Below are 113,162 nucleotides of genomic sequence, written 5' to 3' on the forward strand. Positions count from 1 at the left end.
TTGCAGCCCTGTAGACAGCTTCCTGCCTGGTTCTGGCCTCCCGTTTGTTCTCCCGTCTTTGTCCCGTCTTCACCTTTGGCCTCCTGCTTGTCCTCCTGAGGGCTCCTCCATCTTTGCTGGTTGACAGAGGGGTCCCATCGTCTTTGTCTTCCCATTTGACTGCCAAAGGAGTGCCGCCTTCACCAGCTTCCAGAGGGGTCCTGCCTTTACATCTTTGCCATCAACTGCCAGGGGGCTCCCGCTGTCCTTGCCGTTAGCTGCCAGAGGGGTCCTACTGTCTTTGCCTTTGTTTACTGCATCCCGGATCTGCTCTGTCCCCCTGGGTTGACCCCAGGTTGTTTGCCTTCGAGCCATTCCCCTGGCGTCTCCGGCTCTGCCTTTGCCTATATTATAGATAATCATAATATTTACATCACTTTTCTTATTTTGATTGAAAAACAATTGTATAAAAAAATGGTGTGTTTTTTTTTCTTGCAGGAATCTGAAACCAAATGAGTAGAATCTGATGTGTAGGACAGGACATCTCTGCCTCTACACATTCATTCATTTAAAAGCTTTTTGACACATTTTGACCATAACAAATGTTATTTGACACAGACTTTGGATAAATTTTTGATGTGCAGCCTTAATGCATACACACACACACACACACACACACACACACACACACACACACACACACACACACACACACACACACACACACTCCCCCACACACTGACGTTTGTCTAAATGTTGTTCTTCTGCTTCTCAGAATTTGTTTTGTTAAGCGGGAACTTCACAACCACAACAGCTAAAACACTCACCTTTAAATATGAGAAGAGGGGTATTTATTGGAATAGTGCCAGACAAATGTGAAACTTGAGTTCCTGTTTTAGGTGATAGACATGAAACCAAAAGCTTAATTCTGAACAACTTCCTTTGAAACCCAGACCGAGCGTCAGACTTGCTGACATTGTTGTGGTTTTTATATTTGTTTGCTTTTGCTTTTGATTTTATGTTTCTTTAAATGCAAGTTCTATTATGTTTTAACCATTTACTGGCTTCCTTTTAGCTTGTATTTCTATGATCTCAAATGCAATTTCAATATTCTTTTAATGTTTTATTTTCATGTATTTCTATGTTCTTATAAAGCACCTTATGTCTGAACAGTGTGATAGAGATAAACTTGCCTTGCTTAATGTGGAGGTCATGTGCATATTGGAGGAACTGGAGCTGGTTGGATCTGGCAGTTGCGGTGGCATTGCAGTAGTGCTTCACCACCTGTTGCCTGGTAGGGATCTGCACTCTACTGAGCGACCTTTACAAGTATTTTAAAATCTAACCTAACCTCTAACCTCTAACAAGAAGCCAGTGCAGTGATTTAAGCTCTGGTGTAATGTTTTCCACCTTCTTGGTGTTGGTGAGGACTCTGGCAGCAGCGTTCTGGACGAGCTGCAGCCGTCCGATATGACCTGTGAAGACACCGTTACTTGTTAAGAAAAATGTTAGGCTGTAATCAGGTTCTGGCTGCAATAGGGTGATCAGGATTCAACGGGCTCAACTTTTACAGCATGATTAAAGTGCCACTCCACATGAGCTGAAACAAGATTTCAAACCAAAGCATGCTGCTGCTTTGGTTTGAAATCTTGTTTCAGCTCAATAACATAAGATGTGTCTGCCTGTGTGCAGGACTGGGAAGTGGAAACTGTTTTCCTAAACTTTGATTAGGAAATGAGCTGACAGCGTTTTCACATTTGCATCCAAAATCCCACAACCATCACATCAGTTCTTTTCTGAAGCCACGCTGCAGATACAGATCCACACCCATGAAGCTCAGTTTGTTCCAAACACGACGACCTCACAGGTTGTTTCTGGCTCGAGAGTTCAAACTCTGTCACACACCCAGATTATTTATTATTTTTAATCTGCTTTTACTTATTAACATGTCAGTCATGTTCAACACAGTCAGAGCTGGTAAACGTGGTTGATGCAGGTCTGAACGGTGTTTCACACAGGTAAGGTCGGTTTACCTGCCAACTTTCTCTTCCTGTTTCTCTTCATGTTGCCTTTACTTTGATTTTCCTGTTCAATGGAAACAGGAACAGAATTCCTGTTTGAATTTTCTTGAGGCAACAGATTTTTCCAAGTGAAAAAATATTATAAATATACAAATATTCATTCAGTCTGCATCAAGGGCACCAGAAACAGCCCCTAAAGTTGACAAAAATGGGAACAAAATGAACATTAAAATGAGTGACAGCTTCTGCTTTGCCAAAAAATAAACTTCACACCTTTTATTAAATTCGTTGAAAGTCTTCAGACATTATAGATGTGGATGTAAACTTGATTGGCTGGTTGGTTAAAACATACAGAGACAGTAATTCTTACTGTCCAACACTTTGGTATGTGAACCTGCAAAACTAATAACATTAATTAATGAACTGATTGTTTCCCCTGCCTGCATCAGAGTAACACAAAATCATCCACAGATTTATACAGATGTCAGGGTGAATTCATTTCATTTCATTAGAGTAAAAGGTAAACAAAACTGGTTTCAGGACACGTGTATTAGAAAAAAATAATTCATAACTTTCTGTATAGTTGTAATATGACAATAATAATGTATGATTGTCACAAAATCACTTGGACATGCTGCACAGCACACTAAAGAAAGCACAGATACCTGCAGCAAGTTTCCTGCTATAAACCACTTCTCTGTTGCATATGCTGATGATCTGCTTTCTCTTTCCCCCCCAAAAAAAAGTTGTATGGTAGGAAGGGGTGGAGTTGAAGAGGTTAAGAAATTCTCTTGATTTCCTCTTGGCCAATCTTCCCTCTGTCAGACGGTAAAGGAGCAGCATTTCAACACCCGTGCATTTATCTGCTGCCTCTCTTCAATTTACAGCATTCAGAGGTGAATGTGCCAAGTGGAGGAACAGCAGCGTTCGTGTTTGACAGGATTTCCTCTGGTGAGTTTTATCTCGTCCCTGAACAGCTACAAAAATGATGAAGGAAACAGGTAAAGCTAAGGTCATGACTTTGACTTTGATTGAGGCTCTTATATCACTGATACTTCCGTGTGAAACTGCTTGCGACACACACGCACACACACACACACACACACACACACACACACACACACACACACACACACACACTTCATTCCAACATATCTATTGAATCACCACACTGTTTTTTATCTTTGTTTTGCAGTGCAGACATGTCCTCTACAGGCCTCTACAGGATCTTATTGATATGTGGTAAGAGTTATTTATTTTGGTTTTTAGATTTCTTATTCCTTGACTAAACAGTATCGGGGAGAGGTTTTACCTTTTACAGTTGAAACAACAGCTGAGGAGCAGAAATGCTGAAAATCTAAAACTAATTATAAATACTCAAGTTACTGTAATTGAATAGTTATTTTTCAGTGCTTGCAGCTGTGCCCACAGCTGTTTAACATAAATGAAACGTGTTCTGTGATTGTGGAGATGTGTGTGTTTCTGCCACCAGTTTTTAATTGGTCTCAGGTGCAAATGGTTTTTGACTCCAGTGCGCTCAGCACAATATACCAAATGCACCAGGCCATGCCTTCATTTTGCTTTCATTTTTAGACCTGTTCATGGCTGCAGACCAGGCCCAAGTTGGCAGCTGTGGTGGTGTAAGATAACAAAGCCACCTGCACCACCAGCAGATCCATATTGCAGCAGGTTTAAGATAGGGCCCTAAATATCTTGTCTTTTAACTGTATTCAATTGAATACAAAGCTGAAAAGTATTTTCAAATAATCTTATTATTATTAATGTTTTACAGTGTTTGCAGGTTTGCTGCTGTGAAATGAGTCAGAATTGGGACATGTCCTTTCTCTTTCTTTTCTAGCAGCCGCCATTGGTCAGATCTCAACGGACCTTCTCAATGCCACTGTTGGAGGGTCTGTCCTGATCCCCTGTTCTGTCCCAGGGTATCCTCTGACTCTGAGATGGTTTTACTGGCAGGAGGACAAGTCCCAAAACATTTTGTTCCACTGGGACAACAGCGGGAGTCGTCAACCAGTGGCTGAGAAATACAAGAACAGATGCCAAGTCTTCGAGTTTACGTCTGGAAATATTTCCCTCAGACTTGACAATGTTACTGTTGAAGATGATCAAAAAACATTCTGGGCTTACGTTGCTTTGTATGATGAGCAGAAGAAAGTCTCCAAACTGCCTGAACGAATGTGTGAATTCAAGCTGCAGGTTTCAGGTCGGTACAGAAGTTTCTTTAGTCCAAACCAAAGTGCTGTAAATGTCTCCGGTGTGTCAACAGTCGTTCTTTCTGTCACCCTCACAGCTCCTTACCAACATCTAGACCTGACAGTGAACAGCACAGCAGACAGAGCAACCTGCACGGCATGCGGAGGATACCCTGAACCTCAGATCTCCTGGAAGGGTCAAAACAAATCCAGCGCTGCACAGCTAGACCTGCAGGACGCTGAGACATCCCTGCAGCAGGACCCAAGAAAGAAAACCTTCTGTGTCACCAGCTCTGTCAGTGTGAAGGAGTTAAAGTCTGTCACCTGCTGCATCAGAAACCCTCGAGCCAACCAGGATGTTGAGGAAACTGTGAAGATCGGTGAGAAGAGCAGATCAATCAGATAAAAAATGAAGCGTCAAACATTTCTGTAACTTTAAGTCACACTCAGTTAATCAGAACTTAAAGTGGTTGTTATTATAGTTAATTGAAGAATGATTATTAATAACTTTATTTAAATGAATTGTAGTCAGTTATAAATAAGTGAATGAACATTTGGGCAGCTGAAATGACTGAGTGTTCTTGTGGTGCTTCATATGGAGCAAACAGTGAATTATTATATTCAAAACATGATTAGTATCTGTGCAGTGTGTCAATTCATTTATCATTCTGTTATTTCCCTTCATTTACAGATGAGGACCAGCAGAAGCCTGATTATTGGCTCACTGGAATAATTATAACTCTTGTCATCATCATCAGTACCTTCATTTGTCTGTGCTACCACAGAGAACGTAAGTGATCTTAGTTTATTCTCTTTTAATTGTTATTTCATTTATCATCAGCTGATGAACATAAGCTCCTTTCATAGGACCCTGGGAACTTAGGACCTTTCAGAGCTTAGAATTGTGAGAACATGAGGCCTTGGGAACGTAGGATCCTGGAGACATGTAACACTGGGAACATAGGACCCTGGGAACTTGGGACCATGGGAACATAAGACCTTTTGGAACTTAGGATCGTGTGAATTTTCTTGTGATTTGAAGGTTAAGAAACCTTTAAATCACATTCTTAAATATGGTAATTTGTAAATAAATTGATTCTATCGTGAGACATATTTCTATAAGTTGTGAGCGGTGAATAGATAAGAAATCTGAGAGAACATGGGTTCTCCGAGTTTCCTATTAAATTAATTCAAAAGCAGAGTGCAGTTATCTGCATTATTATGTAGGCAGACTAAATCATATGGGTTCTGTCACAATTATTCTTTAAAATCTGTTTTACACTTTGCCATCCAACCTGACAACTAAATCCTTTTTTTCTCAATTTTGGTGCTCAGTTGCACATATACAAACATATTGTTTTTTACTGCTATTATTCATAAAATAAATTGAAACAGGAGTTACAAAATATGTGTCCTGTACACAGTAGTGTGCTTAGGACTAGCTGCTAGCACTTCACTGACGTCTTTTTTCATGACAGAAATATTTCTGTTTGATTCCAGGTGTGACATGTGAGAGATGTTCATGGCAGACAGGAACAGCAAGACCAGCTTCTTCTCCTCCTCCTCCTCCTCCTCCTCCTCCTCCTCCCAGTGTGTCAGGTGAAGATTTGTCTGAGGGTATTGTTATACTCTCAGAGGATCAAGCTGCGTTTCACCGTCCCAAGGTCTTGACTGCTGAGGACACTGCTGATCCACCCGGTGCTACTGCCAGACAGCAGAAAGAAAAACTCATAAAAAAATTCAATGGTGATGAAGCAAGAACCTCAGAGAGTGTGAAAGATAAATAGGAGTGAGAGACTTTTTCTGGACAAAAACCACTGAGACGTTTACATGAGTCGTTGTAATATTCAGGGGTTCATGATTTACCTGGAATGCATTAGAAAAATATACATTTTTTTTTTACTTCTCCATATAGATCATAGACCCTTGAATAGAACATGAGTCACTGAAATTCAGCTATAGAATGTAAATTGTTATGTTGATGACACTCTGCTTTACCTCCACCTGAAACCAAATGAATTGAGCTGCCTTGATGATGTAGAGTTTTGGATGTTGGATGTCCTAGAAATATCAGTGTTAGGCTGAAAAAATAATTTACAAGGCATACAGAGGAAAACAGGCTGTTACATAGTTGTGTAAACAAAAGATATAAGTTTGGTGTTCCTGTTAGAAATTGAGAGGATACTGAGCTGTTTGAAGAGGGCGGCTGAGTGCTCAACTCTGCTGCTAAATGCAACAATTCTGCAAAACTTTTTTGCAAAATATAAAGCGTCTGCAAGCAAGTGGGATAAGTAGCTCCCCAAATTAGATTGCAATATATGAGGTTAGAATAAATTAAGCTACAGTAAAGAGTTAATAAACACTTCTGATGAACTAAACGGTGACAGTTGCTGATGATGCCAATGGATTTGGACCTTCTTCAGACCAGAACCTCCAGGTCCCTCAGGTCAGCTGACTCGGGGCTCCTGGCTGTGTTGCGATCTAACCTTAAGCTTTTTGATGACCACACGTTTGCAGAAAATCACATAAATGTGTTTTGAAAGGCATCAAAAATACATATTTTCCTCTTACCTGTAGTGCTTTTTTGCAAAAAACTATTGAGCCCAGTTAGTCTTGTGAATGACTGGTATGTGGCGTGTTGCTGTTTATCAATAATAACGGTAAAGCATTCCCTATTTCTTGAAGACACAACAAAGAGGAAAGGGAAAAAAGCCAGAGAGGCATGAAAGGAAGACCAGAGAGAGGAAGTGACACTCTTCATCAACCACAAGAGAGCATTTCTGTTTTCAGACACACTTTATTTTACAGTACTCAAATGAAACATAACAACCTGTACTTTGCATTGAATTAGATCAAAACTAGACACAGTCTATTCTTTATTACACAGGATAATCAGGGACACATTACAACAGGACTGTGCTGTAAACTAAAGTGCATTATTTCCCATGTGTTCATGTAGCTTCATTAGATTACATTTGGAGGTAATCAAGGAATCAGAGTCATTTATTATCATTGTACGCACTGTAAAATCAAATGCTCACATTAATTCATTGTAATAGGTTTTACCCAACAAGAAATAATTGTTTTATATTCTTAAAATGAATCAGTTTTGTCATGTTAAAAAAAAAAAGTTGAAAACTCATGATTTCAAAGTAGCTGCCTTCTCTGGATTTTGATGTTTTGAATCAAACTCACTTTGAGAAAGTGTTGAAACTTTAACAGTTTTGAAATAAACTAAAAAAAAGTTTTGCTGACCTATAATCTTGTTGAGATAATTTACGTTTCTTCTTCAGATTTTTTTTAATAGTTCACAGTGAACTATGAACCTGATTTGTCTTTATTTGGATGCTTGAAAATTTTATTAAAAATTATCCAAACCTACTACCTACTGCAGCTTTAAGAAGATATTGGTTAATAGTCAAAGTGCTCCAGGAGAATAACAGAGCACACTGCATCACATTGCTGAGTCATCCTCTCTTTCTTTCTTTTTTTTTTTTTATTGGAAGCATTTTTGCAAAAAGGACTTCAGTTTTTATGGCATTTCACAGACCTGACATAACATGAAAGACGGACAGAGGAAGTGTTGGGGAATATTTTATTGAGTTTAAAAGAGAGACGTCTGTGACACTGAAAACTCTTGACTTTAGACTCAGCATACCTGGCTAACACATTAATCTTGCTTTGCTCTTTGTAACATTGCAGTTACACCTTGTGTTACTAACCACTTGCAGCTTTCAGTCAAATTAAATTTAAGTTTATTTGTACAGTGTTACTTTACATGCAGTAGAACGACATAAAGCACCTAATACAGTGGTGCAACGGTCTGGATGTTCTGTATGTTTGAATCCAGCTGCAGGTCCAGAAACATCCGGTTACCTCCAGCGAAAGACATTCTGCGGGTCAAAAACATCAAGCACCAGTACATGTGAGAGATGTTCATGGCAGACAGGAACAGCAAGACCAGCTTCTTCTCCTCCTCCTTCTCCTCCTCCTCCTCCTCCTCCTCCTCCTCCTCCTCCTCCTCCTCCCAGTGTGTCAGGTGAAGATTTGTCTGAGGGTATTGTTATACTCTCAGAGGATCAAGCTGCGTTTCACCGTCCCAAGGTCTCGACTGCTGAGGACACTGCTGATCCAACCGGTGCTACTGCCAGACAGCAGAAAGAAAAACTCATAAAAAAATTCAATGGTGATGAAGCAAGAACCTCAGAGAGTGTGAAAGATAAATAGGAGTGAGAGACTTTTTCTGGACAAAAACCACTGAAACGTTTACATGAGTCGTTGTAATATTCAGGGGTTCATGATTTACCTGGAATGCATTAGAAAAATATACATTTTTTTTTTTTTACTTCTCCATATAGATCATAGACCCTTGAATAGAACATGAGTCACTGAAATTCAGCTGAAGAATGTAAATTGTTATGTTGATGACACTCCGCTTTACCTCCACCTGAAACCAAATGAATTGAGCTGCCTTGATGATGTAGAGTTTTGGATGTTGGATGTCCTATAAATATCAGTGTTAGGCTGAAAAAATAATTTACAAGGCATACAGAGGAAAACAGGCTGTTACATAGTTGTGTAAACAAAAAATATAAGTTTGGTGTTCCTGTACTGAGCTGTTTGAAGAGGGCGGCTGAGTGCTCAACTCTGCTGCTAAATGCAACAATTCTGCAAAACTTTTTTGCAAAATATAAAGCGTCTGCAAGCAAGTGGGATAAGTAGCTCCCCAAATTAGATTGCAATATATGAGGTTAGAATAAATTAAGCTACAGTAAAGAGTTAATAAACACTTCTGATGAACTAAACGGTGACAGTTGCTGATGATGCCAATGGATTTGGACCTTCTTCAGACCAGAACCTCCAGGTCCCTCAGGTCAGCTGACTCGGGGCTCCTGGCTGTGCTGCGATCTAACCTTAAGCTTTTTGATGACCACACGTTTGCAGAAAATCACATAAATGTGTTTTGAAAGGCATCAAAAATACATATTTTCCTCTTACCTGTAGTGCTTTTTATCCATCAATTTATCCAAGTTGCAAAAACTATTGAGCCCAGTTAGTCTTGTGAATGACTGGTATGTGGCGTGCTGCTGTTTATCAATAATAACGGTAAAGCATTCCCTATTTCTTGAAGACACAACAAAGAGGAAAGGGAAAAAAGCCAGAGAGGCATGAAAGGAAGACCAGAGAGAGGAAGTGACACTCTTCATCCACCACAAGAGAGCATTTCTGTTTTCAGACACACTTTATTTTACAGTACTCAAATGAAACATAACAACCTGTACTTTGCATTGAATTAGATCAAAACTAGACACAGTCTGTTCTTTATTACACAGGATAATCAGGGACACATTACAACAGGACTGTGCTGTAAACTAAAGTGCATTATTTCCCATGTGTTCATGTAGCTTCATTAGATTACATTTGGAGGTAATCAAGGAATCAGAGTCATTTATTATCATTGTACGCACTGTAAAATCAAATGCTCACATTAATTCATTGTAATAGGTTTTACCCAACAAGAAATAATTGTTTTATATTCTTAAAATGAATCAGTTTTGTCATGTTAAAAAAAAAAAAAGTTGAAAACTCATGATTTCAAAGTAGCTGCCTTCTCTGGATTTTGATGTTTTGAATCAAACTCACTTTGAGAAAGTGTTGAAACTTTAACAGTTTTGAAATAAACTAAAAAAAAATGTTTTGCCGACCTATAATCTTGTTGAGATAATTTACGTTTCTTCTTCAGATTTTTTTTAATAGTTCACAGTGAACTATGAACCTGATTTGTCTTTATTTGGATGCTTGAAAATTGTATTAAAAATTATCCAAACCTACTACCTACTGCAGCTTTAAGAAGATATTGGTTAATAGTCAAAGTGCTCCAGGAGAATAACAGAGCACACTGCATCACATTGCTGAGTCATCCTCTCTTTCTTTCTTTTTTTTTTATTGGAAGCATTTTTGCAAAAAGGACTTCAGTTTTTATGGCATTTCACAGACCTGACATAACGTGAAAGACGGACAGGGGAAGTGTTGGGGAATATTTTATTAAGTTTAAAAGAGAGACGTCTGTGACACTGAAAACTCTTGACTTTAGACTCAGCATACCTGGCTAACACATTAATCTTGCTTTGCTCTTTGTAACATTGCAGTTACACCTTGTGTTACTAACCACTTGCAGCTTTCAGTCAAATTAAATTAAGTTTATTTGTTCAGTGTTACTTTACATGCAGTAGAACGACATAAAGCACCTAATACAGTGGTGCAACGGTCTGGATGTTCTGTATGTTTGAATCCAGCTGCAGGTCCAGAAACATCCGGTTACCTCCAGCGAAAGACATCCTGCGGGTCAAAAACATCAAGCACCAGTAACTAACACGTAAAGACAGCTGGTTCAAATGTATTACTTCTTTGATAAGCGATTTGTTTGTTTGAGAAGTGATTTTAATTCGATCAAATCTCAGTGAGGGCACTACATTGGCTCGAGCCGACCTTGTCTGGGGAAGAAGCAGAAATTCTGAGTGCAGATGTTGGAGGTCACCCTTCAAAATCCAGCTGCTTATCAAACAAAATAAATGCTGTGCAGCTGTTTGCACACAGCTAAATCCACCTAGACTTAATGACTACACTGTAAATCTAATAAGTTGGGTGTAGTCAAAAGAATTATGCAAACTAAAAACTAAGTAAAGTTGAGATTGAGATAAAGTAAAATTAACTTGTTAATTGTTGAGTGCACAATACTTACAGTGTGCTTAAAAGGTGAGGAATTTACAAAAAGTGTTCAAAGTCCTGGGTTGTATATTTTTTCCCTTGTTACATACATTGTTGGCAATATAACAGATCACATTATTGCCTACTTTTAGGAATACTTAAAAATAAAATTTTCCCATGAAATGTGGTGGAGTAGGCTACAAGCAGGAAGTAACAAACACATAACACACTGAAAAAAGTGATTATGGGAGGATTAAAATGTAACATTATCAAATGTATGATGTTAACAAGAAAAATGTATGTTTTTATCTCTACTTTAAAAAAATGCCCTCCTGGACTTAATCTGCATTTGTTTAAAAGACAAGAAAATGTCCATTTTTTCCTTATGTAATCCCAGCTAATCTTCTTTAATACAACCACTCAACAAACATTTTATTGTTGAATTTACTCTGCAAAGTGGGTATAGTCACGTGACCTCTTTCAAATGCGAGGTGTCTGTCACTCACTGCGCCATTTTATGCCGCGACTGTTGGACATTAACCGAACTCCTTGACAGAGGACGGTGTGGACTGAACTTCAAGGTAAGAATAAAGTTTGTAAAGTTTGTAAAGCTTCAAGAAAATGAAGTAAGCCAGAGGCTTTTTGTGAAGATATTTTTTACCAAGCGGCTTTATACTTGCTTGTAATAAATGAAAGGCTGTAGGATTTCTGACAGCCGGTAAAGTTTTATCAGCCAGTTTTATCTGGTAATATATATTTAAAAAGGATGAAGTAAAACCTTGGCAGTCTAAACGTCTGGTAATAACGGTCAGTCATACTAACTTAACCTGAAGCACTAGCAAAGCGGCAAGCTGTCATGTGCAACTTCCTAGTGGGAGGATAGTCGGCACGACAAAAAAAATCTGTTTTTTCCAACGTCAGCAAGAAAAAATTATTACCGGCCGCCAGGCCACCAACAGGATCTTCATGGTGCTGCTTTTTCCTTAACTTCATAACACCCAGGTGCAGCACTTCCATGATTTTCACAGCAAAATAAAATGACCGAAATTATGTAAATAGTCCTCTACCATGTTTTGCCGTGTAGCCGCTCTAGCTTCTCTGTCCTCTCCTTTGTGTGTTTGTTTACCCCATTTTTACAGAGAAGCTGAGGCTGAGATGAGATGAGGTGAAATTTAATTTAAGAACAACTCCAGTCTGCTGCTGTAATTTCTCAACCATAGTGCACAGCATGGTTGGGCGACTTGATAGAAATGTCACCTATGTTGATGGGCTGAATCCATAATTTTTTAAAATCTGTTTTGTTTTGCTAATATAATGGTCTGCAGGGTGACAGTCACTGCTCTCATCCAGCAGCTCAGTACACGTCTCACTCCCATCCACAGGATTCATATCATATGACCAGGCCAAGACTACTACTGAACAAGTGAAGTTTCAGGCAGATCCGACCAAGTAAACAGAAGTTAATGCAGCTTCCTGTGTTTTGGTGAAACATTGACCTCCGCTGTACCATCATGGCCACGCCGTTTGACGATACATCAAGATCTTCACAATGTCACATTACAATGGTCTTAAGGCCTTTCTGACCAGATTTGAGTTGGATAAGGCCAACCTGCTTGGAGGAGCCTGTCAAAGTCTAAAACATGTAATTTCCTGCTGCTAGTAGGTAGCGCTATGACTCCTGTGGAATATTGTCATGTAGATGTGTTCAGGGTGGGAGTGTTATCAAACATGTGAAGTTTGGTGCAGATCTGATCATTTATACTAAAGTTGTAAAACTTTTGTGTTTCATGGTGAAACATCAAAATTACATGGCAGGCCACGCCCTCCAAAAAACTTTGCAGCGAGGTTGGGAGCCCAGCAACAAGACACAAGGTGGTTCTACTGCTTCAGCAAGGTCTCTCCCAGGCATCCATCCATCCATTTTCTGTAACCGCTTATTCCGTAAGGGTCGCAGGCTGCTGGAGCCTATCCCAGCCGACATTGGGCGAGAGGCAGGGTTCACCCTGGACAAGTCGCCAGTTCATCGCAGGGCTCTGACACATAGAGAAAGACAACTACTCACACTCACATTCACACCTACGAGCAATTTAGAGTCACCAGTTAACCTGCACATGCCTCTCACACGCAAAGATTTCAAAATACCCACAGCTGTGTGGGAAACTGAGAAACTCTGAGTTGTAGAGTTATTTCCCAGGCTGTCGTCATGTTGACATGAATGTGTGCATTTAAGAAGCTGATTATTGCAACACAGTTTTAAGACCGCATATGACGCTGATAGATGTGGCATCACACCAACATTTACAGAACAGATTTGCACCAGTTATAAGGAAGGATGTGGTTGAGAACCACAGTCCTATCAGTTACAAAAAAAAGCAATATTTATTGTAAGTCATACAAAAAAACAGAAAGCAAAACTTCTGCATTAAAAGTTAAACTCTGATTAATGTGAAACAGACATACATACTATAGCATCAAATAACTTTTTAAAACCAAACTGATCAGAAAAATTCATATTTGAATTGAACTTGATCTTTTTCTTTCATCTGCTAAAATGGAGGGGGCGGGGTTTGTGATCTATTCTGCTGCCAGCCACCAGATGGTCAATCAAAAATAAACCTAAATACAATCAATAGTTAGTGTTTGTCATGGACAGACTTCTTTTATTTTGTCTGTGACATCAGAGGAAGAGGAGGTTCTACCACAGGTAATATCTTAAGAGGTTTCATTTTCAGTCTTTTATTCCACTTCTGCTGCACTCACAGGAAGGACAAGTTGGACGAGTGGGACACACTTTAACCAGGTTTGAGTTATCTTTTTTCTAAATATCTCTGTGTAGCTTTGCTTCTTCTTTTTACCATTTCAAAATGAGATGATGATGAATTATTAGAAATAAAACAGTTAACACAGTTAAATATCATTTTAAATATACCCAGACCCATTTGTTTCTGAAGAACCCTTTTTTAGAACAAACAGTTTTTTCAAAGCTAAGACTGTAAGACTGAGGGTTCCATTAAGAGCCCCTTTCAACAAAGAACCATTTTTGGAACAAAAAATTCTTCAGGAGTTGTTGAACTTCTATGTTAAACCTTTGGAATATGAAAAAGTTGTATGAGAATCTTCTCAGTGTGTTCTAGATAAAACCCTTTGAATATTAAATGGTTCTGTAACCCTCTTTTCTTGTTTGTTGGTGTTCTCCGGTTCTTCCGGGCTGTTGGTAATAAGCGGGCTACAATATGTCTATAACATCTCTACACGTTTAAGCACGAGGCGTGTAGAGGTCAAAGTTGAAGAAAGCCATAGGTGTGGAGGACATCCCAAACGCACCACCACCAGCAAAAATGTCCTTTTTCTGTTTGTTTAAATTTTGTTTTATATATAGTATTGTTCCTTCTCTTTGGTATAAATCTATCATTAAACTCATTCCAAAGTCAGCTAAAAATTATCCAAGAATACCTCTTAACTACAGTACTAATCAGTCTTCTTAGTACAGTGTATAAATTATATTCTAGTATTTTGAATGCTAGGCTGACAAAATACTTGGAAACTGCAGAATCTTTAGTTGATGAGCAAAATGGTTTTAGAAAAAATCGAGCCTGCATTGACCATATCCACTCAATTTCAACAATTGTTAGAACGAGGCTCGCTGAAAATAAATCTACTTTTGTATGTTTTGTCGATTTTCAAAAGGCTTTTGACTGGGTTCAGAGAGATCTACTTAAATTCAAACTTTTAAATGCAGGGGTGGACGGCAGATTCTATAAAGCATTAAAATCATTGTACAGTTGTCCAGATTACTGTATTCATTCATTCATTTTAGGATAATGAATCTCGGTATTGCGATACTGGAATATACACCCATTAATAAATATTTGGGATTTACTGTTGATGAATTTATGACTTACGAGTTTGGAATTAAAGTCCTGGCAGATTCAGCTGGGAGATCATCAGGGTCTGTTGTCAACAAATTCAAAGTATGTAGAAATCTTGGATATTCTACATACTCACAACTTTATGATGCATGTGTCTCCACTATATTAAATTATGCTTCAGCGATATGGGGCTTTAAAGATTATAAAGTAGCAGACTCCATACAGAACAGAGCTGCACGTGTTTTTTAGGTGTCCTTAAGTTTGCTCCTATTCTGGCTGTTCAGGGTGATTTGGGTTGGATTCCTGGTTCAATAAGGCGGAAATGTGAGATGATTAGACTGTGGAATCGTCTGCTTAATTTGTCAGATAACAGGATCAATAAGTTGTGGAGTAAATTACACAACTCTCCTTGGGTTAAAGAGATTAATGACATTTTTGAGGAAGCTGAGTTACAATATATGTATAGTAATAATTTAACATGTCGCATAAACATAATTAGAGGAAAGTTACTTGCTAAATGTGAGGCAAAATGGTTAAATGATACTTTATTAAAACCAAAATTACGAACATAGATTCAAATCAAGCACGATTACTAACAACTTAAGTAATAATACTAACCCAAAATATAATGTGCGCAGTAATTACAGTTACAGTTCTCTTTAGAACCCCCTCAGTGTGGTCTAGATAAAATCATTAGAATATAAAGAAGGTTGTCAGTAGAACTCCTTGTGTGTGTTATAGATTAAACCCTTCTCCATAGAACCTCCTGAGTGGGTTCTTGGTGGCACTATTAGGTTGTTTCATACCTGTAGTTCAGTTTATTTGGGCCAGACCAAAAGCAAAAAAAAAAAGAAACACTGTTGTGTTTTGGTCCCGGTCCGGTTCGTGTTACTTTTTAAATATGAACCAAGAGGAGGAAACATGCAGTTTTACAGACTGACAGGTTAATCCTTCATTGCACAGTTTTGGTGACTGTCATCCTGTAGCATCATTGCATCATCTGATTCTGGCTGACAGACGTTTGCGAAGCACTTTAATGCTTCAGATGTGTGTATTTAAGCTCACAAAGAAACAACCAGCAAATTCTGGCATGTTATGAATAATGACTGACAGAAATAGGATGAAAAGAATTCGCGTCTCGTAGCTTTCAGGACACCGTCCACCTGTGCGCACCTCGCTGACCTGCTGTGGTTCGTATGTGCGTAATGTCCGCATAGAGACAGCGATCAAACAAGGCCGGTGTGAAAAAGCCTTAAGAATGTGGAAAATTTCTTGACAGAACCTGGAGTGAGAGTTCAGAAGGGTTCTCTGTAGAACCTCTCACAGAATGGTTCTGGATGGACCTTTCACAGGTAGAACACTCTAAAAGGGTTCAAGGACCTTTATTTTAAAAAAATGATCTAACTTTGTAAAAGCTTTTACCAAAACCAAAACGGGTTCTCCAATGGGGATAAGTCAAAGTGTAAAACCCTTTATGAGTGAAAGTGCTCTAAACACACATGATGTTTTGCAGTGTGTGTGTGTAGAGAGTGTGTGAAGTCAATTAAAGCTTGTTTTACTCTGCAGGGAGTGAATGTTTATGATACTCTCTAATTTGTGACACACTTGTGTCTGTTTGTTTTGCAGAGCTAACATGATGCCCATGGTACTTTTTCTTCTGCTACTTTATGGTAAGATCATTGTCATCATCCACCTGTGTCTCATTGTCCTCCTCTTCCTACTGTATTTGATCCTGTGTCCTTACCTCCTTAGCTGCCAGTTCATCCTCATCGGTTTGTCTGAACTCTCAGTGTTTCTCTTGTGAATTTTTTGCTTTGTGTTTCTCCTGTGTGCTTTTGGATTTGGACTCTGCTTTAGACTGTGGATTTTAGATTCTGGACTTTTTTTTATGTCTTTCCTTTTGGATTTGTTGGTTGGCTTTGCTTCACCTTTTTGCCATCACTGTAGGGTTGTGTGTGTGTGTGTGTGTGTGTGTGTGTGTGTGTGTGTGTGTGTGTGTGTGTGTGTGTGTGTGTGTGTCTGTGTGTGTGTCTGTGTGTGTGGTTTTCTTATTAAATATCATGCCTCCAGTGTTTCTCCTGTTCCTTGTTGAGAAACTGTTACAGCTGCTCACCTGATGCATAATCCCAAAAAGTTTTCTAGCTTCTGGATTCACTTCCTGGACATACAGCCCACTGAATATGTTAGCAAACTTAGCAAACTTGCTAAGATTAGCTAACTTGAATCCGTTACAAGTAACTCAGGAGATAGATAGCTGATTGTTGAGTCATTCCCAGGTCCTCAGATATCAATGCTTTGGGTTGGTGTACAGTGCATCAACCATTATCTAGCTAGTGACATCTGATAGCTAATATTAGTAATGCCCTATCTAGGTTTATATATCGCATCTATGGCAATGACTGGAGTAGATTTGAAAGTCTGCATTGCGTTTAGATTAGCTAACTTGAAGCTGCTACAAGCAACTCTAGAGATAGATAGTTGATTGTTGAGTCTCATTCCCAGGTCCTCATGCACCACTTTGGGTCAGTGTGCAGAGCATCAATCGTTACCTGCCTAGTTAAATCTGGTAGCTAATATTAGCAAAACACTACCTAACTGGTTAGCTAATCTACATCAACTGTGCTGCTAACATTAGCTAACTAAGATGTTACTATATGTCACTTTCAAAGGTCCCTCAGCAACATCATTTAAGTGTTAGCTAGTGTTTCGCTAATTTTCAATATCAGATGTAACTAGCTAGGTAATGACCACAGATGTTTTATAATGAACTGCACGCAAAGATGGCGCCCATTCAGTCCAAATGCCACTAGTGCAGATGCCAAAGAAAACTTTTACATTCTACATACATACATAATATTTATAATTCCTGCTGGTATACTGACTGACTACAGATTAGCAAGAAAGTTTGCTTGTGCTGTGCTAACATTTGCTAACTTAAAGACACAACCAGGTAGCTGCCATTGTGTTTCTGGTTTCCAATGGAGCCTCCCAAAACTAAGATCAAACTGTAGAAAACAGTGCTGATCAAAAATGGATCAATACTCTGTTATTACACTGACAATGTCTCACTTAAAACATTTTCAGAAACATATTTTAGTGACTGTTTAGCTGTATAATACAAGAAAGATTGCAACCGGACAGGCCACCATTATTTCCATTTTCATTTTTTTGCCAGTACGTAACCCACCAGCTCCTCGCTCTTCTCGGTACTGAACATGCTCTGCTTGCAAAAAAACAAGATGGCGACCCCCATAAGGCTTCAAAATGGTCATCGTAGTGGGTCTGTCCACTTGTTCTCTTGTCAATGCTCATAAAACTGAACTGTTTTACTTCAATTGTAGTCAGTCAATCATTTCAGTCACTTTTTTCGCCCAATTTAGACAGTACTTTTTCTCCTGACATATGTCTCATTGTTTTGTTTTTTTTCTAGCACCCGCTGTTGGTCAGATCTCAACGGACCTTCTCAATGCCACTGTTGGAGGGTCTGTTCTGATCCCCTGTTCTGTCCCAGGGTATCCTCTGACTCTGAGATGGTTTTACTGGCAGGAGTCCAACAACCTTGTGTTTCACTGGGACAGCACACAGAAACCTGAACAAGTGGCTGAGAAATACGAGAACAGAAGCCAAGTCTTTGAAACTGTGTTCAAGTCTGGAAATATTTCCATCAGACTTGACAATGTTACTGTTGAAGATGACCAAAAAATATTCAGGGTTTATGTTAAATGGTATGATGAGCAGAAGAAAGTCTCCAAACTGCCTGAACGAATGTGTGAATTCAAGCTGCAGGTTTCAGGTCGGTACAGAAGTTTCTTTAGTCCAAACCAAACTGCTGTAAATGTCTCCGGTGTGTCAACAGTCGTTCTTTCTGTCACCCTCACAGCTCCTTACCAACATCTAGACCTGACAGTGAACAGCACAGCAGACAGAGCAACCTGCACGGCATGCGGAGGATACCCTGAACCTCAGATCTCCTGGAAGGGTCAAAACAAATCCAGCGCTGCACAGCTAGACCTGCAGGACGCTGAGACATCCCTGCGCCAGGATCCAACGAAGAAAACCTTCTGTGTCACCAGCTCTGTCAGTGTGAAGGAGTTAAAGTCTGTCACCTGCTGCATCTACAATCCTCACTCCCACGAGAGAATTGACAAAACCTTAGAGATTGATGCTCCAGGTGAGAACACCACGTCACTCAGATCAGTTTGGGGGTGTTAGATGTTGGATGTTGGACGTTATAAACCAAAGTGTTGGACATTTTATAATTTTAAAATATAACACAACACTGACATACTGAATTCCAGGGTTCACAATGGTTACCAGGTTGGTGTATGACGATGTTGACAGTGAAACATCGTGGTGGTCTTTGTCTCAGCACCACATGTCTTAGTGGGTTTCAAACAGAAAATAATAAACACACTGCAGAGATGTAGTCCAATGAACTGTTGCAACATTTTTTTATTTTCTCAAAAAATGTAGAAGTCTCATAACCTGACACGCCAGATGGTTTGTTAAACAGAACCATCTGGGAAGCCATCCATAGAAACTGGTTGGAAAAGGGCAGGCGCTTTCAAGAAGACCTCTGGCAGGTGATTGGATGAACCATCTGTCACGTCTAACACGGACTAACTTCAACCAATCAGATCAACTGACCGAGCTGAACAGTTTTGCTTGAAGTAAAAAGGATGAGCTGAAAAACACTAAAACTCAGGCTGACACCTTTCACATGAGTTATGTGACTCACTGTAAATATGAAAATGTTTATGTTTAGAGTAACATCATGGTTTACAGCATACATTTGGCGTTGGAATTGTGGGTAAAGCAGCATGTCAAATAATTTATAACTCTGTTATTTCCCTTAATTTACAGACGAGAACTCGCAGCAGCATCGTCATTTGGGAATGATTGCTGCTGTCATCATCATCATCACCATCGTCTTCATTTTTGTCTCTGTGTGGCTCTACAGAAAATGTGAGTTACCTTAGTTTCTATTGTAATTATTATTTTATATATTTAGACATCCAGACATCAACACAATGAAGGGAAACAAATCTTCTTTTATACTCTACAGGGCTCCTCCTGTTCTGGAGCTTAAGAGTTAGCGTTTTTCTGGAGCATTTCATTAAAAAAGACATTTATTCTACAGCTCAATACACCTATGGGGTTTATGTAATAGCTCCCTCTACTGGTTGTTAGGCACACACCTGGGGCTGCAGCATGAGAAGCCTCATTCTGTGGCCGGGTCATGATTCTCTCTGTCCTGCAGATCTGCAGCTGAGAACTGACAATTTTTTGCCAGATGATGTGTCACAGCGACCCCCACCACCTCACAGTGAAAACTGCAACTGATGAAATATCTCGAGATATCTTTGGGGAAAGAGTTAATAGTTAAAATGAAAATGAATAGTACAAGGCCAGACAGTACTTTTTTGTGCACCGTTTGCTGGGAGCTACTGGCCACTTTCCTTTTCTTGGCGTGGGGAGACCATTGATAAAGCGGGACACAGCAGCTCCACTTCCTCCCACTGTTCAAAAGAGAAGCCAAAATATCCCAGGTTCAAGTGCTGCCATCTTGCACTGATGACGTCATATAGAGCCAGAGTTTACACAGCAGTGATTGGGGTTGGAGCTGCAGTCAAGGTCCCGCCCACCCAGCTGGACGACTCAGTGGGGAGCAGAGCTGAGCTGTCAGTCATAACGTGAAACCAACTTTTTATGCATCAGTTACCCAATTCAAACCAAACGGGGAAAATCGGTGTGATACACACTACTTAAAACGACACAAACCATCTTTAGGAAACATTTATTTGACTTGTACTTTGCCTTTTTTTTTTGGCCATTGTCCCATCTGCTAACATGGAGTGGGCCGGGTTTATGACCTGTAGTGCATGTTTTTTTTTTTTATGATGTTTTTTTACTTCTAGGTGTTATGGTTTTACATTTTTACCATTTTTATTAATCATTGATGCATTGTTGACGCTATTTACATTTTTAATTGTGGCTTTTATTGTTTTTACTTCTTGTTGCCGCCTTTATGTAAGTTTCTCTTTGGCTTTTTCTGTGTCTAAGTGGTTTTATTTTTATTGTTTCACTCTACATTGTAAATGAGGTCTCTACCTCAGTGTATGTCTGAGTTAAAATAAAGGTTGTATGAATGAATGAATGAATAAAGAAATTCAGCAAAATTCAAGATTTATATCTGCAGTACAGCTTTTATAAAGCATTTAAAATGTGTATATTTACTGAGCCTGTTAATTCTGACTAAATGCGCTTATTCAGTCTTATTTATTAAGTGGCCTAAAATGTCCTACACACTTAATTATAATATTTTCATACAACAGTTTTTGAAGAACTTTTTTTTCTAAATTTCTCAAGACTCAAGTACCAGTAAATTATCTCAACTAAAGATTATAGGTCAGTAAAGCTTAAAAAAAAAAAAAAATCAAAACTTAAGTTTGATTGAAAACATAAAAATCGATTACAATAAGCTGCCTTGAAGTTTTGAGTTGTCTCAACTTTTTGAAGATTTTTTTGTTGTTGATGGAAGGAAATTAAAAAAAAAACAATGAGACTGTTAACTCAGTCTAAATGTATTTATTTCTCACCACTAGAGAAAATATGATTTATCACCACTAGATGGTGCTGAAAGTTAATTATTGTCAAGTAGCTCCGGTGTGAAGTTGAGATTTTTTCTTTTAGTCTGTATTCTAATAAATGTATGTAACTATAGATAGAACCCCCAGAGAGGGTTCTGGGTGGAACCATGACACCACAGAAGGGTTCTCTTTCAAACAGATGGTTCTAGGTACAACCCTTTATGTTGAGTTCTAGGAAGAATTTAATAAATGTGTAAAAATTAATTTCTTAAATGCATCTTGACAATCATCACAACTCTGACGGGATCTTGGCAGAACCTCCCTTATCAGGTTCTTGATAAAATTTAGTGGAATATAAATGGGTATAAAAGGATTCATGATAGAACATTCTGGGTGGGTTCTGGATGACACCTTTGGAGAATGACTGGGTTCTTGATAGAACATTTTGGGTGGGCTTTAGATGACACTCTTGGAATATAAAATGTTTGTTTGTAGAACTACCTAGGTGGGTTCTTGACAAAACCTTTGGAATATAGAAGTGTACTTGGTAGAACCCCCCATGTGGGTTCTAGATTAATACATTCAAATATAAAAGGGTTCTTGGTAGAACCCTCTGGATGGGCGTTTGTTAGGACACTTAGAAGGTGGAAAGATTCTGGACAGAAGCCCCAGAGAGGGGGTTCCAAGTGGAACTTTTATGAAAGGTTTATACAAAGGGTTCTCCTTTGGGAACAAAGTGAAGAACGCCTTATAGTTCTAGTCAGCCCCTTTATTTCTAAGAGTGTGCGGTAATTGTATGTAGGCTGTAGAACCTAAGAGTTCTGTTTCTTTTGCCTGTCTTTTCTAGTAGATGTGTGGAACATTGAGAACTATTTTAAACCAGTCAGATTTCTTGGCCATGAATTTGAATTCACTGATTCCAATTAATTCTTCAGATTATCAGAAAAAAAAAATTATTTGGATCAGCAGAGCTGGACACACATGGTTCTATCATAAACAAGAAAAAAATGTAAATACTCAAATACAAGTATATAAATATGTACTTAATTACAGTAATTGAGTAAATGTACTGCTTATGACACAGGTACAATAATATAAGTTTATAATAGAAGAGCTGTCTGAACTTCTTTTCTTTCATCGCCCTTTAGTGGCTTCTGCTTGAATTAAAAGAGCAAAACACACAAGACTCAGCCTGGAAAATCCCAGTGACGTTCAGAAAGTGCTCTCACACAGGAAGTTAAACGACTTGGTCTTTAAAATAAGAGCATAATCATCAGGGGAAGTGAAGGTTCTGTGGATGGTGTGGAAAATAAAATAGTAATATTAACCACAAACTTTTGCCTCAATTGGAACAATAAAAAATATTGGTAAATTGTGTTACACAATACTAAATGAAAGTGTGAAGGACTGATTAAAGATGTTTGCAAACAAATGGATTATAGGGATCTGCATAAACAGGAGGATGATCTCTCCTGGAATGATATATGGAAAAATGCAACCCTTTTGTTGTACAAAAAATAAACTTGACAGTAAATGTATAAAATGTGCTGCTGCAGAAACTTATCTACATGTGTTCTGGGACTGTTTCAAACTTAAGGATCTTTGGTTTGGCATAAGTACATCTCACACCTCAGTCATGGATCCTGAGGGATTTGCATAACTTCAGCGGTGTGTCTTCAAGGGATGGAAAGATCTTTCTGTTTCTGTTATGTTTGGTTACAAAGAACGTGAGTCACCTGACGGCACATGGACAGTAAATATACATGTAAACAAAAAAAAGAGGCAATAGATAGAAAAATATAAACCATGATATTTAAAGCTGTAGTAGCTAGAAAGCCTGAAAACGGTTGATTTTTGAGTCTCATCTGCGTTAGGTTTCGTTTTCTGTCCTCAGCCCCTCCCACTAGACGCCGCAGCACGCCCTTCATGAGCACAAGCAACAGTCTATGAGGCTATCATGAACGAATACAGGCCGACAGACATCAGCTGTGTGTAATAAACAGACACCTGACAGTAAAAAACAGACAGAGGAGAGAAACTACATTTACAAACAAAGATTCAGTGTGAAGATCCAGAAGTACTGATAGACGGTTTGACTCGCACAGTCAAACATGTCAGTACAACAGCACAGTGTCTGTAACTGTGTCATTCAATCAGCGTGGTCAGCTCCTCCACAGTGCTGCTGCACACAGGTCTAAAAGCAAATGTGAAGACTTTTTAAACCCAAAAGTTTTAAAACAAACTCTGAGCTCTCATCTGGCGGGTCAGCATGTCCATAATTGTTGCATGATTTGCTGCTGCAGAGGGGCTGAGAGGCAGGAGTAAAAATAAATCCACTTTTTCATCTCAGAAGTTTCAAAAACAAACTCTGAGCTCTCCTCTGGTTGGTCCGTGGCTCCATGATTCCTTCGTTGTTGCTGCAGAAGGTTGAAGCAGGATTGAAGCTCCTTTCCTGTCAGTAAAGCAGCCAGCATCACAGCAACTCCAGTGTTTTTTTCCTCCAGAAGCATCAGTCTGCCTCCGACCCTCTCCTGCAGAGCTCCCCAGCTCTGAGCAGCTGTCTGTCAGCTCAGCTCTGTGTCTCAGCCGTTTTATAGCAACTTTTCCTGCAGTATTCCATCATTGATTCAGTCTCACCAAAGGAAAGTGCACATGCAGCTGAGTCCCCCAGATCCTAAAAGATCTGTGATTGGTTTAAGAATATAGAAAATCTATACAAAAATAAACTATACTAAAAGGTAAAACTAAACAATAGTAAAAAGAGGAAACCCAAAAATAAGAAAGTACACAAAAATCATTAGTATAGTGACCAAGTTTAGTGCCATCTAAAACATTAATTTCACATTTTGTTAGATGATAGATGGTTCCCAACCATTTCTTAATAAACTGATGACCCATAACTAAGTGACATATTTTATTGGTATTTGAAATTCAATGCCTGAAATTGTAAAATGAGAGATTGGGATGAATTTTCCTGTGAATATTTAATCAGAGTTATACCTTTTTTTTCCTACGAGTTCATTATTTTCTCCTTTGTGGCGCTTGGTCAGTGTTGTTTTAACTATGTAGAGCAAAGAATAAAGGCTCTGTGGGTAAAGTTTGTGTTCAGGTCTATATGAAACGAAAACTGTCTTTTCTAAAGTTTAGACTCCATTTAAAAAAAAAAAAAAAAAAGAAGAAGAAGAAAGAAAGAAAGAAAAAAAGCACGGTGCCTTTTATTTTGATAGTGACACCGGAAGTGGCGCTGTTATTCATGCAGTTTGACGTCATAGTACGCTGCCAGTGCTATTGACATCAGCAGGAAACGTCTGTGACTGAGGGGATGTGATCACTGACCGTCTGTCAGCTGCTGATCATCGAGCTTTTCGCTTCTGTTTCTCGGACACTGAAACGTTGCAGCGGAGCGTCGGTAAGAGTCCAGACACAGACGTCTGTCCGTCACTTTAGCTTTTAGCTTTTAGCTTGTAGCTACATTAACGCTACTTTTCTATCAGAGTTCAAAGGACAGAATGTGTCAGTTAACTCAGTGTAACTTACTGTTAATGTCGGTGAGCTGACCTGTCATTATTCTTTACTATGATTTAGTTAATATGAACAAACAATCAGTCAGAAAACTTCATCAGAAAAGTTTTAAATCAGTTTTAAGTGTTTGAATTTATGTTAATGAGTAAACTATCCGTGGGTCATTCATGTCGGCCTAAAAACGGATCCAAGTCTCATAAAAACAATTAGTAAAACTCAGAATAAGAACAATTATCACAATAATGTTTATATGAGTCTAATGTGGGAAATTCTACCAGAGAAACGGACATTATAGTCCGTGAAGTTCCCGGAGTTTATTTATGTATTTATTTATTTAATGTTTGTTTTTTGTTTTGTTTTTTTTAATAGACACATCAAGGATATATGATCAAGAAATATTTTGTGCATTGTGATAGGTCAAAACGCTAACGATTGATTAAGCGATTAATTGTTGATCATTACTACTATTACTATTACTACCCACCAGTTAGTTTTCTCATTTACATTTTTGAATTTTAAAGTTAAGTCTCGTCAATCAACAAATGTCTCCACCTGACAAACAATGTCAAGTATTGATTATTGATTAGCAGAGATATGTAATGGAAGCAGGATATTTTACTGTTTTTATTGTTTATCTTGTTTATTTAGGATTCTACTTTTTGTTCCTTTTTTGTTGTCTACATTTCCTCTAACACTTACTTTGTCATGCTGTCCAGTTGAATTTGATCTGATAATCTGCTTTATGTTGGGTCTAAAAAAAACAAACTGTTTTCATAAAAATCAAACATATGTGTATCTGCCCTGAACTGTTAAACTGTTTGTTTGTTTGTTTGTTTGTTTGTTTGTTTAATAGAATTACAAATTACAAAACCATTTCAGATACAGTCAGGTAAATGTTGTCTGTGTCAGCCCGGGTTGTGAATTTTGTGCATTTTACTTAACTGATAACTGGAAATGCTACCAATCAGTTAATCAATTAATTATTGATAATTGATAACATACAGAATTAATTTTTTTTCTCATTTTAGTTTTTAAGTTTCGACAAATGCCCCCACCACACAAAACAGTGTCAAATTAATCGATTACTACATTTTTAATTGGTTAAATTCTTAAAGGCAGTTAATTGAGTAAGTAAGTACAGATAATCAGATAATTCAGGTTCCTCTAACCTGAAATGATGAGTTAAATTAATGTATCACACAGCGTTCTCTGTCTGAGTTTATGGAGAACACACATAGTTTGTTTATTTTTACAGCACATGACTTAAAGCTGCAAACATTAATTGATTAGTCGATTCAAAGAAAATTGGTTGCCAAACATTTTGATAATCAATTCATTGTTCCAGATGTTTTTTTAAGCAAAATTCTTTGGGTCTTTGGGTTCTGGACTGTTGGACAAAAGAAGACATTTGAGGACCTCACTTTTTTTTAAACACATTTTTTTGACAATTTAAAGACTAAACTTAATTAATCATGAAGATTGGTCAATAATGACATTGTTCAGCTCTATGAATAAGATCTTTTTCACATGATTTTTTAGAAGCAGAAATGTTTGTTTCTGTGTAATCGACTCTGTTGTGTGAGCTTTAACAGAAGATCAGTTCTTATACTTAAAAAGTCTTTCATGTAATCAATAAGAGACGGGAAAATAACATTTTAAGCAAACAAATTGAAGAATTGTGGTTGTTTTTTGATGGAAATAAATATTCCAGTGTGCAGCATGTGTGATTGCTTCATGTTGAATGTAAGGAACCCTGTTCTCTGTTCTCAGTCACCACACAGCCTACAGAGGGTTAGACGCTGACTCTACCTGGTGTCTTATGAGAATGAGTATGAGAAGGATGACGGTTTTTCCTCTCGTTCTTTATCTGACGTCTCTGCTGGATTCTGGTGAGTGTCTCAGAGAACCGAAGTTGTAAGCCTGATGAATAGTTCAGATTCCAACACACCCACATGCTGTTATCACTGCTGGTAACGTTCCCTGTCAGGTGTGTCTGTGATCCTTGTGTTCTGCTTGAGTCACGCGTTTGTTCTCTTTGTTCACGCAGCGCTCGGTTCCCTTCCTGCTCCCATAAATCTGTCGGTCAGCTCTTTCAATTTCTACCATGTCCTGCGCTGGGAGCCCGGGCCAGGAACCCCGCCAGGAACGCAGTACAAGATCCTCAGGTGATTCCCCCCTCTGCCGTCTCATCAGCTGCTCACACTTCCTGCCGCCACTCAGCCTGTTGCCACTTCCTGTTTGGTTTGGATAGAAAATGTCCAATCAGGCGTTCTGTGTAGTTTTGATGTCTCTCACTGGAACTCCTGTTTCCTGCAGCCGAGTATCAAACCGCAACAGTGTTCTAGTGCTGACTGCACTCTTAAACATAACAGTTCCCAAAGGGTTTTTCCCAGAACCATTCACTTCTGAAGAACCCTTTTTTGCTTCTGAAGAACCCTTGTTCTGTCCTATTAAGAACCCTTTTCATCCAAAGAAACTTTCTGGCAGAAAGAGTTAGTAAAGGGTTCTTTGCACCATAATATCTGTAAGTATTATGGCTGGGTTCTACATGAAACACTTGAAATAGAAAAGGGTCCTTGGTAGAACCCCCTAGGAAGGTTCTACATAAAATCCTTGGAATATAGAATGGTTCTTGGTAGAACCCTCCAGGAAGGTTCTTCATAAAACCTTTGGCATATCAAAGGGTTCTCAGTAGAACCCTTAGCATAGGTTCTAGATAAAACCTTCAGAATATCAAAGGGTTCTCATTAGAACCCCTGGGTTCTAGATAAAATTCTTGGAATATAAAAGGTTTGTTGGTAGAACCCCCTGGGTGAGTTTTACATCAGACTCTTGGAATATAACACAGTTCTCGATACAACCCCCTGGGTGGGTTCTAGATAAAATCACTGGAATATAAAAGGGTTCTTGGTAAAATACCTAGGTGGGTTCCTGTTAGAACCCTTAGAAGATGGAGAAATTTTGGATAGAACCCTAGAGAGGGTTCTGGGTGGAACCATTACACCACAGAAGGGTTCTCTTTTAAAACATCTTAAAGGGTTTCTGGATAAAACCTAAAAGGTTCTATCTAGAACCCAACAAAAAGAGATCCAAGTGAAGCCTTTACAAAAGGAACCAACAAGGGTTCTCCTACAGGGTTAAGCAGAGGAAAACTTTATGGTTCTAGTTAGCAGCAGTTGGCTGCTGAGAATAATAAAAATTTTGATCTTCTATGTTTCCATGACGACCAAGTGAACCTCACTCGCTGATGAAGAACATGTGATTTGCTCAAAAGCTCTAGAACAAGTGAATAATCAGACTGCGAGTGGAGATTATTCTGTCAAACCTGTTTTTGTTTGTTTTTGTTATAAAGGAGACGTTCCCTCAGATTTATAGAACACGTCCTCGGTTGACAGCGTCTGCACTGTTGTGTTTCGTCGACAGATAAGAGGAAATGAAAGGAAAGTGAGATGAGGAACAAAAGTCCCCAGCTGGGCTCAAACTGGTAACACTGTGGTTCTTGGTCACAACTTTAAACCTCAGACCGTCCTCGGCCTCGTGTGCGTTTACAGGCTGCTTCTGTCTGCATATTCAAAACATTTCGTTTGTTTATGTTGTAAATAGATTAATGTAGTCAAATTTAAACAAAATAACAAACGTTCTGCGTTCTTACACTGTCAAAATGACAAAGTTTAGAAAATACAAAATGTCAATAGATTTTTGAGTTTTGAGCCTGCCTGAAAAAACTAATAATATTTTATATAGATCATTAACTTCTCTCCTTTATTTAAAAATTAAACTTTAAACTTAACCTATTAAAGGGACAGTTCACCCAGACATCAAAGTTCAGTCATTATCAGCTCACCTCGTGCTGCTTTAAAGGTCGGGTTCAGTGTTTTTAGTCCACAAAACTCTGCTCGAGTTTCACAGGAAAACTTGTAGAACCTGCCAAACAATGGAAGTGAATGGTGACCAGTTTTGAAAAATGAAAAACAGATGGTGTGCACATGAACGCGGCTCCAAGCTAAAGCTCTGCGCTGAAGATTCAAGATAAAAACATGGTGGAAACATGATTTGTAACAGTCATCAAGATTTGGTGTTATCTCAAGAAAAAAAAATTAAATGAGCTTGATTTAATACTCAAAAATCTAGTGAAGGAAATTGCTGTGAAATTATGAGTTTTCTCAACTTTCAAAATATTTTTACAGTGTAAGGACATTGGACCTGTGTATTACACACTTAAAGATTAAACACTTATATATATGATTATTTTTTTTAATATATATTCTCATATATTTATGGTCAGAATCTTGTCAGTTCTTATCAGCCTGTGTGAAAATCAACCGCGACCTTTAATCCTGTCATGTTTTCACTCAGAACATCAGGCTGTGGCTTTACTTCACTGTCTTCTTTGATGGAATATCTGACTGCAGTGGGGAACTTTTGTGTCTCTCTAACCTCTGCTCTCTTTGACCGTGGTCGCTGAGACGGTGTTTCACAGCCGCGTTTGTTTCCATCCATCTAGTGTGGCGCCTCAGCGTGCGTGTGGTGCAGCTGTGACCACACAGAGGCCAGCCGATTGCTTTTAAAGGAACCGATGATTCAATCGCTCTCATAAGAAAGCAGCCGGGAGGGTTTGATTGTTCCTCTATTTTTTTACAGTGTAAATTGATTCTTGCTTACTTAAACTATAAAAATATGTAGCCCACACCCAAAATTATTGTGTCAACTAACAGACAGATTTACAAAAATGTCTCTTTTAATAGTAAAGCAGCTGCAGATAGTTGCAGATCTCACGATCAAGCACCCAGGTGTCTGTAGCCAGTGTGACTATTTACATCCTCATTGCAGAGTCAAAGTACGATCTTTACCTAAACCAAGTAGTTTTGTTGCCTAAACCTTGAAGGAGCTCCCCGGTGCTGTGACGGGGTTCTGCAGGGGGTGGGAGTTGTTGACAGCTTCATCTTCATCCTCCTCTCTCCCACCACCTCCACCCGGTGTCCCAGGACAGAGCCGCCCTTCCTAATGACTTTTAATGTCTTCTTGTCGGACGCAGACTGCTCTATTTTTGTATATCCCTTGCATAAACTTTTTTTTTTTTGAGAAAGATCACTTGAATTTGGTTATTTAAGAATTAGAATCCAGATTCAGCCAGAACAAGATATTTGATATTTGAATAATAAACTCTTGTCGATTTCCATACAGCAGTTTCTTGTTAATTACATCCGTGAAGAGACGATAATCCTGATAATCCTACTGTAATTCATTTTCCTGCCACACAGAGAGCACTGGAAGTATGAAATAAATGAACTCTGTTTGTCTTTGTGCAGGGTGAAGGGGAAAGACAAACGGAAACACTCATCAAACTCAGAGACGACATCAGTTAAGCTGATCCTTAAACCCCCCAAACAGACCTACTTCCTGACTGTCCAGGCGTCCTACAACCACACCCCGTCTCCAGAGAGCGCCACAATCAGATTTACCCCTTTCAGAGACAGTACGTCAGCACGAGCCTCTTTTGTTGTTGTTGCCTTGGAGTTGATGAAAATAAATGTCTGATGTTAGCGGAAATTGTCTAACATGTTTGTTTTTGTCCCAAGCCATCATAGGTCCTCCAGAGCTCTCGCTCACCGGATGTGGCGACTGCATCCAAATCAACATTTTTCTGCCGGAGGCAGACGGCAGCTCCAGGATCAAGAATAATGATCTCCATGCTTTCTACTCTCCTCGATACAGAGTGCTGTGGAAGAAGCGTGGAGGAGAAGAGGTGAGAAATCATGTTAATTATTAATGATTTTTTTTTCAACTCATAAACAGACACTAACTCCTTCAGCAAACATTCGGCTTTTAATTGAACGTGACAAATCTGAGAAGTCTGTATCTCACCTCAACATGTTTCCTTGATCTCTTATAATACATCATGGTCATTTTATGATTTACTGCAGCAAATAAATTATAGAGTTCTCCCTTTTTTCTACGTCTTTGCATTGCTGATATTAAATGGATCAGTCTGTCCTCTTTGTCATGTAAAATCTTCAATCAGTTACATTCATTTCAAGTCCACGTCTCTGTCTTCATGTGACAGTGTCAGACAGACAGCATCATGTTTAAATCTGCTGTATCAAGTTTAACTGTTAAATGTGCAGTTGTCATGTTAGAAATAAACGACAGGTTCAGTCCAACTGTCATTTTCTGCAGCATTCTTCTTCTCCTGCATGATTTACAGCGACAGTGTCGCTTTTTGCTGTGATATGTTTTTTATATTTTCCACCGCTCTTCGTTACAACAACTTGATCATCTGGATTGAAGTGAGCAGCTCGCGATCGCTTCGCTTTGTGCGGAAGAAGAGTCACATGACGCCGCAAACACCCCTTTTTACGTCACATGCACAGAGTCTGAAGAAGAAAGTCCGAGTTAACAAAACAAGTCTGTAACCTCTGTCTCGATATCCATCATTATCTCTGACCGGGGTTTTAGGTTTTGACAGCCTGGCCGTGTTGAGTTTACTTTGTAGTACAGAAGAACAAGACTTTTTAGGACTGGTCATCTACGCAGCACTACTGTGTTTCATTATAACACTGTTTTCTCACATAATTTTCCTTTTTCAGAAAATTGTGATTTGGTTCTGTGATTTCAATATTGCATTTGGACATATTGCAACGTTGATAATATCGCGATTAATTGTGCAGTTCTACCTGTCAGTCATTTTAACTAACTGTTGTTTGACTTGCAGGAGAGACCGTACGACACTGAAAACAGGAATTTTACTCTTCATAACTTACAGAATGACACAGAGTACTGCGTACAGGTGCACACGACGATACAAGACAACAAAAACACTAAACCATCGGCCTGGGAGTGCACCTCCACCAGCAATCTGGAACCAAGCAGAGGTGAGCTGCTGTTTATGCTTTTATGTCATGGTGGTATTATTATTATTATTATCATGGTATTATATTATTGTCCTCAACACACCCACAGGCTGTTATAAAAGAGTCATTCAGGTGCCCTTCCAGGTGCGTCTTTGTACCTGCTGCTCTCTCTGTAGCTCACTCATGCTTGAGAATTGATTTCCTCTTCAGTGATGCTGGAAAATATATTTTATCCTGAAACAGGCCGACCTCCAGGTGATTAAACTTATTATTTATTAAATGAAATGTCACAGCAGAATCATAGTGAGCATTTTATTTTTTAAAGAGTTCTCTTAATGCTAAACTGAATCCACTTTTTTAAACCTTAGTTCTTATTTAGAAGGGCTACGGAATAAATTTGTCTAAAAATCTAAAGATTACAGTGCAGAGCTGACTCTTTTTATGTCTGATTAAATCATGTTTTTGTTGGCAATAGTAGATTTTTGCACATGTTGTGAGCACATAATATTAGTTTTTTAAATCAGGAAGTTGTGATTTCTTGTCTGGAACGAGGCTGTTTTCTGGCACAAAGCAAGTTTAAAGAAATTAAAGTGAACCAAAACATCTCATGATTTACATATTATATTACATTTTGTATCAATGAATCCTTAAAGAAAGCCTCCAGTTAAACTCAGGTTTGAAACTAGGGCTGCACAATTAATTGAAATTTTATTGAAATCACAATATGACTGTCTGCAATTTTCAAAACGCAGGAGGTTATTTTTGTTATGTGTTATTTGTTAAATGTTGTTTTTGAATGGATGAACGTGTTGAGGCAGAGACGTCCTGTCCTACACATCAGACATAAATAAAACATCTTCATTTGATTCAGAATTCTGTCGTTTTCAATCAAAATAACAATAATGATGTGAAAATTATAGATTTCCTTTAATGTTAAAAATCATAACACAATTATAATATCAGTCAAAATAATCACAATTAGATATTTTTTCAAAGTCAGATGGAACAATATGCACATTTTACATCTTAAATTTACTAAATTTCTCCCATAGTCTTTTATGTATTCGGTGACCTGAATAAAACCTCCTCTGTTTAAAGCCGGACTGGAGGTCAGAATAAATGAAAAACTTTGTTGGTACTTAAATTTTGTTTTGGTAGGACATGTTTTGTCTCAGTAGTTGAGTTCTGTTTGAGTCGTGTTGCTTGTTTGTTCACACAGTGCTCCGTTCCTTATCTGCGCCGGTCAATCTCTCTGTCAACTCTTTCAACTTCCACCATGTCCTGAGCTGGGACCCCGGGCCCGGCACCCCACCAGGAACACAGTACACGATCTTCAGGTAATCTCACTGTCCATCATCCTGTTGGCTGCTCTCATACTTAGCCTGATGCAATTTCCTCTTTGGTCTGGAGAAAACAGCCAAACAAACTGTGCTCTGGAGATTTGGTTGCTCATGACGAACAGGATATGAAATGTTTGAGCTCTGTTTCTCTTTGTGCAGAGTGGAGGGAAAAACACGGAAAATACTTGCAAAGTCGATGACAACATCAGTTACTCTGAGGCTTAAACGCCCCGAAGAGATCTACGACCTGACTGTAGAGGCGTCCTACAACCGCAGCTTGCATCGAGAGAGCCGCCCATACAAGTTCTTCCCCATAGAAAATAGTAAGCCACCGAGTTTGTCTTTTAAGTTAAATTCTTGTTGCCCCTCGTCAGCCCACATCCTCCTCCTCAAACCCTCACAGAACAAATACAGCTGCAGTGGGATCTAACAAGTTTGTCTGGAGGTAAACTTAAAGCTAGCATTAGTTAGCTAGACATGTTAATGTTGGCAGTTTATGTTGGAGCAAACGAGGACAGAGTTTACTTCAGTCGCCACACGTGTGCTGATGTGTTTCATGATTTTGAGAGACGTCACAGACTCACGAAACGCTGAGTATCGCTCCGCTCTGAGCCTCCTGCACGCCTTCAACATGGAGAGAAAGGGAAAGCTTGACAGGCCCTAGTTATGGTTGCTAAGCTATGATTGGACAGTTGCTGTTTGGAGGCGGGGCTTAGCAAAGGGTCAATTGGGGAAGCAACTAAAAATGGATTCAGTCATATTCATTCAACTTAGTTCCAGTCTATATTTTGCCCCTGGTCTCCTCCCCCTCCCCTCCCTGTCTCTGTGACTCTTTTTGACACTTAAATTTCAAATGAAACAGAAATTTACTGATTTTTAAAAAGATTGTGGTTTTTTTTTTGTACCAAGCCAAAATAGGCCCTCCAAAACTGTCGCTGGCTGGATGTGGCACATGCCTCCAGATCAACATTTCACTGCCGGAGGCTGACAGCGACTCAGGACTGAAGAAAAACGATATCCACACACTGCTCTTTCCTCAATACAAAATCCTGTGGAAGAAACGTGGAGAACAGGTGAGAAATCCACTTCACTCCTCTGTCAGAACACACAGATTTCAGTCAGTGTTGTGAATGATGACCATGTCAGCATCACGTTTAATTTCTCTAAACCTGTAGATGTGATTTAGACAAAACCCGTTAACCAAGTATCTTCAGAACTCAGTCTCATTGGTCGAGTTGAATCTTAGTCGACAGCCGTTTTTTGGAAGTCCAAGTCAAGTCTCAAGTCTCTAATGTTGTATTGAACGTTCTAGACTCTGCTGCAGTTGTTCTGTGAGAACACTGAACACACTGCATAACTAAGTCCAAGGAATTCAAAGACAAAGGCAACAATTACTCGATTATTAACCAGCTATTAAATTATTAGCCAACTATTAACTACTGATTGGCGACTTTGATAACTGATTACCTGTTTTGAGACTTCTTTTGATAAACAAAAAATGTCCAAATTTAGCGAGGTACCTTTTAGGTTTTTGGTCTTGGATTTGGTCATTACGCACATTACATGTTCACCTTTTTTTCCAATTAAAAAAGCAAAAAAAAATATATTTTATTTTTGCAACTCTCAGCTCGTGTTTGATTATGTTCAGCCTCCTGGGTACGAGCTAATTTAGGGGATCATTACATGAGATAAAAACTTAATTTATAGGATAAAATCTTAAATTATAGGATAAAAAATGATTTTTTTAAAAAAGTTGATTAAGAAATCATAATGATGATATTAAAAAGTTTAAATTATGAGATAAATGTCAGAATTATAAGAAAAACTGATTTTTCCAAGTGACAAGATTGTGATCAATCGTTCAGAGACATTTTTCAATATAAAAAAGTCTAAATTCTCTGATTTCAGCTTCTTAAATGTGAATATTTTCTGGTTTCTTTACTTTTTCTCTGACAGTAAACTGAATATCTTTGAGTTGTGGACAAAATAAGACATTTGAGGACGTCATCTTGGACTTGGAACAACATTTTTCACCATTTTATGACATTTTTGGATCAAACCATTAATTTGTTGATCGAGACAAAAATGTACAGATGAACCAGCTGTGAATATAATCATCATTAGTTGCAGTTTGTCTGTGTGGCTTTGGTGGATCAGAACTAACTTTTTTTTAAACAGAAACGACAAAATAACACAAACTTACAGATCGAGGCGGCGGTAGACCAGCAGCTGCTGTGTTCTGTGAGCTAAAATGATTGATTTTGCCAAAGGAGTTTGGTTGAGCCAGAGAGAAAGCAGTATAAAAGTACGCAGCCTCCGCTCTCTGTACGTTACTCGTGACTCGGTCACTCAGAGTTCTTCATGCAAATCCAAAGGGAAAGGTTGTTTTTTTTACTTGGACGAGGCTTGAATGGAAATAATTTTCATTTAAAGTAATTTCTCCATATTTGACGTGCAGGAGAAACCGCAGCTGCAAGACACCGATGAGAGGAGTCTCACACTGTCCAACTTAGACAAGGGCATGGAGTACTGCGTCCGGGTGGAAGCAAGCACCCGTCAGAGGACTCACATCGAGCCGTCCGCCTGGGAGTGCGCCTTCACCAGCCTGGTGGAACCGAGCCGAGGTGAGCTGATGAGCTGTTGTGACAGTGTCATTATTTAGTTCTTTAATCGTCCGTGACAAGTTGAGCCCGATGAGGCCCGATCCTGACAAACCTCTGTCCAGCCCGACCCTCAGAAGCATATCTGAGCCCAAACCCGATTACAGCCCAGCATTTTTATGAACAAGCTTCTCTTTATGGAGAGAAGTTTCCAGTGACAGGTCCGACACGTGTGGGGAAAATAAGACCCGACCCGAACCTGTCGGGTCCCATCGGGTCCCGTCAGGTTCAGGCACAGATCTCAAGCTGTAGGATTATTAAGATGCTGAAGTGAAATTTGAAGATCAGGGGCTTTTATATTTCAGTGTTTCCCAAAATTTTTCTTTCTGTTGATTTATTAAATTTACGACGTTTCGGTCTGGACGACCTTCATCAGGTATACCTGAGTATCACTGCCTGCTACATATCTGCATGAATCGACTCATAATCATCACATAATGGATGGAAACAAGCATTCATTCATTTTTTCTTAAGCAGGTTTACTCAAAATTTGTTTGAAATTTGTGATGCGTGTGGATGGAAACACTCTCGTTTCCCGCGGGTTACCTCTGCTGATGCTTGGAACAGAAAGTTTCCAAACTACCACCGACGAGGAAATAACTTCCATGGTCCACAGACTGAGGAACAAACAGCTCCAGACTGAAGCATTTACTTCTGTGTGTGTGTGTGTGTGTGTGTGTGTGTGTGTGTGTGTGTGTGTGTGTGTGTGTGTGTGTGTGTTCAGGCTCTGTTATTGTAGGTACATCTGCTGGTCTTCTGATCTGTGTTGGGTTTGGACTTGTGGCCTCCATGTTCTTCCTCTACTACACTGGATTCATCTGTAATCTGCAGGAAACTCTGCCCAGAGGACTAATTGTAAGAAACTTTTGTATTATCTATCAATCAATCTACCTATCTGTCTGTCTGTCTGTCTGTCTGTCTGTCTGTCTGTCTGTCTGTCTGCTGGAGAACATATACACTTGTTCAGATAAAATGAATGGACAGATTTTATCTGATTTCACAATTGAACTAGAAACCACAACATCCCCAGACTCCCTTCGAAAATCGTGCAAATATAAGACTCGTTGAGTGAGGAGAAACTTAACACACTTTATGAAACGCTGTCTACGACAAATTCTTAATTATTTGTACCGTTTTGTAAACTAAACAATAAATATAAATGTAAAGAAATGTACCTGGGTGAAAAAGGAAGAAGGGAGAACTGAGACAAAAGTATAAGCAAAGGTTCTTTTTATTAACAAATTAAGTGCAAAATGAAGTTCATTCATTCATTCATTCATTCATTCATTTTCTGTAACCGCTCATTCCATAAGGGTCGTGGGCTCCTGGAGCCTATCCCAGCTGACACTGGGCGAGAGGCGGGGTTCACCCTGGACAAGTCGCCAGTTCGTCGCATTCAATAGACAGACAACCGCTCACACTCACACTCACACCTACGGCCAATTTAGAGTCACCGATTAACCTAACATGCATGTCTTTGGTCTTTGGACTGTGGGAGGAAGCCGGAGAACCCGGAGAGAACCCACGCAGACACGGGAAGAACATGCAAACTCCGCACAGTCAGAAAGGCCCTGCCCCAGCCAGCTGGGGGATTCGAGCTCAAGACCTCCTTGCTGTGAGGCGGCAGTGCTAACCACTGCACCGCCGTGCCGCCCGTCTTTGCTAACCATGGAGGCTAACAAGACAGAATACACAAACACAAGTGTGCACATGACGCACAAAGCTTCTAGCAGTCCAGCCTGTCCCTGCAGGACTGGAGTGCAGACATGACGACTGACCCCATCCAGTCATGTGATTAGGGTGTTCTCTGACTAACTATCATCTTCTTCCTCCTCTGTCTTTGTCTCTGTGTTCCTTCTTCAGGCGGCTCTGAGAGGCCAAGGCTACACCCTGACCCCAGAGGAGACGATCTCTGACCCGATCTCCATCAGCCCGGCGATGAAGCGCAAAAATCCCACGATGCCGCGACCGGCCGAAGGGGGCGCTAACGCAGAGGAGGATGATGAAGAGGGGGAGGAAGAGGAAAATGTTTACATTGACAGAGCGGCGGAGCTTTCCTCGGGTCAAAGCTCCCGCGAGGACTCAGGGGACGTGTCAAGGAACAGAACGCCGGCTCCAGCAGGGGATTCTGGGATGGTGGAGGAGCCAGAGTTTGAGGTCATACATGAGGGAATTGATGAAGATGAGGCCGAAGCTGAAGGGGCTGAGGTTTCTTTCATCCCTGAAACTGGGGGTCAGGGATATATTACGGGTGAGGAGGGGGAGGACAAAGAGGAAGAGGAGCAGGAGACAGCGTGCGACATCTCGGGTGATGTTAACCTGTTCTCAGTCACCCTCGCTGCACTGGATGCATGTGAGGAAGAGGAGGAGCAGAATGTAAGAGACTCTCTGACAGATCTGGAGCTGCTGCTGCTGCATATAGACTGTCAGACTGAGTCACGTGACCGGACAGCTGTGGTTCCTGCGCGAGAACACTTTACTGTGACCAGGTGTGAAGGCACGCGAGCAGGAACTTTGCCTGGCTACATCAAAACATGTGATGGTGAGACGCAGCGTGTAGACACACAGGAGGAGGAGGAGGAGGAGGAAGAGGAGGAGGAGGAGGAGGAGGAGGAGGAATTCTCCGGATATATGAAACACTCATGATCCTAGGAGGGTTGCAAAATTCATTGCAATAAAATTGCAACATAGCCAAGTGCAATAATTACCCTTTACCTGCTTCCTCACCTCCACTTTGACGGTTTTTGAGGGCAGCAGAGATTTATCATTTTTGAGGGAGCGCTGCAGCGCCATACAAGGAAAGAAAAGCTGCATGTTTTATCAGCAATAACTTAATTTTGGTAAACATTTCCAAGATAATCTGAAAGATGGTAGAAAAAAATGATAGACTGATGGTCGAAATGGTATTTCAACTTTTTTCAACATTTCAGCTTTATTTTCAAAATACAAAAACAAACAAAATCTTCCTCTTCTGATTTATTTTTTATGCCTAGAATTAATACTCTTCTGTAATATTTTTCTTATACCCGACACAAACACTCTCCTGTAAATGTTTCTTATGACTGGCACTAATACTCTTACATATTTTTTTTTTTAGCCTGCCACTAATGCTCTCCTGTAATATTTTTTATGCCCAGCATGAATATTCAACCATAATTTATTCCCAAAAAAATCCTTTCTTTTTGTGATGCCTGACAGTAATACGCTTCTGTATTTTTTTCTTATGTCTGGAACTAACGCCTGCCACTACTCTTCTGTGATTTCGTCTTATTCCCGGCACTAATACTGAAAGTTCAACTTCATTCTTGACATTTTGAATTTTCTCAAAATGGGGGAAAAACGAAAAAAAACTTCCTACACTCATTTTTTTCCTTCATGCCTCTAACATGAATAATAATGACCTTTTGTTTTCTCATGATAATTAGCTCGAGTTAACAAAGCTTGTTTTCTCTAGATAAAAAAATAATTAACTCCTTAAGATAACAGCATTAAATAAATAATTGTAAGCGCGGCTGTTCTCAGCTTCCGTAGCTTTTGGATTCAAACTACATTAAAAAATATTTTTTTTATTATGTGATATACATTGAATACAACTTGATGTGACCAGCCAGGTGAAGTGTGAAGACTTTAATGCAACAGTGAGAGCAGATCTTAAAATAAGAGGCTTTTATTGTTGTTGTTGTTTGTTTGTTTGGTTTTGTCATTTCGTGTGTAGTTGTAGTCTAATAGCCTCGAAAGCAGCAGACAGCTGAGTTGTACAGCCTCCTTTGAGGTTCCTCTACTTCTGCCAGGTCACGTGATTTCGTATAAACTTGCTCTTCATGGTGCTGCCTTCAGGAACCACCGGACAAATTCCAGTTACGTTCACATCCAGTGGAAGCCGTAAAATGCAATCGACATTAGAGCTGCAATAATTAATCGATTGATTGATTAGCCAGTTGAAAGAATATTTTTTTATGATCAGTCAGTTTACAAGTAAAAAAATCAAATATTTCCTTAACATTCATGACAGTAAATAAAGAGTCTGGATTTTGGACTAAAGAAGAAATCTGAAAACATCAGGTTTTTTGCATTTTTTCAATTGTGATTAGGAGGTAAAGGATAATGAAAGTAATTTTTTGGTGCAACCTTAATCAAGGAAGTGCTTTTTTTTGTTGTAACACGGACAAAGTAGGGTGATATTTTTAGTACCTGACAGCTGGTGAATGTATACTGTTCATAAAATATGCACATTTTTTACATTTATTTGTTACTGTGTAACAATAGCCTACTTTATGCCTTCATGTATATGTTTATTTGTACCTATCTTTGTAATATATCTGTAATATTGTCGCGTCTCTATCCTTTGTTTGCTTTGTTCTTTTGCTTTGTTGTCCTTGTTTTTTAGTTGTATGTCTATTTCTCCTGTACTGTGAGTACATGGAGAACAACTTAAAACTGGAATCAAATTCCTTGTATGTGTACACGTGTTTTGTTGTTGTTTTTATGTTGTTTATTGCCAATGTTGAATTTGTTAAATTGTCTGCCTAAATAATACGACACATTCCTGATGATGTCATCATATTTCCATATGGAAAAGTTGCTCTTTACTGCTGGATTTGCAAATAAAAGCAACCTGTGTTAATACTGATATTTTGTCATTATTTTTAATAAAAGTATAAATTAATGTGAAAATATAAACACAATTTAATATATTTATTTATCTCATGCATTTAAATTACTTTTTTTTCATTTTTTCAAGGCACAATATGGAAATTCTGCTTCTATAGGTCTCTCACATTAATACAATAATTAAGATGTAGTTTGGCATCATAAATAGCGTGGTATCATGGGAGTTGCTGTCTTTACTTTTAAACAACCACCATTACTGGTGAAAATCTATCTGACATGATGAGTCAGGTAGAAATCATGGTTACAGACAAGCTAACTATTAATGCTTTATTCACATTATGTTAAGTCGCATTAACATCCTCACTCTGACGTAGCCGATGTATCCCGTCAAAGCCAATAGAAACCAGTTAGCAACGGCTAGCAGGAAATGCACCTTTACCTTAAATAATTATAGATTTCTCCGCATTAGAAGATTATTAGACACATTTGGGATAATGTAAGTACACAACTCAACAAAATACATATGTCTACTGCTTTTAGATAGATGTATTGTTTTATGTAATATCCCTTTATTTTTCTTTATTTATCTTTATATTCTACAATTTTATTGACCTATTTATTTTTCCTTATATTTCTACATTTTCATTTGTTATTTTTTCTTTTATTTATTTATTGTTTTCATATTTCTACATTTATTTCCTTTTTCTCACATTTTTTTCTTTTCTATGGCCCTCCTGTGACTCCATACACCATATGCAAACAGTCGCATGGCTGGTAATACATTTTAACTGTAGTTCCGTGAAGGCAGCAGTCTGTGTGGGGGGGTTCACGGTCTGGTCCAGTGTGATCATGTAGTTGACTGTGTGTCTGCTGTGGCTGAAACTGAAGGATAAACATGGTGTCTCCGCTCCGGACAGGTAGCTGTGATCTCACACATTCAGTGTCTTTTTGTTCTTCTGTTATAAAAGCTTTGACTTGCTAGTTCGTGTAGCTACATGCTAACAAAGACGCAGCCGGTCCGTTAGCTCGCTAATATTAGCGGTTAGCACGTTAGCTAACGTTTTATTTCCTCTGAGTGGTGAGTGGGCGTCTCGAGTTAAAGATGAAAACTTTTCGTCTGTGGACAGAATAACGTTAAATATCCACGTCATCTGTCTGGATCAGTTTGTAAGTATTTTCTCAATAAAGTGACGATAAACTGGACGTTTTAAGCAAACTTACCGGTGAAATTACACAGACAAAGTAATTTTGAACTCGGTATAAAATTAATCAGAATCACAATATGGATTGATACCTTTGTGTTTTGGTTCTTAACAACAAACCTGTAGGTTTAAAAAAGAAAATATAAAGACGATATATAAAGAAGATACGTAGGTCTACAAGTTGAGAATTAAAAGAAAGAGCTGTACATTTTTGTAAGTATAGGTATTTGGGTATTTATTTGACATAACGTTAAATTTTAAGCTTTAGTACGGTTAGGACATACATGGATTTTATTCTTGTAATATGATTAGACTCCGTGTCGTTGTAGATTTTGTATATTGTTTTATCATGTGATCTTTTCCTGGTTTCAGTTGACGCATTACAGTAAAGTGATGTCATTTTCTGAGCTTTGTCTGTTTATCCACGTTACTGATGATTATTTATCCAAAAAATCTTATTGTATGAATACTTTGTGAAAACAAAATTACACCAATAAGATGAAAGTCATTACAACAAAGTAAAAGGAACAAATAAAATAAAATAAAATAAAATAAACAATGATTGAAGCATGATTATAACTGTAACTGTCATATGTGGTGTCAGTGGAAAATACTGCAGGGAAATATGTTTAAAAATGTTTTCTGTATCAATTAATAAAAGAAATTGAAGAAAATTGATTAAATAAAAAGTGTCCAAAACCCAAAGACTCTTCATTTATTGTCATAAATGTCAGCAAATCACCACATTTAAAAAGCCGGAGCCAAGAAATGTTTTGCTTGACAAATGACTGAAACTATTGATCGATTATCAAAAATACTTGACCACTAATTTTCTCTCGATGGACCAGCTGATTAATCATTGTACCCTTCATATCGGAATTGATCAAAAATGCAATAAAATATTAATAGATATTTTTGATAAATAATCATCAATACTGTGGATATAATGACTACATGGGTAAAGACAAATAAAAGAACACTGAGTTAAAAAGAATTTTACATCACTTCATCAAAATTTATGCTGCATCATGATACAACAATATCCAAAATCTAAGATGCTATCTAGTCTCATATCATAATATTTCATTATTATATTGCTATATTGCCCAGTTCTAGTGGAAAATAACTTTAGAGTAAAGCTGTATATATTTAATTTAATGTTATCTTATTTCCCTGAATGTTGCAGTGAGTCAGACTCCGGTTCATATGGAAAGTGAAAGAGTCCAGGGAGGTGTGATGGTGACTGCATGAAGAGCTTATGGCAGTGCAGCAGAGATGGTCTGGCTGTCATGACTGCTCTCATCTGGATGATCACATGGCTGCTTCAGCTCCTGCCAGGTGAGTTACGCGCTCAGTGAGTCAGTCAGTCAGTCAGGTGAGAATGTGTCAGCTGCACCCAGAGGTTCCTCCTCTGAACACAGTGCTTTGTGTGACATGTTTGACATTATTCTAATTTAAACAAATGATGAGTCTTGATTAAAGCCACAGCGAGAAACTTGTTTTAACTTGTTAACACCAAAGTGGAACACAAACAAATCAGCTGATTGGATCAGCAGTTCCTGTGTTTTTTCTGGTGGCTTTGAAGAGAGTGTTGAAACAGATATTTCTGGTTATTAAACAAAAAGGATCTTAGAGCCTAATTCACTAAAGGTTTGTGTGTTTAAAAGTTATGTATAAACTTAATGACCTGCAAAAAAAAAAGCAGGAAGAGGAAGGGAGACTCTAATTTAAAGTCATTTCTCATGAGTAGTTTGGGGTATCCATTTATTTTTATTCTCATCTCAGGAAAATGCCATGATTAAACATAAAATTAATGTAGCCTTTTAGCAGCCAAATGAAACTGATCATTCACAGCCTCTGTAGCCTAAAGAAAATTAACACTGACCTTTATTATGCCTTCCAAGTTCCTTCTTTTTGCCAACATTTTTTTGCGCTCCTGTCCCCCAGTGAGCTCCTGTCCCCCAGTGAGCTCCTCTCCTCCAGTGCGCTCGAATGAGAGACCTCACCACTGTCATGCCAAGTTGGCTTGAGGGACGTCGTTTACACCATGTATTTAGCCTAAATCTTCACTGTAGATCCTTAGCTTGAAGCTTAGTGTGCACACTGTCTGAAGTGTGTGTGTGTGTGTGTGTGTGTGTGTGTGTGTGTGTGTGTGTGTGTGTGTGTGTGTGTGTGTGTGTGGTGTGACGGTATGCGCACTTCAAGTCAGTTTAGCATGTCGGGGCTTTAGGAGATTTTGATTACACCAGATGAGCTTTATGGAGGCATTTTATGTTTTTTTTCTGTTGTTTTTTCTGTTTGAAAACTGGTCACCATTCACTTAATACTGTATTTCCTGTTTTTATTCCTTGTTTTAATATTGAAAGCACTTTGAGCTGTATGTTTTGTGTATGTATGAATTGTGCTACATAAATCAAGTTTATTATTATTAGTAGTATTAGTATTGTTTAATTGTTTGGGAGATGCATTAGGGTGAATAATAAAGACTGAATTTTCATTTTTGGGTGAACTATCCTTTAGAAATCCAACTAATGCTGAATCAAATTACATGAATTGCATGTAAGAGAAGATGCCTACGGCAAAAGAAAGTCAAGGACTCGTTAGCAGACACTTGATAAACACGTCTGACTGAAGTGCAAATCAAATAGAAACCTACTGTGTGTACTGTTCCCTTTAATGTTGCTTGTTCATCTTCCAGCCATGAGTGAACTCCCCCACCCCGTCAACGTGACTCTGACCTCAGAGAATTTCATTCATCTGCTGAAATGGGAACCTGGACCAGGGACACCACTTGGAGTCTACTACAGAGTCTCCATGTACACCACGACGTAGGTTCAGTTGTGTTTCTACTTCTGCTGTGTCCATGCTAATAAGGGGCATTGCAATTTTTTTCACTGACGGAGAAACTGCTCCTCTCTCCTGAAGGGTAATGTCCTGGAAGCCAGTGGACAGCTGCCAGAATGTCCAGCGCCCACTGGTCTGCAACCTGACTCAGGCCTTCTCCGACCGAAGTGATGGCTACTTCATCCAGGTCAAAGCCATGCTGGACACACAGGCCTCAAAAGAAGTACCTTTGTACCCCTACCAGTTTACACCCTTGAAAGACAGTGAGTGTCTCTGTGAAGATTGTGAAGATTTCCTTGTCTTCTCTTTCTTTTCATGACTTCATGTTCTGTCTCTGTCTCTGTCTCTTTATTGTGTCTTCAGTTGTGTCTCACCTGAACCAACATCTTGTTTGTGTCTGGATTATCACTTCTCTTTAATATTATTATGTAGCATCCTCCCAATTCACCCCTCGCTAAACCCTGCCTTAAAACAGCAACTGTACAGTTGTAGCTTAGCAACCATAACTAGGGCTGTCAAGCTTTGCATTTCTCTCCGTGTTGAAGGTGTGCAGGAGGCTCTGAGAAGAGCGATACTTGGTGTTCATGAGTCTGGATGGTGGCGTCTGTTTTTTGTCGTCCCTCAAAGACTTGAAACACTAGAGCACACGTGTGGTGAATGGATTAATTAATGAATTCATCTGCTCTAACATAAGCTGAGAATGTTAGCATGTCTGGCTAACTAATGCTAGCTAACTAGCTGCAGTAACTTTACCTCCAGTCAAACTTGTTAGATCCCACTGCATCTGCATTTGTTCTGTGGGGATTTGAGGAGAAGGATGTGGGCTGATGAAGAATCAAAGTGAGTCGACGGCCATGCATTTCTCTCTGGCTCGCTGTCTCAGGTCTAGGCCCAGTTAGCTTAGCTCTTATCCCGGCCCGCCTGTCTTCTGCTATCACGGTCCAGCTGGTCCAACAGAGTTGTGTTACTAATTTCAACATTTTACCTTTTGTCATACTCAGAGCTGCTGGCAGGTCCACAGTCTCCTCTGCTGTCTCACTGAGCAATTACAGGGCAGTTTGAACAGTCACATGATGACAGCTGGTTTACCTGCCACCAGGAGTCTTCTGTGTCGGTTGTTACCTCAGGTTCTGGTTTGACAGCAGCAGGTTCATACTTTTATCTGCTGTCACAAAGTGGTCTGATGTGTTTGTGGTTGCAAAACTGAGGCGAAGCAACAGGTAGCTGCTCACAATGTGATTTTGACAAGATATCTGTAATAAATCATCAAATGACCAAATTAATTCAGTAATCACTGACTCGTTGCAGCTCTATGTGTGTGTTATGTCCTTCTTATCAGCACTCATTTTTTTACAAATATCCAAATGCTCACAATCTGCTCATTGTCAATCGCAGCTTTATTAGTTTTCAGTGAATTATTGGTAACTACTTGATAACATCAAACTGCTTCCTTAAAAAGCGATTCTGTCACATGACTTCAGTGTCTCTGTGTCTCTTCTGTACCTGCGTCCTCCAGCTCACCTGGACCTGCCGCTGCTGAATGTGACGGCCTGTGGCGAAGACCTGTGTGTGGACCTTCAGCCTCCCAGAGAGGACCTCAGGAGCGTCTACGAGTCTCTGCATTACAAACTCAGGATCCAGTGCAACAGTGTGGAAAGAGAGCAGGTACTCAAATACAGGCAAATACAGAACTGTGAGAGTTTTATTCACTTGTGCTTTCATGATTAACATGATTCCCTCCAGGAGGTCGAGTTCAAGTGACACATCCATGAACTTTAAGATTTTTCAGACACTAAAGGCTGATCTAATCTGCCCCGCAAAGGAAAAAGTTAGTTTTAATTATTTTTGTGACTTTTAAGACGTCCTTTGTCATGAGTAACTTCCTCAAATGTGTTTGATTTTTTTTTACAGTCACTGCAAAAGTCTGCTGAGAAACCACAGCAAACCAGCGTAACTTCAGTTCTCTATTCTAACATGTCAAATATCTGCAAGAAAATTAAGAAATATGTCACCTACATGCATTATATGACTATATGTAACAAGAGTATAGAAAAATATTGATAAGAGCACAGAGTCAGAACTCTGACTCACCTCAGACTCTGATCCCAGGTGTGAAAATGCATTGAAATGAATCAATCAGTGTCAGATTTTATCAGAAAAGGTTTGATTATCATTTTTTTTCTGTTGTAACATATTGCCTTTATTTTTAAAATGTTATTTTATTAGAATATAAATATTAGCAGCTTCAGATGCTCAGAAACATCCTAAAACCATTGAAATAACTAGATTTTAAAAGTTACTTGTAACATCACAAGTGTACTGTAATATAATAACAAATGTTGTAGATAAATAATGATAATAACAGTAAAAGGTGTGATTTAATTTGACATCATTATCAGACAGAGGATGTGATCATATTTGTCATTATTGCTGCTTTTTAAAGCTGAAGTCATCAGATAAAATGGAAGTTTCTGGCTTTTGCTTTGGTATGACCCAATATTTTTTGGCACGCTCTGCAAAGGCAGAATACAGGAACTTCCAAATAAGGTCAAAGGTCAAATCAGAGGTCAGGATTAATATGTAGAAACAATAACCTGATATAAAGATAGAAAACTGACACACAGACAATTATCTGCCTGTGACTATTTTGGCTCGACAACAAGAAAACTTTAAAATCATTTTTCTCATTTCTGAGAAGTTTTTCCTTTGCAGGACAGTAATGAAACCAAAACAGTCTAAATAAAGTGCTGTCAAAATCTCTATGTTTGTGCGTTTTGAAATTATGAACAGTGCTGAGTTTAAAAATATCACCTGCTGCCTCCTTATTTTGATATTTGGTCTGACTATAAGGGAATCCGATAAAATTCTGTTGTTTAAATGTCACATAGAGATGAAAATTTGCTGTTTCTGTTTTGCCTGACGGTCACTCGTCGTATGATAAAATCACTGTTTGCAGTGGAAGTAGAGCTGCAACAGTTAATCAGTTATTACATTAATTAGAGCTGTGATTAATTATTTTGAGTCATTTAAAAAAAAAAAATCAAATTTGAGCTTCTTGAATGTGAATATATGTTACTTTCTTTTCTCCTCTCTGACAGTAAATTGAATGTATTTAGGTTGTGGGAAAAACCAAACATTTGAGGACGTCATCTTGGACTGTGGGAAACACTGATTGACTTTTGTCACCATTTTCTGACATTTCAATTAATTGATTAATCAAAATAATTGACTGATTAATCGACAGTGAAAATAATAGTCAGTAGGAGCTTTAAATGGATGTGTGCCATGAAAAGACTTTTTGGTTGGACAAAATAAGTCATTTGAAGACAGTTGTCAGATTTATTGATATTTAAAATAATTGTTTAAGGTGAAATGGTATAAAATCGTGTAGCACCTGATACAAACATGAGCACCACAACAGTCTGAAACGAAGCTTCCTGTGTTATGGTCTCTGTGTTTGTCATGTTGGACTGATCTAACTGTGTTTGTTTAAGGACTTCGTGTCTCTGAGGAGAGAGATTTTGGAGAATTTGGCCCCTGGCAGAGAATACTGTGTCTCAGTCTGCTTCTCAGACACCAAGGTTCCCAGAACGTCCAACTACAGCAAACCTGTGTGTGTTTCCACCCCCAGCAAATTCAATGCAGGTACAGTTCACTGTGTTTCTCCCACTTTTATGTTCTGTCATCATCAGGAGCGAGTTGCACCAACTGGTTTTTGCTAAGCCTGGTCCTAACTAGGGCTGCACAATTAATCAAAATGTTATCAAAATCGCAGTATAGCTTTCTGCAATTTCCAAATTGCAGGAGGTGCAACTAAAAACTTTTAAATGACTGAATGTGGTGAGACAGAGACGTCCTGTCCTACAAATCAGATTCTACAGACTTACAAAAGCATCTTCTTTCAAATCATCATCAGATTAATCACAATTAGGTTATTTTTTTTAAATCATTCAGTCCCAGTCCTAACTTCTAAGTCGGTCTTCGTTAACACGAGTCTTTCAAATGAACTTTTTTGTAGATAATCACTTCCAATTTGCGGCGATGTTATGGACGATAAAAGATAAAGAGATTCATGGAGCGGAGCAGTGATCAGCTGTAACAAATGAGAGCAGCACTGTGGCTTTTAACAACTTCAGACAACTCTGTGATGAAGAAAATAACTTCTGTGTTCAGTCTGTCTCACCTGTAAAACTCTGTACCTGCTCTGCACGTTTGACACCGAGGTCTTTCCTCAGAGCTGACGGTGCAGCAGAGAGACGGCTGTCCACTGCTGGAGACAGAACGTGAAAAACACCTCACAGCCATTATTATATTATTGTCATACAGGCAGGACACTGTAGGATTCTTTCAAAATGATTAATTCATTACTTAATGCACTTAACTCTTTTTCAAAATAAAGAGTAGACCATTTAATTGTCAGTTATGTTTCATATTGTATTTCAGGGAAACTGGAGCAAGAGACTGAAAATTGTGCTCCCCTTTCTATTAATTTGGTCAAAAATATATTCTGAATCGAACCAGACAAAAAAGTAACATTATACATCATGTTTACTTCTTAAATCAGCTGCGTCTGCAGTTTTGGTGAGGATGGCTGAACATGAGCAGCTGCAGATACATACAGTCCAACCGGCACCCCCTGGCTTAAAAGTTTTTGATGCATCAAGAATAATTTTATCATTGACTCGGAGCTCTCTGAATCATCATTGAATCATGAGGTACCCAGAGATTCCCACCCTGGGACAGATGTTAGAGAGCACAATGTTTCACCTGCGTTCACCATTGAACCACTGAACTACAGCATCCCCGGACTCCCTTAAAAAAAAGTGTTGTTCAGTGAGAAGAAACTTAATAAACTTTCTGGCAAATTCTTAGTTATTTGGGCCTCCCTGTAAATTTATGTCTGATCTTCTGTCTGACTAAATAGGATTAATTTTCCAGCTGCACTGCTTTAATTTTCCACACATTTCTGTTGAATAAGTCATCTGTTTGAGCGCAGAACAACCGTACACCTCTGCTCGTCATTTTAAAGGCCTGGTTTTCACTTGACCTGGTCAGTTTTTTAAAATGCATTGATATGGATCATACTTTGACATGATTTGACATAATTCTGTTACTTAGCTGCCAGTTTTTTTACTTCAGCATGAAGAGGAAATATTTCAGAATCTCAACGCTGTGCTGGAAATTCTGTATTTACTGTTAAATTAGTCTCATATTTTATATATTAACTACTTACTGTACTGTTGTAGCGTTATCTGCGTCTCGTCTCCTCTTCTGTGTGCAGTTCAGCTCTCAGATCAGTTTGACCTTCATTAAATCAAAGTGTCCTCCTTCCTGTGTGAAGCCTTCGTCTTTTTGTTCTCACACAGATAGATGGGAGGAGGAGGAGGGAGGCAGAAAGATAAGACGCCCGGGTGCAGCTTGATCATGACTGCTTGTGTTGTTTCAGCAGACAAACTGAGAGCATCTCTGTTACAGCAGCGTTTACTTTCTTCTTTTCACTGCTGGGAGGCGACGAGAGACGCATCTGTTGGTCTCTTTATTACAGAAATTCAACAACAGACTCCTCAAGACGACGACAACAGCAGCACTGATACAAATATTAGTTTTTATTTTTATGTTGTTCTTTTAAATTAAAATGTTGTCAGCTCAGTTTAGTTTCCAGAGTGGGTTTGCTCTTTGTGGTTTAGGTTTATTGTCTAAAAATGTGTGATTTTAGTTTTTATTAGTTTTAGTTTTAGTAGTTTTCTTCTAATATTTTTCAGGGCCAAGATTTACAGTAAGAAATCCAGGTATTGTATAATACAAACACAAATAAATATATTCACCAGCAGCTTCTTATGTTGTTGTGCTGACAACTATAAGACTAAAATTACCTAATTTCTTGTATATTTTTATTTTATTTTATTTATTTATTTTCTCATGTCTTGTTTTATTTTTATATCAGTTAAGTAAAATGTTTGAATTCAACATTTCACGCATTTAATTTGTCATAATATACCCATGACTTAAGAAAACAGTTCAGATTTATTATTTAAAATAGGGCTGAATGATTTTGAAAAGAAATATCTAATATTGAATATTTTGCAATTGCAGTATTGTGGTATTGGAGGTAATGATAATTTTTACAGCATTATTTTTATTTTGATTGAAAAAGATAGAAGAACAGGACGTCTCTGCCTCACCACATTCATTTTTTTTTTTTTAAGAGTTTGTTGTTGTTTTTTTGACACATTTGGCCTTTAACAAATCTTCCACCTCCTGAGATTTGAAAATTTCGATTAATTGTGCAGCCCTGATGAAAAAAACTTAATTGAAGGATTCAATGTTGCTGCGTTGCTCAGTTGGGCAAATAGGTCAGAAATTTTTGTCCAAGAGCCAAATTTTAATTGCCCCTGAATTTTTTTTTAATCATTAGTGGTTATCATGTAATGCCTTCGTCAGCCCTTGTCACTGCTGTGTAAGCAAGTAGGCGTTTCTGGCATTTCTCTCACAGAGACGGAGAAAATGGCTCAGAAAGGGAAACGTCCACTAACACTTTAACAAGTTTGTACATAAAAGACTTTAACCCAAAATGTGTTGATTCAGTATGACATAGTTAAATAACGCCTTAATTTACAGACTTTTACACAATTATTTTCCACTGGGGGCTGCATGAGAAATTGAGCCAGACACAAATGATATCAGGTCCTGAAAATGACCAAATCTCTAATAATGAAACGGTCAGCATTGTTCTATAGAGGTCACTTCTACTGTTGGTCATCCTTTCTGAATCGCCATGTGATGAACTGTGGGCTGATATTTTGTTGGTAATGTCCAAAACTTGATGTTTGCATTCTAATTTTCATGTTTCATGAACAAAAAAAAAAATTAAAATTGTGATGATGTGAACAAAGTTTGCTTTCATCTGGAGAACAAGATTTGTAGGTCAGATCATCTCTGCAGCACTACAGTACCTCATTATAATGTTTTCTCACAGTTTTCCTTTTACAGAAAAGTGCAGTTTGAGTCTGCAAACTTGGCCACATTGTGATTTTATTGTGATTAATTTTGAAGCCCTTGTTCATGTGTGATTAGTGTCTCCTGACGCCCTCCTCTCCTCTGCAGACCCGTGGATCTTAGGCGTGCTGTGTTCGATGGTGTTGTTTGGTTTGGTCTTTGTGATCCTGCTGTTCTTTGCTGGTTTCTTCTGTCTGTTTGGGCGGCCGCTGCCACACAACCTGGTAAGTAATACTTTGATTTAATAGTGATGAAAGTAGTAAGTGGTGCTGACAAACAGCACTGATGATGGGACCTGGACTGCCTTCTCAAAGCCTGTTAGTTAATTCTCTTATGGTTTAAAAGTAGGGATGATAATGATTAATTGATGATCAGTTAATTAGTCATATATAACCTCTGTTATAATTATCAGACACTAAATATCTGCTACTTCATTACTCAACATCACACTGATATATCCAGTGTTACATGTTACAATTACACAGAAAATTTGTATTTTATACAACACATGGCGTTTGTTGTCAAACTTAAGAGCCAATCAGAGGCCGTCAGCTCATCCATCAGGTGACAGCCAGATGTTTGCAGTCTGAGCAGCTGTGGCGCCTGACTCTAAAAACTGCAGCCGCCTCGTTCTCACGAGGTTTTTATTGCCCTCGAGTGCATGAAGTCGGACACAAATCTAACCAGCATGCATTGTGTGACTGACTCATTTCAGACGCACATAATGCTGAGAGACGGCCCACGTTTGCATATACCCATGATGCATTGCAGTTTTAAGTTTACTATTTTATCTTCCAAAATACAAATGTTAGGTTTTGTTGGTGTTTTTAATGTACAGTTGTTACTTTCTGTTAGTGTTGTTCAGGAAGTGGTGGTTAATGTTGGTACTTTTCATGTTGGTTCTGGTTTAGAGACGTTTTAGTCGACACCATGACTGAGGGTTCTCGTTCATGTCACCACTGAAGAAGCTTCTAGATTATTATACCAAGTGTATCGTCCACACTGCAAGAAACAAAGATAATGCCTGGTTTCATCGTAGACAATGTAAATGTCAGACAGGCCTTAAGACCTTGGTGATGCTGTATTGTGAAGACTGTGAGGTTTTGTCAAATGTCACTGCCATGATGACACAGCCAGCAACATTTTGCTGTTACACAGGAAGTTGCTTTAACCTCATTGTGCGTTGTTGAATCTGCCTGAAATTTCACATGTTCAGGTCTGTTCACGTCTACGGGCCAATGTTCAGTTGCCCCCTGCAAGATTTAAACAAAGCAGCCCCTGCATCCCGTTTCACTTACACGTATGAAAAAAAACATGTATCATGCACAAAAAAAATCTTTTGGATTTTGGAGGGTCCGTTTATCAGCCTCTACAGATCCGCTGTAAAGTGACTACATCCTGGTACAAAACCTCACGGGCATCGCAGCTTCAGTGGCTTATTTGGTGCATTGTTGCATCAGAGACAAAAACATTCTGTTATATCTTTGAGTTCCTACATAAAGCTGCTCTTGTAATGTTCAGTAACCAACACAACAGAGTTATTTTGTGGAAAGAGCCACAGTGATACAAGCACTGCAGAATGAGACATAATCAGCTGTCTGTCGGTAAAAAATTAGCAATATTTCCATGTTTCTCAGACGATGACAATCTCTGCAAAGTATGAAAAAGTCTTTGTTTACTGTCTCCATATTCGTGCAAGTTCTGACTCTCTGTGGTTTTAGATTTCTGTCATGTTACATCTTCTGATATTTAACACTTTGAAGTTGATTCATCTGTAGTATGATTTGTTGAGACTAAATGACTCAATCATAAACAACACCAAAGTCAAATCTAGAAAACAAGACGAGATTTCAGGATCAGAGGTTTAATGTAATCGATAATGATCAGGTTTACCATCTGTTACCATTCCTGGTTATAATAGAGAGAGCGCAATAAAAGTGTTTTATTTGTGGTTTGACAGTAAGCAGCTCACACTTAACTTCTTCTGAGTAAAGTAACAGGAAAGAACTGCAGGCAGAAACACACACGCTGTATGGTTGTGGTTGATCTGTGGTGTGAGAGGAAAAGAGACAAAGGCAGAAGACAGCTGCAGGAAACCTCGCTATTTCTTCTGCTACAGGATGGGTGTTAAACCCAGTTTGCCACCAGCAGCAGCTCAATCCAGTCATCTCTGAGAAGACAAAGACGTTAGATGATCAGAGGCATGCGAAGAAAAATGTCTTTTGAAGTTCAGCAAGTGAAATACTAAATTCTCAGTATTTAAACATTTTATTCTGTGGTCAGTGATCACCGTGAAAATTACAGTCTCGATATATTTCACAGTTAGGGATGTTAACGGTTACGGAGAATGTTTTTGACCAGTTACAGATGTCAGTTCATTTGAAGACATGCACACTCTGCTTGTGTCTAGAGGGGAACCCTAGATATGTGAATTTATAAGCCTTGTTTCTTCATTGTGCAGACAGTAAGATATGATGCAGTTTAGGCCGTTCCACAGGTGACTGGCGATATTTTCACCCCCCCCCCCCCCCCCCCACTTCCTCCTGTCTTCTTCTCGAGACGTGTGTAAGCACAGAATTCACTATGTTGCATACACTGCGTACGTTCACTACATCCAGTAAACAAAATAAAGTCACAATGTGTCAAGAAATTGAATATTCTTACACCTTTTTCCTTTTTTAACAGAAAAATCAAGCCGTGCATGATTTGCAGTAGACCATATTACGATTTCAATAAAATTTTGATTAATTCTTCAGTCCGAACTCAAGCTGATGAAAACCGGATTTAAAATAATATTCACGTGATTCAGCTAACAGCCTGAAGTGAACATGAATTAATTCCAGTGTTAAGAACCAGAATGATCACTGTCCTGCACCACCACAAGTGTCTGTCTCTGTTTCTCAAAACCGTTTGGCCTCAGTTCAAACCGTTTATGTATTAAAACTGCAAATAGGAGCAGAAACATTTTGATGCTTAAAGCCCCCAGGGAATTAGTGTTTAGTGAAGTGATGGAGAAACTTGTTTTTCAAGTTGATCTTCAAATTTTCTGGAGGCATTTTTGTGAGAGAATTTTACTTCCACATCTAAAAACGACAGAACCAACAGGCCGAATTAGATTAGACGGAGAGGGAGAGGGAGAGGGAGAGGGAGAGGGAGGGGGAAAGATGAATGACAGTTCCCTGATAAAGGTTTTATTTGTTAGATGTTGTGTGGTTGTGTCTGCCACCATTTTAGTTACGGAGGCAGCAGTGATGTCCCGCCTCTTCACCTGCATGAAACGCATCCAGGAGCGAGAGCCAGCGGCCGCTCTTCTCCTGTTAGGAAAACTGTGGACACGATGTCCTGACAGGCAGAGTTTGTGCGTCCTCAGGGTACACATTGAAACAGCATGGTCACCAGAAGTGAAATGCACTGTAAAACTAAAAAATACCTGGTCACTGAAAGACAAGCACTCAGACTCAATACCACCTACTTCTGCATGTGCATAAATAAATGTTAGCTGTTATTGTTAATTGTAAGCATTTTTAGGCTGACCTCCTGTGTCACAGGATTAATAATAATGATGGTTTTTAAATGTGTCTGCTGGGTTGAGATGAATTAATGCAGGCGTGTGACACTGAACATCTGAACCCGGAGGGGAAAAAAACGCTTTGACATTTTCTAAACTGAGACAGTTATTCAGTTGGTAGTCACCTGTAGCTTCTGAAACCTTCAATTCATTTCAGTTGTTGGCAGTGTTTTAAAATGGCACGCTGGGATACCAGAGCTGTTGTGTGCGTGGGTGGTTACAGTTAACCTTTTATTAATTGTGGCGTTTGTGTCATGTGAGGGGGATTTGAACTCGCTTTTTAATGGAATAAGATGCAGTTTCATGTTCAGTTATTAATGAGCTGAAGTCAGGCAGAGTGACAGTGAGACGTAGACGGGGTTTCCCCTCGTACATGACTCGTATGTGGCCAAACTAAATGTGAAGTTTGGCTTGAGGCTTTTGGTTGTTTACCAACTTTTTTTTTTTCCCCCAGAACAATGCTGCACAGCTTCCTTTGATATGATTCAGCAATATTTCCACTGGCTGGGTGACAAACCAACATAATGGGACTGTTTCAAAGAAAAGGGTTAAACCTAGTCTCAGTCTAAAATGCCTGTCTTAACTCAAAGTGTCTTGATTTAAAATGGTCACAGATTTTAGTCTGTTCTGGATTAAACTATTCTGACTGCAAGATGGAGGATTAGTCCAGGTCTAAATTGAACCTTAAATTAATCCAGGTTTAACTTCTGCTTAGTCCTGTTTGTGAGAGACCGTTTGAATATCTAACAAACTTTTTACCTCAGAGGCCAGAACTGAAGCTTAATGTTGGAACATGAGCCAGAAGGAGCTCTTTTATTTTCTATTGTTAAGAAGCAAAATGGTGCCATGATGCCAAGTTCCCTTAATTTACTGACTTCTTGCTGTGATAAGGACTACCACCGCATGCCCATTTATAAAAAATAAAACGGTATAAATAACTATTTAGATTACATATTTTTAAAATTATTATTATTTTTTTTTAGCTAGAAACATCTAACAGGCCAAATTGAACCACATGGCGGGCGACTTTGGCCCGGGGGCCCCACTTTGGGCAGCCCTGATCTAAATAAAGACCAGTATGCAGTACAGAGGCCAGACAAGTCTGTTTTTTTACATTCAGTAACTGGATGGTTTTCCACAGTTTGTCTTAGTAGAGTTTTATAATCCTCACTAGGATTGCAAATTATCAGTACTTTTGTTTAACCAACATGGAGACGTGGAGACTAGACGGTGCTCAAAGCTTAAAACACATCCTCAGGCTGCCTCAGTGAGGATCAGCCTGCCCTGGTCCATAAATCAAACACACCTCTTCTTCACTCAGTTTAACAATATGAGACTCCAGATTCAGATTGTGACTGTTTACTGTGGCGTAGTTTGGATGTAGTTGAACTACTTTTTGATAACAGTTTTACCTTGAGACTGATTAAGAGAAATTCTAATATATATTTACTGTAATAAATCATAACATGACCATGTCATCATCACTCTGCGGTCATGGTGTTCTCATTTGAAATGTCTATTCTGGAGCAGAATAACTGTTTTTGTTTTCCTGTTTTGTGGTAATTAGAGTTCAAACTGAGGCTGAATGTTTGCTGAATGAGTACATTTCTGCTTATGAGTTGTAAGAATTCATTATTAATCTTTTAGAAGGAGCAGATATTTATAACGGTTAAATTGAGCAAAATGTTAATGGAGTTTGGCAGCAGTGAGACAGACAGCTGCTGAACTGCAGCTTTTCAGAACAGTGAGGTTTTGTTCTCAGGATTACAGGCTGAACTTTGCATCGACAGACGACTGACTGTTGTCATGTTGCAGTCGTGTCCTGCAGCCTGCAGAGCTTCCCTGAGTCTGTGGAGGAGGCGGCGGGGGAAACAACTCAGATCATATATTAAACAGGCTTTCAACCTATTTAATATGCCGCCTGTGGCTCCGCTCAGTATTTAGACTGCTGTACTCACTGCTAGACGTGCAGCTGCCACATACTGCTCTTTTTAAGTACTTTGTATTTGTATTTTGAAGTAGATATTAGTTTGGTAAGCTGCAGTATAAAAGAAAGTATTTTCACCAAGTTGAGTTGCAAACTTTGTGAATTTTTCTTAACCGATAGTTGAACATGTTAACAATTGATCAATCAGTTAATCATTAATAAAGAAGATACAAAGTTTTATTAAAACAATTCTAGTGGCACATTAGTGTGAAACATAAATTCATGAAGCACAACCCGAGTAATAAAACGATAAGGCATCAGTTGTTTGGTCCATTAAGTGTCAGAAAAGTCAAAGTCCAAGACGACGTCCTCAAATGTCAAAAACTCAAAGATATTCAGTTTACTATCAGAGAGGAGTAAAGAAACCAGAAAATATTCACATTTAAGAAGCTGAAATCAGAGAATTTAGATTTTTTTTTTTCTTTAAAAAAAGTCCTTCAAACCGATTAATTGATTGTAGTAGTAGTCGACATTTAATTTAATAGTTGATTAATAATATGCAATCATTGCAGCTCTACTTCATTTGTTAAACTAGTTGTTGGTGAATTTTTTATACTGTTTGTTTTCAGTTTGGTTTCCATCAGTTGAATATTAACGTCACTCTTTTTCTCTGTCTTTCTTTGTCGACTCGTCTGTCTCCGTCTCTCTGTGTGTCTCAGACAAGCGTCCGTCACTTAGAGGGAGTTGTGGTCATTACACCTCACACGCCATTCTTGTCTTCCATCCTGAATGTTAAAACAACAGCGCCCTCTGCAGGGGTAACGAGGGGCAGCCAGACATCATCAGACGAGAGCGACGGGGAGAGTCAGACCGAGGACACCGGAGGGAGCAGAGGAGGAGGACATTATAAACTGAGGGTGGGCACTAACCTCCTCTCCTCCTCCTCCTCCTCCTCCTCGTCTTTATCGTCTGTGTCGGCTCCTTTGTCCCCTCAGCCCGGAGCCACGGCGACATCGTCAGACTCTGTCAGTCCTCAGCTGGTCAACCTGACTGTCAGTACTGGACTGAACGACGGACCGAGCTCGCACCCTGATTCTCTGCCAGAATCAGATCCTCCTGCAGACTGTTGGACAGGAGGAGGAAATAAAGAGGAAGAGGAGAAGGAGAAGGAGGAGGAGGAGAAGGAGAAGGAGGCCGGCAGCCAGGATGTAAACCTCCTCACATTAACATTTGGCAGGCAGGAGGAGGAGGAGGAGAAGGAGGAATCCCACATGGAGTCTTCCTGTCCTTCCGAGGTGTTCAGCACCACTCCCCTCCTGCCTGCACGGACATGGGACGCTGAGGAAGTCGTCATAGAAACGGTTCCCTCCTCTGTCAATGAGGAGGAAGAGGAAGAAGACGACTCTGGATATATGAGGCGTTGATGAATACGTGTTTTACAGAACTTTTAATAGAAGTCTTGAAGAAGTTTTCCAGCTGGAATAGATCGGGTTTTAGGATTTGTTATAGTTCAATAATGTTTTAAAACACAGAGACTTTTCAGCACTGGTCTAAATTCAGTTCAATCAGTTGAGTCTAGACAAAAAAAAACTCACATTCTGGTGAGTAATTCTCATCATAGCACAGACATATTCAACTCACAAGTACAGTTTAAGGTAATCATGTTAGTTTTCTCCAATTAAAATGACTACTTCAAATTTTAATCATCTCTTAAAATTCTGGGTGTCGTTTTTTCATGAAACACTCTCCATAAACAGCAAAACAGGGAGCCTGATGTGTCCATTTACAGGTTTTTATTATTCTGGTCATCAGAAAGGTGATTTATAACAAGTCTGTGCAGTGAAGAGTTTAAGAGAGGTTCAGGATAAAAAAATACAATCTTCTTACACAGGGCCTGTTACATTCCTCTCCATTATGTTTACTGTGAATTATACAACCACACATACATCAGAGCTTCCTCTGCAGCCTCTCATCACCTGAAAAAACACTTGATATTTTCTTTGTAGTACATGCAGGGATTTTACCGCTGCAATTTTAGGGCATTAGAGAATGGGAATTCTGTTGGCAGTTTCATGCAAAACACAGCCAGCAGTCACGCACTTTGCATCCCTGGAGGGTTTTTGTTTTTGTGAATGTGCCATAGAGCTAAACATGGAGTACGTTAAATCACATTTCTACAGAGACCCTGAGAGACAAGTGAGGAAAAAAACTGCTGAAGTCCTGTGTTCATGACTGAAGAACAGGTGGACAAAAAGTTTTTGCCTTGATGATCTTTTTCAGTTCCTTTTAATTTTCTTTTTCACTTAGAAACAGATGGGTTTTTTTGTATGTTTGTTTGTTTGTTTGCCAGGATCATTTTTCTAAGTTACATTTTTTCTAGTTTTGGCAGAAACAAACACACATGTACTTTGTGTTTAGGGAAGACAGTGAAACAAAATGTGAAGCCTTTCAGTCCTGTTCAGGAGATTGTGCAGCGGTGCACTGCAGCCTCTAGTGGCCAGAATGAGCATTACAACAACAAACAAATCGTGTGATGCTGAACCAAAATCACCTGGAAAAACTTTCTTTTTCACCTGTTTCCACATGTCAAATGTGAAAAAAAAGAAACTCTGGAAAATGATCCTGGGGGAAAAAAAAAACTTGACGATTCAGACAATAAAAAAAAAAAAAAAAATTCAACTGTTCTTATGTTCTAAACATGAATCAGTGGATTTTTTCTTCAGTTGCCTCTCAGGGCTTCTGTTCCATCAGCTGTGAGCCTCATCACACAGGCTCTTACAGCTTTCTCTGCCAAAGACAAAGAAAAATAAAAAATAATTCAATGTCATCGATAAAATATATTTAGAAAATATTATTTATTGAATTCTGAAGTCTTTTGATCACAGACCCCCGTGTGAGTCATGATACTTTGCTGTACGAGGAATATTAGAGGAATCTGACAGGATGTATGTCATGTTTTCATAGTTTTCCATATTTTGTCAGCTTGTCATGTTCAGTTTGTACTTATTTTAAGCTGCATCAGGACAGTTAAGTAATATAAGTCTTATTGCACATTACAGCAGGCAGCTGTAAACATATAATCAAACAAATTGCATATTTGTTACACTTTGTATTTTTGTACTCTGTAAAATTATGCTGTTTCTGTAACTCACAGTCAAGCTTTCGTCATCCTGTGTGTTCAGCCATAAACAAACATTTCACACCTAATAAAGGTTCGTTTTTGATAGAAGACATTGTTTTTTATTTTATTTGTATTATCGCAGTAAAGCCAGTCCCTCCAGGAAGCTGCAAGAGTACTGAGAATCTGTACTCAACTACAAGTACTGTTACACTGTTGAAGTATTACTCATTTACAAGTAAAAGTACTGGTGTTAGAAATATACTTAAGTTAAAGTACAAAGTAATGTCACAAAAATTACTCAGTGTTAGTTACTTTTAACTGCTAATGTCACAGTCACATCTCCAAACTAGGGTTGCAAAGTTTGTGTTTTCCTGAACCAATAGTTGAAAACTAACAATTGATTAATCATTAATAATTTATTAGACATAAAACATGTTTATTTCCTCATTTTTCATTTTTTTTTCTTATTTGAAGTTTAATTTTCCGTATTCAACAGACGTCTCCACCAGACAGAACCAACTCAAATGAGGTGTGACTGCTGCCATTCAAACTGACTGAATACTGGTGGACCAGACAAGAAGACCACAGGGCCACACGGGGCCACACGGGGCCACACGGGGCCACACGGAGCCACACGGGACCACACGGAGCCACACGGGGCCGATGGACCAAGGTTCTCCCCTCGATCCCAACACAAACACACCAAAGCCTAAACAACAAAAAGAAAGCCATGGAAACTGAACCACGAGATAAATGTCATAATTCTGACATTTATCTCATAATTGAAATTAATCTCTGAATTTTTCCTTTTTATCTCATACTGATGATGATTTATCAATTTTTAAATTTATTTTCATCCTGTAATTTAAACTTTTTCATCCTATAATCCTGTAGTTTTGAGTTTTTTCTCAAAATTTTGACTTTTTAATTGTCACAGCCGTGGTTGTCTCACTAGTTTCACTGTGTTTATCCTCGTCCTCTGTGTCCCCTCCCCCCCGTCTGTCTCTCTCTGTCTCTGATGTGGACGTGTCCCCTCCCTCACTCTCCTGGGTTCCTGATTACGTTCCTTCAGCTCATCTCCAGTCCTCGACAAATTGTTGTGTCACTCTTTGTGAATCAACCTGGATTTTCCCGTAGAGCCACATTCATTATCATGGAAATGAAACCACTCTGATTCTGATTATGATTCTGAGTCTCTCTGTGTTTGGGTTCACCTTGTTGATTGCAACATTAATCTCATGACAGATGTTTTTAATGTGAGAATTTTGACTTTTTACCTCAGAATTCTGATTGTTTTATCTTATAATTGACCTTTTAATCACATAATATTGAGTTTTTCGTTTTTTTGTCATACTTCTGATATTTATCTCATATTTTTGATATTTTATTGAAGAATTTTGACTTTATCTCATAATTCTGACATTTCATCACATACCACAGTGTGGTCAGTTTGTTTGTCACACAGTTGACGTGCAGAATTTGGGGAGGGACTTCAGGAGAAATAGAAACTCAGCTCTGAACAAAATAACAAATGCGTGTTCATCGTTTCCCAGCCCCCTCACACACACACACACACACACACACACCCAGCCCTCTATAGGTTGTGTGTGCTTAAACCTAAAAACAAAGAGCCTTGTCAGCTTTATGTTTAACTGCGAGCCAGAACACAGAACACAGAACACAGTGCATGGAGGAAAGATGGGGTTGTGGATGCTTCTTCTTCTTCTTCTGCTTGTACACCGTGGTAATGATCCCTGGGCTGCAGGTTGGGGGGTTTGATGGTGAATATGTGAAGTTAATGTGTGTTGACTCTGGGCCGTTAGGTTTTTTTAGTGTTTGTCTCTTTGTTCTGTGTGTGTGTGTGTGTGTGTGTGTGTGTGTGAGTCAGTTTGCAGTCACTCAGGTTGCAGCTCACTTTGGTGAAAAACTTTCTGTCATGCAGTGCAGACTGTGCAGTGAATAAGAACAAACTGCTCTTAAAAATTCTGTTATTTTTATGGCTTTGTTTATATGCATATCTTGGAGGGAAGGTTTGCAATGGGCTTTTTTTTGGAAGCTTCCTGCAAAATCTGTTTTCTAAATTAATGAGCCAGTTTTTTAATACAAAATGTCTCTGTTTTACTGAGTAGGTGAGACATTTTTTCATGCAAAACAATGAATTGAGATCATTTTTCATGATAAAATGTCTGTTTCTCTGAGTTGATGAGAATATTTTGTGTAAAAAATGCATTTTTTCCTGAATCAGTTATGTCATTTTTCATGTTAAAAAAAAAACATTTTTTCTGAATTATTGAGATAATTTTTGTGCTAAACATGGCCCTGTTTTTTGAATCAATGACATAATTTTTTTACTCTCCATGAATAATGAGACATTTTCATGTCTCTGTTTTTCTCAATTAATGAGATAATTTTTCACATAAAATAGCTCTGTTTTTCTGAGTTGATGAGATAATCTTACATGTAAAAATGCTTTGTTTTATCAAATCAATTAAATAAATTTTCATTAAAAAAATCAACATTTTAACTATTAACAAAATAGTGCTAGAATAGTGCTAAAAAAAAAAAAAGGTTGTTCTTCTGAATCAATGACGTAGTTTTTCATGTAAAAGATTTTGCTCTTTTTCTAAATTAGGAAATTTTTCTTTATTAATGAGATAATTTATCTGGAAAAATAGCTGTTTTTTTTTAATGAAGTTTTCTCATTAATTCAGAAAAACAGAGCCAATGTTTTTTTGTACATATTTTGTTTTTGTTGATGAAAACAAGTTAAAAATAGAAAATTCAGATATGTCAAAGTTAACATTCTTCTTCTGTCCTCCTCTGCAGCAGTGTGTGTTTCCCTCCCTGCTCCTTCCAACGTCTCCATCTCTTCCTTCAACTTGGAGCACACGCTCAGCTTCCTGCCCGGCCCTCACACCCCCGCCAGCGCCCGCTTCACCGTGGAAACCCTCAGGTATTCAGTTGAAAACAGCAGGCAGAATAATGAGCCTATTCCTCTACAAGAAACACTTGATGTTTTGTGCAGTTGGATAGAAAACATATCTGCGTATATCTGCATCCGCAATCACGTCTGCAGTCTGCTCACTGAACTGTTTTCCAAACTCCACCCTCTCGCGGGAAACTGAGCTTGTGGGATTTGTGATGGCTCCCTGTGTGCTTTAGAATTGATTTTTAAGATTTTACTGATCATTTTAAAAGCCCATGTTGACCTCACACGAGCTAGTTCGCAGCCTTAGATCCTCGGGGGCAGGGCCTTCTCCTGGCTGTTCCAAAGTCGAGGCTTAAATCTAAAAGTGACCACACTTTCTCCATCAGGGCCTCTCGACCTGCATGAGGAGATCAGTGACGTCTTTAAAATCACTTCTTAAAACCTATTTTTATAGATTTACTTTTATGTGACGTCGTCTTTTTAACCATTTTAATCTTTTTATTCTTTTGTTCCTTTTATTGCTGTCTATTTATATTGACATTCAGTGATGTCATCCGATTATCCATTCCATCTTTATTTATTGATATTGACTAGACTCTCAAACTGTGGTATGTGTACCACTGGTGATACGCGAGCTCACTCGAGTGGTACACGGAATAATTTGAGAAATATATATTTTTTAATTGAAATAAATTTATTTTAAATTATATAATACTATCAAAATATTACAAAATGACAAATGAAAATACATTAAACATGAAATTACTGACATTTAAAGTAAGTTTTGTATTTTCTGCTATGTAGTTCTGATCATCTATGTAGTGCGTAAATACATCATCCATGATTACTGGTTGTTGTGAGCAGGAGGAGAATAAATCAAGCAGTCATGTTAAAAATGAAAAGGCCGACAGTGAACTGAGCACAAACGCTAGCAGCTACTTAAGAAGCTGCTTAAGTGAAGCTAGCATCAAACGGCACAGAAAAGTGAAGTGGTAAGTTGTGGTGGAAAGCTCAATATTTTCTTAGTTGGTGCAAAAGTTTGAGAAACACTGACATCTAGACGACATCTAGTATCTGCATTCTTTTCACTTTATTTTATTTATTATGTTATGTTTTTCTTCTTTTCCTGCTCTTATCTTTTTTACTGTTCTGTCATATTTGTACAACACATTAGTGTCCTTTGTTTCCTGGGTTTCATCTGCCATGTCTGTCAAAACACTTCGTAAACTCTGTGTTCAAAGGTGCCATATAAATTAAGTTATGATTATTCAAAGTCACATCAGTCACATAAAAACCACAGAAAGAATTTAGAAGAGCGTTTGTCTGCGCCTCTTGCATAACGATAGGCCGATTAACCTGGACGATCATCTGTCATTTTGAGATAATCGACATCATCCAACGCCTGCGTTCACGAGGCTGATGAAATGTGTGCAGACACTGTAACTGTCAGTCATCCTGCTGTAAATGTCTCCCCGTATCTCCTCAGTCACACACACACACACACACACACACACACACACACACAGACCCTAAAACTGATCCTGGCTAAAGGTCAGATATATAGACGTATAAAGTTGAAATGTTGAGAATATTTTTTTTAACTTTGCTCTCAAAATGCAAAATGACAAAAAAAAAATCTTCCTCCTTTCATTTCTCCTGGTGCCTGACTCTAATACTGCAAGTTAAACTTAAGTTAAAAGCATTTTCCCTTTCCCCTGTAGTGTTTGGCCTTGCAGTGTTGGAAACAGAATACAGTCCCATATTTAATCAAATCTGGACCCAACAAATCATAGCTTGAAACTGCCAGTGTTGGAACTTCAGCTCGGCTGAATAGGCGAAGTGTGTACCATCATTTATTGTCTCACAGATGTTTCTTAAAAACACTCTGCAGCCGTATTTGTGTACTGCTGTTTGTTTAGTTCCTGTCTCGCTCTGCTCAGCCTCTCATATGTTTCATTTTTCTGAACCCTCTGAGTCAGCACCTTCCTTTTTGAGTAACTGTGTACTTGAAGTGATTGATTGAGTGTGAGTTCCTTGTATCAGGATGATGCACAGTTTTTTTTGTTGTTGTTTTTTTATCAGCCATGATTATTCTCTGTGGTAATTAACATGTTGATGGTTCTCTGTGTTTCCTTTCACTCTGGAGGAAGAAGAACTTGTGGAAACCGGTTGCTGCTTGTTCGGAGTTGACGGCTGGACAGACGTGTAATCTAACCAGAGTGTTCAAGGACCCCCTCATGCAATACCAAGCCCGCGTCCAGGCCTTCACAGCCAACCAGACGTCCACCTGGACTGAGTCTGGGCGGTTCTACCCTCTGTCAGACAGTGAGACACCACAAACACACCTTTATACATGGAAGATTTAAACTTTACACACCTGTCTCTTCAGAGGCAGAGCTGGTTCCTGTTCTTCAACTAATCCAGGCTAATATGTTGTTATCAGGCTAAAATAAAGAATAAAATGAAATTATCAGAAAGAGAATCTTAAAAAGAGTTCAGCTAATGAGTAACATTCAGCCCAGGAGTTGGTCATTTCACTCAGTTACTTTTGACTTCACCTTCAGTTCATTCATGTCTGTCGCGGGACTTTTGCCAAGGGCCGTCAGGACCAGGCAGAGCTGAGACAGCTGCTCAGAGCCGGGGAGGTCTGCAGGAGAGGGTCGGAGGTTGACTGGAGATTCTGGAGGAGGAAACACCCAAGTTGCTGTAATGCCAACTCCTTTATTGGCAGGAGGGGAGCTCAGAGTGTGTTTCAAACTTTTTGGATTAATGAGCAGATTTATTTTCACGCTTGCTTCTCAACCCTCTGCAGCAGCAATCCACGGAGAGCCGCAAACCAGCAAGACGAGAGTTTGCCGTTTGTTTTTTTTTAATTTTTGGGATTAAAAGTGGATTTATCTTTCACATTTGCTTGTAAACCTGCATGCAGCAGGAACCACAGAGGAGCCGGCTTCGGTCCATGTTAACTGCTGACCCGAAGAGAAATGTATGTAAAGAAAGGACACACAAGGGGCTTTTCCACTGGCATTTTTGGCTATGCTGAGGCACACTGTGTCACACTGATTTATATTTCCATTACTGTTGGACCGACTCTTGAGCAGGGCCAAAACCAAGCCTGACTCACCTCCAAGCATGATGGAGTCATGTCTTACCAACCGAGGCCAAACTGTGGCAACTGTCCTTGAACAAGTGATTGTTGTGATACTGAGCCCCTATGTGTGCATAGAGCAAAGAGAAAGATGCTTTTTAAAGTCTCCTTATGTTCAGCTGCTTCTGAAGCTTCTCACTGAGTCTCTGTGCTTTGAAAGTTTCTCTCCTCTGTCCTTGTCTGTACTTTCAGGTATCTGCTTTATTTCACACAGTTGATGTGTGATGGTGGGGGGGGCTCAGGATAGAGAAAACAAAACCTAACTCACATCCTACTGCAGCTTTAATGTCAGGTGTGAACAGGCCCTATGAGTGATGTTAATTGGTGGATGTTCCCTAATGTATGTGCAAAAGACTTTTCAATGATGCATGCTATGAAATGAAATTTACCTAAAATATCTTTAAAAAGTAGCTTAATTGTATAAACTTATGAACGAAGTGAGTTCTGGAGTTAATTTTTTAATATGTTGATATAATGATAATATATAAAATTGTGATTATTTGTTGTTCAGTGAATCTCTTCTCAGAGTGGTTTCATTTGTCCCTGCAGCTGTGCTGGTTCCTCCAGATGTCTCTGTGTCTGGCTGTGGGAACTGTTTGCTCCTTCAGCTCAGATTTCCTACAACACGGGGGCTGCAGCTGCTGGAGTACCTCAATGGACAGCTTGTCTTTCATGTGCAAAGGACCAGGGACGGCGCACAGGTATGTGCCAGGCTTAAATTTGAATCAGCATTTTTGTGTTCACAACCGTGTGCATTTTGGGAGCAATCCTCTATGCACACAAATAACTGTCATCTGACTCTCTTGTCATCTCTATGGAGTCAACAACTAAAGTAACTAACAAAACTAACTAAAACTAGCCAATTCTTTTCAACTTATATTCAACTTATTACAGTTCAAAGACCACTTCCATGATTGAATGATTGAAAATTATTTGATTCCTACTTTATCATTCCAACATGGTTCACTCATGTTTCTTTTAGAACCATTTCTTTCAGGTTGTGTGTGTTTAGATGATGTGAAACTCAGAGCTGTGTGGAATACCGAGAAATCACGAGAACAAACCCACAGAGCAGCTCTTCTGTATCTCATGAAAGGTTAATCAGAATATTGTGTAGAGTGTGTGAAGGCTTATCTTCCCTCATGTTTTTCACACTGTGTGGTTTAACCCACGTCTTCCTCTCAGCGAGCAGCTTGTGTCTGCCCGTGTTCGAGGAAACGTTTGGCATGATGAGAACAACAAAAAGGAATTCATCCTCACATCTGTAACTTAAATCTTCTCCCCCACACTCTGTTACAGTTTATAGAGGTGATAAGAGGTGATCAGACCTGAGAGTAGAAGGCAAAACATTACTGGAGAAAACAAAACACACTGAATATACTTTCTGTTCTTCCTTAAGTTTCAGAACATTAACAATGAAAAATCTTGACTATAAAGCAGCTTTTTAGCCTTTTATTTTTCTTTAGCAAACGTGTATTGCTAAGAACAAATAGAAATAGAAACAGAAATAGAAATAGAATAGAAAAATAGGATATAACAGACTGCATTTTACACTAAAGTGGTTTACTCTGTATCTTATAACTCTTGGTGTGTGTGTGTGTGTGTGTGTGTGTGTGTGTGTGTGTGTGTGTGTGTGTGTGTGTGTGTGTGTGTGTGTGTGTGTTTGTGTCACAGCTCCTTCTTGGTAAAAATATAGTACTATGACACAGGAAGTGATGCACATGAGTTTCACGTCAGTGACTGCAGCAATTTTTGTGGAAATACAACAAACTGTTTGTTGCTGTGAGTAGTGACGGCTGAACAAAGAAAGAAAACAGCACCACCTACAGAAACAGTCACAAGTGGTTTTTCAGAAACTTTCCAAAACATAAAGAAACACAAAAAGTCACCAAAGTGGCTGATAGAAGCAAAATAAGACAAACCCAATAAACAGAAAATAAAAATAAAATATAATAATAATTTAAAAAAACACAACAAAAATGTGTTTCTTTATGTAAACTGAAACATGAGACCAAACTTCATAGCACTTATGTTGTTATTATTGTTGTTTTTGTTTTAAAAACATCACAACACACACACACACACACACACACACACACACACACACACACACACACACACACACACACACACAGTTCAGACAGTGGGCATGTGCAGGTGATCATAGCTCCAAGCTAAAGATCTACAGTGAAGATTCAGGCTAAAAACATGGTGGAAATTACGTCTTTCAAGTCAACTTGGCATGTCTGTGAAAACATCTTTGTTTGGTACAGATACTTGCAAAACTTTTAATGAAAATGAGAATAATGACGTAAATATTACCATTCCTTCTAATATTGTAAATCATATCGCAATTGCAATATCAGTCAAAATAAGTGCAATTAGATAATTTTTCAGATTCTGAACACCCTGGTTTATAATTATCTGGATGGACAAATTTAACACTGGCCCTACATGCTTGGAAGGGAAGAGTGAGATCAGGTGTTTGCAATCTGTAAGTTCACCACTAGACGCCGCTAAAACATATACACTGGTCCTTTAACACATACTATGGGTGACACATAGCAGGTGTGATGAATCTTTCTTGTGCGTGTTGTGTTGCAGTTCAGACTGATAATGGAGTACGAGGAGGAGATCAAGATCACGTACCTGGAGCCAGGTGTGGAGTACTGTGTGACCGTCCTGGTGAAAACACGTGTGAACCTCAACTCTGTCTCCAGTGAACCTCACTGTGGCTTCACCAGCCCTCCTCTGGCCAAACACTCACGTACGTCACGACTTTTTACTCCAGCACTCAGAAAACAACACACGCACAGCTGATCCAGCTGATGACGGTGGATTTTGTCGACTAAAATCACAAGTGTTGCTGGCTGATGTAAGCTAATGCTAATGCTAACTCGACTTGAGTCAGGCTCCAGCTGACGTTTTAATGTTTCCATCTGACATGTTTTAAAACAAGAACACTGTGAAAGTGTTTATGTAAAGTTAGCTAACAGCTGTGTACATGATATAACATTAATGCTAACACACTGAGGCTAAAACTAGCAGCAGCTAGTAAGCTAGCATTAGTTAGCTGGACACGCTGCCAGTTGCAGCTGTTAACTCTGTCAGAGCTTATTTGTAAAAAAAAATCTGTCCATCTCCCATTACGCACATCAAATCCTTTCCAATCAATCAATCAAGTTTTATTTATATATCCCACAATCACAATTTGCCTCTGGGGGCTTTACAGTCTGTACAGTGTGTGACACTCCCCTGTCCTGTAGATCCTGTAAAGAGTAAAGAAAAACCTTCCTCAGGAAAACTGGAAAATGGAAGAAACCTCAAGGAGAACCACAGAGGAGGGATGGACAGATGTGCAAAAGATCTCACATTTATAGAACAGAACAGCAAAATCATAATAAATACAGTATTTGAAGACAGAGTTTGTAATACATAGAATTATGATACATATGTGAAGAGTCTGTGAAGATGTCAAACAACATCTGCTGTCACTCGTTAGACCAGAGCCATATGATCTCATGTCCGGTATAAAAGCAATTTTGCAAAATCCTTTTTTCTTTATTCTTTAAACGTGCCACTGTTCCTCCTCCGGTTTTTGTTGCTCCTGTCTTAAAGCCTGAAAGAGGAACTTAATAAAAACAGAAGTTTATCACTGACACGACAACAATAATTAAATTCCCAGTCTTTCTAAATGTTAAGGGGATTTCTGACTTAAAACTCCAGTAGGCAACATTGTTTTGGTCGAACTGAGAAATAATTTCATAAAAACCTTCCAGCATATTGTAAATCAGGTGTTCTGAGAGAGAACTAGACTGCTGCACCTCCTCTATGGCTCTGTTTTCAGCATTTAGAGAATCTGCCCCGTGACGGTAGACTTAAACCAATCACAAGTCTTTTAGGACCTGGGAGACTCCTCCTACTAATGTAGCTGCGCGTGCACGTTCCTTTGCTGACACTCTGAATCAATGACGGAAAAGTCGCTATAAAACAGCATTATATTAAAGAGAAAAGAGTCTAATGAGCAACATGCTCAACCCAGGAGTTTGTCAGCTCACTCAGTTACTTCTGATTTCACCTTCAGTTCCGGTTTATGGGGTTTTGCTGAGTGCCGAGAGGACCGGGTGGAGCTGAGACACAGAACCCGCAGACAGCTGCTCAGAGCCGGGGAGCTCAGCAAGACAGGGTCGGCAGACTGGCGCTTCTGGAGGGAAAAAACACTGGAGTTGCTGTGATGCTAATTTACTGACAGGAGAGGAGCTCAGAGTGAATGTTTCCAACTTTTGGGTTTAAAAAGAGGATTTATCTTCAGTCCTGCTTCAACCTTTTGCAGCAACATCAGAAAATAAAATCCTAATCCTAAAAGAAAAGAAATCATGGAGCCACGGACCAGACAAGAGCTCAGCATTTGTTTTTGAAACTTTTGAGATGAAATCATTGATTTATTTTTACTCCTGCCTCTCAGCCCCTCTGCAGCAGCGATTCACGAAACAATTACGGCTGTGCTTACCAGCCAGATGAGAGCTCAGAGTTTGTTTTTTAAACTTTTGGGATTAAAAAGTGGATTTATCTTCACGTTTGCTTGTAAACCTGTGTGCAGCAGCACCATGGAGGAGCTGACCGCGCTGTTTACAGGGTGAGTGAATGACACAGTTGCAGACACCGAGCTTTTATATTGACGTTTTTGTCCACGCGAGTCAAACCGTGTTGCCGCTGAGTTGCATTTTTATGACTGCTTATATCACGGCTAGCTACGCCCGACATGAACCGCGAGCCCGACTCGCCTCCATGCGGGCTGCGGTCACGTCACACTGAAAGGTCTCGAGCCTCCTTTCTGTCCCACTCCAACAAGTGAGTGTTGAGATACTGAGCTCGTGTGGACAGAAGAGCAGAGAGGAAGATGTTCAGCTGTCAGTACTTTTCTATCTTCACACTGAATCTTCATGTTTTTAAATGTAGTTTCTCTCCTCTGTCGGTGTTTTTTACTGTCAGGTGTCTGTTTCATATCATACAGCTGATGTCTGTGGGTCTGTGCTCACTCATGATAGCCTCCGTTAACTGTCGGTTGTGCTCATGATGGGCATGCTGCTCGTTTAGTGGGAGGGGCTGAGGACACAAAACAAAACCTGACTCAGATGAGACTCAAAAATCAACTGTTGTCAGGATTTCTACCTACTGCAGCTTTAATGAGAGGTTTATATTTAACAGCAGAAGTTTGTGAATTATGTGATAAATCTGATGTTTCTGTCCTCCTGTTTCACAGTGTTCGTGGTCTACAGCCTGCTGGGTGCGGCTGTCTGTGTCCTGGGCTTTCTCCTCATTGGACTGATCGTCTACGGCGTCCAGCTGAACCTCGCATTACAGAGACCGCACCGACCCAGAACTCTGGTGACAGATACAGATGTGTGTGCTGCTGGGACCTGAAGAATCAGTTGCTGTTTGCCCTAAATTTTGCATATAAAAAGCTTCATCAATCAAGTTGATTAGTTTGATTAGTACACGTGTGTCAAACTCAAGGCCTGTGGGCCTAATCCAGCCCGGCAGTACAGTACACATAAATTACATGTCCCAGAATTGTCCCTTTGAGGGGCCAGTATGAAATAAATGATCAAAACTCATCTTGAGGGAAACATGATTGAGGGTAGCTAATTTCATGGTAATTTATCCAACGTTTGTTAAAATTCATGGATGAAGAACGCTTGATGGGAAACTTCATGAGCCGTCGTTTTTTTTAATGTTGGATGAATCATGATTCTGTCTGAAATATGGTATTAAACTGAGTGAATGATGCTTAACGGCACCCATGTACCTAATCATATTTAAGACTTTTTTTTAATGCACAGGTATCAGACTCAAAGTTCAGGTTTCAGAGCCGGAATCAAAAAAGAGAAAAATGGGATCAGAACTGGTGTTAATGGCAATATATCAATATTATATCATATGACACTAGAATTTTTTTTTTGATTTTGAATATTGTTATATCATTATAAGTATCCTGGTTTTTAAGGCTGCATTACATTTAGTCATTATATTCATAAAACGGATGATTATTGATGATATCTCATTAAATTAATTAGGGATGTTATGATTAATGATAAATTTAAAATATTTTAAAAAGTAAAGATGTACTAATTGTAAATTCATTAACAGTCTGACACTGTTTTGTGTTTGTGTTTCTGGGTCATTTGTTGAATGAGGAAACTTCAACTTAAAATGAGATGCAGAAAAAAGAGGGGAAAAAGATGAAAATTAGAAAAAATATATATATATTATTAATTAGTACTGATTGATCAATTGTTAGGATTTTCAACTATCAGTGAAGGAAAACTGCACAAAATTTGCAGCCTTAGTCTTCTTATTTTAAAAAAGCAACAACAGTCATGCCGACAATATTGTTGGATTATTGATAATGCTGAACGTCACCAGTCACGACCTCCACGATCGATGATTATCGATATCGACTGATATGAAACTTCATTGTTGTTTTTCAGAAAATGAATCATGAAAATGTTTCTGTGCAGAACACATCATGATGGTTCCCTGACAGAGTGTAGAACCTCAGACTGACCCTGACACCTGAACACTGACACACACACACACACACACACACACACACACACACACACACACACACACACACACACACTGTGTATTTACTGGAACTAACACCAGGTCTCACCTTCCTTTACACCTGAGCATGTCTGACAGTGTTACAGCGACACCCAGTGTTCAAATGGTGAACTACAAATTAACCACTGGATTATTTCAACACCATATTCAGCTCTTACAGAATTTTTTTTTTTTTTTTTAATCAGGTTTTGTTGTTATTATTAATACTTCATTTCGGGTTTTTTTCTGGTTTCTGAAAGAGGGACATGCCTGAAAAAGTTTGGGAACCACTGGTTTAATTGTGTCTTTGGCCACTGGGACCACCTGCCCCTCCTGCAGCCTGAGTCCGCACCCTGTCGGCCGGACATGTTGGCGCACGTCTCACCTGAAAGTTTCACCAAACACCGAATACTCAGAAACGATGTTTCTCAATAAAAGAACATGTGTTTTTTTGTGTTTCTTTGGAGGTCTGTGATGACAAGCAGATTCCTTGAAGCACAAACACGTTTCTGCGCATGATGGAGTTTCGTTTCCGCGGACTTCCCCGCCTCCTTTTACCGAGAGCTACCAGGAAATACATCGATCATACATGAACGCACACTCTCTCTCACACACACACACAGACACACACGCTCCTCAGCTGGACTTTAGCTTAAACTGTCAGAAGAGCTTTTGGGATAAAATGTCAGCTGCTGTTTGCGCCTTTTTCCTGATGATTTCAACACTATGTGGATCCAGAGGTAACATGTCTGTCTGTTAATCATAAACTCAGTGTGTGTTTAAGAGGAACTGTCACATCTAACAGACTACAGCAGCTACCAAAAATAAAATAAAATATATTCCTTCCTACATTAGGATCAGTTTATTAAAGATTTTCTACATTAAGACTTAAATCAGCAGTTGGAGTTAGTTTTTCAGGTCTGTAAGTGTTCTGAAGAGGAAGAGAAAAGAGCGAACTTTGACACCAGGACATTAAACGCAACACCTCCTGACATTATTCATTTATTCAGCAGGAAACATTCAAGTTTTTCAGTTGCTCAGATCATCACGTTACTCATATCGATCAATCGGTGGATTATTTTCTCAGTTTCAGAAAATAGTGAAAAATGTTTCCCAAACTTCAAACTGACGTCCTCAAACGTCTCATTTTACTCACAACTCAAAAGATATTCAGTTTACTGTCAGAGAGGAGGAAAGAAACCAGAAAATATTCACACCGAAGAGGCTAAAAACAGAAAATTTTGACTTTTTTTCTTTGAAAATCAATTATTGAAATAGCTCTGATGCTGAATCCACCTGCTAGGAATGTTCCTCTAACAGTTTTTCCTTCCTGATAATTCTGATGTCTGAACTTTGTCTGCTGATACCAGGGCTGAACGATTTTGAAAAAATATTTAATCTAATTTTTGATTATTTTGACTGATGTTGTAATTGTGATATAATTGAAATGAAGATGTTTATTGAAGTCTGTAGAGTCAGGACATCTCTGCCTCACCACGTTCACTTATTTCAAAGCTTTTGACACATTTTGCCTTTAACATATATTTCACCTCCTGCGATGTGAAAACCATAGAAAGCCATTTTTCGATAAAATTTCGATTAATGTTGCAGGCCCAGTTCCGATAACATTTTCTCCTTCCTGATACTAATACTGATACCTGACCTTTGTTGTCAGATACTGAGTGGGCTGCTGATCCTGCAGAGAGAAGATGTCCCTCTTCCTCATCACTCTACAGCGAGAGACTAATTATTTATTGATGCCATTTGTTATTACACACATGTTGTCAATTAAAAACATGACAAGAAAGTGGTGGTTTTGTCCAGGGATGTCAGGAAGACAAAGGAATGTCTTTTCCTATGAGTGTTTCTCAGACTGTTCCTTAAGAAAAAAAAGCTGCTCAGGTGCATCAACTGATCACTTATAAAGGCTCATAAATGACATTTTAACATAACAAGTGTTGCCATAATCATTTTATGTCAATCTAACGTTACAGCAAAGGGAGCTCATCTGCTTCATGTATTTAAGAGTCCAGATGAGACCTGGTGTTAGTTCCAGTAAATACACAGTGCGTGTGTGTGTGTGTGTGTGTGTGTGTGTGTGTGTGTGTGTGTGTGTGTGTGTGTGTGTGTGTGTGTGTGTGTGTCAGTGTTCAGGTGTCAGGGTCAGGTCTGAGGTTCTACACTCTGTCAGGGAACCATCATGATGTGTTCTGCACAGAAACATTTTCACGATTCATTTTCATCGCTCTAATTTTAAACTAATGATGTCATGTGCACAAGTAGCCCAGATGTGAGCTACACTGAAAATCATAATGTTGGTCTGAAAGAGCTAAAAGTGTGACAGGATGAACGGAGCAGGTAAACCTGTCAGGTGACACACCTGAGCTCAGCAGACCTTAAGGTGCAGGTTACGATGCACGCGGCGCTGAGGAGGCTCTGAGCCGTGTCACCTGGGGGTCAGGTGTCGGCATGACTGGTGTTGCTTTTTTAAAATAAGAAGACTAAGGCTGCAGATTTTGTGCAGTTTTACTTCACTGATAGTTGAAAATCTTAACAATTGATCAATCAGTAATAATTAATAAGATATATATTTTTCTAATTTTCATCTTTTTCCACTCTTTTTTCCCGCATCTCATTTTAAGTTGAAGTTTCCTCATTCAACAAATGACCCAGAAACACAAACACAAAACAGTGTCAGACTATTATTCTATTCAAAATCTAAAAGACAATTCTAGTGTCATGTGATATAATATTGATATATTGCCATTAACACCAGTTCTGATCCCATTTTTCTCTTTTTTGATACCGGCTCTGAAACCTGAACTTTGAGTCTGATACCTGTGCATTAAAAAAAGTCTTAAATATGATTATTTTTAAACATCTGTAGACTGTTAACTCTGCATGGATGTGATGGTCTGTGACTGAACTTACAACTTGTGGTTGTACAGTAAAATTTGTAGTAAAGGACGGTGAACAGCAGGCTCACGTTTCGGGGCTCATAAATTACATGATGTACCTTTATATTCTCTTGATGTTTTTAGGCTTTCAGGTCAGTGTTGGTTTGGGATCAGTACTGACTTAATCATGACTTTGTGTCCTGTTTTATTTTGATTTGGACTCTGCAGGAGTATCAGGAGTCCTCAGCGGACCCACGAACGTCCGCTTGACCTCCTATAACATGAATCTGGTGCTGAGGTGGGATCCACCTGAGGGGGCGGCCAGCGGCCTCGTCTACACCACTGAGTACAGGTGAGTCGACAGAAGCCTCTCTGCTCCTCGCTCCTCGCTCCTCGCTCCTCTGCTCCTCACTCCTCGCTCCTTGCTCCTCGCTCCTCGCTCCTCTCCTCTACTCCTCGCTCCTCGCTCCTCTCCTCTACTCCTCACTCCTCGCTCCTCTGCTCCTCGCTCCTCGCTCCTCGCTCCTCTCCTCTACTCCTCTCTCCTCGCTCCTCTGCTCCTCTCCTCTACTCCTTGCTCCTCGCTCCTCTGCTCCTCTACTCCTCGCTCCTCGCTCCTCTGCTCCTCGCTCCTCGCTCCTCGCTCCTCGCTCCTTGCTCCTCTCCTCTACTCCTCTACTCCTCGCTCCTCTGCTCCTCGCTCCTCACTCCTCGCTCCTCTGCTCCTCGCTCCTTGCTCCTCGCTCCTCACTCCTCGCTCCTCTGCTCCTCGCTCCTCGCTCCTCTCTCCTCGCTCCTCTCTCCTCGCTCCTCTGCTCTGCTCCTCGCTCCTCTGCTCCTCGCTCCTCGCTCCTCTCTCCTCGCTCCTCTGCTCCTCGCTCCTCGCTCCTCGCTCCTCGCTCCTCTCTCCTCGCTCCTCGCTCCTCTGCTCCTCGCTCCTCGCTCCTCGCTCCTCGCTCCTCGCTCCTCGCTCCTCTGCTCCTCGCTCCTCGCTCCTCGCTCCTCGCTCCTCGCTCCTCTCTCCTCGCTCCTCGCTCCTCTGCTCCTCGCTCCTCGCTCCTCGCTCCTCGCTCCTCTGCTCCTCGCTCCTCTGCTCCTCGCTCCTCGCTCCTTGCTCCTCTCCTCTACTCCTCGCTCCTCGCTCCTCTGCTCCTCGCTCCTCTGCTCCTCGCTCCTCACTCCTCGCTCCTCTGCTCCTCGCTCCTCTCTCCTCGCTCCTCTGCTCCTCTGCTCCTCGCTCCTCTGCTCCTCGCTCCTCTGCTCCTCGCTCCTCGCTCCTCTGCTCCTCGCTCCTCTGCTCCTCGCTCCTCTGCTCCTCTGCTCCTCGCTCCTCACTCCTCGCTCCTCGCTCCTTGCTCCTCTCCTCTACTCCTCGCTCCTCTCTCCTCGCTCCTCTGCTCCTCTGCTCCTCGCTCCTCTGCTCCTCGCTCCTCTACTCCTCGCTCCTCGCTCCTCTGCTCCTCACTCCTCTGCTCCTCGCTCCTCACTCCTCGCTCCTCTGCTCCTCGCTCCTCTCTCCTCGCTCCTCTGCTCCTCTGCTCCTCGCTCCTCTGCTCCTCGCTCCTCTGCTCCTCGCTCCTCGCTCCTCTGCTCCTCGCTCCTCTGCTCCTCGCTCCTCTGCTCCTCTGCTCCTCGCTCCTCACTCCTCGCTCCTCGCTCCTTGCTCCTCTCCTCTACTCCTCGCTCCTCTCTCCTCGCTCCTCTGCTCCTCGCTCCTCGCTCCTCTGCTCCTCGCTCCTCTGTCAGTGTGTGTTGCTCCTGCTCAGCCATCACAGCCCGCTCATGTTAAAGCTACAGCCGGTTTCTGTAGCTGCAACCGTGCATCATTTTTAATATCAGTTATTAGATTGATCATTTTAAAAATAATGAAAAATAAACCTGTCACAGTTTCTCGGAGACGTTGTGGTTTTCATGTTCAGGTTGCTTGTTTTTTTACAAACTGCAGTCTAACATAGAGATGTACCACGACCATTTTTCCTTCCCAGAACCAACTATGATACCTGAACACTGTATACTGATCTAATACCACTGTGTTAAAAAATACTATTTTTAAGAGTTATGTTACTTGATATTGCATCAATGCACACACTTACATACTCTCTGATACCTGATCCAGCATTTTAGGCATCAGAGGCATTTCTGATACAGGTATTGGTATCATAACAGCACTATGATATACTTTTTGTGTCCAAACTGCAGAAACTTACTTTACTGTCATATTGGACAAATAAACCACACATTTATATTAATATTTACATTTGATAAGCTGGAAACAGTGAAATGTGGACATTTTAGCTTTAAAAATTACCCAAACGATAAATCTATTACTAAAACGAATCAAAATAAAAACCAGCTTAACACTCTTTTTTGAGCTTTTTTTTTTGTTTTGTGATGTCACTTGCGTAAAAATCAAAAGTTGTCTTCTTTTACTACTTATTTGGAGATCCACACACAGTTAAGTACAAGTTACACACTGGGGTTTGGTGATTAGATAAGACGTGCTCTTCATTTTTGCGAGCTCATCGTAGAGCGGGTGCGAGACAGCGGTCTGTTTCCTGATAACAGGCTTATATGTTGGTCTAAAACTCATTAGGTCGTAGTCTGAGCCACTTGAGGGAATCAGACCGCAGCTTAATTACAGGTCACATACTGGGTGAAGTTTGTACAACGTGCTCAGTCTGGACACTAGTTCTGTGTCGGCCAGAACACTGAAGGTCCAAACTCACAGAGTCTGAAATAAAGAGCTCAGTGATGGTCAAAGAGGCTGTTCTTCTTTTTGCAGTAACACAAACAGGTGTGTTTCTCTGGTTCTGCTTTCTGTACAGAGAAAAATAACAAAATACAACAAGATGAAGGATAATGTGCAGTATTTATACTGTCATTTGATCCACATGCAGGATGTGGACAGGATGCTTTTATTGTGAAAAAACCGACAGGCAGCATCAACACCATGAATGCCGGGATTCCAAAAAGCGGCTATAAGTGGACATTTTGACCTTTGACCTCCAAACTATCATCTCTCATGATAATTACCAGACTAAAAGACTAATGCATTTATTCTGTTAGTTTATCTTTTTTAAGATTAAATAACACCAAAATGTCAAGTGTGTAGAATTTATTTATATATTTATCAATATGTAGCGTGACGTGTAGTGAACTGTAATAATTTCATAGATTCACAGCAGTATTTTTCTGTGGGATAATAACCATCAGTAATCTGATTCAAAGTTTAGATTCATCTAGAATTATTCAGAGCCCGCCGCCAAACAGCAACTGTCCAATCATAGCTTAGTAACCGTAACTAGGGCCGTCAAGCTTTGCATTTCTCTCCATGTTGATGGTGTGCAGGAGGCTCTGAGAGGAGAGATACTCGGTGTTTCATGAGTCTGGATGGTGGCGTCTTGTTTCTTGTCTCTCAAAAACAGAAGCATAGGAACAACAGCTGGAGACCCTCAGCTGACTCAGCCAGCTGAACTCATGAAATCTGCTTGTGAGTCATTATTTTAGCGACAAAATCCACCATCATCAGCTAGAAATGAGGATCTGCTTTTGTTCTCTGAGGAACTTCTCTCTAAGAAATCGCAGACTCTCAATTTCGATGTTAAATCTGCCACCGTTTTCACTGTAAACTGCATAAATTCAGTGCTAGAATGGAAAGTTTGGCAGGCGTAGCAACAGTAACTAAGGAAGGCGGGGCTTAGCAAAGGGTCAGTTGCCAATCAATAGGTGTTACTTCAGCAGACCAGTTAAATACCAGACATTAAAAATAAGTATTCAGTTCATTGAAATATGTCATGTAGATAAATTAGATTCTTAATTATTTAAAAAACAAACAAACTTCAAAGCTGAAATATGAAAATGGCTGAAATATAAACCTTTTTGTGTATCAGTGAAAGGATTTCTACATTTAGGCATATTTAGCATATTAATGCATTCACCTCATAAATAACGGCACATTACTCTCCCCTACATTAAATACATGAGCCACTTCTTAGAATAAAAAGTAAAAATCTGTATTGATATCAGTGATTCTGGCTATAAATCACTTAATATCAGATTGAAACCAAATGTTGTGGTATCAATCATTCCTAACCCTGGGTGGTTTTACAACGTGAAGAGTTCAATGACTGTCAGGCCTCCCCCTGTCACACACACAGCGGTCAGTATGACACAACTACTGCAAAAGCTAAATCACGCCTGCCGGTAACAGACGATTCCCTTCAGACAGAAACTCAGGAGCTGCAGGCTGGTTAAATGCTGCTTTGCATACCAGTGGATTATATCTGCTCCATCGGTGACACTGTTCTGATTCTCTGACGCACTGCCATCAGACCACATGCAAACAAAACTGCCTGAATGACTGTAAATGTGGCTGCAGAGTTGTATTTTTATTAGGGGGGGTTTTAACAGACAGATTTTATCAGCAGCGTCATTAAACTGCCAAATGAGTGAGCAGCAACTGTCAAAGCCCCGCTGCCCCTGCAACACCCAACAACACAGAAACTGTGACCAGCGACACCTTCCTCTTCTCATAACAACAACATGAGGAGTTTTTTCTCTTTTTCTAAAAGTACCTTCTGTTCTGGGAAAGAGGGCTGATAATCACAGTGTCCTGTAACTGACTCATGTTAATGAGCAAACACACACACACACACACACACACACACACACACACACACACACACGTTGCGCTGATAAAATCTGAAAACAATGAGCTCATAGTTCTCCACGTACTTCTGCACCACTTACCGGTAAAGTGGAAATATGAAGAAATCTGCCCTTTTTTACCCTTTTAGATCACATCTTTGCTTTTATGTGCACCTATTTCACAACATATAGCAAAAAATATAGATTCAATTACAAAAACAGTTGTGTAAAATGGAAATAACATCAGAATGCAAAGATTTGCAGATTTACAGTGGTTGAAAACTTTTTCAGAAGGTGTTACAGGCATCAAATTCAGTGTGTTTAGAGTTTATTTACAAAAAAACCCCCAGTAAAGTTATAGTTTGAACTTTCAAATTCAACTGGACATATGTCAGAAGATTTTTGCAAATCATTGCATTCAGTTCAGTTTTACACAATGTCATAACTTTTTTGGAACTGTGGTTGTATAATAAAAAATTCTTTCTTTGTATTTTATGTCAAAATCATGGATCATCCCATTGTTTTTTTTCTGCAAAGCAAAATATGATATGTGCTTATGTAAGCTAGAACCAACCAGTTTCATCACCGATATCCAGTCAGCCTTCAACCTTCTGCTGCAGAGGCAGATTCAGTAGTTAGCTAGCTAGCTGCAGTATGGTACGTCTAAATAAATAAATAAATAAAAATAGCTGAGACAATATTTCAAGGCAACGCACTGTTCTAATCTATTTTTGAGTTTTGAGCCCAATTCAAACTCTTTAAGTTTTGAAATAAACTTTTAAAAGTTTTGCTGACCTGTAGTCTTTAGTTGAGATAATTTACTTTTCTTCTAATAAACTTGAATGTTTGAGTTTTAAAAACCCTCAAAAATTGCATTTCAAAACTTGAGTAAAGTTGATGAAGTAAGTTATCTCAACTTTATTTAAGGTTTGTTTTCTTGATGAGAGGAAATGAAAAGATTGAGATGGCCTGTTAAATCTGTTAAATAATCTATTTATTTCATGTGCATATGAATACATGTTGTTGTTGAAATGGCAGTTAAAATGGCCAGGAACGTTTGTTAATGCACAAATATAAATATATAAATATATATAAATGTTGCACTGCTGCAGTTTGTGTCAAACAGAAACTCTCTCTTTCTGTCAAACAAACAGTCGAATCTCAAGGTTTTTTCTGTCATTTATTTTGTGTTTTCATCTCAAACAAACCTGAAACTGACACTAGACATCAGTTTTATCAGTGCTGTGTTTTGTCCACAGCACCGTGTTCGCGAAGCACACAGCTGGCTGTGTGAACACCTCCTCCCTTCACTGTGACTTCACCTGCCTCAACGTCTCCATCATCGAATATGGGAAGTACACGGGCAGAGTGCGGGCGCAGCGGGGGGCGGAGAGCTCCGTCTGGGTGGAGAGTGAGCAGATTAGATTGGATGAACACAGTGAGTAGAAACTTTCTGTGTTTCAGGACTTTTTACTGTAGAACTGCAAAGTGATAAAAATATAAGAATATTTGTTCACTGACTCAAACAGTTAAATCTCTTCATGTCCTCTGACTCTTCTCTTCCTCAGCCCTCATCGGGGCGCCCAACGTCTCTCTCCACGCCAACGGGGCAACTATCGACGTCAGCATTAAAGATCCCGTGTTCACCATCTCGGCGCTGAGGCGGGCTTACATCTTCGCCACCTACAACATCACCTACTGGAAGGACGGACACAAGGAAACGGTGAGAAACACTCGCTCATGTGCTGCTTGTTTCATGCTCGAGGTTAACGAGGTTTTCTCTGAAGACTCACAAACACAAACTCTCACTGAGGTTCTGATCCTGATCGGCTGCATGTTACACCAGAGACGGCTGGAAGCTCTTCATGACACAAATACACATCTTTTTCATTTTATCTTATGTGTATTAATACACACACACGCCTCAGAAATACAAATACGAAGTGTTATAATCAGGGCTGCAACTATCGAACATTTTCAGTGTCAGTTAATCTGGCCATCATTTTCTTGATTAATTGATTAACTAAGTAAAGTCATAAATGATGAAAGATGATCAAATTTTTGTGTGCTAAAAAAAGAGATGCGTGAAAAAAGAGAAAAAGTAACAAAACAAAAAGATGTAACAAGACAGAAAATAACGTAACAATACAAGAAAGATGAAAATTTAAAGATGAAAAACTACATGAAAGATGTAATAAAGACATACCACCACCACACCACACGTTTGTGGTGCAGGTTCAGTTTGCAGCAGATGATCTGAGACCAGTTCGTCTCAGCTCGCTGTCTCTGTGGTGTCCTGTAGCTGCTGCAGGGCATCATGGGTAAACCACACCACACGGCTGACCGCTTCTCTGCTGCGTCCTGCAGGCTAAAAGCATCAGCAACCTGCAGCAAAACCGGGTGGTTCTGGACGACCTGGACTTAAGGACCACGTACTGCGTCCAGGTCCAGATCAACACGGACACAAACTCCAGGCCCAGCGAGCTCAGCGTGCCTGTCTGTGAACGCACCACCGACGGTGAGCAACTTTTACCAGAGACAGAGACAGGGGTGGGAGTGTCAACAAATCAACGAAAATTTATCCGATGAGTATTCGTTGATGTTCTTTAATTTATTTCATGACAAAACTGTGACAACAACATAAATAAATAAAAATATTGACAGTAGAAATGACGATGAAATCTTTGTTCATTATGTCCTGACGAATAAAGACGAGACATTCAACCTCATTAGATCACAGTAATTACTAATCAATCTGAGAAAGTGATTGGTTCATTTTCACCAACAGCCTGTCAGCTGGAAAGAAAGGGGAAGAAAGGAAAGGATAAGAAAAGGGAAATGAAAATAGAGGAAATGAAAAGAAAGGAAAGTAAAAGAAAAGTAATAGTGACAGGTGTAGTGTAATGCATTCATTCTTATTTGATAGGGGAGACCTGGGATGGTAGTAACACTTATAGTTTGAGCGTCAGGGTGGGTGTAACAATTCAGATCCACATCGTCCAATTTTACAGATAAAGAATGAACAGTTAAGTTTAAAGTGATAAATAAATACCTGCTAAAATAAATAAAACTTGTGTTCTTGTGTTGCAGGAGAGGAGGCGCCGTGGGTGGGGGCTGTGGTGACGTTTGTCGTCATGGCAGCGGCAGTGGCTCTGGTGGTGGTCTCAGTGAAATACAGGAGAGACATATCTCACTTCCTGTGTCCAAAAGATGCACTGCCTCAGCACTTTAAAGACGTGAGTGTGTTTGTGTGTCTGCGAGGACTTTTGTGTGTTCAGGTCTGTTTGTAATGATGATTAATTCACCTTTAAACACAAAATCCTGCTGCATTTGACAACACAACACAACCTGATGAACATTATTGATCCCAGACTGGAGATAATTTACTCAGTACAGAGCAGGAAAAGAGTGATTGTGTAATAAAATTAAATAAAAATGAAAGCTATATACACCATATATACCTTTCACATATACAGATTAGAGCCAAACTGATGCCAGACTTTTAGGGTGGTGATGTTGATACCGAGATTAATGAGGAAAAAAATAAATAAAACAGAGCATCCTGACACTTCTTCCAAGTTTTAGAAACAAAGTTAGTCAACTTGTAGACGTAAAAATTAAATAAGCGCTCCATTCTGTCATCATCAGAGCAACAGAACGTTCTGGATTTTAAACAGACATTTCATTGATTATCGGTTTTCTTAACAACACAAACACGTCTGACTCTTTGGTAAGATCTTCATAAATTTGTACTCAAGTACAAGTACTGACTAAAATATTACTAAATTACAAGTAAAAGTTCTGGTGTTAGAAAGCTACTTAAGTGAAAGTACAAAATACTCTTTTCAGAAACTACTCAGAGTATTAGTTACTTTTTTAAATACATCTTTGGTCTAAAATCCTCCAAACTCTATTTCCTCAATCAATAATTGAAAAGGCTAACGATCGATTAATGGACCCCCCCCCCCATTAAAGATTAATTAATGATTGATCATTACGATCCTCACTCTCCTCCAAACCTGAGCTGCTGCTGCATTTTTGTTTGTTTGTTTGTTTTTCATTGGCTCATTTGTGATCAGATCACCTGATTGGATACTAAAATGCAGATGAAATGTTTGGATATTAATTCAGAATGTACTGAGTACTCAAGTATGATTTTAAAAGTAACTAAGTAGATTACATAGTGTAATGAATACTTAAGCACCAGTAAAAGTACAGACTTTAAAACCTACTCATAAAAGTATGAGTATTGTATGATAGTTGTGTCGTATACATATAAATAATAATGTGTGATCTGTATAATTGTAATATGTATAATATGTGTAAATATGAATAAATAGGATGTATAACTGTATTCTGACTGTATTGCCTCCTTCCTGCCCCTCAGTACCCGCCCTCCAACTCGCCCGTGTACGTCGCCATGCAGAAGTCCCACCCACCTCAGGAGATCTACCACCCGGTCAGCATCGTCGCAGACGACAGGACGGTGGAGTGACGGCGCCCTCTGCAGGCAGCAGAGACCAGCTGCCGCAAACTGAGGAGGGGACACCGGAGAGGACGTAAAGACACAGAAGAAGAGCAGACCTGTCGGCCGCAGGGACCGTTATAGATCATCAGCAGGACGACTTTAAAGAAACTGTGAGAGGAGGTTTAATTCTGCAGCTGTCCCACAGATGTCCTCAGGGCAGGCGAAGACGCGTCTATACAGGACTGACACCTCGTCTAACTGAAGCTGTTTGAGTCCTGGCAGTTTCACTACTGAAGGAAACTGTTGAAGCTGCATCACACTAAAGTATTTAAGCAGCTACGGTGCTGGAAGACGCCAGGATTCTGTATTAACTGAATATATGTATAGTATAAACAGTGGGAACATTTGTGTTGGTTTTAACTGCCTCATTGTTGCAATATGAAGGTTTTGTAAATGAAATTAAACTCAAAATTCAGTGATGATAGTTCAGAGAAGCTGGAAGTACACTGAGACAACTTAAAAAGTCAAGGCAACACGCTGTAATAGATTTTTGACTTTTCAGCCAAACTCAAACTCGAGTTTTAAATTAAACTTTAAAAAGTTTTGCTGACCTATAATCTTTAGTTGAGATGATTTACTTTCTTCTTTGGATAAACTTGACTCTGAGTTTTACAAAGTAAAATAAAACATTTGGAAAAAATGAAATACTATGTTTTGAGTCTCTAAAATTTAAAACTTTAAGTTTATCTAAAGAAGAAAAGTAAATTACCTCGACAAATGATCAGTAGTTGGTAAAACTGTTTAAAAACTTAATAATGTGAGTTGAGTCTGTTGTTTTGAAATTCTGAGTTTTCTCTTTTTACAGTGTTTGTCCTGAGCCCTCACAGGGTGGAGTTAGCCTCATGCTAACATAACCTCCAGATAAAAGGTTCACACAGTCAGTTGAACTTCAATAAAAAACATTTAAAAAATCCAAATGTGCTGTGAGCTGTTGTGTTTGTGATGATTTACATAATGGAGACATAAAGGTACCACAAAGAGACAAAAAAGTGACAATAAGAAGACACAAAACCATCATAAAGAGACAAAACGACCACTTTTTCAGGAGGGGTGGGGGCCGTTTACTGCACCCAGGGGCCTGTTGTCTCATCACCTCAGATCTATTCAGGGGTCCAAACACCATGTGAACTTTCCTTGTATTTATTTCCACAACTTTATTTATTTCTGTGTTTGCTTTTTACATTTCTTTAGGTATTTTTATTTCAGAAACAAATAAGTTTATAGAAAAAATGGGAAATAATACAGAAATAAAATAAATACACTGTAAAATTAACTTAGCATAAATTCACATTTTAGCAATTAATTTGTATTTACATTTATTGCTGATACATTTTTTGCTGCATGTAATGGTATGGACATTTATTTATTGAGTAATTTATATATTCACTTGCTTTTTTTTATTTTGGCAGTTACAGTCCTCCATATCAGTGTATTAGACTAATAGAATTAATTCAGTATTTTTAAAGAAAGGCAAGTAAATACGTTTGCTGAACCATTTAAAAAAGAGAAAGAACAAAACTTTTGAGATCAAAATAAATTAAAACATTCTTAATTAAAGCCTGACAGGACATGTTGTGTGCAGGCCTGCAGGGGGAGCCACAGCTCACACTGTGCAGTGACTCTCAGCTGCATTTTCCCCAAACAGCACAACAAGAATTCACGTGACTGCAGATAAATGAGATGAAGATGATGATGATGATGCTGTTACCTTAAGAAGACAAGAAAATATTTACGGTAACAACTGAATCACTTTCCTACTTACAGGTTACCTGCAAACTGTGAGTCATAAACTGTATGGAACAATATTCTGATAATAATAAAGATTGATGGTTTCATATTGTGGAACATTCGGTCATGTACATGGCTGCTCATGATAAATGTTCTAATAAAAGAGTTTTTATTTAAAATGCTGAGTAGTGAAACAGGCCAATGAACTGACGTTCTGTGACATGTTACTGAAAAATAAACTAAACAAAACAAAACAAAATAAAACTCCCTACAGCACCGCAGCTGTCTAGAACTGCAGTTTCTACTGTCTCCATTCTATTGTCTTTTATTTCAGAAAAACAAAACAAAGCAAACAAAAACACTGGTCCCTCACTCTTCAAAATGAGGGTTCCAAAAGGGTTCTTCATGACAGGGTTCTTAGTCAGACTGAAGGTTCCATTAAGAACCGTTTACATCCAAACAACCATTTTTGGAAGATGATTTTTGAAAGCCTTGAAGAACTCTTCATCAAGGGTTCTTTTTAGCATAATATAAGAGAGCTCTTAGTAGAACAGCCAAGGAGGGTTCTAGATGACACCTCAGGAATATAAAAAGTTTCTTGGTAGAACCCCCTTAGTGGGTTCTATATAAAACCTTTGAAAAATAAAAGCGATCCCGGTAGAACCCCTTTGGAGGGTTCTATGTAAAACCCTTGGAATGTAATAAAAGGGTTCTTGACAGAACCCCCTTGGTGGGTTCTAGACAAAACTATTGGAATATAAACAGGTTCTTGACACAACTCCTTGGTTGGGTTCTTGTTAGCACCCTTAAAACTTGGAATGATTCTGGAAAAAAAAACACAAGAGAGGGTTCTAGGTGATTCATTACACCATAGAAGAGTTCTCCAGAGAACTTGATAGGGATTTTTGGGAAAAACCTTTCACAGATGGTTCTAGGTATAACCCTTTATGTTGGGTTCTAGTTAGAACTATGTGAAAGAGTTCCAACCTTTATAAAAGGTTCCAGTTTTTACCTTCCTTCTTGTACTGGTTCTGTTCAAGATACTTGGAACCTTGGTGCTATCCAGTGGTGAACAAAGTACTCAACCCCAGTACTTGAGTCAAAGTACAGATACTCCTGGTCAAATATTACTCAACTACAAGTGAAAGTTGCTCAGTCACAATTTTACTTGAGTTAAAGTACTAGAGTACCTGGTTTTAAAAATACTTAAGTATTCAAAAGTACATGTTTTTAAAAATACTTAAGTATTCAAAAGTACAAATTACAAAGTACATTTTCTAATATCAATAAATGCTGTATTGTTTTCATGATGCATTTACTGAACCTTGTAACTCTCTGAAACCTCCTGATGATGCACTGACTTGCTTGTAGAACCACTCTGCTACACAAAGTCTTTAGAAACACCTATAAAAACTTCAGCATAGAAATAAAATCAAAAACAAAAAGGACAGCTGTTGTCATTTTCTGATGTAATTGTATTAAAATCACATCATAAAATTAGATTGAAGCTGACTGTAAGGAGTTCTCCAAGTCTGTTAAATAACTGAGATTTCTTTCTGTCTTCAGAGGCAGTATATATACATGAATTATGTGGTATTTTTCACCCCGATAAAAACAATCCAACTTTAAAAGCTACCTGGAATAATTAATAATTATAATAACATCTTGAGATTTAATTTAGTCTTTCTCCTGCCATCATCATTACTGCTTTTTGTTTGAATGAAAGAGGGAGAGCTTGCTTGTGCTTGTTAGTGCGCCTGGATGTTATTTCTGCTTTTACATCAGTCCCAGTTGAGAGGAGCTACTGTGGTTTCTTTCTGTGAGGAACACAGCATGTGACCAATTGCATTTTAGAAAAGAAAAAACAGCAACAGCTGACTTCAACCATGTCCTCAGTCAAAAAGTAACAACAACCTTCCTAGAAATGTAGTGGAGTCAAAAGTACAATATTTGTCTTTGAAATGTAGTGGAGTGAAAGTCAGAAGTTTCTAAAAAAAAAACAAAAAACAAATACTGAAGTAAAGTACAGATACTCAAAAAATGTACTTAAGTACAGTACTCAAGTAAATGTACTTCACTACTGTCCACCACTAGTCTAGTCTACTCTTCTATAGTCAAGCCTTGTGGTGTCTGTTTATGATTTGTAGTCTATATCGAGTCTACCGTGGGTGGCAGTGTGGGCTATTGTGGTAGATGACCTCTGAGCTCAGGTGTCACATAGGAGGGTGGTGGTGAATCTATATAGCACAGGTACTACAGACTGGGTAATCAAGCATGGGTAGGAGGGAGATCTTATGTTGTAAATTGAACTCTTCATAATCCAGGAACCTCATCCATGGTAAAGTCTGGACATCATCAATTGAAGTGTGTCAAAAACGATGATCGCTCCTGTACCCAGCCCAGTGGCTACATCTAGTCTTAAATATTCATGTCTAGTCAAGTCTTGTCTAGCCAAGTCTACTCTTGTCTAGTTGAATCAAGTCTTGTGTAGTTTTTTTTTTTTGTTGTTGTTGTTTTTGTTTTTTGTTTTTGTTTTTTTGCCAAAAAGTCCATTAGACATCTAAATTTTATCTAAAAAAAAAAAAAAAATTCTGACAATTATTTGATTCGGGCTTCACAGGGTTAATGTTAGTTGGACCTGACTCTTATTTTGAAAGTTAAACCGGAACATCAGTTCCTGACAGTGACCACTTGTCACAGAGCTCGGCGGCTGTAACAGTGTTGGTTGTCGGTTGTCAGAGTGGAGAGCGGAGCTGGACGGAGAAGATGAGTTCATGAACACCCGTCAGTACCTCAACAAACATCCACCTCCAACATGTCTGCTGCTTCAGTACTCGCCGCCCATGTCTCCTTCGTCTCCGTCTCCGTCGTCTTCTTCTTCTTCTTCTGCTGCTGCTTCAGAATCAGCGCTGGTGAGTTCTGCTTCTGCTAACGTTAGCATGCTAACGTTTGTTTTTCAACCGGGTGTACCAGTTAGCTGACGGTGGCCGTGCTGTTAGCTACATGTGAATGTATTTAAAGAAGGTACAGACTCTAACTAAACCAACGGTTACTGCGAGCTTCTCTGTTGATGTACTTTAGATTTAATTTAATGTAGAAGAGCCGTGTCTTGTGTTCGTTGGTGGGTTTATCGATGTCTGATGAAATCAGTCATCAGATGTATAGCTAACATTAGCTGCATAGCAACTGTTCATATGTGCAGCTGCTAATTACATGTTAATACAGCAGCAGGTGAGACAACTGCAAAATCTCACTTATGTCTCAAAGTTCAGTTTTTAATATGGGGGACAATCGGTGCTAGAAGTGGAGATATTCACATCTGAAGTAAAATATCAATATCACACTGTGAGAATACTCCACTACACGTACATGAAATTGTAATCAAAAAATAAAACCATTCTGCAGTAGAATGGTCCCTGTCAGTGTTTTATTATTATATCTGATGGTTTTGGAGTAATATTACTGCTTCATTAATGCGTATTTTGTATTTGCTGTAGACGTTTAAGGTTGAGCTCAGTGGCAGAGTCAGGCTGTCTGAGAGACAGGGGCAAAAATGTGCCTGTGGTGGGGCACCAGGCGAAAAGGATACCCGGAGGGCATTTTATCATGTTTTATCCACAACAACAGCTGGTCGGAGGGCATTTTATCATGTTTGAGTCACCCAGTGAGCACTTTTACTATGTTTAGTTCTCTAGAAAGGCACCACAGAGGGCACTTTTGTGTTGTTTCTTCAAATATGGTGACACCATGGGGGGTGATCACTCCCCTTGCTCCCCTGTCTTGAGGTCCACCAGTGATTGGTTTCATTTTAACTTATTTATGTACTGTTATAGACTGTTGTCGGGCAGGGGAATAAAACAGTGATATATCAGTATCATAGTAGGAGACTAGATATTACATTTTGTGTACTGTTCTGTCATGATATGTTCCACATGCTGTCCTTGCCTGGTTTTAAAGGCTGAATTACAGCACAGTAAAAATGCTAATTTATCACCTGCTCAATAGATCACTGTTATTTTGTGGCTGGTGAGAGAAACAGATCTACCAACCATTTGCATGTTTTACCAAAAAAGAGTGAAACAAAGTGATGTCTTTAAATGTCTCATTTTGGCTGTCCAAAACCCAAAGATGTTCAGTTGAATATGATTATAAACAGAGAAAAGCAGCAAATCTCCATATTTGAGAGGCTGAAAACATGCAGAGAACACTGCTTTAATGATTAACTGACTTTTTTTTTTTTTTTTTGACCACTGGCCCAGCCAGGCAAGTAAGTTGACAGATTTACTCACATAAAATGGAAATACTGAAGTAAAGGAGTAAGTACCTCAAATTTGTACTTACAGTATTACAACAATGAGATTACATTCCACCACTGAAGAAAACACTTATTATTGTGTCATCATTGTGGTTTCATGAAAAGAACACTCAGTCCACACCTGCTCATTATTAGTGGTTAGGTGTTTTAACAGAGCCAAGTACAGTAGGTGCCGACAACAAGCTTGACATGAACAAAACATACAGATGTATGGACTCGAGCTGCAACGATTAATCAACTCGTGTATTATTAAATTAATTGCCAGCTATTTTGATAATTGATTAATCATTTTGAGTTATTTTTTAATTAAAAAAAAAAGGCCCAAATTCTCTGATGTCATCTTCTCAAATGTAAATATTTCGGGCTTCTTTGAGCCTCTATGACAGTAAACTGGATATCTTTGTGTTTTGGACAAAATTGACATTTGAGGATGTCAACTTGAGCTTTGGACAGCAGTGATCAATATTTTTTACTTTTTTTTTTTTTTTTTTAACAGACTAAACCACAAATTGATAAATAATGGATTACTGATTAGTAAGAATGGAGTTCTTTATTGTCTGATCTGCGCTGTGCAGTGAGATATAAGATAAATGTGCGGTTGAAGTGTAGATGAAAGTAATCTGTGGTTTCAAAGGTGCTCAAATACGAAATGAAAGGAATCCTAATAATGTTATTAGCATGATTGTAGAACTAAAAGTAAAATCTGCACTTTAATTTGACTCCGTGAACAGTGTAGGAACTGTTCCTGAGCGTGTGTTTATCTACAATCTGTTGTGAACTGCATCCAAATTACCTCCTGAAATACCCAGAATGCAGCAGGCTTTACAGAGGGGATACACATGAAGTGCATTTGCATATCAGTGTGGAAACAAAATTTGTCTCTTTGAGAGAGAGCTAATGCTGTGTATCAGTCTGTCTCCGAGACAGTCATAAGGACATGTGTGAAAACAGGTTGTTGTGTGCAAGTCGACACTCTCGGTCAGACTGCACTGTCTGCATCAAGTTTGATCTGGTTCATTTTGAATAAAAATGCCCTCTTCCTAACCAGCAGTCATCTGACAGGCTTTACTTCCAAGAAACTCTGTTCTGGTGATTTTTTTGCCTCCTTCAGTCAGTGTGGTCATCTAATAATAGCTTCAGCTTGTGAGTTTGTTCCTTATTTCTAGTTTCTCTTTCCTTCTTAAAGCTGTTCCCAGCATATCACAGGGTTCTTACTAAGTCTGGAAAGTTTGGAAAATGCCTCATTTTAAAGCCATAATATGTAATATTTCCTTAAAAAAATATGTATAGACTGATCCTAATCCCTTTCAGTCAACACTTACGAGACACTAGAAGTGTGTTACGTGTCTGTATCTGCAGAGACCCTGGAGCCGTCTACCTGTATTTCCTCCTTTTCTTTTAATTTTGCTGCTCAGGACCAATCCAAAACTTTGGCATTTGACATCTTGATGTGTTTATGTAGATTCTACTTTCAGCCATTATGATTTCCAGTGTAGGAATAGGCTAGAATTTGAATATACTCCTTGGGAAAATATTGATTTTTCAACATAATCTGGTGTTTCATCGACACAATCAATCATGTGAACCAAAAAATGTTAATCATCAGTTGCCATCAAGAATTTCACAGATTAAAACTGTTTTCAGCGATAATCAATCGACAGTCTAGAAATGGCAGTAATTCCTTGTCATTTGATATTGTTTTGTCTTGCAGATACATTTGTCTTCTTTTCTTATTGATTATTAATCAGTTTATCAATTGTTAGCATTCTCAACTATCAGTTAAGGAAAATTAAAAAATTTACAACCTTAAAACAATCCTTTCGTCATATTTGTCCTTCGTAGGTAAATAAATCCTCCACTGATCTTTGACTCTGATCAGAACATACAGTCAAAGCTCATATAAGCAGCTGGTAAAATAAATTAATTGCCTACTATTTTGATCATCAATAAATCGCTTTAAGTCCCTTTTATAAATAATGAAAAATGCAGTGCTGCAATGATTAATCAATTCGTTATTATTAATCAATTATTCAATTAACTGCCTACTATTTTGATAATCAATAAATCAGTTTGAGGACTTTTTCAATTAAAAAAATTCTCTGATTCCAGCTTCTTACATATGAATATTTTTTGGCTTCTTTACTCTCCTATGTCAGTATATGCAATATCTTTGGATTGTGGACAAAACAAGACATTTGAGGACGTCATCTTGGATTTTAGGAAAAACTGATGAATATTTTTCACCATTTTCCGACATTTTGTGAACCAAACAACTAAGCGAGTAGTCAAAAAAAAATCATGTTACAGTTCTAGACAATACATCCATTGACTGCTGTGACTCTAAAGGAATTTACAGCTGAATTCATGGTAACAATTTACATGTGTTGGTTAAGGCTTTGAAAATGTGGAAGTTTTTGGTTTCGGTACCTTTAAGTTTGTTGTTTTTTCTTTAAAAGCTGCAGAGAGCCTGAATACATGAGGCTGTCAGTCAACCGCAGGGTAAAATCATTGCACTAAGATGTGGTTTTGTTTTGGTAAGAGCTGCCTTGCCTTATTTATTTCTTCTAAAACAAGAAAATTGTGATTTGAGAAATAATAGACATATTTTGGAGTTTGTTCCTCTTTTCAGTAATACTGTAATACAGTGGTGACTCACCCATGACTTTGCTCTCGTTTTGTAAAGTCTGGAGTCTGAGTCTCTGGTCAGAGCTCTTCCTGACCTTGGAGTAAAAATGAGTGGGAGTGATAAAAATCTGTGTTTTTGTGTTTTCAAGAAGGGCAGCTGGGAGTTGGCTGGAGTGAAGCGAGACGTTCTTACTCTTTTTTTTAATCTCTTCCAGGATGTAGGCCCATCTGATACAAAAGGAACAATCTTAAATGAAAACGGGTAGAAGTCGACGCTAAAGCGTCGATTCTGATGCCTCTGCCTGCAACAGATTCAGACAACTGTGACTTTTTGTGTTCCCTGCACCTGATTGAAACCATTGATTCATTATAAATCCTATTTGCAAGTGTCCCAGGAGTTTGAGAATTATGGCTCTATTGATACAGTATATAGTTAATGAGAAAAGATTGCAAGGAAAGAGCTGTTACCTTTATTACCTAATAGTATCCGACATAGTTATTCAAAAATATATCAAAGTCAATTAATCAGTTCATGTACCTGTTGTAGAGTGTTAGCACACAAGATTTGGTGCAAATCTGTCCACCCGTTCAAAAGTTATTGCGCAAACAAAAATCTGTGACGGAAGGACGGACGCACGGACTCACATACGGCCGGACAACCGGAGAACAGTATGCCTCCGGCCCGGCACCTTCGGCGGGCAGAGGCATAATAAACAGATACGAATCAGAACAGAATCTCTTTTTCAAACAGACATACACAACTGTCACGCACAACAAATAACTGACACCACAGTATCCAATTAACATGGAATACAAGGTCAAGAACAATTATAATGTGGGTACAATTTCTAAAATGATTTTGGTAAAAAAAAAAAATTAGGAAAAGTTACATTGACTGAGGGAGCTTTTTTTCTCGACCCTTTAAAATCAACTTCCTCAACAGTGATCAGATCTGCTAATCTCAGATCCTTCTGTAGATTATTCCAGGATGAAGGAGCAGCATATATAAAAGCTTTTTTTGCCGAGGTCATATTGATTTTGGTTTCTACACATGTATGTAGATAGATAAGAAGGAGCCAGGCCAAGAATAGATTTATATTTTAAAAAAACAACCAATGTGGGAGCCTGTGGACATACAAAAATGACCAAAAAAGTTGCAGATATCAACTGTTTCCTCGCCTGGGGGGGGAAGTTAGATTTTTATTTTTTTTTTCAAAAAGGAACTTAATTTAATGTTCAGCTTGGAGAAGAGGTTTTCAGGTTCTGAGCAAGTTCCATTTCAGTTTCAACTCCTTGAGTAGTTAAGATTATGGGGAGATTAGATGTTAGTGCTGCCATTTGAAAACACCATATTAAGCCACTAAGACCTTTACAAACACCATAGAAAAATTAATGTTGTGAATTAGGGCTGCACAAGTAATCGCAGACACAATAAAACTGCAATATAGCCAAGTTCAATATCCAAATCACAGAAATTGCAGCTTTTTAATAAAAGGAAAAATGTGAGAAAACAGCATCATAATGAAGTATTGTAGTGTTGCTTAGTTTAGCATTATTGATAGATTTGGTCGAAAATATTGTAATATTTACTAATTTTATCACTTCAGCCGCTTCCACCCCTTGGAGTACGAAACACCAGGAAGACCAGAATGGACCATAAAAGACCAGAATGTCACCTGGGGACATCCTGGTGAAATATAATGTTCTGAGCGTTGCTTTAGGGTTTATTTGTAGTCCAGGATGTAGATGCTAGGTTAGGGAGAGTCAGGTCCGTTTATAGTGAGTCATTTAGATTGGACCATGAAAGTGTTTCTTAAAGCCTGCAGGAGTTTCTGAGGGTGTGTGTAACATAGAGGAACCACAGAGGAAATAAAGTCATGACGAGTGAAAACAAGTCCAAAAATGTCTTCGGAAAGAAACCATGGACTGAATCATCTGTACAGCAGCCAAGAATTATCACTGTCACACAGAACGAAGCTCAAAAAAAAATCAGAAAATCATTTTGATGTCTTCCAAGAGCCTGACAGGCGTGTGCATGAGATGGAGACTGACTGATGGGCTGCTCTAAAGTGGGATTTATATTCTGCTTTAATGTTATTTTTCTTGTAACTTTTAGGAGAGAAAAGACTTGAAAGATGAGGTCTTACTTCTCTTTGCATTAATAATATCTCAGGGAGCCATCGTATAATAAGTTTATGTGTGATTAAATGCTCTTACAAAATATCTCAGTGAGATGGTCTGATAAAACAAACTGCTGTTGTTGAAGTCACAAGCAGCTACTGTTCTTTCATCAGGTGATATATCCTCAGCAGAGCCATCGTTTCATTTTCAGTTTGACTGTTACTGTTTCACTGTGTGAATCATTAATCCAGTTTCAGTCATGATGCTGTGCCGCACCTCGATAAGTGCTGTGGGATCTGTGTACACAGGTCAGAGGGCATTTTTTATCTAAAGAATATTCTGCTGGTGTCGAGAACAGTGAAGGGGAACATTCAGTTTAATCAGTAACCTTGCATCTGCAGAACTTGTGTGAATTTTTTTTAGTTTTGTAGTGATTATTGGCCAGAAACATCGAAGATATTCAGTTTACTGCCAGAGAGGAGTAAAGAAACCAGGAAATATTCACATTTTAGAAGCTGAAATCAGAGAATTTGGACTTTTTTATTCTTAAAAAATATGTCAAACTGATTAATTGATTATATAAGGAGTTGGTGATGTTCACTTAGTTTTTTATTTTATTTTATTCAGTCACCATTTTCTCTGTGTTTCTATCCACAGTTGGTTGGTGTATAAATAATTTCTTTAATAGTTTAAAAATTATTTGTTTAAGAAAATGGCATCGGTGCACAATCCACATAGGTCTATTTTATTCCAGCTCAAAAATTCACTATATTAGCCACCATTTGGGATGCACAGGTACCACTTTTTTTAGAACAAGTACAATTACAAGTACTTACATTCGGGTACTTGTCGATACCGAGTACCGATATGAGTACTTAATAATGCCATTAAAGTTCTTACAATAACTTTTAAAACATGTTTTATTTTCACTTAATAAATGTAACAAATCATTGTATCTGTTTTGTGCTACATAGTAACTGTAGTTACTTTACACATTACATTTTTAGGTTATTTGTAGTAAGTTACTTTACTGATTTTGTGTTCCTTAATAAGCTGTGCAGTTTACTGTGTGTATTTCAGTATAATATTTTCACAACATTATTATGGACTTGCAGAATTAAGTGTACTAACTGACAACGCATCCCAAAAAAAATCAGCATCAGCATCAGCAAACGCCTTGAACTCTGCATCATGGCGGTTCTTTAGATGTTTACTTGTATCGAGCAGCTACTTTTCATGACGTGGTATCGGGTGTGGGGCATCGGAGTAGTTTTATGACTACGAGTACGTGAGGACAGTATCAGACCGATACCTGATGCTGGTATCAGTATCAGTGCATCGCTAGCTGCCATTCTCGATAATAAGTAAATCTTTCCCTTCTAAATCAGTACTGGTTTCAAAACTCCTATATCGATTGGGCTCTGATAATTAGCTTAACTGACTGGTTGTAGTAAGTCGACAAATCCTGCACATCCTTGTAAAACAGATGTGTGTGTATGTGGTTTATGAATGTGATGACAGGAATGTGACTGCATATTTGTGTCTTTGTGTGTACATGCAGTTTTACTCATCTGAGTCTGCTGCAGGCCTCAACAGTCCAGAATGGGTTTGGCTGTTATATTAATGAGTCATACAACTCAGGACAACAGTTCAGTGCTGTTTTGTGTTTGTGGCCTTCACAGCTGCACACAACAAACATGTTTTCAGCCTTTTATTCATCGTCTGTTGAGAGTTTCTGAGTCATGAGTAACCAGAGAATTTTGTACATTTATTTTTTTTTATTTCTGTGAGCACACATATGAAACTTGGGCTGAGTGATTAAAAAAAATCAAATTGCAATTATTTTGTCTGATAACTGCAACATGATTTGCAATATTAGATGTAATTTTTACATCATTGTTCTTATTTTGATCAAAAAACATGTTATGACTGGTGTGATTTTTTTTTTTCCTCTGGAAATCTGCACCAAATGAAGATTCTTATTTAAGTCTGTATAATCTGATTTATAGGACAGAACGTCTCTGCCTCACCACATTCATTCATTTAAAAGTATTTGACACATTTTGCCTCCAACAAATATTGCATCACTTGCGGTCTGTGTCTATGTTGCGAGTTTGAAAAAATTTCAATTAATTGTGCAGCCATATATACCACTGCAATAAAAGATAATAATGAAAGAAAAAATGTATCAGGAGAGGTATCAGGAAAAAACAAACAAATGAAAACAATAATACTAATGAAGTAGTAGAAAAAACAGAAAAAGTCAAACAAATTATCCAGTGAAAACAAAGAAATACATAAACAATACAGATCACAGTTGCACTTTTTTTTTTTTTCTGATCCAAAAAATGATCTGACCTTGACTCAAAACAGTGATACAATCCAAACCGTGAATTTTGTGATCTGTTGCACCCCATTATGTGTATATATGTCGAGAAATAATTAAAATGCGATGCCAATTTCCTTTTAAAAATCTCTGTGATGAGCACCCATTAAGGTTTGATTTAGCATTGAATTAAATAATTAGTGTGCGTTGTGTAAATTGTTCTGTTGATACAAAATCAATGTGAGATTGACCGAAAGAGAGAATTGCAGAAGAAAAAGAATGAGAGGAACTGAGTCAGTCAGGAAATATTGTGTGATTTGTGCAGCCAAAATTGAGTCTACAGGGGACCTGACAAGCTGAGACACACACACACACACACACACACACACACACACACACACACACACACACACACACACACAAAACCCCACACAGGAAGCACTGAGCAGACACACACACACTCCTCCCCCAGCTCTCCCTGCATTTCTCCCTCAAATATTTCCTGTGTTTGTGTCATTTCTGTACTGTGTCAGTCATGCAGGAGAGCAAAACATCTTTCATCTATTCTTTGACACAGTTTTCCCCTTTTTTGAACCTACAGGTGTGTTTATGAATTTCTGTCTGTACAGGTTATGAAGGTTCATAACCTGCTCACAGGTGTCTAAACCTCTTTGTTTTGTTCCTCTTTCTTGAGATCACATTGTTGTGCAGCACATTTAGCTCAGCTTTCCACTGTGGTTCCTCTTTGCACACTTCCATCTCTTTTTATTTTGTTCTTCTTTTGGTTTCCTTATCCACATTATTAATATTAAAGGGTATATTTTCTTTCTCTGTTTATGTGTTTCTTTTTGGAGTTCACTTACTAAACTCTGAGAACCAAAGGATTGACTTCAGACGCAAAATATGTCTTTTTTTTAAATTATTGTTTCAAAATGGTTTTATCATAATGCTCATGAATATGTAACTTACTTTAGTTTAGAAAGAAGCAGCGTCCGTCTCCGGTTTGTTTACATCTGCTTCCACAGGAGATCACGTGAAATCGCGTCCCACGAAATCCTGCGAGATTCCATGATCTCGTGTTCACCTGATTCATAATCTTAATATAAAACTACAATAAGGCCTGGCTGTAACCTGAAAATTTAAATAGTATTTAATGAATATTTAATAGTCAGTGTTATTATGAATATCCAATTAAATTTTTACAAGAAAAGTTTAAAAAATGTTTGTGAATGCTGTCAATTACGTTTCTTAGAAAGACTGAAAATCAGAATCGCAATCGGCAGGTCAAAAAAAAAATAAAAAATCAGAAATTGGAATTGGCCAAGAAAATTGAAATCGGTGCATCTCTACAGTGTAGTAGTCTTTTTATCTGTCTTTCTATCAGTCTGAGTTTAGAACATCTTTTTACTGTAATGCAGCTTTTAAAAGCAGGAAAACTAACCTAACCCTAACTTTAACACGTGACATATCACGATATAACATTATCCACAATCTAAGACAGCATTTAGTCTCACAGTATCAATATAATATTGATATATTTCCCAGCCCTCATTGACTAAAATAAAATCATTTCCAAACACAGTTTGGAAACACCTGCTGTTGTTTTTTCTCATGATTCAGGGTAAATTTTTAGTCTCACTTCCAGTCTTGTCTGGTTTGTCTCTGCAGTTCTCGTTTCGAAGTTTCACATTAACACAAAACTGCGTCTGCATGTTGTCAGCCTCCTGCAACCTTTAAAATCACGATGATCAACACTTTATGGACCAAACAACTAACTGATTAGTGGAAAAATGATCGCCAGATCGATCATTAGATGAAAAACACTCTTGATAGATCCGTGCGCTTCATCTGTTTTGTGTTGTTGTTTGGACCTGTTTTTCAATTGACAAGATTGTGACAGGATTCATAAATTGATTTTCATTATTTTCTGACATTTTATGGACCAAACAACTGATCGATTAGTGGAAAAATGATCACCAGATTAAGTTATACATACCTACATTCATTTTGAAAATGAGAACTTCCTCTTAAATGTAGTAAAATCCAAATACAGTAAGTCGAGAGTAATTGAATAAAAGAATATCTATTTGTGTTAATAATGTAGAGCTGAATAAATTAATTGATTAAGCAGTTGATCAGTCATTTTTGAAGCAAAATTGATTTGCTGGTTGCAGCTTCTCAAAAGTAAGAATTTTATGCTTAAGTCCATTTAGCTTCAGTAATAATCCTCACATGATCAGTAAGGAAAATACATGTTAACAGTAGCCTAATGTGCATGTTGTTAATTATGAACACGTTATTTAGCGTGATTTATTGCAGCAGTGATTATGGAGTATGTTGTCATGTTGATTTTTTCCCCTCTGTGTTTCAGTGGGAGCAGCAGAGCTCGCTGCGCCACAGAACGTGAACCTGGTGACCTTAAACACCAATTACACTCTGTGTTGGGACTGGGACCAGAGCGCCGCAGAGAGTCACGCCGTTACCTTCACCACAGAATACATCGGGTGAGTCTCACTCACTCACACACACACACACACACACATGCAGGATGTCGTACACGAGGCAGAGAAAGCAGCGACATTGAGGCTGAGCAGCAGTGTTTTTTTATTTACCTGTAAATCTCCAGTTGAACACGCTCTCCTGTCACTTCAGCACTAATCCTAGGTGAACATTGAGGCTTTTAGGACTAAGATGATAAGTTGCAGAACAAACACGGGGGTTTGAAGGGATTTAATTTAATTCTGGAGAGGTTTCTGCAACATTATATTTGTATCTCAGAGGAGGTCGGTCCACGTCTTCGGTCCAGAGTGAAATATTTTCAACAACTGCTGGATGGATTCAGATTTGGTGGAGACATTCATGTTCCCCCACAGGAACAACTGTGATAACTTAAGCTTTCTCCCTGCACCATCTTTACAGAAAGAAGTATGTACAGCTGCCATACACATTTTGGAGTAATTAAAGGGATAGTTCAGCCAAAAATGAATGCATCTCTGCACCGAACTGTACCGTGACATCAGGATTCTTGATCAAGAGTTTTTATATCACGTCGACACCTCTGTCCATATTCATGTGCTCCCTCCATCCTGCCATCCCCTCTCTCTGCTGCGGGCCCGATGCCTTGTGGATTTATAATATTTTCTGAAAAACAACAAATGAAAAAAAAAATCATTTCCTAAAATGCTCGAGTATTCCCGTTTCTGCCCCAATTTTCACCAAACACAACTGAGATAAATGTTCAAACATGTTAATAACACAGTATAACATTTTAATTACAGCTTCCTGCTGCCGACTGGAAATCAGATTATTTCCACTCACTGTCAGCCTTTTTTCAGATAAAATAACATATCCTGTTGGTTATCATTTTAATTCTCGCAGAAGTGAAATGTGCAGCTGCCAACTTAAAATAAAAAATATCAAGCATCTCTCCACAACTTACAATGTGTCTAAGCCTTGGGGGGAATTATTTTCAGTGGACTGGACTGATTTAAACTGTCTGGATGGACAGATTTTCCTGGAAAGAAAAAATAAACTGCAGTTACCCGATAATGGAACCCCTTTTAATTCACTGTGACTGCTCAGGATTGCAGCTTTGATCAATTTTACGGTTAGATTTTCTCTTCACAATTATGTTGCTTTAAAAGTTCTTAATCTTGTTTCTCTTTAAGTGTGTTTGTTCAGTTCAGACCCGATCATGTCTGCTGAGAAACAACACATCCATTGATCTCTGGTTGGCACGAGTTAATGCATTAAGAGACCCAGCTGTCTTCCAGGAGAACTGTGGTGCAGTGAGTGAGGAGTAAAAAAAAAAAAAAAAGAAATGTAATCCAACGCCAGCTGCCGGAAACAACTTGAAGACACAAGTCTTTACTGGAACAATGAGGTGAAGGTTGACCTCCAGCCATCAGTTCCTCGTACTGAAGGAGTTGAGCAACTGCCAAACTGCATTGTGGACTACATTTTATTCTAATTGGAAGATAAACTTTCAGTGTGATGTCTTCCTTTTGTGCAACGTGTCAAACTGAAACAATTCCAAAGTTTCTGATTTAAAACATTACAGGAGTCTGTTTTTTAAATCAAGGATGTCTGCTTCAAGACGACCAAAACTTCCAGATAATATGATCTTTTTCTTTTTTCCTTTTTCCCCCCAGGAGACACAGGCTCTCCAGGAGGATTCCGAACTGGTACGTGGCGTGTAACCAGACGTCACGCAGGTCATGTGACCTTACAAGTTTCAACCTGCACTTCCTGGGCATCTACGTGATTCGTGTACGAGCAAACCTGAACGGGCGCCATTCGGACTGGGTGCCGCGGGAATTCTGCCCCGATAAAGAGGGTGAGTAAAAATAATTTAAAAAAATCAACATATTGATCGATAATGAAAGTAATTGTTACAAGAAAGTTTCGAAAAATAGGTCCAAAAATAGGTGGAGCTCCACGTGCTCACACCTATGTTTGTACCTATTTTTCAACAGATAAGATTATACACAAACCAGCTGCATCGTGTGATGTCAGGCGGTGCACCACAGACCATCAAAAACCAGACAAACACACTTTGACAGATAAGAGAAGGTAGAGGAGCAGCTGAGTGTACAACCGCAAAGTGATGTCAGTGGAGCCGTGAGCAGGAAAAAGGTCACCCTTCTGTGCGTGTTTAGTCTTTCAGCTCTGAACTGTCAAAACCACAGTATGGAGTTAAGTCAAGATTGTGCAAGAAGCAGAAGTAAACATCTCTGACACGACCGAACACCAACAAAATCACACAGGAAGACGCAGCTGAATTAAACCTCACAGCTGAACAAGAGCTGCTCCGAGCAGTTTGAAGCTTCGTCAACATTTTTAATTCTAAATTAAAGCTACTACAAGCCATTAAAATTAAAATTATCTAATTGATTAATCTTAGAAATTATGTAAGAAGTTTTATGAAACAGTCTCAGTTTATCACTGATGTCTCTATGTGACCTACATGAGCAAACAAGAACATCTGCGAGATAGTGCTGGAAATAACGATTATTTCTATTATCAATTAATCTGTCAATTATTTTCTCAATTAGTCCATTCGTTGTTTGGTCTGTAAAATGTCAGAATATGGTGAAAAATATCAATCACTATTTCTGAAAGCGGCGTCCTCAAATGTCTTGTTTTGTCCACAAACCAAAGATGCTCAGTTTACTGTCAGAGTAAAGAAACTAGAAAATATTCACATTTAAGAAGCTAAAATCAGAGAATTTTTGCTTAATAAATGACTGAATTCACTGCGTCATGTGCACTACACTCAATAAACAAAATAAACTGTCAATAAATTCAATATTCTCACACCCGGTTTCCTTTGTAAACAGAGAAATACAACAGTTCACCTTCTGAGTTCAAGTTTCTCTCTTTTACTGAACTAAGACGAGCTTAATTGGCTCCTCGATTAAAAACAAGAAATTCACCAGAACCGTCTTTGTTAGTCTGTCCACTCTTTCAACAATCACCGTCTCTGGTTTGGTTGAATTAAATCCAGAGCACTCATCGTCCGGCTGAGTGGGCGTGTCCTGTGCTGCTGGATGAAAACTCAGCAGACTGTTACATTAGCAAAATATGACAAATATCTTCCCAAAAATTGGACAAACCAGCGATGGAATCAGCCCATCATCGATGGACAATTTACTCGTCCAGTCACCCAGCCTTCAGTTGTTCCTGACGTCTGCCAGAATCTCCATATGATCAGATAAAACAAGTTTAGATTTAGCAAGAGGTATGTGTAAGTCAGCTGAACGGTGGCAGTAGAACATTTTTATTTGCATAATTTTATTTTTGACCTTATATATTATGGCAGTGGCGCTTTTGTCCACAGGGGGCTCCACAATCAACAAAACATGTAGGTCACTTGTAGTAGCTTCAACATTTAAATGCATTTTGCATTGCAATTTGTCTGATCATTGTGTTTAAACTAGGGTTGCAAATTTTGTGCTTTTTCCTCCACCAGTAGTTGACCACATCAATAATCAATAATTGATTAATCATTTATGATTAAGATGGGACACAACATCTTTTTCTCAGTTTAAGTTTTATTTATACCAGAGGTTTTCAGAGTGGGTGGCAGGCCTCCCCAGCGGGACTCCACACAGTTTCAGGAGAGGCTGAGTGAAAGGAAGTGAAAAGGTTTCATATTTATATGACATTTACCAAGAGAAGAGCCGAAATATGAGTTTGATTTGGTTAAAGGGACAGTTCAGAGATACAGTACTAGTAAATATCTTTGGACAGACCTGTTTTATGTATTCAGTGTAATCTGAAGTTTTGTCAAACAGCAGTTTTAGAATATTTTTGTTCAATTATTGAGCCCAAAAAAAGAAAATATCTGTCTGGATCCACAACTATTAAAATCACTATTTTTCTCTAAGACTTTTCTTTTTTGTGGACTTTGTGTCCACAACCAAGAGAGACTCAAGTTTAGCCACCAGCTAACTTAAAAAGTACTGAGCTGTAGACATATGAAATATTATTGCATCCGGAAAAAAGTCTCTGTCTTTTTTTTATTCAGTCTATAGGCTACATGTTTAACAGTTATACATTTTTTAAATTTTTTAATTCGTCAAAGCCCCAGGGAGCCACTGGAGGGGAAAGTGTGTCTCCACATGTGGCTCCACAGCTGCAGGCCGCAGACTCCTGGTCGATGGGATCAAATAAAATAATCATGATCACACACACGTCCAGGACTTGAGTGAAACTATGCAAGTAAATGAAGGGGGGACACCTTCATCCAGTCTTTGTCTGAGGGGAAAACCCCTGATTTAAATAATTCTAGCAACACATTAATTATGTGAAACATTAATTTTTGCCTGTTTTCTAAATTAAATGAACAGAATGATAAAATGTCAAGTTTAGCACAGTCGCTGCCTTTTCTAGACTAAAAAGGTGAACCAAACCAAACTGTGAGAAACCTATGAGCTCCAGGGAAATGGTACATACACTGTCAGTTAACTTTCAATCAGTTAGAATCTAATAGTGATTAATTGATGATTGATCAGTCATTAACATCCTGAGGTTACCTGGCATCAGGCTACTGAATGATATGTCAGACACAAATTGTTAGAGCCCGACTGATACTGGACTGTTGGGCCAGATACGACACCAGGAAGTAACAAATTTTGCTATAGAAAGATCGGCCCGTATTCTTTGTACAGAAGATGAAATATAACACACATTTTTTGCACTGATCCCTCAGATGTGATTATCAAAGACTTATGACAAAGATATGTAATGGAGGCATGGTATTTTAGAGTTTAATAATAAACTTTATTGGCAAAAATGACATCAGGGCATTGAAAAAGTAAACTTTCACTAGTATTTTTAATATTTATAAATATCTATAAATAAAAAATGAAAAAAGGATATGTATCATCTTGAATTAGGAATAAAATGATCAAATATGCATAAAATGCTGCTATTAAAGCTTAAAACTAAAAACAATCCAATCTGCATTAAGTCTTATGGAAAAAAAAAGTTTTCATATCAGTGCATATATCGCAGCCTTTTCTTTTTGTCTTCTTCTGTCTTGTCAGCGGGTGTTTTTGTTGAACACAACCACAGCACAGTGTTTGTTCTCCAACAGTTTTTGCTGAAGGATTTATTTCTCCTCTCTGTAAAAATTCCATGTGAAAAGACTTTGAACTGCGTTCAGTCATATAGGCTGATGTAGGCGCATATATCATACCGGCATACATCATTACTGCTTATCAGACACTCATAACGTTGATTATCTGATAGAACAAACGTCTCACAGACCTCATGTTTCAACAGTTTCTCCCAATGGCGATGTTAAATCTGCTGCTGTTGTCACTGTAAACTGCATAAATGCAGTTGCAAGTTTAACAACAGTAACTAAGGAGGGCGGAGCTTAGCGAAGGATCAGTTGAATCCTTGAATGTAAGAAAAGTAAAAATTGGTAAAGTCCTACTAGGTTTATTTTCTTGAAACTTTTTTTAAAAAAGCAAACAAACAGCGAATCAGCACCAAATCAACCCCTGATCTCTCTGATCCTGGATCTAATATCTCGTCTCTCTCCTGCTCCTGTCAGCTGCTCTGGGTCCTCCCACCGAAGTGCGTCTTTCTCTTGCTGGAAGTGTCCTGGACGTCTTCATCTCCGACCCTGTGACCAGCACCAACATCTCCATGAAGGAAAACCACCCCGAGATGTACTACAACATCATCTACTGGGAGGAGGCTGCAGACACACAGGTGAGGAACTGGGCCCCCTGAGCTGCAGCTCTCTTTAACATTAATCCACCTGCTGCTGTTTCTAGTAGATGCCTTTTTTAAAATGAGACGTCTCTAACTGTACAGATAAGACAGATGCTCACAGCCACGTTACAGCAGCAGAAAATACCCAACAGTTTCTCCACTTCACACTTCCCATTTTATCTTCGGTCCCTAAAGACACGCGGTGAAACCCCTGAGACTCTGCAGCCATGTCAGCAGAGCACCTGGTTTCTGTGTTGGTTTGTTTGGTTTTGACTTGTTTGCTGAACACCGAGAAGAGGTGTTTTTCCTGCCTGTGCTGAATGTCGCACGAGAACAAAAAGGTGAGGTTCTATCTGGTATTGTGATTTCCTGCCAGCTGCAGAACTGTCTCACAAAAAACTGGTTTGATGAGGAAGATGCAGGTTACTGCAGTCCGTCCTAAAATAACACAGAGCTGATGAACAAGTCAGATGATTTAGATGGCCACCACACATACCAAAAGATTAAAAAATGTGTCATCACTCAGCAGCAGACACAGAAAACGATCAACACAAAAAAACTTTTCTTCTGTTTGTTTGTGTTTAATATTTTATCTGTTCCTTTATTTATCTTACAGATGATGAAGTGATTCCCAAACATAAAAATGCACCTGGAAGCAGATTATCAGATAAAAACTTGTGATGTAAATCTGTTCATATTTGCATCTGCAGGCAGCAGATTGTGTCTGTGACTGTCATGACGGTCGTGTTTGCCTCAGGGACTTTGGGCATGTCTGTAAAGCCTGTGACTCCTGCAGAAATTTGAATGAGGATCAAGGGAAAACTCCAGTTTACATTGTCTCAGGGCTTTTCGCCTCATCTGCAGAGCTGACACTTGACCGCCTTTAAAATGCGAGCTGATGCCTGGTTAATGTGCTGTGGGAGTGCAGATGGTCTGTCTGTTCAGACGTTTGTGGTCACACTAATGCACCGCAGTTAGGAAGTGACTCTAATGGACGTCTGAGGAGACATGAAGTCAGTTTACGTTGGGACTCTACAGCTACACCAGGACAGATATTACACTCTGTTTCAGGGTGGAAAATTACAGCATGTGAAAGTTGGATGCATAGAAGTTTGCTAGTTATGAGCTGTAAACTGTCTTTGCATAGCATTGATCAATATCATCAGTACATCAGTTAGTGCAACTACTTCATTAATGAAATATTCATAAATACTAAGAAGAGATTATAACAATTAATCAATGATCGATTAATCGGTTGTTAAGAATTTGATCGATCGTGTAAAATTTAATCAATCTAACATCTGAATTATGTAGCTGTAAGAAAGGGTTTGTCAAGGGTTCTCTGTAAGACTAATGGCCCTTTCCCATACACAGAGCTGTCCTGGCTCGTTTGCATGTCCATGATAACAGGGCTACCTGCATGTAGGTGTGTCTTTTAACTGAGGACAAGTTTGAGGACGCTTGAATCGATCGGCTGTAAAGAGGAGGATAAACTTTTCATATACGTCTCTGGGATAAACACACTGATTCCTTAAATTATTCACAATAAAAATCACGTCTTTTAGTTCTTTAAACACTTTTATTATGAAGCAGCACAAACAGGAAATGTTTTCACTCAGGGTTTTCATCAGCAGTAACTCAACACGACTCCGACACAGCGGAAAGTGAATATGAAACCGTAAAATAAAACAGATACCTGAAAGTACAAACAGCGACACAGGAGAGAAACTACATTTCAAAACATAAAGATTCATTTAGAAGTTACAGAAGTACTGAGAGCTGAACATGAAGAGACTTTAAGACACGTCTTCTGCTCTCCTGCACACCTGAGCTGAGTGTCACAACACTCGCTTGTTCAAGGGGGAGAAAGGAGGGCCACGAGGGGTTGGCTGCGGCAGCTTACTTTGCTCCCACTACAGAGTAAATTAAAAATGACTCAAAATTAATTAATTAATGGATTAATTAATCTTGTCACAGTCTTGTCGGTGGAAAACGCTCCACATGTTTGCACCTATTTTCGGGCCTTTCCTGTAACAATGATAAGTGAATGAATGAAGTTGTCCCATCTCTGTGTGTCCTTCAGGCCTCGGAGGCCCAGACGCTGAGCAGCAGTTCCAACCTGGTGACGCTGCCCAACCTGAAGGCGTGGACGTGGTACTGCGTGACAGTCCAGTCTCGCTACGACTTCTACAACAAGACCAGCAGCTTCACCTCGCCTCTCTGCATGCAGACCGAAGGTAACGTAGACTTCACATTAACACATTTCTGTCTGACTGAAAGAGTCTGACTGCTGCAGCGGTGGACAGAATCCTTACCGACTGATCTTATTATCAGATTTCTCTCGTCCAGATTAATGAGTTCTAAAAGCTGTAAGCCAAGAAAATTGGATTCGGTGCATCTCTAATCAAAAGTTTTTGTTGAGCACAGAAAGAAAGAAACTGTTTTTTTTTGTTGCACTCTGGATGTTTTTACCAACCCAGCGTCGGTCTTTGACATCCTGGGAATGAGACTCAACAATCAGCTGTTTTTCTGGTGCGTTCACAGACAGTAAACTGACAAATCCCCCTGATTCTGCCTCTGACAGGTCCAACTTCGTGGTGGCTCATCTTCCTGTACTTCCTGGGCTCTCTGGTGATCTGCTTCATGCTCGTGCTGTTCGGGATGTTCGGCTCCTTCAGGGTCTACAAGGCCGTCAAGGACTTGTTCTACCCCTCCGACCAGCTGCCTCCGCACTTGAAGGAGGTACGAAGCCACAGTTTGACTCATCTCACCGCAGCTTCAGCCGCACGCAGACGATAAACAGTCCGCTCTCTGTTTGCATGCCAGTGCCTTTTTGCATAAAACCACCGAGGTTAAGATTTCCCTAAAATATTCAACTAAGGATCCCTGAGAAAAACATGAGTGTTTGGCCTTGATTTATTTTTCCCTTGTGCATTTCCAGAACATCCTTAGCAACCATTTTCCTCAGAAACCAGTGTGCTAAAAGTGAAATAATGTGCAGAACAAAATACAAATGCTGAATTTGTGATTATTGAAGAGGAAGAGGAGATACCACGGCACATTTTTAAGAACGGAGAAATCCGTGATCAATCAATGGATTCATTAAACTTAAAAATCTTAAAAAAAAGTTTTCCATTTACCAAACAACCCTTCAATCAGTTTCCACAGCAACATGTTCCACATTACATACACCCTTAGAAATAAAGCTGCTAACTAGAACCATATAGGGTTCTTCAGCTTTTGGTTTCTGTTAGAACTTTTTATAAAAGTTCACGTGGAACCCTTTCAGAGAGTTCTAATGAGAACTCAACATAAAGGGTTATATCTAGAACCATCTGTGAAAGATTTCTCCTAGACCCCCTATGAGAGGTTCTACAGAGAACCCTTTTATGGTGCAATGGTTCCACGTAGAACCCTCTCTGGAGGTTTTATATTCCTATAATCAACCTAGAGGTTATATTGAGAACTGTTTATGGTACAAAGAACCCCCGAAAAACCCTTGATAAAAAAGTTTGTCAAGGATTTCAATAATCCTTGAAGAACTCTTTCTTCTAGAATAGATTTTTTGGATAAACTTGAAGGTTGTTACCCAGAACCCCCTGTGAGAGGTTCTACAGAGAATCCCTTTAATGTTGCAATGGTTCCACCTAGAATCCTCTCTGGAGGTTCTATCCAGAACCTTTCTACCTCTCTAAGGGTGCCAGCTAGAATCCAACCAGGGGGTTCTACCGAAAACTTTTTTATATTATGGTACAAAGAACCATAACATAAAGAAATTTATGAACCCCTCAGCTTTTGGTAAATATGAAACCAGGCACAGATATTTAAAGGTGAATTGTGTGTGTGTGTGTGTGTGTGTGTGTGTGTGTGTGTGTGTGTGTGTGTGTGTGTGTTTTTTGTCAGGACTTTGGCCCACACCGTCGAGCACGAGTGAACAAATCTTTTGAATTTCCACGTTAGAATTTTAAATTGATGTCACTAAAGTTTAAAACTTAAGTTTGAGTAGAACGTCTCACCTCCGTCTCTTCCTCCTCTTGTTCCTCCTCCAGTATCTGTGCGACTCTCCCGACTCTGACGTTCCTCGCCTCTTCACCCCGGATTCAGAATCGGAGCTCTTGTGCGAGAAGGAAATCTGTCCACAGCCGGTCCTGGAAATCCACAACCCCCCTGCTGAGGTCCTGCAGGCGCCCCCTTCAGGCCTGGAGACAGACAGCAGGTGAGTTTATTCTCTGATGCTACACCAGCTTACAAAGTGCATTCAATAAGACTCCACATGTGTTAAAGGGTAACTCCAGGATTTTTCAACTGGGACCCTAATTTTTTTTTTTTTTTTTTTGGCTGTTCTCACCATTTTTAAAATGTGTTCAAAATCAGATTCCACTGTGAACAGGTTACACTCCTGAAATTACCTGCATGTGCTGCAGAATGTTGATGTCAAACCACAGCAAACCAGCGTAACTTCAGTACTGTATTCTAACATGTCAAATATCTGCAAGAAAATGAAGAAATATGTCTACTGTGTGCATTATGACTATATGTCACAAGAGTATAGAAAAATATTAAAATAGGAACACAGAGTCCGAACTCTCAGACTCACCTGAGACTCTGATTCCAGGTGTGAAAATGTATTAAAATTAACCAATCAGTGTCAGATTTTATTAGAAAAGAAAAGAAAAATCCTGAAGTCGCCCTTTAAAGTGCAAGATGAATGTTCTATCCTGAAGTGAATGAATAAATGTGTCCTCCCACAGTGGCAGACACAGCCGTCAGGACAGCAGCGGCAGCGGAGACTCTGGAGTTTACTCCACGGGCGGCACATCCGGCCTGCAGCAGCACGGTGGCGCTCAGACTTCGGCGGGCGCCGAAGCCTCCTGGCAGGGCCTGGGCCCCGTCGACTCGGAGCCGGTGAAGATGCGGGACATGGCGCCGGCGCTCAAGAGTCGGCCTCCGCTCGCAGACGAGGGCATCGTCGACATGTTCGTCTGATCGTGGAAGCAAGGACGACATCGGGGGGGTTGTGGGAAAAATGTGTGGCGTGCCTTTTTTCTCCAGCTGCCACTGTGAATCGAGAGGGAAAAAGAGTCGCGTCTGTCAGCAAAAACTATAAAACTAATGAGCAACAGACACACAGAGAACTGAGCTGATGTGGTGACAGACCACTTCACTGTCTCTTTTTACAGCTGCTGATCCTCATATGACCTGTTTGTTTTTGTTTCCTGTTTGAACATGTTGTACATTCCCACCAGCTGCCATCTTAACCCTGCAGCTGAGCTCTGATTGGCTGAGAGGTTTGAAGTCTGTCTGTGTAGCATCTTCATTAATAATTTACTGTCATTCTGCTTCAATGAGTTCACATTAAGTAGCTTACTGGTGCTAATTAGGGAACATTAAACTAACAGAAGCGGACCAAGTCAAATAAACTGACTTTAGAGCGAACAGTCGACTCCAGAATTGTGACGATTTAAAAGGACTCTTGTCTGTTCGGCACCTCGAGGAGAGCAGAGCTGCAACTGACTACTATTTTCATTTTGATCCTTATTTTTTCGTAGGCCTGGCCGATTATAGCTGAGAAACCAGTCACGATAGTGGTCGATGTATCAATAATTATTGATCATGTAGGCTGTGACTGATGATGTTTGCTTCCAAAGGATGGAAGACTGATCAGATGGATCGCTAGTTGAAAAATAGATCCAAACTTGAGTTTTTCAAGTTTTCAATAATTTTCTCACCAATTAATTACTTGTTTGGTCCATAAAAATGTCAGAAAGTAATGAAAATCAATTAATTAATTCCATCAATAGAAAAACTGGGCCAAGCAGGTGGAGTGCATCTGTGTGCCCCTAGTTTAAAAGGTGTGTTTCAACATTTTCTAAGACAAATTTTCATCTGTGCATATGAACAAATTCAGGTAAGAAAATATTAAAGAATCCCAGATTTGTGCGTAAAACGTTCATACGTCATGGTTTAAGCACAAATTTGTGACTGTAAGGCCTGACATTTTAGAGGCAAACAACTATGATTTATGATTAATCAAGAAAATAGTCGTCTACATTTGTTGCAGCCCTAAAAATAAATTAGTAGATTAATATTTAGGAAAATACTGGCAGCACAGGCAGCGCTGGTCACTGCTGGTCAAAGGTGGAGACCTCCTGACAGAGTGATTTTAAACATGTTGTTCAACATTCTACTTAAATTTCTCTGTGTCGATCAGATGAACTTTAAACTGTCAAACAGGGTAATTTGACCTAAACAGGGATTTTTGTGTTGATGGCCAACAGTCGTCAGACGACTCCACATCAAATGAAACTTAAAGTTTTTCTGTTTCTCATCCAATCAGCTGGTATATTCAACATGATTTTATAGAACTTATTCGTAGCTATCATGAACGTAAAGTTTTGTTAATTTTGTGTCTCTGAGAGAAGCTTGTATTAATTTTAACACAAGCATTTTTATCCTTCCATTTATGATTCTTATAGAATCCACATTTACTCATGTCATGTTTGTTCATATGACATTTTATTTGTGTCAAATATGTTTTCCTCACTGCAGCTGCATCATTTCCACCTCTGTTCATCTTCCATGTTTGTTTTTTTAGAGGGAGAAACTTGTATTTTACACACACAGACACTTGCTCATGTCTGAAGTTTTACCTCAGTTTTACCTAGATCAGTGTTTCCCAAACCTTTGACAAACCGACGGCGTTCCCAGTGAAAAGCTCCCATGACCCACCTGTGGGTGACGCCCCAGTGTTTGGGAACAACTGATGTTGATCATTTTATTCTGTGACTTCACGTTCAGCAAAGACAGAAAGAAACTTAAACTTAATGATGTGAATAGATAAAAGGAGAGGAGACAGTTGTCTCTGCCCTGTGGATTCTGTGTACAGTTTATTAAACAACTTCCGTCGCTTCTGTCTGCTCTGAAACAACAAATACAAACTGCCTTTTGCTCTGTATGAAATGTGAGGATGTGTGGGTGACATTTTGAGGCAGGAAACGTAAGAAAATACACAAATTAAGAACAAATCTGCATGTAGAACAT

The 113,162-nt window shown here is 39.1% G+C and overlaps 7 protein-coding genes across 7 annotated transcripts; all 7 read left to right on the forward strand.

The window, feature by feature from the left end:
• The first annotated feature begins 3,601 nt into the window (after positions 1-3,601).
• On the forward strand, positions 3,602-6,630 carry LOC146323310 (ICOS ligand-like). Its single transcript, XM_084723925.1, has 5 exons — positions 3,602-3,640; positions 3,822-4,221; positions 4,309-4,590; positions 4,902-5,000; positions 5,711-6,630. Exons 1-5 carry the CDS (start codon positions 3,602-3,604, stop codon positions 5,995-5,997), a joined length of 1,107 nt encoding a protein of 368 aa, XP_084580051.1. The 3' UTR covers positions 5,998-6,630.
• An 11,559-nt stretch (positions 6,631-18,189) lies between these two features.
• Positions 18,190-19,823, forward strand: LOC146323311 (ICOS ligand-like). The gene is made up of 3 exons (XM_084724186.1): positions 18,190-18,580; positions 18,668-18,958; positions 19,651-19,823. The coding sequence occupies exons 1-3, from the start codon at positions 18,190-18,192 to the stop codon at positions 19,764-19,766; spliced, it is 798 nt and encodes a 265-aa protein (XP_084580312.1). The 3' UTR covers positions 19,767-19,823.
• A 6,916-nt stretch (positions 19,824-26,739) lies between these two features.
• LOC146323312 (uncharacterized) lies at positions 26,740-40,223 on the forward strand. Its single transcript, XM_084725495.1, has 7 exons — positions 26,740-26,788; positions 26,947-27,064; positions 30,209-30,375; positions 30,479-30,645; positions 31,612-31,771; positions 36,475-36,605; positions 37,614-40,223. Exons 1-7 carry the CDS (start codon positions 26,740-26,742, stop codon positions 38,394-38,396), a joined length of 1,575 nt encoding a protein of 524 aa, XP_084581621.1. The 3' UTR covers positions 38,397-40,223.
• Positions 40,224-41,118: 895 nt separating this feature from the next.
• On the forward strand, positions 41,119-60,127 carry LOC146323313 (uncharacterized). The gene is made up of 8 exons (XM_084725497.1): positions 41,119-41,278; positions 42,750-42,901; positions 44,262-44,391; positions 44,489-44,670; positions 45,924-46,072; positions 47,902-48,052; positions 51,512-51,627; positions 57,618-60,127. Exons 2-8 carry the CDS (start codon positions 42,811-42,813, stop codon positions 58,320-58,322), a joined length of 1,524 nt encoding a protein of 507 aa, XP_084581623.1. The 5' UTR covers positions 41,119-41,278; positions 42,750-42,810; the 3' UTR covers positions 58,323-60,127.
• A 2,698-nt stretch (positions 60,128-62,825) lies between these two features.
• On the forward strand, positions 62,826-71,638 carry LOC146323314 (interferon alpha/beta receptor 2-like). Its single transcript, XM_084725498.1, has 5 exons — positions 62,826-62,972; positions 65,095-65,273; positions 66,646-66,797; positions 68,701-68,863; positions 71,360-71,638. Exons 2-5 carry the CDS (start codon positions 65,186-65,188, stop codon positions 71,518-71,520), a joined length of 564 nt encoding a protein of 187 aa, XP_084581624.1. The 5' UTR covers positions 62,826-62,972; positions 65,095-65,185; the 3' UTR covers positions 71,521-71,638.
• Positions 71,639-73,010: 1,372 nt separating this feature from the next.
• LOC146323315 (interleukin-10 receptor subunit beta-like) lies at positions 73,011-84,993 on the forward strand. The gene is made up of 7 exons (XM_084725499.1): positions 73,011-73,445; positions 75,831-75,954; positions 81,509-81,687; positions 81,818-81,972; positions 82,617-82,767; positions 83,340-83,485; positions 84,637-84,993. Exons 1-7 carry the CDS (start codon positions 73,295-73,297, stop codon positions 84,742-84,744), a joined length of 1,014 nt encoding a protein of 337 aa, XP_084581625.1. The 5' UTR covers positions 73,011-73,294; the 3' UTR covers positions 84,745-84,993.
• A 4,318-nt stretch (positions 84,994-89,311) lies between these two features.
• LOC146323316 (interferon alpha/beta receptor 1b-like) lies at positions 89,312-111,199 on the forward strand. The gene is made up of 8 exons (XM_084725500.1): positions 89,312-89,417; positions 100,264-100,396; positions 102,044-102,228; positions 105,958-106,118; positions 108,205-108,358; positions 108,706-108,863; positions 110,171-110,337; positions 110,873-111,199. Exons 1-8 carry the CDS (start codon positions 89,321-89,323, stop codon positions 111,105-111,107), a joined length of 1,290 nt encoding a protein of 429 aa, XP_084581626.1. The 5' UTR covers positions 89,312-89,320; the 3' UTR covers positions 111,108-111,199.
• The last annotated feature ends 1,963 nt before the right edge of the window (positions 111,200-113,162 follow it).

This window comes from Lutjanus erythropterus, chromosome 8 (assembly GCF_056507025.1).
Source record: "Lutjanus erythropterus isolate fLutEry1 chromosome 8, fLutEry1.hap2, whole genome shotgun sequence".
Classification (NCBI taxonomy): domain Eukaryota; kingdom Metazoa; phylum Chordata; class Actinopteri; order Lutjaniformes; family Lutjanidae; genus Lutjanus; species Lutjanus erythropterus.

Coding starts and splice junctions, on each gene's coding strand:
- LOC146323316 (XM_084725500.1), top strand. CDS start 89,321: ATGTCTGCTGCTTCAGTACTCGCCGCCCATGTCTCCTTCGTCTCCGTC. Junction 89,418..100,263: donor CTGCTTCAGAATCAGCGCTG/GTGAGTTCTGCT, acceptor TCTGTGTTTCAG/TGGGAGCAGCAGAGCTCGCT. Junction 106,119..108,204: donor AGGAGGCTGCAGACACACAG/GTGAGGAACTGG, acceptor TGTGTCCTTCAG/GCCTCGGAGGCCCAGACGCT.
- LOC146323314 (XM_084725498.1), top strand. CDS start 65,186: ATGCAATACCAAGCCCGCGTCCAGGCCTTCACAGCCAACCAGACGTCC. Junction 65,274..66,645: donor GTTCTACCCTCTGTCAGACA/GTGAGACACCAC, acceptor TTGTCCCTGCAG/CTGTGCTGGTTCCTCCAGAT. Junction 66,798..68,700: donor GGACCAGGGACGGCGCACAG/GTATGTGCCAGG, acceptor GTTGTGTTGCAG/TTCAGACTGATAATGGAGTA.
- LOC146323313 (XM_084725497.1), top strand. CDS start 42,811: ATGAAGAGCTTATGGCAGTGCAGCAGAGATGGTCTGGCTGTCATGACT. Junction 46,073..47,901: donor ACAGTGTGGAAAGAGAGCAG/GTACTCAAATAC, acceptor TGTTTGTTTAAG/GACTTCGTGTCTCTGAGGAG. Junction 51,628..57,617: donor GGCCGCTGCCACACAACCTG/GTAAGTAATACT, acceptor TGTGTGTCTCAG/ACAAGCGTCCGTCACTTAGA.
- LOC146323311 (XM_084724186.1), top strand. CDS start 18,190: ATGTCTCATTGTTTTGTTTTTTTTCTAGCACCCGCTGTTGGTCAGATC. Junction 18,581..18,667: donor ATTCAAGCTGCAGGTTTCAG/GTCGGTACAGAA, acceptor TCACCCTCACAG/CTCCTTACCAACATCTAGAC. Junction 18,959..19,650: donor CTTAGAGATTGATGCTCCAG/GTGAGAACACCA, acceptor CTTAATTTACAG/ACGAGAACTCGCAGCAGCAT.
- LOC146323312 (XM_084725495.1), top strand. CDS start 26,740: ATGACGGTTTTTCCTCTCGTTCTTTATCTGACGTCTCTGCTGGATTCT. Junction 26,789..26,946: donor GACGTCTCTGCTGGATTCTG/GTGAGTGTCTCA, acceptor TTGTTCACGCAG/CGCTCGGTTCCCTTCCTGCT. Junction 30,646..31,611: donor AGAAGCGTGGAGGAGAAGAG/GTGAGAAATCAT, acceptor TTTGACTTGCAG/GAGAGACCGTACGACACTGA.
- LOC146323315 (XM_084725499.1), top strand. CDS start 73,295: ATGAACGCACACTCTCTCTCACACACACACACAGACACACACGCTCCT. Junction 81,688..81,817: donor GATTAGATTGGATGAACACA/GTGAGTAGAAAC, acceptor TCTCTTCCTCAG/CCCTCATCGGGGCGCCCAAC. Junction 83,486..84,636: donor TGCCTCAGCACTTTAAAGAC/GTGAGTGTGTTT, acceptor CCTGCCCCTCAG/TACCCGCCCTCCAACTCGCC.
- LOC146323310 (XM_084723925.1), top strand. CDS start 3,602: ATGGCTGCAGACCAGGCCCAAGTTGGCAGCTGTGGTGGT. Junction 3,641..3,821: donor AAGTTGGCAGCTGTGGTGGT/GTAAGATAACAA, acceptor CTGTGAAATGAG/TCAGAATTGGGACATGTCCT. Junction 4,222..4,308: donor ATTCAAGCTGCAGGTTTCAG/GTCGGTACAGAA, acceptor TCACCCTCACAG/CTCCTTACCAACATCTAGAC.